The 144,179-nt window shown below is 43.0% G+C and overlaps 1 protein-coding gene and 1 long non-coding RNA gene across 7 annotated transcripts; one reads left to right on the top strand and one right to left on the bottom strand.

Annotated features, from left to right (window-relative positions):
• Positions 1–55,369: 55,369 nt before the first annotated feature.
• Positions 55,370–101,617, bottom strand: KCNA6 (potassium voltage-gated channel subfamily A member 6). 6 transcript variants are annotated; one of them, XM_045462697.1, is made up of 4 exons: positions 96,163–101,617; positions 60,071–60,117; positions 57,582–57,718; positions 55,370–55,751 (listed from the first exon to the last, which is right to left on the bottom strand). In XM_045462697.1, the coding sequence occupies exon 1, from the start codon at positions 100,903–100,905 to the stop codon at positions 99,319–99,321; it is 1,587 nt and encodes a 528-aa protein (XP_045318653.1). In that variant the 5' UTR covers positions 100,906–101,617; the 3' UTR covers positions 55,370–55,751; positions 57,582–57,718; positions 60,071–60,117; positions 96,163–99,318. The 6 variants fall into 6 exon arrangements, with proteins under 6 accessions (XP_045318653.1, XP_045318650.1, XP_045318651.1 ...); XM_045462694.1 differs by lacking the exons at positions 57,582–57,718; positions 60,071–60,117 and adding an exon at positions 81,601–81,787; XM_045462695.1 differs by lacking the exon at positions 57,582–57,718.
• A 21,161-nt stretch (positions 101,618–122,778) lies between these two features.
• LOC123590296 lies at positions 122,779–130,033 on the top strand. The gene is made up of 4 exons (XR_006708705.1): positions 122,779–122,909; positions 123,956–124,003; positions 127,789–127,921; positions 128,455–130,033. It is a non-coding gene; the product is annotated as an uncharacterized LOC123590296 (long non-coding RNA).
• Positions 130,034–144,179: the final 14,146 nt, after the last annotated feature.

Raw genomic sequence — 144,179 nt, 5'->3', positions numbered from 1 at the left:
AATATTTAAACCTGTATCAGAATATTAGTTTTCCAAACACCTGTAAACTCATTTGTAGCTGTTGCTGGCAGTGATAGACAGAGCAAAGATCTGGCCTGCATTGTGGCAACTGTATTCGTTTGCAGCGTGAATATAGGGTGTTTTTATGAATATTACACGTTTTTCAATTCCATTGATATAGAATATATATTTGCATATATATTTCTATATATATTTATCTCTCTATATATATATTTCTATATATATAACATATATATAGAAAATACTGTTACTCTGACATCATGCAACGGAAACTTCTAACATGCTACTCTTAACTCTCTCACTGATTGACATACATTTTACCCACACACTGCATTGAGGTAGAAATAAGTACTATGTTTAATTATCCAGTATAGAGATAGGGATGCCATAGAAAAATTGAATTCAGAATTTCCAAACCAATTTTGCTCCTTCTCACAAGAAAAAAGTTCTGAATGGTTTGCACTTTTCTTCCTTTTATTCTTTATATCAATGAACTCTTTTCAGTACTGAATACTTACTCAGTGTGTGTCTTTTTACCATGGAAAAGGTAAGGAAAAATGCATTGTGCATACTCTCAACAAATGTATCATCTTCTTTGTTGGAGTCAAGACTTAAATGAATGTAAAATGACAGCCTCCAAAGGCAGTCAAGTGAGCGGTGCAATCTAACATGTTCTAGCAGGTGTTTGGGATGGAGAAAGATGGGAGCTGGTCAAGACAGCCAGCTGGGCAGCTTTGCAGAAGCCATGATCTTCGAAGGATCCTCAAAGCAGAAGAGAAGGGTACAATTCACAACATAGGGAAGGCAAGAGCAAAGATGCAGACATGGGGATGTCCTGTTTCAGAAGACAGTGAGCTGGTCAATCTGGTGGAACCACACTCAAGTGGAGATGCTAACGAGCAGTGGAATCACAAAATAGGCAGGAGAGAGATGAAAGACCAAGGAGGGGATTGTGAAAATCATGCACACCCTTGAACAATCAAATGTCATTAATACTACACTAATTGTTTTTAACCCTAGAAGGAAAAATAAGAGCCAGTTTGTAGTTTTCAATGATACAGTAAAAAAAAAAAAAGGTGGATTCATACTAGCAGTTATCATCCAACACATGGTAATGAACTGTTTTAAATCTTTATTTTTTTTACTATACTTTACACTTTTAAAAATTCTTTCTTTTGCATATTTTTTAATCCTCAGACAAACCCTTGGAAGCAGGGAAGGCAGGCATTTATTATGTTATTATTATAAGGACACTGAGTAGGAAGAATTAATCTGGCCTTGACTCATCTTACTTCACATGGGCAATGTGGACCAAAGCAGCAAACACAGGCTCTAACTCCCAGTTCAATTATGTTTCTTTCATACAACACTGGTGGTGTAAAATAAATAGAACTAAATAAATTGCTGCCACTTCACTTTCATACATTTGGAGCTCAGAGTCCACTGTCATTGACTTTGGGATTTTCCTTTTAAATGCCACATCTAAGAAACACACTGATTACAATAGGAGAATGGCTTATTCAGAACTTTCTGATTTTAAAGGAAATATGTGATAATTAAGGAAGATTGGTCATATGAACAGACGTTTCTTCAAAGAAGACATACAGATGGCCAACAGGCACATGAAAAGATGCTCAACATCACTCATCATGAGGGAAATGCAAGTCAAAACCCCAATGAAGTATCACCTAACACCTGTCAGAATGGCTAAAATCAAAAACTCAAGAAACAACAAGTGTTGGCCAGGATGTGGAGACAAAGGAAAATTGCACACTGTTGGTTCCTACCAACTGGTGCAACCACCAGTTTGTGGAAAACATTATGGAAGTTCCTAAAAAATTAAAAATAGACTTAACATATGATTCAGTAATCATATTACTGAGTATTTACCCAAAGAATTTGAAGACACTAATTTGAAGGGATACGTGCACCCCTATGTTTATTGCAGCATTATTTACAATAGCCAAATTATGGAAGCAACCCAAATTTCCAGCAATAGATGAATAAACAAGATGTGGTATACATATATGCAATGGAACATTATTCAGCCATAAAAAAGAATGAAATCTTGCCATTTGCAACAATATGGATGGATCTAACAGATATAATGGTAACTGAAATAAGTCTTACAGAAAGACAAATATCATATGATTTCAGTCATATGTGGAACTTCAGAAACAAAACAAATGAGCAAAGATGGTGGGGGGAGAGAAAGAGGCAAAGCAAAAAACAAACAAACAAACAAACAAACAAACAAAACCCAACTCTTAACAGTAGAGAACAAATGGATGGTTACCAGAGTGGAAGTGAATGGGGCATATGAGTGAGATAGATGAGTGGGATTCAAAGTACACTTATCACAATGAACACTGAGTAAAGTACAGAATTGTTGAATTATAGTAATTGTATGCCTGAAACTACTATAACACTATATGTTAACTATATTGGAATTAAAATTTTAAAAAGAGAGAAAGAAAGATTGGTCATGCATTCTGTCTTCCTGGATGTTTCAGCTTTAGGAAACATGCCTCTTCATTTGGGCTAATTTGGATTCTATCCTGCCCAAAGACAAAAGATAGCCTGTTTACATCCTGGGGGCATTGTAAGCTGCAATGATTCTGTGATTCTTTCCTCCAACAGTTGGCTTGGATGACACTGTCAAGAGTCCAAATCTCTTATTTAAAGTGCATCAGAGAGAAATGCAGCTGGATGTAAGCAATGTGTATATGTAGAATAACAATGTAAATATTTTATGGACTGCAGAACAACAGAATTAAATACTTTTGCTTGGACAAATGAATTCTATCTTCAAAGCCAGTGCAAAGAAGCTTATGTATTGGGCACAATAATTTGCAAAAAACAAAAAGCAAAAAAAAAAACAAAACAAAACTGAACACAGTGTGGTATTCACATAACTCTACATTTCTCTGAAATATTAGCACCTTCTCAGCACCGCTCGAAGCAGTCTTACCTGTTGTTTTTAGGAAGAAATCTTTTCATTTGGCAGCCTGATAGATTATGCAACTTACCTATTTCAGTAATTAACTAATTAAGTCATATCTGCTTGTTCTTTCTGAGCTGTTAAGCTTCCATTTGCCTTTGCTATCTGAGATGTGTCCTGCTACTTCCCCACCTCAGAGAAATGACCCATTTGACTGATTCAGTTCCCAAAGGTGCCCTTATTGACCAATACCATCATCTCTCAGAGTTCATTTTCCAGCTCTCACTGCAAATTTTGACCCATGGTACACTCAGACTCAGGTGCCATAATTGTTTTAGAGATGAGGAATAACTAGCAGGAAGTTAAGATAATCCACCCTGTATCTGCTCTCACCACTACTATTCAACATAGTACTGCAAGTCTTAGCTAGAGCAATCAGGCAAGAAAAAGAAATAAAAGGCATCCAAATAAGAAAGGGAGGAGAAGTAAGAATGTCTCTGTTTGCAGATGTCATGATCTTATATAAAAAAAAAAACCTTAAGATTTTACCAAAAAAAAAAATTGTTAGAACTAATAAACAAATTCAGTAAATTTGCAGTATACAAAATCAACATATAAAAATTTGTTGTATTTCTTGTGATTAAAATTTGTTTTTTAAACAAATATAGTTAACATAAAGTTTTACATTAGTTTCACATACATAATACAGTGATTCAGCAATTCCATACATCACCCAGTGCTCATCAAAATAAAGACACTCCTTAATCCCCATAACCTATTTCACCCATCCCTGGACCCACCTCCCTTCCGGTAACCACCAGTTTGTTCTCTAGAGTTAAAAGTTTGTATCTTGGTCTCTCTCTCTCTCTCTCTCTCTCTCTCTCTCCCCCCCCCCTCTCTCTCTCTCTTCCCTTGCTCATTTGCTTTATTTCTTAAATTGTGCATATGAATCAAATCATATAGTATTTGTCTTTCTCTGACTGACTTATTTCACTTAGCATTATACTCTCTAACTCCATCCATGTCATTTAAATGATAAAATTTCATTCTTCCTATGGCTGAATAATACTCCATTATACATATATACCACACCTTCTTTATCCATTCATCTATCAGTGGACACTTGGGCTGCTTCCATAATTTGGTTATTGTAAATAATGCTGCTATAAACATAGGGGTGCATGTATCCCTTTGAATTCATTTTTGTATTTGGGGGATAAATATCCAGTAGTATGGTTACTGGATCATAAGATAGTTCTATTTTTAACTTTTTGAGGAACATCCATGCTGTTTTCCACAGTGGCTGCACCAGTTTGCATTCCCACCAACAGTGCAAGATAGTTCCTTTTTCTCCACATCTTCACCAACACTTGTTTCTTGTTTTAACCATTCTTTTTTTGCAGAACTAAATCAGTTGTACTCCTGTACTATCAACAAACTATACTACAGTATCAAACTATCAATAAGCTATCTGAAAACAAAATAAAGAAAATACATCCTTGTACAACAGAATCAAAAACAATAAAATGCTTAGGAATAAGCTTAACCAAGGAAGTAAAAAAATTGTAAACTGAAAACTGTTAGACCTTGATGAAAGAAACTGAAGAAAACAGAAATAACTGGAATATCTGTGATGATGAATTGGAAGAATTAATATTGCTAAAATGTCCATAATATCTAAAACCATTATAGATTCAAAGTTCCAGTGGCATTTTTACAGAAGTAGAAAAAAAAAGACCACAAAGGACCCCAAATGCCAAAACAGTCTTGAGAAAGAACACACTGGGAGGCATCATACTTCCTGTTAAAACTACAATATAGAGCTATAGTAACCAAACATACAACATTAGTATGTTGTACTAACATAAAAACAGACACACAGAAGCAAGAACCCAGAAACAGATCTACGCATGTACGATCAACTAGTATTTGACAATGAAGAAAAGAATATTCAATGGGGAAAAGATAGTCGGCCATAAATGGTACTGGGAAAACTGGATAACGACATGTAAAACAATGAAATGACACCCCTACCTTACACCACTCACAAAAACTCAAACTGGATGGAAGACTTAAATGTAAGACCCAAAACCATAAACTCCTAGGAGGAAACATAGGAAAAAAGCCCTTTGGTATTGGTCTTGGCAATGATTTTTTGGATATCACAAGCAACAATAGCAAAAATAGACAAAGTGGGACTATATCAAATTAAAAAAACATTTTTACAGAAAAAGAAACAATTAACAAAATGATAAGGTGGCTTATGAAAAGTGGGGGAGAATATCTGTAAATCATATATCTATCTGATAAGGGATTAATATCCAAAATATATAAGGAACTAATACAAGTCAATGGCAAAAAAATAAATAACGGGCAAAGGACATGAATAGACATTTTCTCCAATAAAACATACAAGTGGCCAACAAGTACATGAAAAGTTGCTCAGTATCACTAATCATCAGAGAAATGCAAATAAGATATCACCTTACACTTATTAGAATAGCCATTAATACACACATACATACACACACACACAATAACAAGTACTGGCAAAGATGTGGGTAAAAGGGAACCCTGTTGGTGGGAATGTAAATTGGTGCACCCACTGTAGACAACAATATGGAAGTTCCTAAAAAATTAAAAATAGATATACCATATGATCCAGCAATTCCACTTCTGGGTATGTATCCAAAGGAAATAAAATCACTGTCTCAAAGAGGTATCTTCATCCCCATGTTGTTGCAACATTATTTATAAGACATGAAAATAATCTAAGTACCCATCAATGGATGAATGAATAAAGAAAAAATATATACACACATTACATATGTATAATATATATACATATACATACAATAGAATATAATGTAGTCATAAAAAAGAAATAAATATTTTTATTTGTAGTAATCCATGCTGGTTTCCTGAGAAGGTGACAGGTAGAGGACCCAAAGACGACATGGAGGCATTGGCCTTAGATAAAAGAAGGCACAGATGTGGCTGGGTGCAGCTGTTTTTTGGATATCAGCAAGGTGTAAGAGTTTCCCTCCAGTAAATTGTTTTTTTCTCTGTCAAGTAAAAGGCAATGGCAGTGGATTGGATAGGAGATCATATATGAAGTAATTAAAAATTTAGAAGCAAGCAAAAAGTAATTGGGCCACAACCTGGGAAGGAGAGACTAGGAAGACGAGAGAAGAGAATGCACAAAACATGAAGGTTTTCAGTCGTTTTTCTCCTTTTTCCAGCTTTATTGAGATATAATTGACATGTAACATTGTGTAAGCTTAAGATGTACAATGTGATAACCTGATATACACATATATCGCAAAATGATTTCCACAGTAAGGTTAGTTACCACATCTTTGTGTGCGTGTGCATGTGCGTATGTGTGTGCATGCATGTGTTCGTGTGTGTGTGTGTGTGTGTGTGTGTGTGGTGAGAACTTTTAAGATTTATTCTCTCAACAACTTTCAAGCATACAATATTGTTAACTAGAATCATCATGCTGTACATTACATCCCCCAAACTTACTCATTTCATAACTGGGATTTTGTACACTTTGTACATTTTAACTAACATCTGCCTATGTTCGCACCCAAACCAACCCCTGGGTTTGTTTGTTTGTTTGTTTTTAGATTTTTCTGTTTCTATGAGTTTGTTTGTGTTTAGATTCCACATACAAGTGAGATAATATAGAATTTGTCTTTCTCTGTCTGACTTATTTCACTTTGTATAATGTCCTCAAGTTTTACTCATGTCATTGCAAAGTACAGGATTTTTTATGGCTGAATAATATTTTACACTCCCACAAGCAGTATATAAGCATGTTATTTCACATACTCACCATCACCTGCTATTGCCCAAACTTTAAATTTTTCTATACTGAAAGGTATGAAATTATATATCTTTGTATTTATTTTTATTTTTTAAAATTCATTAAAATCATGGATGAAATATGTATGACATAAAATTTACCATCTTAATGATTTTTAAGTGGACAGTTCAGTGGCATTGAGTACAGTCATATTATACAACCATTACCACCATCCATCTCCAGAACTCATTTTATCTTGCAGAAGTGAAGCTCTATATCCATTAAGCAATATCTCCCAATTCTTGCCTCCTTCCAGCCCCTGGCAACCACTGTAGTCTAGGTTCTATGAATTGACAACTCTAGGTACTTCATAGAAGTGGAATCGTACACTATTTGTGTTTTTGTGACTGGCTTATTTCACTTGGCATAATGTCCTCAAGGTTCATTCGGGTTGTAACACGTGTCACAATACCCTTTTTTAAGGCTAAATAAAAGCCTATTGTCTACACCACATTTTGTTTATATATTCATCTGTTGATGGACACTTGGGTTGTTTCCACTTTCTGGCCATTGTGAATATTGCTCTTATAAACATGGCTGTACAAACATCTCTTTGGGAATCTGCTTTCAATTCTTTGGGGGATATACCCAGAAGTTGAATTTCTGGATCATATGATAATTCCATTTTTAAAATTTAAATAAATACATATTGGACTGTACCACATATATATATATATATATATATATATTATATTTTGTATTTATATTTATATTTAATGTTCTTTTAAATTTATTTTTGGGAGAGAGAGAGAGTGTGTGTGTATGTGTGTGTGTGTGTGAGCAGGGGAAGGGCAAAGAGAGAGGGAGACACAGAATCTGAAGCAGGCTCCAGGCTCTGAGCTGTCAGCACAGAGCCCAATGTAGGGCTTGAACTCACCAAAATTATGAACCATGACCACAAAAGTATGTCCACCTAATCTTTGACAAATCAGTAAAGAATATCCAATGGAAAAAAGATAGTCTCTTTAACAAATGGTGCTGGGAGAACTGGATAGCAGCATGCAGAAGAATGAAACTAGACCACTTACACCATTCACAAAAATAAACTCAAAATGGATAAAGGACCTGAATGTGAGACAGGAAACCATCAAAACCCTAGAGAAGAAAGCAGGAAAAAGCCTCTCTGACCTCAGCCGCAGCAATTTCTTATTTGACACATCTCCAAAGGCAAGGGAATTAAAATCAAAAATGAACTATTGGGACCTCATGAAGATAAAAAGCTTCTGCACTGCAAAGGAAACAATCAACAAAACTAAAAGGCAACCAACAGAATGGGAAAAGATATTTGCAAATGACATATTGGACAAAGGGCTAGTATCCAAATTCTATAAAGAGCTCACCAAACTCCACACCCGAAAAACAAATAATCCAGTGAAGAAATGGGCAGAAAACATGAATAGACACTTCTCTAAAGAAGACATCCAGATGGCCAACAGGCACATGAAAAGATGCTCAATGTCACTCCTCATCAGGGAAATACAAACCAAAACCACACTCAGATACCACCTCACACCAGTCAGAGTGGCTAAAATGAACAAATCAGGAGACCATAGATGCTGGAGAGGATGTGGAGAAACGGTAACCCTCTTGCACTGTTGGTGGGAATGCAAACTGGTTCAGCTGCTCTGGAAAACAGTGTGGAGGTTCCTCAAAAAATTAAAAATAGATCTACCCTATGACCCAGCAATAGCACTACTAGGAATTTACCCAATGGATACAGGAGTGCTGATGCATAGACGCACATGTACCCCAATGTTTACAGCAGCGCTTTCAACAATAGCCAAATTATGGAAAGAGCCTAAATGTCCATCAACGGATGAATAGATAAAGAAATTGTGGTTTATGTACACAATGGAATACTACATGGCAATGAGAAAGAATGAAATATGGCCTTTTGTAGTAACGTGGATGGAACTGGAGAGTGTTATGCTAAGTGAAATAAGTTATACAGAGAAAGACAGATACCATATGTTTTCACTCTTATGTGGATCCTGAGAAACTTAACAGAAGACCATGGGGGAAGGGAAGGGGGAAAAACGTTAGAGAGGGAGGGAGCCAAACCATAAGAGACTCTTAAAAACTGAGAACAAACTGAGGGTTGACGGGGGGTGAGAGGGAGGGGAAAGTGGGTGATGAGCATTGAGGAGGGCACCTTTTGGGATGAGCACTGGGTGTTGCATGGAAACCAATTGACAATAAATTTCATATTAAAAAAAAAAACTTATGAACCGTGAGATCGTGACCTGAGCCAAAGTCGGACGCTCAATTGACTGAGCCACCCAGTCACCCTGCACCATTTTACATTCCTACCAACAATGCAGTACGTTTCTAATTTTTCCACATTCTTACTAACACGTTATTTTCTGTTTTTGTTTTCTTTTGTTTTTATAGTAGCTATTTTATTGAATCTGAGATAACTCATTGTATTTTAATTTTTATTTCTTTAATTATTAATGAAGTTGAAAATCTTTTCATATTGACCATTCTCTTAGTGAATACCTGCAAGTGTTTGCCTATCTTTAGTTTCAGCTATACCATGCATACTGATTTGTAAAACTTCTTTTTATATGCTGGATATTAATTCAGTTCTATTTCTATATAAATTTCTTCTCTCAGCTTATAGCTTAATTTTTCTTTATATTTTTATAGATAGAAATTCTTAATTTTAAAAATATACAATTAATGAATATTTTTCTTACTACAAAATTGTAGTTCTGAATTGTTTAAGAAAAATGTTCCTATCCAAGATCAAAACAAAACAAAACAAAACAAAACAAAACAAGGTATCTTAAAGTATCTTAAATTGTCTTCAAAAAGTTTTATACTTCTAACTTTCATATCTAAATCTGATTTATCTGTAATGAATTTTATTCATAATATTAAATAGAGATTCAATCTCACTGTTTTATGCATATGGATGTTATATTGTCCAACCAATCCTTATTGAAAAGACCTTATTTTCTCCCGTGGTGCTACTTTGAAATTCTGTTATGCATTAAATGTAAATATATGTATGGATTTATTTATGGGCTTCCTCGTAGGTAGTACTGGCTTATGGTTGTTTTTTTTTCCCCATACTTTAACCAACTCTACAATATATTTATTTAATGACTATAAATTCATATCCATTCTTAACATCTCTCCTTCTTCGGTAGTGTCCCAGCTTTTCTTGTTTGCTGGTTCATATACATTATGTCAAATTCCATTAAAACAAAACAAAGCAAAACAAACAAAAACCCTCACAAAACTGTGAAACTTTTGTTTGCTTTGAATCTAAACATAATTTTGGGAAAATAGACATTTTGATGATTATTTATCCATGCACAAGTAAATGTCTCCACTTACTTATGTTTTCATTAGTATCATTCAATTACAGTCATATAATTTTCACCACAAAAGTCCTCAAAATGTTGTAAGATTAATTTGTAATCACTTGTTTTTTAATACTATTGCAAGTTTTATTTTTTAATGTTTATTTATCTTTGAGAGAGAGGGAGAGAGAGAGAAAGGGAGGGAGAGAGAGAGAGACAGAGTGAGAGCGGGGAGGAGCAGAGAGAGGAGACACAGAATCCAAAGCAGTCTCCAGGCTCTGAGCTGTCAGCACAGAGCTTGACCCTGGGCTTGAACTCATGGAGTGTGAGATCATGACCTGAGCCGAGGTTGGCGCTCAACAGACTGAGCCACCAGGTGCCCCGTGTAAGTGATATATAATTCTTAAATATTCAACTTCTAATTTTTGCTGGAATAGAGAGAAGCCATTGTTTTGGGGTTTTTTTAATGTTGATTTGAACTTGGCAAACCTGCTAAATTCCCATTTGAGTTTTCCAAGTTGGAAATACAGCATTTGCAAATGAGAACTGTTGTGTTTCTGTGATATCCTTACATCGGTATTTCTTTCTCTTGCTTTATCATGCTACCTAACTTTCTAGTATGTTGATTAGAAGTGGTGATTGTGATTGATTTTAACATTGGTCCATAAGCATAATCTTTGTATATGTATGAATATGTATCTAATCCTTGTTTTAAAATACATATTATATATATATACATATATATGTATATATATATATGTATATATATTTAATTGTATAATCTTTTAGAGTATATATATTTTATATATGTATGATTTTTTATATGTAATCTTAGTGTGTGTATACATACAAATATATATATATACGTATATATAAAGATGATACTTTGTTATATATATGCATTACTCTTTATATGTATGTTAGTCCTTATCAGCTTAAAGAAACTCCTAATATTAGTTTTCTAATATTAGTGTCTTAATCATTTCTACAATGAATATATTAGATTTTATTTATCAATTTTTTGCATCTTTTGAACGAATTATATTTTCTTCTTTGATTCTATTAATTTGGTGAATCTAATTGTCTTTATTGTTAAGCAACCTTGGCATTCTTCAGATAAACCAAGTTTGTTAGTTTTGTTGAGATATTATTTTAGTTAGAATTTTAAATCTATATTTATAAATGAGATTGGCTTACAGTTTTCCTTTCTCATACTGTCCTTGGCAGGCTTAAGTATCAAGGTCATACAAGCCTCATAAGATGAGTTAGGGAGGCTTTAGTCTTTTGTATGGGTGTATGAATAGTTCTGTGAGACTGAAAATTTTTTTTATTAAATTTTGGTTTCATGGTAAAATCAGCTAAGCCTGGTGTTTTCTTTAGGAGAATATTTTAACTATTAATTTGATAACCATGATAAGGTAATAAGATTAATCAAGGTGACTATTTCTTTTTGAATTAGTTAGAATATCTATATATACCCTAAGAAATCTAGGTTTTCAATTTTGTTGGACTGAAGTTGTGAATGAATCTTCTTCTTATGTTCTTAATTACACAGAATTTGTAATTATACCCAGTTTTTATTCCAAATAGTGTTTATTCATCCCCTTCTCTCTCTGTCAGTTGTCCATCAGATTTATCAATTTTGTTAGACTTTCCAAAGAACCATTTTTATGTTTGTTAATCCACTCTATATGTATCCTTTCTTTGTCATTACTTTCTGTTCTTATTCCTTTCTGCATCTCATACTTTCCATTAGAGTCATTTTCTTCTTACTAAAGTACATTCTTTTGTGCAAAACTTCTGGCACTGAACTTAACTGTTTCTGTTTGAAATGTCTTTACCCTTATTTTTGAATGTATTCTAGGTTAACAATTGTTTTATTTTGGTTTTCCATTATCTGATTTTTTTTGGCTTCTCTTGTGATTGTTGAGAAGTCTAATGTTGATCTTACTGTTGCTCGTCTAAAGATAATATGCCCTTTTTTCTTCTTTTGATGCATTTACAATTTTCTCTTTGTCTGTGGTTCTCTGAAGTTTCCCTCTGGTGAGTCCAGGTGTGGATTTATTTTTCTTCATTCATTTTGTGTAAATTATTATTTTTTTAAATTTAATTTTTATTTATTTTTTAATATGAAATTTATTGTCAAATTGGTTTCCATACAACACCCAGTGCTCATCCCAAAAGTGCCCTCCTCAATACCCATCACCCACCCTCCCCACCCTCCCACCCCCCATCAACCCTCAGTTTGTTCTCAGTTTTTAAGAGTCTCTTATACTTTGGCTCTCTCCCACTCTAACCTCTTTCTTTTTTTCCTTCCCCTCCCCCATGGTCTTCTATTAAGTTTCTCAGGATCCACATAAGAGTGAAAACATATAGTATCTGTCTTCCTCTGTATGACTTATTTCACTTAACATAACACTCTCCAGTTCCATCCACGTTGCATTTTGTGTAAATTATTAAGTAGAATATGTGGACTAGTGTCTTTCATTGACGTTTTTCTCTGCAGATGTCATTGTTACCTCTTTCTCCTCCTGTTCCTTCAGGAACTCTGTTCTCTAAGTTTCTTTACTTTTTTCCCCATTGTTTCCACCTTTTGGGCTTTCTGTGTTACATTTTAAATAATTTCTTCTAATCCATTTTCTGGTTACAATTTCTCCCTTGATTTGAGTCTTACCTGCTTTAAATCCCACCTAGTTAGTTATATCTCTAGTTACTATGTTTTCTGATTCTAAAAATTTTATTAGTACTTCTTTCCAATCTGCTAAGTTACTTTTTAAATCATTTTATCCACTTACAGACAATTGCATGCTTTTATACTTTTTAAGCAAAAATAAGGCACAGTTCTTTTATAATCTGTGTTAAATAATTCTAATGTCTAAAATCTGTATGGGTCAGGTGCTATTTGTCATTTTTTCCTGCTGATTCCCATCCATATTACCTTGTACCTTTTTGTGCTTGTGTTTTACTGTGCATTGTTTGCTATCCTTACAAAAGGCAGTTGGAGGGGGTGGATCCTTTGATGTCTAGGATAAAAGGTATCTTCACACAAAAAGTATTTTTGTTTGTTTTGTCAAATCTGGTAGCACTACCATTTTAAGTCCACTTCAACCAAGTTTGTTCCTTCAGGTTCCCTGAATCCCCTACATGGTACCAAGGCCAGCTTCAAATCCCTGGAAAGTTCATCTTGTATCCACAACCTCCCAGGCATGTTTGTTTCCCTCACCTCTGTTCCTCTTCCCTCTTTGGCACGTGCTGCTTTCCCTGGGGGTCAAACTTACAGCTAGGCTTATTTCTAGCTCCTCATACTCTGATGTTGTAGATATTTGGGCTGGATCTTAGATGAATAGAGGGAAGAGTTTCCTATCAGACAGACCTCCCAGCTGTAGTGAGACTAAGTTCTTGACTCTTTTCCCCTTATGTCTGCCAAAACTGAAGCCCAGGATCAAGAATACTGTCAAAGAAACTTTGGAGCTCAGCTTATCTTTCTGTTTTTCACTTTCCTTAGATGTTTCCTGGTGTTGATTACTTATCTTGTCAGCAATTTTTGTTTTTAAGAACAGTTTTTTGAAAATATTGTAGCCAATTTTTAATTCTGTTTAATGGAAGCATTGGTTCAAATAACTTAACATGCTTTAGAAGTTGGAATTAATCACCATCTCTTTTCTCACTATTGACCAAAGAACAGAATAAATGAATTTTTAAATGTCCCTTCAGAAAGGTTATTGCTCCTGAAAATCGATTCTGTAGAGAAGATATCTCTCAAGGGAGGAGGAGGGAAAACAAATAAATCGGAGATAGATGAAAAAGTCTCTGATTTTGAATGTGGCCTTAAAATATGTGTGGTTAACAGGTGTCACTGGAAGAACAGAGAGGGAGGAACAAACGGAGGGAATAACAAAGGAAAAAAGAAAAAGAGATATAAATAAATATATTCATCACTGACTTTAATGTTTGGTAGAAAACCAAAGTTATCAGTGACCTTACACCATTATTTCGTGCTGAAAGTGAATCACCATGTCTCAATAAATGGACCATATCATATCACAGCTCTATCCTGGTACTCTGACTAAATGTTCGTAAAGTGCTTATGTAAAGCTTATTAAATGTGCTTGCAAATCTAGGATATTGACTTAAATTACAACAATGGAATGCAAGCAAGAGAGATGGAAGAATTTCCTGGAAGTGAGTATTCTTAAACCAGAAAACACAAAACATTTGGTGGAATCTCCTTCACAGATGGTAGCTAAGCTTTTCCATGATTCTATAAATCTCTCTGATATATATATATATATATATATATATATATATATATATATATATCATAGAATCTGTGCTCTCCTGCAGGAAGAATGGGAATGGGCAAGATGCCCCTGGAATTTCATTACGACCTAATGATTCTAGTAATCTAATTCTTTGGAAATCAATGACTGAACCTCAATTTGGGTCAAAATGAAGTCTTCCTAAGAGGCCATGAGATTGTTTTTAATAGCTATGGGTAATGGAGGAAACCCCTGACATTGTCTTCAGCTCAAATTTCATTGACACTAAGGCTGCTGCACCAAAATGGCATTTTAAAGAGTCTTAAAATAAGTGCCTATTTGAACAAGTAGCCAAAATCAGCCTACATTCTGAGATTATCTGAGCACCTTGGGTCTTTGAGTTTACTTTATTATAATAATGTAGTGTCTCTTTTGCATTTTTTTGCTGGCATTTACTTTTGGCAACATCTTCTTCATCCATCACTGCTTAGGTCTGCTATTGTTGGTGGGAAGGGTTTTGGCTTTGATCAATGGGTTCTCTCTGCAAAAGGGCCATGGTTGGTTAGTATTTTTGGACACCTGGAACATCTTCTCTCTGGAGACCAGAAGGCTTTACTACCAACAAGTTACAGTTTCAATGTTATAAATAGACTTCAAAAATCTCTGGGCCTGAGAGATTTTGCACAAACCTGTAAAATCTACACACACTCCTTGAGACCTTGAGACCTTCTTTGGGATTGCTAACATCCCAAAAATGTAGCTGTCCCTACCTCCCATCTCTCTCTTATCCAATCCGGCATACCACTGCCAGACTCATATTTCTGAAGAAGTCCTGAGCAAGTCTTTTTCTGAATTAAGAATATCTTTTAGTTATTTCTAAGAGAGAATCTTGGCCATAGACCACCCTTCATACAATGGAATCGAGCCAATCAGAAATGGACAACCCAGCACACAGAGGTATCAAGCCAATAAGGTTGGGTGGGACATGAGAAGGAATGAGGGGGAAGGGAAGGGAGGGCTGACCAGAATCTTATAAAACAAGGACCCTTGCCTATAGTAGGAGGGTATTCACTTTCCAATGCCCCCTCTCTGTAAAGAGAAGGTTCACACTATTCTTCCTTTCTGATCTTATACTCAAAGAGAGAGAGAGAAAGAGAGAAATTTTTTTAAATGTTTATTTATTTTTGAGACAGAGAGGCAGAGCATGAACAGGGGAGGGGCAGAGAGAGAGGGAGTCACAGAATCCAAAACAGGCTCCAGGCTCCAAGCTGTCAGCACAGAGCCCAACGCGGGGCTCGAACTCACAGACCATGAGATCATGACCTGAGCCGAGGTCGAACGCTTAACTGACTGAGCCACCCAGGCGCCCCGTGAGAGAGAAAATTTTATTCCCCACTTCTTCTGCTTGGCCCCAATCCACTACTTCAGTCAGGTCAGTCTTCCCACTCTTCCACTTCCACACCACGTTCATCTTCATTTCTACCTTTTGTTCCCTTAGAAAGGGATGGGCACTGATCCAGAACTTCCCTGACCCCTCCCTCCTCTCCATGACCACCTCTCCTCCTTACCTCCTGGGCTGACCCCTATTGCTCCCCTCATCAGAACCAGACTTGCTGTCTCTGATTCTTAGTTATCCTCCAAGCAGTGCCTTAAAAACACTGGCTTGCAAAAGAATGGGGTGAATATTTATGCCCTCCTGCCTTCTCTCTATCCCATCCCCATTCCTCAGATATGATCATAATAACAGCACTGTTAAGTATTTAAATTATTTCTTTTAATCCTTGCCACATCTCATTTTACTGATGAAGAAAGCAAGATTCAGGGAAGTTAATTTCTCCTCAGTCACTCAGCTGCAGAGTCGAGATTCAAATCCAGAAATGTCTGGCTCTGGAGCAATTACACTTTATGACTTTTTGATGACAGGGGAATTTTACTCCCCTCTACCTCTTTCTTTTCTTTCTTTCTTTCCAATAGTCCCTAGTATTTAAGTTAGTTATTTAAAATGCAATGCGATATAAAACAAGAGACAGACTTTGGACCATGCAGAACTGAGTTGGAATTATATCTTTAAAACTTTACTCTGGTACATGAGCTTTGGGCAAATGACTTAACCTTTCTGTCCCTTGATTTTTCATCTTTTAAAATGAGGTTGGATGCCCTAGAACCCAAGACAGGAGCTGGCATATCGTAGACATTCAGAAAATACATGTTGATTCATTTTTCCCTTCTTTCTTTCTCTTCTTTCTCTCACTCTCTCTTTTTCATTGTTTTCTTTGACTCTATCTCAAACTGATCAAAATATCAAGTACTTTTAGGGGGTTACTGAGAAAATTTGAATACTGAATATTTATTAGTGCAATTAAATGATTGTGATTTTTAGGTGTAATAATTATACAATGGTTACATTGTTTAAAAGAGTCCCCCCCTTTTGGACATAGTTTTTGAAGTATTTATGCATGCAGCAATACGATGTCTGGGATTTGCTTCAGTAAAACCCGTGAAGCTGGGGGTTGGAGGACAGAGTGCATGGAGGTATGGATGAAACCAGATTGGTTTGACTTGAGAGTTGTTGAGTATGAGTAATGAGTACATGGGGATTCATTATACCATCAGTCACTACTTTTGCATATGTTTGAAATTTCCCAAAATAAAACATTTTCCAGAATGTCTCGTGCAGAAGGTTCAAACCTCAGGGTCTTCCTCATCTTTACCAAAGTCCCCAATTCTCCCTGATGACATTCTGGGATGCTTTTCTCCTTGCTTTCCTCAGTACCTCCTGGGTTATTCCAGACTCATGCCAGCAGAGCACCACACTGCCTCAGCCCCCGCAGTTGGCATTTGGACAAAAATCTCTTCCTGACCCCAGATGGCATCACAGTTTCCTCAGTCTGGTCCTGTCAGCATATTTTTTCCAAGCACCTGATTCCTGGATATGGCAGCAATAAAACCAACCGAGATTGTTTGGCTGGCCCCCTCTGGAGCAGGTATTTCCCATTCTGACGCTGTCAGCCATCTGAGCACGCTGCTTCCAAGAGCTCCAAAATAACAGCCGAGTAAGAATTTCACAGACTGCAGTGCATGCTTTTAGATTTCTGGCCAGACTGTTCCTGAGGGATGGAGAGCCACTAGGGTAGACGGTATACTAATATTACTGATTATTAATGGGAAAACTGGTGCATGGTACAAATAAGCAATTTTATAAGCTGCATTTTGTTAGGAAGCTGGCATGAGTGGGGAGAAAAAGCGAAACACAAGCACACATGGAGTTCATTTACTCTGGTCCCAGTCACCATATGGACTCTTTGGGTTAAATGTATATCAGACCGCAGTTTGATTGAAGTAGAAAGATAAAGGGCTGAGTTATCTCAGTCTTGGTGATTTCCTAAGAAACAAACAAACAAGAAAGAGAAGCAAGTCAGGCCATGTCTGCATGGAGAGCTGGACCAGAGATCTCAGTGGGTGGCTCTCAGGCAACGCTTCACCAATGGACTTAAGAGACTGTGGGTCTTTTCTGTGCCATCATAAATTTACTGGGGGTGTTGAAGACCTAATCTTTTCATTGGCTGTGGTTTACACTTCTGGTCCCAAGATAAAAATCCCAGTTTTCTTCATTGGAGAGTAGGCTTTTTGATTACTTTTTCTGAGACAAGGATCCATCCTTGCTTCCAACATCATGCATCATTTCATACTATAAAGTACTTCAATCTCTTCTCTCATTTGAGCCTCACATTCCATCAAGCGAGGATGTACTATCATTCCTATCTGACAACCTGGAAAATTAGGCTAAGTGACATGGTAACAACATGACTCATCCAAGGCCACATAGTCTCAGTGGTGCGGCTGGAACAAAAGCCCAAAATTCTTGCCCTCTTTGCCATGTTTTTCCTCTCACACCAAAATTAACAATGTTAGCTCAAAGCCATCAGGACCTTCAAGGCAGAGTGGCTCAGAAGTAGGCAAAGTAGACTTCTATTAGGGTCACCCACTGGGACTCTTACCTGACAAAATCCAGGCAATGCTTACCACTGATAATCATACTACAGGACAAAGATGAGAACAGTAATGACAATGGCCCTAGATGATTCCGTCCCCTGTTGCAGTGCTGAGTGAAGCACATGCATCCCATTCTGCAAGGACGTGACAACTCTTCAATGCAACAAAGATGCAATGATAACCTGGTAATGTTTTACCACTGAGCTGGCAATCACTGTGCTTTCTCATTAAGTTAGATGCAATTTTCCTGCTCCAAACTTTCCTCCCTCCCTTCCCTTCTTCAGTTAACATACACTGAGTACCTACTCTGTGCCAGCACTGGGCTAGGCCATGAGGATACAACGGTGAACACTACTTCCCATCTGTATACCGCAATATGCTCATTTCCACTTTTGTCACTCTTTCCTGCCTGAAATGCTCACTTCCCTCCTTTGTGTCAATCCATTCCCTCAATTCTATTATAACATTGCTCAAAAACAGCCTTCTCTGTGAAGCTCTTTCCTGCTTACTTCTCCTACCAATTCAGGCCACTCCATTCCCAACAGACCTCTGTCACTTTTGATTACAGGTGGTACAATTTTCATTTTGATGCAGACTGAAAGAACCCAGCCATGGAGTTCTTTTCAGGTTGTCTTCTTAACTTCATTACTATTCATCTGTGTGGCCTTGGGAAAGTCACTTTAACTTTCTGAGTCTCAGTTTCACCCACTGTAAGGTGGGAGTGATAAATACTGCCTGCTTTACCTACGAAGTCATGGATGTTAAAGGCAATGGAAAAGTAGGGAGGACAGTATATACTAATTGGTTTAATATTTATAGTGTTTCCATTCTATGTAAACCATTAATCTAGGCACTAGATAGGATATAAGACTGTGCTGTCAAGGGCTGACAATACATTTTGGGAGATAATACTAACACATGGCAATGAAGGATGCTATGATAGCTTAGTGGAGGGAGGAATAAATTCAGATTGGGAAGCTCAGGGACATTATCATAAAACAGGTGGCATCTGAACTGGACAGTGAGGGATGAGTATAACCGAGACATGTGGGGCAGTGGTGGAGGTGGGAAAACAATGTTTGCAGAAGGAACATCAAAAGCAAATGGCTGGGCTGGGAGAGGGAATACGGTGCAAGACCCTGAGTAGCATGTGGTTTAGTATGGCTGAAGTGCAAGGGTGCATAAAGAAGGGTCAGCCAAGATAAGTCCAGATGTGTGGATTTGCAACAGATTATTAAATGCCGCATTTTGGGGTTTAGACTCTACTTGAGAAGCCGCGTAGAACTATTGAAGCTATTTGAGTAAGGAGGTGCCTTCAGAAGATTTATGGTGGCAAAGCAGAAGATGTACTGGAAAGGATGCTAAACACGTGAAAGTTATGAAGTGTAGTAATAGTCATTTGTTCCAATTAAGCTGTATTAATATCTCATTAGTGGGTCTCCTTTCATCTGACAAGTCCCATGTGTTCACCTCAGCACGTGACAGGGAGATGTCAATCCCAATTTGCTGATGGCTGAGTTCCAGTTCTGTGTTTACCCACTAAAGCCCAGTGCAGTTGCCGTGCAAGGACTGGGGAGAGGAAACCAGGCATCTCTAAGCTGCGGGTTGGTGTGCACCTCCCCTCCTTCCACCGTTTATGTTGAGGTTTGACTCACAGAAACTTGTAGCTTCACAGTCACTTGCAAACAGAGATGGCAGAGACAGCTGCTAGAGAGAACATCTGGCAAGGCTCTGAGGAGATGTTCCAATCACTGGCATATGGAGTCTGGGACCCTCACTGGCATCTGAGCATTGGAATGAGCCTTCCCTGCTCTTTGATAACAAGATCTACTGACTCATTGTAAGATGGGAATGATAAAAACTGCCCAGTTTGTGTATAAGATCCCATAAGATCATGAATGTTAGAGCATTCCACTGGCAGGAAGGAAGGACTTAGCAACAAGCCTCAGAGAATAGGAGCAGACATAGAGCAGCGGCTCCTTGTTTGCATGTTTGTTGTACCGGGCAAAGGGTATAGTGACTATGAATATTAGAATCCCACTCATCAGTGGATGGTTACACAAACAGTATACTTTGTGTGCTGGACTCAGAAAGCTGTAAAGATTTCTCATCCTCTGTGTTATAACTCAGTATGAGGACTTCAAACTATCTTCAATGCATCACAATATCCTAGGTTTCCTCATTCCTTGATCACATTTTTGACTGGAGTGGGGAGGATAAGGAGTCCAGGTAACTGAAAAGTAGAAAGAGAAACTAATGAAGTGCATGTGGGTATATGAATGGTAATAAAATAATAAAAATAGCAACCATTTACTGAGACACTACTATGTGTCAAATACTTATTGGATATGTAATAAATAAATGTGACTTTATTGAATGTTTATAATATTTAATAGGTATTTATATTCCTATCTTAAAGATAGGCAAACTAAGGCTCAGGAAGCTTGACCATCATTCTGTGTAATAGTATATTAAAAATAATGTGGTGAAGGAAGAAATTGTGCCATAAATATTACATAATAGGAGCAGTAACATTTCTGCAATATTTATTTACAAAATTCCTTCACATGCAATAAACTATTTCCCAAAAAGAATAAAAGGAAAGAATCAGGAAATGATATCAGAGGAGAACTAAGATGTGCCAGGCATGTGTGCTATCTAGTTTAATTATTAGGTATTATCTCTACTTTGTAGAGGAGTAAACTCAAGTTCAAAGAGTTAAGTAATGGGGTGTCTGTATAGCATGTGACTCTTGATCTTGGGATCATGAATTCCAGCCCCACACTAGGTATGGATCCTACTAAAAAAAAAAAAAAAAGGAGTTAAGTAACCTGTGCAATGCTTATAATTCATAAGTGATAGAGTTGGGACTGAAATGATTAAAGGTGAGATAGAATGTGCCAGAGATGGGAGAGAGACACATTCTGCATCCCAGTGAATTTCTGAGTATTGTGATTTTAAAAATCAATTAAGTATCTATTCAGAACCTGCTGCTAAGTTTTGAATCAAAAGAATTGCTGAATCCAACATACATACTTCCAACTTGCTAGAGGGAAATATTCATGTAGAACCTGAGCATTTGACGGAAGTAGTGATGAACAAAGAGTTCTTCCAAGTGGAAGTCTGAAACCCTTGAAAATGGCCCAAGGTCGGAAGTCGATACGGACAGGAAAGGGGAAGAATGGCAAGAACCTGAGATTTTGATCACTCACGAAAATAAAAAAGTAAAACTTATGATTAAATACAAGTAGGAAGACCTGACCTGTAGTAATCTGTGCCAATCATTGGTAACTACAGTGTAAGACCAGCTAACAATGGAAAAATTTAAACACTACAAGGATGCTAAAGGATGGTCATCAAAAGCAGAAAGATATAATTATCAAGAGTTTAAGAGGAGCAATTGGTGAAATTAATAAAAACTTCTATCATTTTTGTAAAAATTATATCTCTTATGATACTGCCAGAAAGTTAAACATAAAGTGAAGGATGGCATATTGTGCTATCATTCAATTTTAGTGAGAAAATATCAATAAATATCAAAAACAAAAAATCTGAACACTTGATCTACCCTTAATTTATTCTCAGAGTAGGTGTATAGTATTAATTATTCCCTGAGTATTACTAAATAGTAAATTAAATAAATATATCTTCCTAGTTATTAGTTTCAACTTTCAAGGTAAAGTCCTAGCCCCACTATTTCCTCTATCAATTTCTCTGAGAGTTTGAGCCTCTCTTGCAGTGGGTTTACTTTAAGTGGTCTTGTCCTGCTAAGGGAAACACTCTGTGTGATGCTGGCAGGATTTCAAGTCAATTGGCAGAGGATAAATTACACAAAAAGGGGATGTCACCTTATATCATACACAAAATTATTAGAGTTGAGTATTTTTAAGTCCCTAAAAGTCTTAGAGAAACTATGATCAACTGCTTTCATGATCTTGTTGTAGAAAGGCCTTTTTAAGCAAGACACAAAACCAAGGAATCGTAAGAGAAAAGATTAAGTATATCAAATGTCTGCATGCAAAGAATCCAATGTAAATAAAGGCAGAGAAGCAAGCAACAGTCTGGTAAAAAATGTTGATAGTACATGTAGTAGACAAAGTACTGACATTGAAGAACTCAAAATTCAGCAAAGATACAGACAAGCCAATTTCATTATACAAAAAGAAATGAAGAGATAATTCACAAAGAAGGAAATCAAAGGACTAATAAGCTTATGAACAGAGGCTGAAACTGACCAGTAATCAGGGATATGCAAATTCAAATATTAGAATAGAAATGTTTTATCCCCATCTGAGTAGCAAAAATTTTCAAATATTGGAAATATTTAGTGTTGGTGAGGGTATAGGAAAGTAGGAGGATATACATTTGGAGGCTATTAAATTTGAGAAGCTTTTTTTGGAGAGTAACCTGGCAGTAATATCTAGAATACGCATATACTGCTAAGAAGCACTTCTAGAGAAGTCACCATATCTATGCATAAAGACATATGACAATATAGGTAATGATTTAAAACGTGAAACAGGGGTGCCTGGGTGGCTCAGTCGGTTAAGCGTCCAACTTCGGCTCAGGTCACGATCTCGGGGTATGTGGGTTCGAGCCCCACGCCGGGCTCTGTGCTGACTGCTCAGAGCCTGGAGCCTGTTTCAGATTCTGTGTCTCCCTCTCTCTCTGACCCTCCCCCGTTCATGCTTTGTCTCTGTCTCAAAAATAAGTAAACGTTAAAAAAAAATTTTTTTTAATAAAAAAAAAAAATAAAACGTGAAACAGACTAACAGGAGAAGGTCTAACCCCTATGGTGCATCCATGCTATTGAATAGTATGTAGCTGTGAAAAAGAGTGAGAAGTCCCCATGTGCCAATATGGAAAGATCTTGAAGACAAATTAAGTTTAAGATTTATTAATTTATTGATTTATTTGAGAGAAAGAGAGAGCAAAATGTCAAGCAAGCTCCATGCTCAGCATGGAGCCCAATGCGGGATTCGATCCCATGACCCTGGGATCATGACCTGAGCTGAAATCAAGAGTTGGCCGCTCAACCAATTGAGCCACCCAGATGCCTCAGCAAATTAAGTTTAAAAAGTAAGGTGGCGTATGACCCTGTGTATGCTTTTTAAGGATGTCTTTTTATGTAAATATAAATAATAAATGTACACATAGTAGAAATACAAGGGATTGCACACCACAATGTTCACAGGGATTGTCTCTGGGGGAAATGGTGGGATAGAAGGGAAGTGGTGAAGGCGAAACTTTCACTTTTTTTTTTTTCAACGTTGATTTATTTTTGGGACAGAGAGAGACAGAGCATGAACGGGGGAGGGGCAGAGAGAGAGGGAGACACAGAATCGGAAACAGGCTCCAGGCTCTGAGCCATCAGCCCAGAGCCCGACGCGGGGCTCGAACTCACGGACCGCGAGATCGTGACCTGGCTGAAGTCGGACGCTTAACCGACTGCACCACCCAGGCGCCCCGAAACTTTCACTTTTTACTTTATGTACTTGGGTAGCCGGGGTTCCCTAAAAATGGAGCCTGAGGCAGAATCTACATGCTAATATTTAATGGTAGGTTGCAAGCCCAGGAAAGGGGAAGGGAGAAGGTTGCAGAGGGGTGTAATACACAAGGTGGTGTATCACCAAGCAGACCAGAGCCACACACACACACACACACACACACACACACACACACACACACAATTCACTATAAAGAAGAATATCTGCAGAGAAGTCATTTGAAACCACTGTGTCTGTTGAAGGAAGGAAGGGCAAGTGACATGTGTACAGGCCATATCTTTTTTATTGTTCACTAGTCAAAGCTTGTCGAGGGAGGCGTTGACTCCCCAAACCTTCAGGTTATGTTATCTTGCCTTTCCAGGCAAGTTCTAGGGAAGCAGAACCTCCGTGCTTTCAGTCGGTTAGACCTCAGGCCTGGAACTGCAGCAGCTGTCACTTTAGTAAGTGCAATGGAGGCTTTGCAGAAGAAGGGATGAGCACAGCCAGTGGTGTCAAAAGATAAAGTGACTGCGATGGCAACCAGGACTGAATGACTGTGGGGGTCCTGGGAGACATCACTGTGGCTGGGAAGCAGGGCCAGTGGCCAGAGCCCAGGGACACAGGAGTTAGATGCTGGAGGTGTATAAATGGTGCTGGTACAGAACTCGTGAATGCTTACTTCTTTGTTAGAGAATATATTCAAGTATAGCATGTATAATTTCTGAAAATTTAAGATGTTGAAGCAGCACTAAAATATTGAGATAAACTTTTTAATTTTGTAATTTGAAAACATTTTTCAAAATAATAATAGCAAACTTTGAGGGAGTGATAGAAGAGGCATTCTCATGTGCCATTAGAGAAGTAAACTTCCGCAGAGGTACTTAATTCAATATGCACCAGAAATCTTTACAATGTTTTCACACTTCGATGTAGTGCAAAGATATTCATTGAAGCATTATTCATAATAATAAAAAATTACAAACAACTGAAATGTCTAACAATCAGGGAATGGTTAGATAATTAGTTTGTACTCTCTGCATATAGTCCATACAGCCATTAAAAGTCATGTTTATGGAGAACATTTGGTGACATGATTAAATGTACAATAGATAATTTTAGGGGCCCCTGGGTGGCTCAGTCAGTTAAGCATCCGACTCTTGATTTCGGCTACAGGTCGTGATATCACGGTTCCTGGGTTTGAGCCACACTGGGCACTGCACTGACAACACAGAGCCTGCTTGGGATTCTCTCTTCCTCTCTCTCTGCTCCTATCCCGTTCCCATGCACTGTCACTCTGTCTTTCAAAATAAATAAACTTTTTTAAATGATAGATAATTTTAAGTGAGTAAATCAGGATATATGACACGTACACATGCACTACCAACACTTTACCTGCACACACACACACACACACACACACACACACACTTTAACTACAGTACCTCACTTATTCCTTCAGTATTGCCTCTCCTTTCCTGTCTTTCACTTCTACAAGTGTACATGCAGTCTGCATTCCCACGAGCTGCATGGATTACCTCTCCCTCTATCTCACCTAGCTGACTGTTCACCTCTTCTGAGAAAACTTCCTGACCAGTATTCTCAATCTGGGTTCAGGGTCCCTTATATATGTTCTTTGAGGTCTTTGTTCACTCTTCTATATTAACGGTTCTTACACTGTGTTATAATTATCCACTTACTTCTCTGTCCCATTCACCTACCCCCACACATGTGCACACATATGCACACACACACACACACACACACACACAATTGTGCTTCCCTTGACAAAGACCATTCCTTATGATTATATTTTTAATTCTTTGCCCAAGTGCTTCGTCCATGAAATGTGGCACTCATCAGTTTTTATAGAATGAATGAATAAATTTCCCCAGACACTGGGAAAAGAGAGGAAGAGAAAGTTCTCTGGATTTGTGCTGGAGAGTGTTTTCCAGCTGAACCAGGAAGAAGGAGCTGTGGCCAATTACTCTTTGAACAAGGGCCAAGGGGTGCCTAGTGGAAATTGCAGCCCCAGAGTTATGAAGATGAGTATTTGATCGAGAAAAGTCTTGTCATAATCCCAGCCCTTATCTCTCCACAGAACTTTCCTTAGGGAACTTGAAGGTTAACTACAAATTAAAAAGAAAGACCCACATTGTTGAAACACAAAGCCTTTGCCTTGAGATGAAAACCATGGATGTTTGCATCTGTTATACACACATTTTTTATTTTCTTTTAGGAGAGGAAATAAAATATCACATAGTTCCCCTAATTACTTGTGAAGTAGCATGGGATGATACACAAGGGAAAAGGTATTTTGCAAATCATTGATCTACATTAAGAATTCTTCTGCCAGTTGAGGGGCGCCTGGGTGGCACAGTCGGTTAAGCGTCCGACTTCAGCCAGGTCACGATCTCACGGCAGCCAGGTCACGATCTCACGGTCCGTGAGTTCGAGCCCCGCGTCGGGCTCTGGGCTGATGGCTCAGAGCCTGGAGCCTGTTTCCGATTCTGTGTTACCCTCTCTCGCTGCCCCTCCCCCGTTCATGCTCTGTCTCTCTCTGTCCCAAAAATAAATAAAAACATTGAAAAAGAAAAAAAAAATTAAAGAATTCTTCTGCCAGTTGATACAGCATCTTGTACATTGCGAGAGAGAGAGAGAGAGAGAGAGAGAGAGCAGCATCCTGTCTCCCATACAGACCATCAGAGAATTTGTTTTGAGGGTAGCTTTTACTTTCCTAAGTTTTCCTTCTATATTCTTGGTCAGATTTCTCACCAAACTAAGTGCAGCTCAAATATGCACCGGTGAAAACTTGCTTTATGAAAACTTCATTTGTTCAAAATGGAGAGTCTGGTTCCTGTTGGAATAAAGAAATGTCTGCCTTCGGTAGTTGGATGTTTTTCTCCTTCACTTCTCATTTTTCCCCCATCGCTGCCAATTATATGAGTGAAGATGAAATGTATTGCTTCTCCCAAACCTCACGTCATCCCCAGTGGCTGTTGTGCTTTAGCACAGCAGCTGGAGAGTTGCTGAAGTTTGGAAATGAGCAGCGAAGGAGCCCTAATGGCTGATTCTTTGGAAAGCAGAGTAATGGCTGCTGCTCACATCCCTTCATCTCAGGCAGGGCCACATGGGATGCAAGCCTTGCTACATGATGTGTGGTCTGCAGACCATCAGCACGTACATCTCCTGGGAGCTTCTGGGGAATGCAGAATCTCAGGCCTCACTTCAGACCTCCCAAATCAGAATCTGCATTTTAGAAACACCCCGGGGAGGGGGGAGGGCGGTCATCAACATGCCAGTTTGAGAAGCACCTGCCCAGTGCATGCGTTCTAGCATCAGACGCCTGCAACTGGGGTCCTGGACCCCATCACTCACTCACATGTGACCTTGGATAGGTTCCTGAGTTTTCTCATCTTCAGAATGGGAATGATAATTGCATGCCCTTCACAGTATTGTTGAGGAAGTAAACAAGAAAATGTATGTATGGTACTTAGCATGGTGTCTGGCACAACATAGTCTCTAAAAGTGACATTCTTCTTATTATTATTATATCAGAATCTTAGCTACAGGAACATTATTCTCCAAATTACTTATCCTGGCATCAAACACAATTTATTTGGTTAAGAGTAGAACTGGAAACAATATACACTACCAATGTGTTCTTCCCTGTGTTAGGGGGAAAGACAAGTTTGGTAAGAACAAAGAAACCTAAGATAGATTGAGGAAAAATAAGCATGATGAAAAACACCTCATAGAGAATGCTACCTCTGTATAAAAGTAGGAATGTAAATATATTTTCATATTTGCTTGTGTGAAACACTTTCTGTGTCACTTAATGTGGAACACTTTCCATAAAAAGACCATTATCACATGTAGTGACAGAAGGAACTTTGAGTTCAGGGGCCGAGACTTGAGGTGGAGTCAATAAGTTCCACCACTTATTGACTGTTTGATTTTTGGCACTTAACCATCCTGAACCCTCCCCTTATTTGTAAAATACCTCTTCCTAGGATGTTGTGAGGAGTCCATGTGTGTTAAAATACAGGTTTTATTATTATTTAGGTATGAAAAGCCAACAGATCAAGAGGTGATTGCCATTTTTGTATCCTTTGGGTAAACACCTAATATTGCGTTTGCTGGAACATAGGGTAGTTCTTCAAAGGGGCACAGGCATCCTGATATTTATAGCAGCACTATTGACAATAGCCAAACTATGGAGAGAGCCCAAATGTACACTGAATGGATAAATGTCCATGATGAAAGATGTGGTGTATACACACACACACACACACACACACACACACACCATGGAATATTACTCAGCCATCAAAAAGAATGAGATCTTGCCATTTGCAACGACGTGGATAGAGCTAAAATGTATTATGCTAAATGAAATAGGTCAGAGAAAGACAAATACCATATGATTTCACTCATATGTGGAATTTAAGGAACAAAACACATGAACATATGGGAAGGGGGCAAGAGAGAAGAGAGGAAAACAAACCATAAGAGACTCTTAAAGATAGAGAACAAACTGAGGGTTGAGGAGAGGGGTGGACTAGACAGGAGATGGGTATTAAGGAGGGCACTTGTTGTGATGAGCAGTGGGTGTTGTATGTAAGTGAAGAATCACTGAATTCTACTCCTGAAACCAATATTGCACTGTATGTTAACTAAATAGAATTTAAATTTTAAAAAAAGAAAGAAAAAAAGAGGTGATTGCCATTGAAAAAATCACTCATTATTCAGAGTTCCCTAAAGGAGAGTACATACCACACTACCCAGGGCCACACAGGGAAACACCGGGATCAGCTAAGATGGGGAGGCAGAGAAATTATGGCAAGAGCCTTTACTGTGTTTTCTGTGGGAAGAAAACAGGTAGGAGGGCTTAGGGTTAAGTAATTTCAGTGGGCTATGGGACATAGGTAATGTCCTTAGTTTGCTGGTACCTGGCCCTGGATGATTAGAGCAAGGGACTAGTGGCAAGGAGATCCAGGACAGGGTGTGGGCTCTGGATTGGCTGGCCTGCATTTGAAAGACGCGCTTGTGGGTTAGCCGGGTATTCTCTCTAGAAATCAGCTAATCTTGGAGGGGTAGTCCCTCCAGAGTGAACAGTATATTCAGATGTCAAAGCATCAGAATACAAACAATAAAAGACATGGCTAATACATCCTGCATCCATTCATGAAAGCCCCTAGCATACCATGGTGCTTAAAGAATATTTATTTACCTGCTTCCCTAGGAACTTCCCTTATCCCAGAATAGAAAAGATTAAAGTTCAAATACATAAAGACCAAGAATAAATGCATGAACACGTATAAAAAGCTCTCAGCACTAAGATAGTTCTCTTGTCCATAAGAAGGGTAGTGTCCTGACAATACCATCAGAAAAATGTCTTCTGAGCACAACATAAAGCACTTTTTTTTTACTTTTATTTTTTCTAATTTTTTTAATTTTTTTTTTAATTTACATCCAAATTAGTTAGCATATAGTGCAACAATGATTTCAGGAGTAGATTCCTTAGTGCCCCTTACCCATTTATCCCATCCCCCTTCCACAGCTCCTCCCATAACCCTCAGTTTGTTCTCCATATTTATGAGTCTCTTCTGTTTTGTTCCCCTCCTTATTTTTATATTAGTTTTGTTTCCCTTCCCTTACGTTCATCTGTTTTGTCTCTTAGAGTCCACATATGAGTGGAGTCATGTGATTTTTGTCTTTCTCTGACTAATTTCACTTAGCATGATATCCTCTGGTTCCATCCACATAGTTGCAAATGGCAAGATTTCATTCTTTTTGATTGCCAAGTAATACTCCATTGTATATATATACCACATCATCTTTATCCATTCATCTATCGATGGACATTTGGGCTCTTTCTGTACTTTGGCTATTGTTGATAGTGCTGCTATAAACATGCGGGTGCATGTGTCCCTTCGAAACAGCACACCATAAAAAGGTTTTGCACAGCACAGGAAACAATCAGCAAAACTAAAAGGCAACAGACGGAATGGGAGAATATATTTGCAAATGACATATCAGATAAAGGGTTAGTATCCAAAATCTACAAAGAACGTATCAAACTCAACACCCAAAAACAAATAATCCAGTGAAGAAATGGGCAAAAGACATGAATAGACACTTCTCCAAAGAGACATCCAGATGGCCAACTGACACATGAAAAAATGCTCAGCATCACTCATCATCAGGGAAATACAAATCAAAACCACAATGAGATACCACCTTACACCTGTCAGAATGGCTAACATTAATAACTCAGGCAACAACAGATGTTGACGAGGATGCGGAGAAAGAGGATGTCTTTTGCGTTGTTGGTGGCAACACAAGCTGGTGCAGCCACTCTGGAAAACAGTATGGAGGTTTCCCAAAAAAACTAAAAATAGAACTACCCAACACCCCAGCAATTGCACCACTAGGCATTTATCCAAGGGATACAGGTGTGCTGTTTCGAAGGGACACACAACATAAAGCACTTTAAATCAGTGATGTCTAGATCTCCATTTGCCATTAAAAAAATTTACTAAAAAGTTAAAAATAAAAATACATTTACTGAACACTTATCATGTGCTAGGCCAAGTTCTTGGCCTTGGGGACACAAAGATGGCCAGGATATATGTTGTGTTCTAAAGAAGCTCAGGGTCCTGCTAACTTGTATTCTAATCCTCTAGCAGTACATACTAGTGCTGATAAGTTTTGTAAAAATGCTCAGATGAAAAATCTTGTGTTCTGATATAAAATACAAAAGTATTCATATTGTTCATATTGTCTGTTGAGAGTCAGGGTATTTTAAATGAAGAATGTACCTGAATTGCAGAAGCTCAGAATACAAAAAAAAGAAAAAAAATTAAAAAGGAAAACCCCAGAATACAAAGGAAAAAAATAAAAACAAAAAGAACCAGTGAAATCTAGAGGTGAAAGGAAAGGTCATCAGATCCTATATTTACATTTTACTCCTATTCTGATACCTAGGAGAGCACAGATTGCTCAGCTAGGCAGAGGCAGGGCTGAGATGCCCAAATGTCTCCAGACTGGAGCCCAGTTCCCTGAAAGTATTGGGGGGCATTCAGAAAGATCACCAGTGGAAGCAGGATGGCGGGGAAAGAGCTTCCCACTGAGCACGTGGGAAGTTCCACTAATGCACAGAGCAGTTTGCTTCAACACAGCCCAGACTCACCTCCAAGACCAGACTCCAGGGAGCTAATGATGGGAAAGTGTGAATGCCCTATTGATCTTTCCCCTTCCTCTCCAGCCTTTCTTCTTATACACATGTGTCAGTCCTACTCAGTGTCAGTGAAGCCCAACCATCCATCCTGTTAATAATCTCCTGCCCATCTGAGTCTCTTCTTTTCTGGGCCAAATCATTCCAGTTCACCACATTTTGTTTTGTGGTTTCCATCAGTACCCATGTTAAGTGTGGTTGATCTCTTCTGCACGCTCTCATTTTGAATGTCCATTTCAAAGATTGTCTACAGATCCAATTGTAGACAATTCAAAGATTGTCTACAGCATTGTCTATGCTCCAGATATGATCTATTTAGTATTGGCACTCGTCTTCATTTCCACAAGCAAGTGATTTCAAGACAATCAAAGCTTCAAAGTGATTCTACATGATGTCAGGCATGTGTGTTATAGGAAGACTGACTCTTCATGGAAATTGCACTGGATTCAATTCCATTTTGGAATCAACAGGACTGCAATGTGAAGGATTGAAGTTAGAGAGAAGGACATGTGCTTCAGAGAGGAAGATTTCTCAGAACTAGAATGAGAGTCCAGGTAGTCATGTTCCTTTTTCCTATGGTTTTTGCAAAGCAAACAGGTCTAGTTCAGTCCACAGTGCTGTGAATAGTCAGGCCAGAGGACACGCAGCTAGATCAAATGACCTGTGGACATTCCCTCCACTTTTAAGACTCTAAGGTTGTAGCAAGCAATCATCAGTTAGAGCATGATAGTTCAACAAAGCAGAAAAAGAGGACAATTAATCACTTTGTAAGAAAAAAGAAAAAATTCTCCCAAATGAACAAACCTCATCAAGAATCTACAGTATGGAGAGTGTGCTACCTCGTCAGACTGCCCAGACTGCAACACTGTGCATTTTCTCTATATTGTTCTTTTCTTCTAAGAGGCTCACTGCACCACCCACAAGACACCAGCTCATTTATCTTCTTGTGGTTGTATTTTATTGTGGGAAAGATGTTTCAAGGGAGATACGCAAGGAAGGGACCAAAAGACATACCTCCAAATCGTTCTTTCCTCTCCACCTACCAGTCTAGGTATTGTGTATTATCCTTTTCAATCCAAAACTGGTAATATGAAAACGGAACTGTGTGCAAATTCTTTGATTTTTACCTGAATTTTCCTTTGCTAAGAGTTCTGTGCTCTCTGTCCTCAGTGGCCTCAATCCATAATATGCCCCCTTGGACTATATTTTATAGCACCTACTGTAAGTCTTAAATAGATTCACCACATCCCTCAGCTACAGTATAAAGGGTGTAGCAGCCTCACCTCTTAAACATGGGCACCACACAGTGGCAGTTTGGGGGTTAATGGGTAGTATTAGGAAACAGTCCTGCTCAAATTTGGACAAGTTCACACTGCTCAGACCATGTGGCAGAAGATTGCCAGGAAGTCCAAGTGATGTCTTCAATAAGGCTCTGCGCCTTCTGGAAACACCCAAGAAATGATCTGCCTAAGGCATATCAGTGGTAGCTACCCACCTAGGAGGACTTGTCTTCCAGCCTATCCCAAATACCCACTTGCCACAAGGCCTTAAGTCTTGTCCCTAAGGGTCTCGATCTTTTTAAAAGTTTATACAAAAAGGTTAAAATGTGCAAAAAGGTAAATAAATAATATAATAGACACTGAAATTAAGCAGATATTAACATTTTGCCATATTGAGATGGATCTCCTCTTAAAAGAACATTATAGACTTCTGCTAAACTTTCCCCTTCATCTCCATGTCCCTATGCCCCCAGAGGTAGCACTAATTAGAAAGGTATCTATCATTCCTACGTGTGTTTTATGCTTTCGCTACATTTATGGTATCACACTGTACACATCAATTTGCGGCCTGCTTTTCTGAATTCAGCATCTTTTGTTTACTGAGATTCATCAATGTTGATACAGGCTGATCTCATTCGTATTTTTCAACTGCTTTATACTATTCCATTTCATGATTAATATTCATTATTTGTTGTTGGTTGTATATAAATGATGTTGGTGGTTTATGCATACTAATCGTATATCAAATAACTTCAACAAACTCATTATCTTTAATAGTTGTTCTATAGATTATTTTATTTTCTATGTTGAAAATTATTTCATCTGTGATAATAACATACTTTTTCTTCTTTTCACATACTTGTTCTTTTTATTTCTTTTCCTTAGGAGTATGATTTTGAAGACAAGTGCTAATACAGGCATCGCATCTTGTTTGTGACTTTTAAGGTAATGTTTCTTAGACTGGACCATTAAATAAGATTTTGCTGTGGGTTTTTGGTGGGCATTCTCTATTTGGTTAAAGAAATTCCACTCAATTCATATTTTGCTAAGGTGTTTTTTTTTAATCAAGAAAGAGTGTTGAATTTTTGAAATACTATTTCTATGTCTATGAGATGATAGCAGGTTATTCCTCACTTTTGTTAATGTGTTCAATTACATTAACAACTTTTTAACTATTCTTAATTTCTGAAATTAAGTCAACAAATTCAACTAAGTCACTATGTATTTTTTAATGCATTGATGGGTTTGGATTGTGAATACATGATTTAGGCTTCTTCTGTCTATTGTAAGTGAGATTGACCCATAATTTGCTTGTCTTATTAGTTACCTGAATTTCATATCAAACTCCAACTTTATTCCCTGATGCAATTTATATGAAATAATGATTGTTTATTCCTTGAAGATTTTGTGGAACTCATTATAAAACGATCTTTTTGCATCATTCTGTTTATCTGTATTGTAGGGAGCTTTCAAAGTACTGATGCAATCTCCTTAATGGCTTTAGACCTATTCTTGTTATCTGCCTTCCTATTCACTCAGCTTTGATTAAGCTGTATTTTATCCGGGTTTTCAAATATATTGGTATATAGTTCATCGCAGTTAGTTCCTAACTTTCAAATCTATACTGTAAATGGGATTCATTCTCCATTTCAACTTCTATTTTGTTTTTACATGTTCTTTTATTAATCAATATTGCCTAAGGATTGCTGGTTTTGTTACTTTTCCTAAAGAATCAGCTCTTATTTGCTTCTTTGTATTATTTTTTCTTATTTCGTTCATTTTACTCTTCTCTTCATTATTTTCTTTTAGAAAAAAGAAATTTAGAAAATTTAAATTTCCATGAGATTACCCCCACTGCTCTTTCATAACTTGATTTAGACTCTTACTTCATGAGTTTTAGCATTCTTTATATCTGCATATATCACTAGTGGTGCACAAAGAGAGTCTGGTACGTAGGCCCTTAAAAAAATGTGTAATACTTACATACTTAATAAAATGTGTCTTTAACAATGTAATAATCACCATCTCAAACTTGACAGTAGCTTGGTTTGAGTGTGGATGTTGCTTACTATAAGGAAGTAGTAAGTTAAAAGACAAAGTTCATTCAAGTAAAAATGGAAATAGTAGTCAAGTTGCCCTTGCCCAAGTTTGAAAAGAGTGTATTTTTCTAATATACACTGAAATCTAATTTTCTAATATAGAGTGTAAGAATTTTAGTTATGTACATTGGGCAAAGGTTGTTAATTGTGTTGTTCAAATCTCCTGTGTGCTATTTTTTTTAATCTGCTTGATCGATCAGTTTTTAGAAAAGCATGTTAAGATCTCACTATAAATGTATTTGCCAGTCCTTCCTTACATTTCTGACAATGGTTGCATTATATAGTTTGAATTTGAATTGTTAGGTGTAATTGAGCTCAGAATTATTATATATTCCTCGTAAATTATTCCCTTAGTAATTAAAGAATGACTCTATCTCCAAAAATACCATTCTCTTGGGTCTTTTTTGGCTGCCATTAATATGGCAACCCTGGTTTTCTCTTAGTATTATTTGCTTGGTATGTATTTTTCCATCCCTTTATTTGCAACCTTAGTGTGTCATTAAGTTTTAGTATTCTTTCCATCACATCAGCCAGTTCTTTTCCTGGTTCGTTCTCCTTCACCAAGGTCTTTCATAGTCTTGAGTTTTGGAATGCTAGTCTGTCCACATGACACATATATCCAAATATCCAGATGGAAACAAAAAATCTTTAAGAGAAGTCTGGATTCTCATGAAAGCAAGTTAGGGCCCCTGGTTTGCATCTGGAGACAGACAAGGGACAGCATGAGCTCTGCAGTCTCCTGCCAGCCTAGGGAGTGCATGTACAGCCGCGTGTAGTGGCCTGGTTGTAAAGCTGGGGTGCATACAGTTCTGCCTCCTGATATTTATAGCCCCATGTAGGTGGGGATGCTGCTCCTCAGAACAGAGAGAGAAGTTCTAAGCCCCAGGGAGACAATGTAAACCACTGTATGACTGATCAAGTGTCTTCCTCTAGCAGTTGTTTGACAGATTGTCACCCAGGCCTTAATTCCTGGTGATCGGGATTAAGGCAGAGGACCTCAGGAAACAAGGGGCCTGTCCCCAAGCCCTGCTGACACTGGAGATCTACTCTCAAAAAAAAAACAAAAACAAGCTATGATTTACTTCTGCTTCTATATACTGCTCTTCATTAAGTGAGCAGGCAGAATTAATTTGTCTTGTTTTTTCCAAAACATCCAGGCAACACTGAGGGTCCTGAGGCTCCAAGGAAACTACCTTTGTGTCTCAGATCCACAGAAGGGAAAAAGAAACCATACTCCACAGGATGGGAAATGTGTGTCTGGAGGAATGAGGACAAGAAGCACTCGCCCTTCAGTGGGAGGAGGAAACTGTGGCCCAGCTCTCCAGGAAGAGCTCTGCCAATTAGGAAGCAAGGATGCTGACCAGGCACCAGACTCCAATGTGGGACTCAGGAGAAGTGGCCCTGGAAAGCATTCCTAGGCAGGTGGTGTCCATGGAGGCAGTTGTGGACACCACAGTTCTGGTTCCTTATCAACCATTTCCTCGTTTGGGCCTCAGTGTCATCCTCTGTAAAACAAGACTACACCAGATCTGGTATTTCCAAACTTCATTTGATATCACTTTCACATTTTCTGACACATTCATTTGCCAGCTTTAGTACTGACATTTCTCTTTACATTGACTTTGTTTTACTTACTTCTCACCTTATCTTAATCACTACTATTTGTGGACTTATGGGTTTAATGTGACAGTTATATTTCTTTCTAAGACACATTGAATTAAATATACAAGTACTAAACAAACACTTTTTGAGGTCCATGTAGCCCCTGCAACCTCCTTGTATGCCATCAGTTATAAAATATATCAATAAATATCATGCTTGGAAGCTATTGAATGATCTTTAAGTTCCTCTACCATTGTAAAGAGTCTAAGTGTCCATGAAATCAGCTTTGACCCACATCCCCAAGACCCCAAAGAAATCAGTCAGGAGAACCAGAGGAATATTGAGTGCCAGGCCCCAGGATCTACACTGTCCTTTGCTGCTCTGGTTCCTCTTTCGTGTTTGTTCCCTGGGAACTTTGTGAGAAGGTCCTCACTGCTAAAAGCACAGCCTAAGATCCAAGTTCACACTTCCAAATCAAGTTTACAGATGGCTCATCCAGATTAAACAGAATACCATAAGCAAGACAGATGCCAGGTGCCTGCTTGGGAGAGTTCAGTGTGATTGGCATGTAGGTTTGGAGTCAAGCTTAATCACTACCAGATTACACACTATTGCTTGTCACCCTCCCCCCAAATGACACTAATCCCAGACTCTATTTGATCTTGATGTCCAACTAATAAAGGATTCACATCTTATACTTCCTTCTTGCAGCACAAATGCCATTTCTTACCAGCAGAGAGGTGCTCTGTGAGCCTGTGGCTGACTGATCAGCTTCAGAGCTGGGAGTATATGTGGCTTAGAGGGTGTAGGTATATTACTCCATGCAAATAAGGATTTTCGGTGACAACAATGAATCATACAGACCGAGCATTCAGAAAGCCATAGTGATATCTAGAAACTAATCATGGCATAGATTCTGTTTGGGTTGTTAGTTTGATTTTGGACCCTCCTACAGAATTTTGCTTAGACCACCTATTAGGTAAGGGGCATCTGAGACCTCATATCTATCATAGAGGAAAGAAGAATGGCCTAAAATCAGGATGCTTGGTGCAGAACTAGAGTTTGATTTCCATATGACGTTGGAAATGTCACTGACCTTCATGGTCCTAAACTGTACATCTGCAAACTGGAACTTATAATCCATGCTTTATTAACCTCCTAGGCATGTTGATTTTTTTTTTATTGACTACTTATTGAGTAATGCTTAACACAGGCCCATGATTCTGAAGCCCAACAGAAAGGAGATCAGGATCCTAAAGAACCTGGAAGTCGCAGGGTTAATAAACTCAACAAAGATAATGACGAGGGCATTAGTAACTAAGCCCAACTCTTGCATCATCATGGAGACATCAGGCCACGTGCACAGTCTAGCTGGCAGCGATACATCAGGACTGAGCCTCCTCTAACCAGGGTGACCATATGACTTATTGGAACACTTCTGAGAGCAAAAGCAGGCACTGTTAATAATTATGCCTGGACAGTAGGTGTAAACCAGAACTGTCCTAGGCAAAATAAGATGGGTGGTCATTCCACCCATAAATTGAAGAAGTAGCTAGAGGCATTTTCCTTTCTATAAACTTCTCTATGTAGAGTTTGGTAGAAGTGTCTGAAAATCCATGTTAGACAGACCAGAATGTCCTGGATAAATTGCAGTATTGGGAACCAGAGTCTATTGAAATCTTCTACCTTAAATTCCTAGACTTGACGCCTTGCAAAATACTAACCAACTCAAATGTTCTAGGAAACCAACAAAACTCGTATTCTTGCAGTTTATGTCCTGAAAGCCTTCATCACTGGGACAAACAAAATAGAAGTGAAGCATGGTGGAGCCACCCTGCAAAAGCGCAGTTCCTTGCAGTCCCAGATTTACAACCTTTTCTGGGTGCTGAGGATGGAGCTGTCACCAGCACCAGGTGGCTCTGCAACACAGGGTTGAGAGCCCCGCTTCAGGGCTTGAGAACCACCCTCCCCTGAGTATATTGCCATCTTTTTAGAGAGGTTCTGAGCTATTCATAAGGTGTTCCTTTCACCCAGTGTCTGTAAGAGAAATCATAGTGACCTCTCATTGCAACCAACTCCCCTAACATGGATATTCCCAGAAACCTCAGGAAATGTATGAGAAGCTGCTGTGAGTTCACCAAATACAAATCTAGTTTCCTTTCCCAGTCTTGCTTGCAGGCAGATGGGGCCATGTATCTGATTCTGGGCAATGGAATATTGACAAGAGTAATTTATGCCACTTCTAGGACTGGCCTCTAACACTCCTCTGGATAATCCTACTCCCTCTCTCTTCCGTCCATCCTTCGCCTTCAATCCACAAGCAGTGGAAAACCATGAGGCCTGGGGAATAGCAGGGCCTGGGTCCCTGGAGGCATGGAACAGAGCCTCCCACATGTCCTCCTCTTTCACCAACTCACTTTGAACTATGACATGAACGAGATAGGCATTTTATTGTGCTAAGCCACTGAGGCGTTGTTGTTGTCGTTGTTGTTTTTAAATGTTTATTTATTTTGAGAGAGAGAGAAAGCATGAGCATACATGAACATGTGTGAGTGGGGGAAAGGCAGAGAGGGAGAAAGAGAGAATCCCAAGCAGACTCCAGCACTGTCAGCTCAGAGCCCAGTGTGGGGCTCGATCTCACAAACTGTGAGATCATGATCTGAGCCAACATCAAGAGTCAGATGTTTAACCAACTGGGCCACCCAGGTGCCCCTTTGTTGTTTGGTATCCTGACCAATGCAAGGAATTTTCAAACTAGCCTATGCCAAAGCAATAAGAAGGGAATCCCCATGTCAAATGGAAACAGTGTGGGGTCACAGTTCTGGATTTTCTGGATGAGTGTTGTCCTTTATGAACAAGAATCAGTCAAGGGAATTACTGAACTGTTTTCATACCCACATCCCCTCGAAGGATTCAGGGACTCAGATATTCCCAGACTTCTTAGTTCTGTGCAGTGGGATGGACTTGTGCCTCCCAAAGTGTAGGGTGTAGGATGGGAGCTAGTCATCCCCTGACCCAGCTCCAGTTCTACCCCAACCTTTCCTGCCATGCATACCAAAAGAATTTCGCCAGATGACCTGCTTAACACATGTACCATTTCTCAACTTTTCCAGTTAAGGAGTTCTCCCATTTATCTGATCTCAATCCCTCTTCCAACAGAAAAGTCCCTTGCACTCTTTATTCCTTTGGGGAGAATGGTTCTCAACCTCTCCCACTCTGCTCCAAACATTTGCAGTCACCCTCTTCCTCAGCTCCCATGACCCGTCCCCGTGCCGCCCTTGTGTCTGCCCATGGTTCTGAGCCCCTGCCCTGCCCTGGCCCACCAACCACACTGTGTGGCCAAGAAGCAGCCAAAGCACTCTAGAACAGGCGCAAAAGAAGCCAGAGAGGCAGCGTCTAAGCTTTTAGTTACAGCTATTTCCTTGGACATTGCCTTGCTCGTCCAGATGGTGAGCTGGGTAAACAAGAAGTCCCTGTTCTCCATCAACATGTCAGCGAGCGCCTTACTCTCAGGCATCTGCCAAGCTGGGAGTACTGTCTCCGTTTAGAGTTTGGCTCCCTTGGCGTGCCAGAAATGTGCCCTTGTGTAAACACTCAGAGCACTTCCTCCAGGGAGGACACACGGACAGAGCTGTGAACACCTTGCTCCCGCTGGCATAAAGAAAACAGAAATATCACTCTCCTTCACCAGGCCCTCTATGCAGCCACCCCAGCCCATCAGCTGCCATACTGCCCCCCCAAACATAGGCACACACCCAACTGAGTCAATTTCTATCATATCCCAACCGCCTGCCAATTTTTCCGAATCTGTATTCAGCTGCTGCCCTCCCACCCCCCACCCCCCCCGGCTCTGCTACTTACCAGCTGTGTGACCATGGGCAAGTCACTTAACCTCTCTGAGCATTTGTTTTCTCAAACAAATAATAGAATAATACCACTCATCATATAAAAGTCTCTCCTTGCCACTAGGACTTGAGAAGATACATGCTCAGCCAGAGGACTTCAGATATACAAGCCCTGATATATCCCAGGGTTTCTCTACAAGTGTTAACCTCTTTCCTCTTCTTTGGTGCAGCTTAGGGAAATCTCTTATCTGGCATTATTTCTTGTACCAACAAGAAGTGAGTAAGAACCTAACGGTTGGGCCAGTCTCATGCTTCAAGGTCAGGTTTATTGTGAGCCATGTTGTCTGCTCACTGATGCTGAGAACCTCCCTCCTACCTATTGGCCCTGAGAGCCTCCCCTATTGCTTCCCAAAACCCCAATGACTGATTACTTCTTAACTTTCATCTCACATGCCAGGATTCATGATCTACTGTTCCTGCCTCTGACATCTGACCTCTGTCTTATCAGTACCTAACTGATGGCTCTTCTCTTCTGTTTCCCATCATCTCCATGCCTGGGCCCCTCAGTTAGTTTCACATGAATAAATGATCAAATGAATTCCAGGGCCATATAAGCACTAAGGAAACTGGAAAATGATATATGGACTTAAATCCTCAAACTTCATTCATCACTTTAGGGGATTTGTACTCCCTATTAAAAGTACTCCATGACATTATTTTTCTAGTTCTGGTAGGAAGTTGTGATACATTTCCTAGAAGACAGGAAAATTTTGCTACCAGTGAATGTAAAATCTCTTCTGAAAGGGATCTAGGCAGAGATCACATTTTGTCCTCCTAAACAGAGCCTGCACAAACACATGGCCTGGGAGCTAAGAAGCCAACTTCTATCCCTCACTGCATTCCTAAGTCTCCAAGTTGGCCTGGGCAAGTGACTTCGCCTCTCTCATCAGCACTGGCTTGGAGCTCCCTCAGTGTCTGCATAAATACAAGCCAGGGGAGGACACTAGGCTACATCAGAGGTATGTTGGAGCCAGCTCCTGTTAGCTTGCTAGAATCCAATTGTTACATTTTCAGGAATTCTGCAACCCAGGTAATAAACCACTAGTAGCTTGAAGTTGGCTACAGTGGGGTATTTATACCAAGGGAACTTGCAAATCCTCCAAATAAGGGTGTTTTCCCCTTAAAGGGTCAGTTGCCAATACCCACCAATTGCATGCCATGTTCCCTCTCCTCTGAGCACTAAGGGAAGCCAAAATGGCACAGAACTTAAAGCCTCAGTTTCCCTCTCTGTAAAATGGAGGGAAAGGCCCTTGCTTCCTACCTTCAAGGCAGGCACAGCCTCAACGTGGGGGGAAGCAAGGGTCTTCCTGGTGGTGTGGCTTGTAGGAATATGGATAAGATGGCCCCATCTGGACCCTAATCACTGCAGGTGGCTTCTGAAATATAAACTTGATCTTGTCATTTTTCTGCCCCCAAACCTTTGATGACTCCCTATTGCCTCCAAGAAACAGTCAAAATGTAACCTTTATCATCTAATCCAATCTACTCCTCTGGTTTCCTTTCCATCCACTCCAGCCTACACCCCTTCCCCCAGCCACAAACAATGGCTGTTTTCCATGTAATTGTCTGCTCACTATGCCCCTTTATTGAGTAAAAGCACCTGCACTTTTGGAGGGAGAGTAGAACCTGTTTTATGGGTTAAATATCTGGAATGGATGAGGGGCAACGAGGGACTAATAAAGCATGACAGAAGCATTGCCTCCGAGATGAGGCTCTGGAGGCAGACTTCCTACACAGGAGCCTCAGTTCACCACTTGCCTGCTGTGTGACCTTAAACAACTTACTTAACCTCTCTGAGCCTTATCTGCAAAACAAGAACAGTAGCAGTACCTATCTCATGGGATTGCTGTGAGGATTAAATGGACTGCTGCATGCCAAGCACTTAGCACAATACCAGGTGCAGACTTAACATTCAAGAAACCCTAGCAGATATCATCATCTTCATCATCACCATCACCATCACCACACGTCACCATTTATTAGCCTCAGATCATCAACATCACCATTACTAATCCCACTCACAGCGTCTTAGACCATAAGTAAGTCTCTGCCCATTCATTCTTCTGTGTTCTTCTGTCCTTAGTTGAGTTCTCTTTGGACCTGGAAAATCTCAGAAAACAAGTGGAAACAAGCATTCCTACCGTATTGACAAGGACAGACTTTGCAGATTCCTAGGATCCAATTAACAGTCCTGACTTTTCCAGTCGCTCACAAAACCCCACACTATGGTCAAATAAACAACCTCACAGACAAATAGGAGAACCATATATAAAATACACAGAGAGGGGGAGTCTGCTATAAAGGAGTTTTGGCCTGGGACTCTCCTCCCTGCACAGCTCATAGTAGCCCAGCCAGAGCACTTTGCTGAGAGCATATCCTCCTGGAAGCTATGTGTCTTCCAACTGGAAGCTTAGTGTGGGGTAGTCCTGCTCCAGAGCTTACCAAAGCAGCAGAAGTGCCTTGGAGATCTGGTGGTTTGTCACTGGAGACTTGAAGGGGAAGAGGACCCAGTAAGAGCAAATGTCTTGTAACAGTTAGAAAATGCTATCCGTGTTCTAATGCGACAATACTGTAGCCTTTAATGACCCCTGTGGCCAGGCACATAGTGTTCAAACTCCCTAGTTTGTTGGTCTCTCCCCATCTGACTCATCTCAAAACATCAGCTAGAGAACAGAAGCTTCTTCATCATATATTCAAACCCATGTGCACTTATCTGAAGAACTACTGAGGAGAATCTAACAGAGAAGGTGATTGTCCTGAGAAACCCGTGCCCTCTGGGGACAAGGAGGGGGCTCCAGAGACTGGACACTTTCCATCTGGAGGCAATGGCACAGCATCTGGGGTGGGGGGAAGGGAGAGAACAGTACGGTCCTTTGTGTGTCCCTCAGATGGCCCAGGCCACTGGACCCTGGCTTGTGGGGGATGGGGGGGGGAGTGGGGATAAGATGGAAATACAGGAAAAGAATGGAAGCCGTTTCACTAAAATCTCTGAGGCCGGGCAGCACAGAGCAGCTTGGGCTGGTGAAGTCGGCTTTCCCATGCAGGTCACTTTAGGAACATTTTAAGGCAAACGATGGAAACTGCACCAGAAGCCGGAGAAGAACAAGGGAATAATCCGGAATGGGCGTGAAAGGAAACCAGTGGAAACCAAGTATTCGCTTCCAGGACAAATCCTAGAGCACATGAGGCACTTTGGGGACACTCAACACCATGTGGAAGGAATCTTGGTGGACCTGAGTTTCCTCTTAGAACCATAGAGGCAGAGCCCGGCAAATAAAAGCTTCTGACTCCAGTCGTGATATCCTATGAATACTGGTTGGTCCCCAGCCCTAGGGAAATGGGACTGTGCTTCTCCCCAAAGCACCCCCACCACTTACTAACAGAGGTGGTTTGCCTGAGCAATTCTCCTACATTCTCTGTGCCTGTTTCCTCCTCTACAGTAGAACCTACCTCTAGGGCAGATATGAGGACTGAACTGATTAATGCATGCAGAGTATTTTGGGTGGCATCTGGCACACCACACCATCATCTTCTTCATCCAGAGGGAAGGAAGGATGGCATAATAGTCCCGGACTCAGCTTGTCAGGGTTGGTCTTCCAGCCCCTCCCCCTTATTCACTATGAGCCCCTGGGGAATGCCTTCAATCCGTCTGTGTCTCTGCTCTCTCTCTTCTCTGAGTGAGGACATACTCATGCCCATCCCTCAGGATTGTCCCAGGGATTCAAGAGCCCAGTGTGAGAATTAAGAGCTGGTGTTCACTGTCTAGTGGTCTTGCAGGGGTCTCCTAGACCCTGGCAGCCCAGCACCCCTGTGGAACAATACTCAGCCTTGCTTCAGTGCATTAGCCCCCGTGCCCCCCTACCCACTTGCCCTGTTTGTATTTTAAGGCTGAACCCAATCCCACCTCTTCCAACAAATCTCCCTCCCACAGTGAACCCTCCCTCTCTGACCTCTGACCTAACATGCTCTCACACACTGGCGCACACAGGTGTCCTCTGCCCCAGGCACCTGCTCAGGAATGGACCCCATGAAGATATGCAGGATGAGGTCATAAACTGGAAAGGCCCCTACCTTCACCCTGAGATTGAGGGGGAAACAAACAAATTAGGGTCAGACACCCTAATGACAAATGTCACCACAGCGATAAGCTCAGGTTGGCATGGAGAGGAGACCCTGACCAGGAGAGGTGTCTGGAGAATCAATCCCCTGTGCTGAGTCCTGAAGGGGAAGGCGCTAAATTATAGAAACTTACCCTCTCCCATCTCTGGACGCCCGAAGTCTGAAGTCAAGGTCTTGGCAAGGCCGTAACCCCTACAAAGGCTCTAGGGGCAAGTCCTTCCTCGCTTCTTCCAGCTTCTGGTGCCTCCCAACTCTTCCTCTATCTTCACCTGGCTTTGTCATCTGTCCTTTGTGTGTCTCTGGTAGGAATACTTACCATCGGATTTAGGGCCCAGGCAGATAATCCAGGATGATTGCATCATGAGGTCTTTCACTTAATTACATCTACAAAGACCCTGTACCCGAATAAGTCACACTAGCAAGTTCCAAGGGCTAGGATATGGACATATCTGTTTGGAGGCCCCATTAAACTCCCTGCACAGACAGTGGAGTAGTATGAGTGAGGGGATGGTGGCCAGGAGGATGGGGTGTTTTCCTGTCTCCCACAGGCCCTCTGGGACTCTGGGACTCTGAGCCTAAGACACTAGTGTTGACAAGGGGGTCTTCCCACACCTCTGTGTCTTTCAATTCACCACACACCTCATGCTGCCAGCAGCCCTGCTGTCTCCACATTTTCCCCTAACACACACACACACACACACACGCACACACACTGGTGGAGATGAGTGGACACGTGGTCCTGGAGAGCAGGCTCAGATGCACCAGCCCTGCTGGACTGGGCACTCCTTGGAATGACAAGGTTCTTCCATCCTCTGAGGTGGGCCCTGGCCAGGCTGGCATGTTCCATGGCCAGAAAGGCAGTTCTCTCCCTCTAAACTGGGCTCAGAGCCACCTCCCTGAAGCCAGCCCTGATTAGCCACGCCCTCCCTCTCCCCCTGCCCCCAGCATTTGTCATCCAGTAGTGCTGGTTTCAAGTTCCAGCTCTGCCACTTCCTTGTGGGACAGACTTTGGACCTGGGGCTTAACTTCTCTGACCCTGTTTCCTTAACCATGGACACAGACAATAAGTCATTGGCCGGCTGGTCTCAGGAGCATATTGTGAAGACACGCAGCATAAAGGGGTGTGAAAAGCACTTGGAACATTGTAAACATGATAGCAAAATGAATTAAGTCGTCCTAAATCTGTTTTGATGCAAGTTATACATGTGAATATCTAGTGCACACAATACACACACACACAAACTCACTTTTATTATTGGTTCATACCATTGCTCTATGACCTGCTGTCCTCATTTTCAAGTTACATGGCTGTCATCATTTCAATTTGTACTTGCAGATTTATAAATGATTTTTTTTGCAGTTCCTGGTTTTGTATTCCTGCCTCCCCACAATGACACAGGGTCCTGAGCTCAGGGATGCCTCTGTTTCTCCAGGGTCATGCCAAGTGGGAATCAGTGTCACTGATGAGTTGGCTGGCTGGTGGACTGTTGTCCCAGAATGAGAGGCACTTCACTGTCTTGTCCCCACTCAGCTGCCCCTGCAGCCATCAGGCTCAGTGGCTTCCACACGGGCCACTCCAGGTGTGGAAAGCATGGAGTTTGCAGCCCCCTACCTAATACCCCAAGAACTCCCCTTGGTGGGAACTTTGACTCCATAGGGGATGAGGCTGACACAGCCCTCCATCACCTCCTAGAGGCAGCCTATCTGTCTCTTTGCTGACGCGGTTTCTTTACAGCTCATAGTTTGGGGCCTTCTGAGAGCAAGCGACTTCATAGGCAGATTTTCCACAGCCTGCCTGAGCCCTCCAGCTGGATGAGAGCCTGCAGGCTCTGGCTTGCTGATTTCTTTGCCCCCAGTTTGAGGGAAATTCTTCCCCGCAGGTCAGTAAGGCACTTGCCTCTTTACCCTGGGAGGGAATGCAATGTTTATCCCACATTGTTAGGCAAAGAGTGGTCAGTGGCCATTGGAACTGCTGGAATTCTAGCCTGGAAGCAGGGAACCAAGGTTCTACTCTCTGCTACTAGTGGGCTGTGTCACTCTGGGCAAGTTACTGCACCTTTCTGGGCGTGTGTAAACTCTTCTGCACAAATGAGAGGCTTAGAGCTAAGGGTGTCTTCAGCCTCTTCCTGCTAAGGTTCTGAATTGCTTCTCATTCTGGGGCCTAACCTTATGTATGTATGTGTGTATGTGTGTGGGGGGGGGGGGGAGTGGTCACTATTTTCCCCTCAACCCATTCCTGAACTGGCTTGGAGAGTCAGAGAGAAAGCCTCCCATGGATGATTTTCCCATGGCACATTTTGCTCTTTTTATTAATTCATTCAATAAATATATATTCAGTGCCTAAAATGTGCCAGCACTGGTCGGGGCACTGAGGGATTTGTTGCGAACAAAAGAAGCAACATCTCTATCCTTATGGAACTTGGGTGACAAACAATAAACCAAAGATGGTAGGATATATTGTACATCAGGTGGTGATAAACTAAAAATTAAGCAAGGAGAGGCATGAGGAAAGGGAGGTGGATGATCAGGGAAGGACTCACTGAGTATTGAGGAAGTAAGAGTCCAGGAAAAGGGGCATCCCAGAACCCCGGGCTTGTGTGGAGCCTGATATAATAAGCAAAGAGGCCACCGTGGGATCTGCCGAGTCTCAGCCAGGTAGCTGTGGGAATATGTGAGGATAGGGAGTGTGGGTGTCTTTTCAGGGCACTCAGAACTCTGGCCCCCTCCCCCACCTGCCAGAGGCCTTGGGGTAAATGGCTAAGTCCCAGGAATAAGAGGGGGAGGGACAGGGTCTCAAGTAGCCTCTGAAGGACACATAGCATGCCATCCATTAGCATCTCTGTCCAAGTCACTCCCAACTGACTCCCAAGCTTTCCCAAATGCAACCCGGCCCTCTGAGTTCCGGATTTCTTCCTTGCTCTCTTCCTCCCGTGGAGCCATGGCCCCCAGAGCCCTGCCTGGCTGCCTTCTTGCCCCATGCATAGCACACCCACCCCCAGCCACTGTCTGTGCCTTCCTCTCCCAAGGCTGACTCTGTGTCCAATCCGTTGTCCAAAACCTCCCATGACGCAGCTCCTCTCTATAAGGTGGTGCCACTGGAGGGCAGGTAGGGAGAGATCTGAGCATAGACATCTGGGAAAAGGAGAGAAAAACATGGTAAATTAAACCAACTGCTACTGCCTTTGAAGGCAATGTCATTGCAGCTGCTGAGATGAGAGTCAGGTTGCTTTGGCCTGAAGCCCTGGGACATTGGAGAGAAGAGCATGGTGGGTCTTCATGGGCTCCCCAGCATAAGAAAGGAGCCTCCTTTCTTCTTGCCTAGGGTCCAGCTTCTGCCAACCTTCCTCTCTTCAAGAAGACCCCTGGTCCCCACTGCATGGCCTGTCCCACCTAACACCAAAGTCCCTGGGAGAAACACAATGATCTGGCCACCGTAAGGGCTTTAAAAATAGACTGTGGATCCCCTGCAAAAAAATAATAATAATAATAATAAAAGAGAGAAAGAAAGAAAGAAGAAAAGAAAAAAGAAAAGAAAAAAGAAAAAAATCTGTGGCTAAAAATAACTCTCAGCAGCTAGGGGAGGAAAAAAAGAAACTGCAGCAAAATTCAATTGGAGCAGTGACTTTCCTGCCTCTGATGTTCCGGGTCAGTTACAGCAGTAGGGAAGGCTAGGATGGGGGCGGGGAGGAAAGGAGGGAGGAAGGGAGAATGGGGGTCCCACAAGGACAGGAAAAGGATCAGCATAGCAATCTATAGCACACGCTGCTCTCCAGTCCCTGACTTCTGGTCCTTGGACCCCTTCCTGGTCCCGGCAACCTGACAGCATTCAAGACAGCAGAAAGGAGCTGCAGAGCCTCAGCTGGCCACAGGAGCTGTGCAGACTGGCAGAGGGGACCTGGGGGCAGGCTCTGCAGTGTCCCAAAGACACGAGTTCAGGGAGAGCAGTGCATCAGGCTGGCATCTGATGTTGACAGTTCCTACTATCCAAAAAGCTGCAGAATGTCTAAGGGTTGAGGGCAGATGCTCTGTCTTGAAAAGCTGCTGCTTTTGCACTCAACAAGAGACAAAGAAGCTTTTTTGGACATTGTCACAAGGAAGTCAGAATTTGTATCCAGGACATCAGTGCAGGGGGTGGGGGGAACCCCATGGGCTCTTATTTAAGATCCCTTTCAGTGGCTGACAGGAAGGAAAGCTGTGTGGGACAGAATGGCATGGAGACATGGTTTTCCTTACTAAAAATGCTTTACAAAGTGTGTTTGAGGTGGCAAGGACACACACACACACATACACACACACATGCATTCATACACACACACACACACACACACACACACCTTTTCATTTAGATCTATAAAAGAAGGACTCTGCTCATTTGCTCATACCAAAAGCTATCACAGTAAGCTAGAGAAAAATCAGGCAACAGCCTGTAAAGAAAAGGTTTGGTCCCACCATTTAGTTGCAATCAGGGCTCTATCTGAACATTGGATTTGTGCGTGTTGGTCACAGAGACAAGAAAATGTTCATAAGCTAATTAGAGGATTGTTGGGGCAAGAGAAGGATCCCTTAGGAGAAGTATGGGTGGATCTGGGAACTATGCACCAACTCCCCAAACTAAATATTTACTGCCTATGTTTTCTTTACCATAATTTGCCATAGAGGTGGTACTCCCACATGCACAGAATGGCACATACTTACACACACATAGAAATTTGTCCCTCAAATGAATTAGGGCTCAAAATACACATCCAGCGCACCAATGATCTTACCTATTTTAGTGTTGCCTGGACTCGTATCTTTTCCCCAAAATTGCTAGGCAGCCACTTTCATGCCAAGAAAGGAAAGAAAGGGATTTTTGGTGGCTGAAATGCAAATCCCTTCCAAATAATCTGTGGGGGATTCAGCTCTCTCCAATGTCCACCCACCCAGTGGAGAGAAGAGGGCTTACTGAGTGAAGAAGAGGCGGGGATGCCATGCAAATATCCGGTGGCAAGTTCCTGGAAGGTGGGCAGTGCATCTCCTTCGCTGCCTGCCTGCCTGTGGTGCTGCTCAGGATGCAGGAGTCCCCAGATGACATTGGCTAATAGGGAACAAGGAGGGAACACACAACAGCTCCTGGACACGCTTCTTTGCAAGGGCAGGGCAGGTAAATACCGTCCTGGTCATTTTGTGTGTTAGCCTTGAGGACTGCCTCACTTGGTGTCTTTCTCCCAAAAGAATTCTTTCACCTTCCCCACCCTAAGGAGCACAGTCTGATTAGCACCATGGTCATTGGGGTCAACAGAGACCTCAGAGCTGCCCCCCCACCCCCACCCCAGGCTTACACCCGTTCCACAACACACCTGGGCAGGAAACATTTTGGTGCAGCCAGCCCGGCCCTCCCCTACTGTCACCTTGCACAAGCCCCCTTCTGTCTCTTCTCCATCTACAAAAACAGGGATAGTGATCATCTCATGCCACCGAGATGATCTCTTTGATCTCTTTGATGCATCTCTAGCTTCACAGGGTCACCGTGTATGCGCTTTGAGACAATGGGAGGGAAACCAAACACCTGGAAAAAAAACAAGCAATCCCCACTCCCCACCAAACCCCAGTTCGCCAAGGTGTCCGTGCACATCAGGATTGCAGTGCTATGCTGCTGCGGCTGGGCTCCGTTTTGCTCACTGTCTTCAGTACTTTTCCTCTTCTCAGACCCTCAGGCCTGCGAAGAAGCAGTCTTGGCTCCCCCTGCTGGCCAGAAGCTCCCCGCACCAACTGGGATCTCCCCTCAAACGTGGTAATTAGTCAGTAGTTCAGCTCATTGACTAACGGTGGGAAAAGGGACTGTCCTTGTTTCCTTGGAGATCTAGCTGCTCACGCATTTATTGCGTGGACTGCTCTCTATAAGCTGGACGATCCCTGGCTTATTGTCAGCTCAGTACTTGCTGCACTGGATGTAGACGACAACGGGCGTCCTCACTGCACTCCAGGCCAGTATTATTCAAAGTATGATGTCCTGACCTGCAGCGTTGGCATTAGTGGGAGCTTGATAGGATCAGGGAGCCCAACACATGGGCCCAGGATCTCTGAGCAGCCGTGTTTTCCACTCCACACTGCACCTCATCCTGCTCATGCATGGCAGGTAGGGGAAGGCAAGTCATAACCCATTTCTCTGGACACCCAGCCACCTAGGACTGCAGGAAGGGGACCCGGACAGACCCTGAGGAAGGACAATGCAGACTCTCAGCCCTGCGTGGATTCACACAGCAGGTTTGGCTGGTCATGAAAGGACCCTGTGGAATGACCTGTCTCATAAACTCTTCCAAATTAGGAGGTGCCATGGGCACCCAAGGGCAGCTCTGGGTCTTTGTTTTCCATTTGGCCTGTGGGAGAAATACAAGTGGTCGTGGCTCCCTCTAGTGGAGTTGTCAGGAATGGAAAGTGGCTCTAACTGAACTGGGGAAGGCACCTGCTGGAGATTCAGAGCTGATGAGTGTGGCCCAGATTCTCACGTACATCTCAAGTAGTACATACAGTTTTGGAAGGAAGTTATTTTGTTTTGTTTGTTTTTGTCACCTCCAGCATGGGAGGCTGCGACTTCAGGGACCAGCACTCTTGATCTCTGGCTTATAAGGTTCAGGGTCAGCAACATGTCAGAAGCTAGAAAGCCAAGAGCTCTGATGTCTTATGCGGAAAGCCCCTTCCAGCCACTGCCACACCATGGACAAACCTCTTTCACTTCTCTGGGGCTTGTTGGAGGTGGAGTGCAGGTCAACCTGCTGATCTCCTGTCTCCAAAATGCTCTAAAACACTCTGGCTGAAATGAGTTCACTGTCTACTGCTCATCTAGGAGGAAGACACAGCATTCCTCAAACCTCCTATGTTTGGAGGGAGCATGAAGGTCACCAAGAACTTTCATGAACATCACTGCACTTTGCTCTCTCAACCATCACCTTATGACCTTATGCACCTTATCCTGACCTCTCTGAATCGTCCACAGCCAACAGGCTGGCTTTGTGTTCGGAAACTGGGCTCAGAGATGAAGGGTCCTCCCATGTGGCCCACAGAGCCAGATTCCTGGCCAAGAGTTAATCAGGGCTGCTGGCTTGAGTTTGCAGCTCAGTGAAAATGAGACTGAGAAATTCCACTCTTCCTTAGCAGGAGAGAAATGTCTGTGTGGCCCATCCCATGGTAGGTATGGGAATAATAATGATGGTTAGCACTTAGACATGCTTCCTGCAGGCCTGGCACAGTTCTAAACACTCTTCTTATATACTAACTCATTTTATCCTCACAACAACTCTCTGCCACCGGTAATCCATAAACCTGCCATTCTTGCACAGATACCAGAATAATTTTGCTGAGATCCAAAGTTACCTGGCTTTTATAACTGACTGCCACTGAGTATAGATGCCTTGTAAGAATTGTGTTCTTTCAATTGCTCCCTAAGCAAGGGGAGAGGGCTTTCATTTTCCATTATGTACCTGAAAATTAGTTTGCCCTCGGTTATCCACATTGTAATATTGTGATTTACAAAAAGAAATATATATTTGGTCTTCATCCTGTTTCTGGTGCAGAACTCCAAAAACACTTGGAATTTCCTAAGTGATAGGAGCTATCAAGGTGTCTTTTGTTATGTTAATGAGGCAACTTCTGGACTGTACCTAAGGATGGGGGCTAGTGGCCAGAAGAAATCTCCATGTGATCAGAAGGTTGGAACTTTCAGCCCTTCCTCTCTGACCTCTGGGGAGGAAAGAGCGGCTGGAGGTTGAATCAAGTGTCAACAGCCAATGATTTGATCAACCATGCTTATGGAATAAAGCCTCCGTAAAGAGAAGAGTGAACTTCTGGAGAAGTGAACACATGGAGATTGGGCATTTGGTGAACTCGGGGCAAGCATAGAAGCCCTGTGCCCCTTACCCTATACTTTGCCCTATGCATCTCTTCCTCTGGCTGTTCCTGAATTACAGGCTTTTATAATAAACCAATAATCTAGTAAATAAAACATTTTTCTGACTTCTGTGAGATGCTCTAGCAAACTACGGGAATGCAAGGAGGGTGTTGTAAGAACTGGTCATCAGAAGCGCAGGTGCAGTCATGTGGGACTTACCCCTCAGCCTGAGGGATCTGAGGCTTCCTCCAGGTAGACAGTGTCAGAATGAGTTGAACTGAAGGGACCCTGCTGGTGTCAAACAATTGTTTGGTGATGTTGGAAAATCCCCACACATTGTAATTGGAATCAGAATCATGAACACAATGGAGTTAAAGATCTTGGAATTACTACATGGCAAGAGATACTAGAGATCATTTGGTCCAGTTCTCCATTTTTCAGATGAAATGGAGGGCTCAGGGATAAAAAGGTGAAAGGTCTTGATGTGCATCACATAGTGAGTTTGTGGCTGGCCCCAGGTTCCCAGAGTCTCAGCCCAAAACTCTTCCCACTCTACCATGTTGTGGCCATCACACACTTAAGCAGATGAACAGAGACCCCCAACACCATTCCTTCTGTGGCCCACTCAGCTCCCTTGTCTTCAGCCAACCCATCTGAGCTCAAGAAGAAAAAATTCATCTGACAGTAGCCTCAGGCACCCAAAAGTGCCTGATACCTTACCTAAAAAAAAGATAATAGTCACCCTAGAATGGTGCATTCCACAGGTAGTCAGATGGTAGGGAGCAGGGACAGTGTGAGGGCAGTCTGTGAGACTAGGCCTCCTTCTTATAACGTGAGGGGTGGCCATCCTCCTTTATCCATCTACTCTGGACAAGGCCTCAATGGTCCCTCTTTAGGAGCCATGATCAAGGTCTTCTCAGCTCCCACTGATTTTTCTTCTTTTCTCAGACTGATTTGGGGTTCTACTGGTCCTTTCCATGCACCCCACCTTTTCCTTCCCCATTGTGTCTGCTCCAAGGTATTTTTGCCTCCTGCTTCTTATTTAGGTATGGTTTCCACCGGGATGTTACAACACCTTTCCTGTCATTTCCCAGCTGGGGCCAGTGCCAGTCACGTCCCCAACTTTCCAGGAATGGTCTGAGTTGAAAAAGAACCTTCCAGACAATCTGTCTTTGTGGCCATAGACTTGGGTGGCAGTCTCCTGGTCCCATGGCACTCTTCTTATGGGTGTTCTGTCACTTGGCTGCTCTTGTTTGAGTGGAGAGAATGAGAAATGGGCAGAGGGTAGTGAATAAAATCAGGGAGTGGGTATGTGGAGCAGGGAGACTGAGACACTGAGAATGCATCACAGAAGCTCAGATGTAGCCCATCCCAGATATGGGGTCAGGAAGAGAACAGGGCAGGAATGACAACAGCTGTGGCTCTCCCACTGGCTTCCTAGAGAGGAGCTGAGGTTGGGGTGGATCTGAGTACACAGCCTGCTTGCCTGGATGAGTGTCATCCCATTGGCCAGCTTCTGGGAGGGGGCCCCCGGGCCTCCAGCAGCAGCCAGAAAGGGTTGTCCAGCCTCCACGTCTTCCTTTCTTTTCCACACACACCCTGAAACCCCCAACCCTAGAGTCATCCTTGCTTCTTTCTCTCACACCCCTTCATCCAATTCCTTCCATCACCACCCCCACTGCTGACAGTGGCCCAACCTGCCATCAGCTCTCCCCCAGACTATTCGAACAACCTCCTAACTGGTAAACTCTGTTAAAATCCTATTGCTTCTCTGCTCAGAACCCTGGGGAAAGGACTTCCCTCCAACTCAGAGTACAAGCAAAGTTTTTTCAGGAGCCTGTGATACCTTGCCTGGTTGGCCACCCAGCTCTTTCGGGCTTTATGTCCTGCTCCTCTCCTGCTTGCCCGCTGCCCTCCAGCCACAGTTGAGGGCACACTGGCCTCCTTGCTGTTCCTAGAGCATGCCAGGGATGCTCACATCTTAGGGTCTTTGTACTGGCTCTCCCCTCTACCTAGAATGTTTCCTCCAGCTGCCTTCATGGTTCACCCCTTGACTTCTTTTGCTCTTGACTTAAACATTACCTTCTAGGTCAAGCTTTCCCTGTCTCCCCTATTTTAAGCTAATCTCCACCCCTGCACCCCACTGTATTCCATAGCTCCTTTCTTGATTATCTTCTATTACCTTCACACTCACCTAGTAAACAATATATTTGAGTAATTTATTGTATCCATTGCCTGTGTCCCCACACCAGAACCTAAACTTCATGAGGACATAGATTCTTGTTTTTATTCATTGACCTGGCACAGATATACTCAAGGAACACTTGTTGAATGAAAGATCAAATGGTGGACACAGCTTGGGAGAAAGACCTTCACAAGAAATGTTAGAGTTATAGAGCTTCTCTAGTAAGAAGAGAAGCCTAGGAGGGTAAAGGATGTATACGTGTGTGTGTGTGTGTGTGTGTGTGTGTGTGCATGTGTGTGTTGCAGGGAGGTTTGACAATATTTTCATTTGTAATAAACAATATGTGGTTCTTGATGATTTATGTATAAGTGTTTTAACTTTATGTATTAACTAGAGTCAACACCTCATTCACTCATTCACCAGACATTTTATGAGTGATAATTCTGTGTCAGGTGCCCTGTTAGACATTACATGGGCACATGGCTAAAAATATGGTCCCTGTTGTAGAGATTTCCACAGTTATGGTAACAAAGGCCCGCATTCAGAACATATCTGGGAGGGCCCAGGCATTATAGCAAACTGTAACTCCAGCCACACTTAATTAGGAAAGTAAATTCAGAGGGAAAAATCAGTGTCATGTGTTTTGTTCCCCAAGAGAAAAACATACTTGGAAGAGTGACAGCCAGGTGGTATCTCCCCCTCTAGAGCACCTAGAAGGAAGCTGGAGAGAGAGGTATGTGGGCAGGAAGGAGGGACCTTCCAGAAGTAATTTTTCTCTCCTTCCCCTGAGGACAGGCCATGACAAGAAGAGCAATGAGGGTCTCACACACTAGAAAGAAGTAGAAAGAAGTCTTTCCTGCTCCTAGGGGATCCCATGCACAGCATCATCTGGGTCCTAGGAAAGTCATGAGAAATATAACGCTGACCTTGACATTTGCCCATCAGCATGTATATATAAAAGGCAAACAACTCCTAGCCCATGGGTTGCCTTCTTGGAGAACGTCCCCAGTCCATGGTAGGGTTGATGCAGAGGGTATTCAAGCACCTTTTCTGATCACCTGTGTGTGGCACCTGGAAAGCTGCCCAGCTATTCTGGCATCCTGGTTACCTGTTTGCTTTTGTCATGACTACCTGACTTGTCTCCTTAACTTAGCTATTGATTTTTTCACACAGCAAAACACATAGCCCCTGAAACTTTGTCATATATTTATTTGTTAGTCTTCATGGTCACCCTTTCCCTGGGTGGGTCTGTAGCACAGCCATGCACTTTCTGGGATCCCTTGACCCTGACCTCCCCATACATGGTCTTTTTTGACCCTCCCACCACCTTTCACCTTCCCCCCACAGCCTCACCCCAACATCCTGGGCCCCATCTTTAATGCTGGCAGGTCTGGTCTCAGCTTTTTCTAATCTGGTCACTGCTTGTGGGAGGCCACTGGAGAGATGTCAGGCTGCATGATCCAAGGAGGGGTCTCGTCTTCCTGAGAAGTTGGGTGTCCAGGCCCTCTCTGTCCAGCCGCTACCAGAAATGTATGTGTAGGTCTCCTTGTTTGGACAACTGTGCCAGCCTTTTCCCTGCCAGGGAGAACCAGAACAAAAGGAAGTGCAGTTAGGGATATGAGGGTGATCTGCATGAGGAATGGCACCAGGAAACCTGGGAACAAGCTCCAGCATTTCCTTGGCTCCTCTGACATGTGCATCATGGTCCCTCAGCTGGCCTCTCTTTCTGGGCTCTCTGGTTCACTCAAACCATACCTCCCACCCCACGAGGGTTCCTGCAACCCATCAGCCACTGCTGAGCACACTCAACCTGAATCTACTCCTGCAAAAGTTGTCTTTAGATGCTCAGTCACTAATTCTCTACCTTTAATGGCTCAAAAGTCCTCCAGGAAATCAAGTCCAAGCAATGTGCTCACCCCCTAAGGCCCTGTAAAGTGAAGCCTCATACAATCTACTCAGCTGGGCTCCCTTCTCTCTAATGCCCTGCACCATCCATCTTGGTCCCAGGGGCTCATCTCAGACCCTCAGCATATATAACCAGACACATCATTCCCTCTGTGAAAGAGGTCTGTCCCTGGCCTGGCTACTCCCTTGCGCCACCCATGGGGTTCTCTTGTTCCCCACCCGCACCGCCGACATTCCTCAGCCCTACCTTCCCTGTAGGCCCAGCCCAGACCCACTCACTACCTTCATGAGCCTCTCTGGCCATCCCAAGATAATTGATCTCTTTCTTCCCTGATTTCCTGCTGCCTTTATGGGCTGTCCTACACTGTATCCCATGTAATGTTTTCTATTGGAAAGTATGTGATAGCTGGGGCACATAGTCCTATGTTCAAGGTCAGCCTCTACCATGCCCTGGGCAAAGAAAACTAGACTCCATGCTTACCCTCCTGATGCCGTGTGTATGTGTCTATGACCACAAGACACTTCAAGAGCAGGCCAGATTTGGCTAAACACAAATAAACCAACAATTTATTGCAACTTCTGTCTCTGCAAGGATGGCCATGAAGAGGTGTGTTCCAAGCCTCTTAGGGCTACCACAGGGACCAGATGTTAGCGAAACCACTTTGGAAAAGGTAAGCCTTAACTAAAATGCCAGTAAATATTATTGGGCCTGTGTAGTAGCCTCCTCCTACTTGATATTTGTAATTTTAATTATTTGGGAACAAACCCAGAGGTTCATAACATGGAGTTACTGTAATTTTAGTAAAGCACAAATGTGACCCAAAAGCATACTGCAAGCCTGGTGTTCTGGGCACAGCAACTCACCTCATGGCTAAGTGTCACCAACCACTGGCGTTGGCCTCACAAGACCTGCACCCACATGCTTTCCAGTGGGGGCGTCTATATGATAACCTCTGACAAGGGGTTGAAAACCTTTGTTCTTTGTGATGTTCCAGTGGTCACCAAGGGAAAGATAACACTTTAGCAAATGGTAAAAATATGGGTTTTTGAGAGAGAGAGAGAGAGAGAGAGAGAGAGACAAAGGACTAACAGGGGAGGGGCAGAGAGGGAGAGAGGCACAGAATGTGAAGTAAGATCCAGGATCTGAGCTGTCAGCACAGAGGCCGACACGGGGCTCTAACCCACAAACCATGATATCATGACCTAAGCTGAAGTTGAACACTTAACCCAGTGAGCCTACCCAGGCGCCCCAGAAAACTTCTTTTTTTAAAGTTTATTTATTTTTAAGTAATCTCCTACACTCAATGTGGGGCTTAAACTCATGACTCCGAGATCAAGAGTCACATGTTCCACCAGCTGAGCCAGCCAAGTGCCCCAAGAACAGAAAATTTTTGCTCTTCTCACACACTCATGATTGGGAAGAAGCCTATACAAGCACTTCTGCTTTAAAATTTGGTGTTGTATCAACTTCCAAATGCCAAGGATATGTGTTAGGCTCACCTCTCCTGATATGAATGTAAATTATACACTGTGCCTTTATCCCAAGGCTGCCCTTCACCTATAGCTCTTCACTTGTTCTCGGGGAATTCACAATTTTCACATTAGCCCAAAGAATGCATATTGAGAAATCATCTGACCTAGAGTTAAAAATGGCAGATCAAAAACATGGGATTTTTTTGTTGTTGTTCGAAACCTACTAAAATAATTGTGAGGGAAATTTTTACTTTTTTTAAATTTTTATTATCTTTTTAATGTTTATTTTTACTTATTTTGAGAGAGACAGAGAGCAGGGGAGGGTCAGAGAGAGAAGGAGAATACCCCAAGCAGGCTCCATGGTGTCAGTGTAGAGCCTGACGCAGGGCTTGAGCTCAAGAGAACCATGAGATCATGACCTGAGCTGAAATCAAGTCAGATGCTTAACCAGCTGAGCCACCCAGGTGCTCATGTTATGATAGGAAAAGATAGAAATCAGTAGGAGGAGAGGGAAAGATTAGGACCTGAGGTCCCTGGCTGGGAAAAAACACATAATGTCTGACCCACAGCAAACCCCCTCAGGTTCCTCTTAAAAATGTAACAGACATCACCCGCTCCCCATCAGGTTTCCCTCAGGAATTTGACAAAAGACCTAACTAAAAATAAGTAGTAGACCACAAAACATATGACCCATAAGGAATGATATGGCCATAGACCACCCCTCATATGATGGACTTGAGCCAATCAGGAAATGGACAGCCCAACACCTAGAGCTATCCAGCCAATAAGGGTAGGACCTGAGAAGGAACAATGGGGGAGGGAGGGGAGGGCTGACCAGAACCTTATAAAACGAGGACTCTTGTTTATAGCTGTGGGCATTCACTTTCAAATATCCCCTCCTGCTAAGAATGCTTTCATACTATTCTTGCTTTCTGACCTTAGACTCTAATAAAATTTGCCTGCTGCTCATTTTGTGTGCACCTCTTCATTCTTGGAAGTAAGATAACGAATCCTGGGTATTGAGGTAAAAAAAAAAAAATCCTGCAACACTGTGAGGGGAATTTTTAAACAGGGCGGTAAAGTTACAAAGACAAGTAAGTCAGGATAGGGGATCAAATATATGTAAGAGCTAATCTGTAGATGACAGGAAGCCAGTGGAGGAATAGCACTGGGCTTAGGAGAGGGGCAAATTTGAAACCTGAGTGCCTGCAGATGAGGGTCAGTGAGATGTGCAGGTTTGCTCCCAGGGAACCCATGGAGGCTCGGGACCTGGTGGCACCCTACACCTCAGAAACAGCGTCAAGGGGGAGAGCTAAACATTGGCTGCAGTTAAACATACCCTTCCAGGTCTCTTCCCCAGTCCCACAGAGCCACTTACCCACCTGCTACCCCATCAAAGAGAAGTTTGAGGAGAAACTAAACCTGAAAGGCCTGGGTTCAAGGTCATTTGTACCAAGTAAGGCAGAAAGCACATACTGAAAGTAGGGGGGGTTACATGTGACATGAGTGTCTACATGTGAAGTGTGAACGGTTTGCCACCTCCTCTGCTTTGCTGCCAGATATTCAGGGCAACAACTGGAGAATTTCTTCCTATTTCTGTGTATAGACATGGATACCAAGAAATCCTCAAAAAGATGGCGTAGTCCCAGCTACATCATTACCCTGGCATGAACTCACCACTTAACGAGCCCCACAGACACTGAGCCTCCGAAGCCCCTTCACACCTCATTTTTTAAAATACACAGATATCATTAAATCACAAACATCCGAGGAAAGTCTTGAACAGGCCAAAACAGACAAATTCAGAGGAAACAGAACATGCCAGAAAAAAAAAAAAAACCTTCAAAAATATTGGAAATCCTCAGATAAATACTTTATCCATGAAGCAAGAATAGTCGGCTATAAAGAAGAAAGCATCCAACAAGAAAATAATTCCAGGAAATGTGAAGTATAATAGCTGTTTAAAAAAATTAACTTAATTTAAAGACCTAACTGGCTTTGTTAACTGATTCATGAATCAGGTATCATCTCATCTAACAAGTAAAGGGAAGCTCTGAGTAGTATAAAATGGAAGGCTTTTTTAAAGTTTATTTATTTATTTTGAGAGACAGGGACAGAGAGAGAGAGAGAGAGAATGGGGAGGGGCAAAGAGAGAGGGAGAGGCTCTGCACTGTGGGCACGGAGCCCCACGCAGGGCTCAAACTCATAAACCATGACATCAGGACCTGAACTCAAGAGTTGCAGGCTTAAGGACTGAGCCACCCGGGTGCCCCCAAAATGGCAGATTTTTATAGGAAAGGGTGGGCAAGAAAGTTATTAAGGAAGAAAGAAAGAAAGAAAGAAAAGGAAAAGAAAGGAAAGAAAAGAAAAGAAAAGAAAAGAAAAGAAAAGAAAAGAAGAAAGGAAAGGAAAGGAAAGGAAAGGAAAGGAAAGAAAAAGATTGTTTTCAAAAGAAAAGAAAAGGATTGCTTCAGGCAATGTCCCTTTCCCCTAGGGGCCCTTATCATGAAGATTACCTTATCTTCCTTTGAAGATAGGAGAGCCCAGCTGACAGATTGATTGCCTGGTTGGTGCGGACCAGAAAATTCCAGATTAATTGGCTTAAAATTCCACTCTTGGAGAGGTTGTCCCAAGGGCAAGTGACTCCATCTCTAGTCTGATTTTCTTTTTAATATAGCCAAAATAAAACTGAAATAGGTCTAGAAGATAAATTAAAGGAAATCTCCCAAAAAGTATAAAGAAAAAGAGTAAAGTAAATGTGATACTGTCGTTCATAAGAAATACAAATTTTGGTCTTTATTGATGGTTCCTGGATCACAGCTGGTAAATCCCATGTAATTTCCTAAATGATTAGAATAATAGGGGCATCTATTGTTATAATATTTGGTTTTGCCCTCAGTTTCTGAAATAGCTTCAGAACCACAAAGTTCAAATGGGTATCCTTTAGAAGCCCCTTTGAACCACACTTGAGTTTACATGACTGCAGCAACTTTTGAAGAGTCCCTAAGGATGGGGGCTGGTTGCCAGGGGAACCAACCAGAATTAGAGGGTTAGAACTTTCCATCCCACCTCCCCCTCCCTTTATGCCACCCACAGACCTCCTGGGAGAAGGGAGGGCTGGAGGTTAAATGGATCACCAATGGCCAATGTTATACTCCATCACTGCTTATGTACTGAAGCCCCCAGAAAACCCCAAAAGGACACAGTTCAGAGAACCTCCAGCTTGGTGAACACGTAGAGGTGTTAGAAGAAAGGCGCCTGCAGAGAGGACATGGAGGTCCTTTCCCCAATCTTGCCCTATGTATCTCTTCCATCTGACTGTCCTGAGTTATATCCTTTTACAATAAGTTGATAATCTAGTAAGTAAATGGTTTTCCTGAGTTCTGTGAGCTGCTCTAACAAATTAATTGAGCCAGAAAGGGGGATACTCTCTAATTTATAGCCAGTCTTTAGAAGCACAAGTATCACCCTGGACTTTCTACTGATGTCTAAAATGGGGAAGAGGGCAGTCCTGTGGGACTGAACTTTAACCTGTGGAATCTGATACTGTCTCCAAGTAGAGAGTGCCAGAATTGAGTTGAATTACAGGACATCCAGATGGTGACCATAGAATCTGAGAACTGCTTGGATTGGGAAACCCTACACACACATTTTGTGGCCAGTAGTGTTGTGAGTGTAGTATAAAATTAAAGGAAACACATAGGAGTGGTTGTCCTTAGAGTAAAGAAATTTAAGAACCAGTCAGGAGATCCAAAGTCAGTTAATAGGAGTTCTGGAAAAAGAGAACAGACAAAACCAGAATGGAAGAAAATCATCAAAGACATAGTTTGAAAATGTTCAAAAATTGAAAAACAGGCATTTCCAGGCCAAGAAAGTCCACTGAAAATCCATGAAAATGGATAAAAATATACCTACATCAAGGCACGGCACATGAAATTTAGGAACTGGGACAGCATCAGATTCTACCAAATCTAGAAGCTAGAAGACAATGGAGATGATTTGCAGCCTAAAATACTCTACCTATGCAATCAGGAGACTACCATAGCAGAGGCATGAAGTGAATCCCTGGGTGAAAATGACGGGGCGTCATGGGACAGAAGGTATGCAACAGACCTACACCAGACAGGAGCAGGAGGGTGGAAAGGCCCCAGGCTGTCCAGACGAAGGTGAAAGCCTGGTGTCTCTGCAGATAAATAGGAGGATATCTACATAGCTGGTGGGAAGTTTGCTGAGCCCCACTCTCCTTTAAAAATAAATGTTTATTTATTTTTGAGACAGAGAGAGACAGAGCACAAATGGGGGAGGGGCAGAGAGAGGAGGAGACAGAATCTGAAGCAAGCTCCAGGCTCCGAGGTGTCAGCACAGAGCCCAACGCGGGGCTCGAACTCATGGACCGTGAGATCATGACCTGAGCCGACTGAGCCACCCAGGTGCCCCTACCCACTCTCCCACTCTCCTTTTAGACATCAGATTGTGACAGGTGTATAGAAAATTAAGCAACAAAAAAGATATTTAGTAGCTCCGTAGGAAAACAAAAAGCACAAGAATGGAGATGTAGTTACATTGCAGCACACTACTTGGCTCAAGGAGAAATAATATTACAGTCATAATAAAGTAAAGGAGCATATTGAGCAAATAAACATTATGCCACTTATCCCACAGAGGGTTGAGAAGTTGTGTGTCTACCTTGTGCAGAGTAATGGAGATCGTGTAAGAAAGAAAAATCCTTATCATCCGTAAAAGCAAGTCAAATTTTCCAAGACTTAAAAAATAAGGGGAGAGTGGCCTGGATGGCTCAGCCAGCTGAGCCTCCTACTCTTGATTTTGGCTCAGGTCATGACCCCAGGGTCATGGGATCAAGCCCCATGTCAGGCTCTGCACTGGGTATGAAGCCTGCCCAAGATTTTCTCTCTCTCTCTCTGCCCCTCTCCCTGTGTGCTCTCTCTCTCTCTCTCTCTCTCTCTCAATCTCTCTCTCTCAAATTAAAAAAAAAATGGTTGTGGAGGGGAATGTAAGTGCATTATTGAGAAATACAGTCTAGAAATGCAAATCTAAAATAAAGACCTAAAGAGTTGAAAGAGATTTGCTTCTGTGAAATACAGGATAGGGATGCGGAGGAGTGGGGGCAAAGACTGCTATTTTGGTTATAAGCCTTTTGAAATAACGTATCTTTTTAAACCTAGACTCATATTTTAACTTAAAGAAAAATAAATAATACATGAAAATTTCCTTAACCTGAAAGACATGAGTCTTCAGATTGAAAAGACCAAGTTCTAAGGTTGTTATATGTAGCAACAAACAAACAAAAACAACAAAAAAGGACACTCAGTTAAATTTGAATTTCAGATAAACAGCGAGTAATCTTTTACAAAAAGTATGTGCCCAAATATTCCAAAAAGTACTTACTTTATCTGAAATTCAAATGTAATGGGGGTCTTCTATTTTACTAAGTAGCCTGAGGCCCGATACATTCATACCAAGGTACACAGCGTATCACTAAAAAACACTGGGGATAAAGAGAACATGTTAACAACTTCCAGAGGGAAAAAATGTCACATGCAAATAAATCAGAAAAGCATTGACGTCTCACAGCAGGATTGGAAATTTGTAAACAGTGGAGCAACACCTTCAAAATTCCAAAGAAAAACAATGTCCATCCTGGAATTTTATATCCATACAATCATTAACCAAGTCTAAGAACTGAATGAAGGCATTTTCAGGCATGCAAATTTTCACATACCCCTGATTTGTTCACTAATGTATCCGTGTCTAGAACAGTGATGGGCACATAGCAGGAGCTTTACAAATATTTGTTAAATGAAAAAAAGAATTCAAGATATAGCCATGTAAGTATTTATTGAGAAAAATAAATGTAAATATGTGAAACAAACTTTTAAAATTCTTGAATGTGGTTGCCTCTCAGGACTCGGATTCATGGTAAATAGAGAGGCAGGGCTTGCTGGTTTTCCTCAGAAGCCTTATAGCATCATTTGGCTTTTTAAAGCATGTACATGTATTACTTTAATAAAAATTAAAAGGGTTTTTAAGTATGTTCACTGCTTTTACGTCCTACACACATTCCCAAATCATATTTCGTATTGATACCAAAAGGAAGCGACTATGGGATTCCCTACCCTTTTGTATTATTAATCTTAGAAGCCATCCTCTTCCTCTCATCCACTTCTTTCTCTCTAACCAATGCCTCTAATCCATCCACATGTCCCAAAGCTCTTACCTCCCTCATGGGTCTCCAATGCATTCACCTTCCACCTCCATCTTCCACCTGGACATTGCAGAAGTTTAGCAATGGGCCCCTCCATCCATCCAGTCCATCCAGCCTATTACACTGTGGCCAGGCTGATATTTTCAAGTACAAATCTGATCACATCGCTCCATCACCACATGCTTTAAACATTCCACAGTGTCCCATTGCTCCTTGGCTAAAGATAAAGCTCTTAACCCTCCACCTTACTTGCTTACCCTTTCCCTTGCCACCTCAGTCTCTCATGCTGATCATCTTTTTTCCACAGGACCTTTGCACATGCTGTTAACACTGCCCGGTATGCTGTTTCTAGAACTTTTGCCTATTTAATCTTCTGCTCATCATTCAAATACCAGCGACAATGTCATTAAGTCAAATTCCTCTATTTTAAGCTCTTATTGCACAGCTACCTGGATAGCTGTACTTGGTAACATTTGTTACAATTGGAGTTTTATATTTAGGCATATTGGATTAGTACCTTCATCCACTGCACCATCAACACACACACACACACACACACACACACACACACACACAGGCACAGGCACACGCACACTCACAGGCTCTCCACTAAAGGTAGAAATCCTCTGTTTCACTTATCACTATACATTGCTTAGTACATAGTAGAAACTTAATACCAATGTATTGAATCTGTTGAAACACCACCTTTTACTACTGCAACAATCAGTATGTATCACTGGGGTTTGAATAACATTTATTCATCAGTCTCATCTCTGTCCTAAAATTCTAGAACTTGGAGACTGCATGCTATTTATTTATTTGTTTGTTTGTTTGTTTGTTAGTTAGTTTTTGGAAGGCCTGCTACTCACTCCTCTCTATTTTTCCAATTTCCATCTTCACACATAATTTTTCAAAATGTGTATGTACATAACATATGCAAAGATTTTGTTTTATGGGGTTTCTATCCTGGAGAGCTTACATATCAGAAAAGCCTTTACACCTTGCCTTTTAGAGATTATCATCCAGGATACATTTCTAGAACTTCACATATGATCTTTAAATGTGTTATCTTCCCTCACAATTCAATACAGATTCAAAAGGCTGAATTCTAGTAAACATCTGATTAAAGCTAAAGATTCAGCACTTTAGGTAACCCTGATGATTTTTATCTTGTCTCAGCTCAATGAAGTTTAACACCTATGCTTTGTGCTGTAGCCAAATCATTACACATTCTTTACTGCGCAAGAAAGATGGGGACATTGGCTAGCTGACGGAGCCATCATGAGAATGACCGTTTGTCAGCTAGTGCACAAACTTCTAAATCTAGCATAAGACAGGGCATGGGGGGTGTCTAAACTTAAACAATGTTGAACACCACTTGTTTACAGTTCCTGTGCAAATAGAGACTATCTGATAATCCAATACTAATTTAACACTTTGCTGAGTAAAACAAGTTTAAATTAATCCTCTCTCAGGGCATCTGGGTGGCTCAGTCAGTTAAGGGTCTGACTTCAGCTCATGTCATGATCTCGTACTTTGTGGGTTCAAGCCCCATGTCGGGCTCTGTGCTGACAGCTCAGAATCTGGAGCCTACTTCAGATTCTGTGTCTCTCTCTCTGTTTCTCTGCTCCTTCCCCACTCATGTTCTGTCTCTCAAAAATAAATAAACGTTAAAAAATTAATAAAAAATAATCTTTTTTCTTTTGTCTCATTTAGAATTGTATGAGAAACCAAATATTCTTTAAAGTTCCTTGTAGAGAGTAGGACTATCAGGCTGCCTTCCTTTAAAATAACTTCCCTTCAGACACAAGCTAATATAGTCATGGAGAGTCCTAAATTTCTTATGTCTGAAATTTAATATAATTGAACAATACCAAACTCAAGAATTCCCCATGCAGAGGTGCCTGGGTGGCTCAGTTGTTTAAGCATCCGACTTCAGTTCAGGTCATGATCTCACAGTTTGTGGGTTCGAGCCCCATGTTGGGCTCTGTGCTGATAGTGAAGAGTCTGCTTCAAATTCTGTGTCTCCCTCTCTCTCTCTCTTTGCCCCTCCCCAACTTGTGTGCACACAGTTGCGCACGCACATTCTCTCTCCTTCTCTCTCTCAAAAATAAATAAACATTAAAAAAAAAAGAATTCCCCATGCAGGTGTTTTTTTTTTTTAAAAATCCCCTCCTTTGCCCCCAAAATCAGTCTCTGGAAATGGTAGCTACTAAGGGTCACTCTCCAAATGGACTGACTTCCCCAAAGCTTGGCCATGTCACATCAGCAGGGGAAGGCTGGGACCAGAATCTGGACAATCTTGCTGCTTGCTGGGCCCAGTGTGAACCGCTGACTATCTCAACCTTTTCTCTACATTTGCTGTTTACAGAGTTAGACTCAACAGCTCTTCCCCAAGCACTCTGTCACTTCTCTGAGTGATGTGGAGTTTGGCATTTCTTGAAACCTTGAGCTTGCTAAAATTTTTTTGCTCCTCTGGGGTGTATCACCAAAGCCCTGTATATTCCCAGAAAGGTAGAGAAGAGGCATGCAACAAGTTTAGGGCTGTATTTTATGCTTCAGACAACCACAGTGAAACTGTCAAGACACTCGTGGTTTTAGTGTTCACCAGTACCTTTAAGAGAACGTGTGTACCTTATAATTGCCAAAAAAATACTGATTCAACAAGATACCATTTAATACCCATCAAATCGACAGCCCAGCTAGAACATTCACAGTTGGTTGAGTGCCGTAAACACTCTCATACAGATCTAATGATTTCTTCAGTTTCTCTCTTAATTTCTATAACCACCCCTTATCATTTTTCAAGATGGAAATAATTTTTTCTTATCCTAAAAAAATATGCTCTCTTTCACCTTGCTCCAGCAAGAAGGGCCCACAGAAAACTATAAAAGAGATGCTTAAAATCACACACAACCCTTCTACATAGAAAAAAAAAACAAAAAAACATTGTTCTCGGAGTGCGACAGTCTTAGCCCAGTTACTTATTCGGTGGCCTCATCTAATAAATGAAAACAATAACTCAAGTTGCCTCACACTGTGAGGATTTAAGATAATATTCGTATAAGGCACATTCACTCGTAGCTGGTAGCTATGACCGTTGCTTTATTAATATACTTCCAGTATATAGAGAGAGAGATAGATGGTAGATAGTTAGCTGATAGCTGATAGATAGATAGATAGATAGAGATATGGTGGTATGGTGCATATTTTATGTTTCCACAAAATGGCTTTTGTGTGCCCCCAAAAAACATTATGTAGAAGATACACTGCTTTGATAAATAAATATTCAATTTATCAAGGCTACAAATATTTTAATAGAGTTCTTCCTTAATCCTTTGAGTTCATATGACAAATTTTGCTCTTTGGTTCATAAGCAGAGGTTGCTTATTTTGTTTGTCAAAAGTCTGAATTGCTCGAGAGTCTTTGAAAGCAGTAATAAGAGGAGGACACCTTGAAGGATATGTGTTATGGACTGAATATCTGTGTCCTCCCAGCACCCATATGCTAAAGCCCTAATGCCTGGTGTAGCTAGCTGTATGTGGAGACAGAGCCTCCCAAGGAAGTAATTAATGTAAATTTAAATGAGGTCATAGGGGTGGGACCCAGGTCCTGTAGGATTGGTGTCCTAGAAAGAGGAATAGACTCTGACTCCCCCGCCCCCCCTCTCTTTGTGAACAGAGGGTCGGTCATATGAGAGCACAGTGTGAAGGCAGTAGTTTGCAAACCAGGAGAGAGATCTCACCATAAAACAAACTTGCTGGCACTTGATCATGGACTTCTACTCTCCAGAAGTGTAAGAAAATGCATTTCTGTTGTTTAAGCCACCCAGCATGTGATATGTCATTACAGCAGCCCTAGCAGCTAATTCAATATGGGAAGCAGAGATTCCTGCGTTACATGGGGGGGGGGGGGGGGGGGGGGGGGTCAGAGGTCAACAATAAGAAAAGAGCAATGATTCACATCCTACTAGATGGTTGTATCCTGGGAGGTGGCCAGACCTTGAAGGGAATGACTGCTAAGCACATCAAGGTGTCCAGACCTGTGGCACAGGGTTCCCTGCCTGCTCATGGAGCTGCAGAGCCCCTGCTGGATTTGTGAACAGAGATTTATACCCAGTTTTAGAGTTGTCAGATTGAGCAAGTAAAAATATAGGATCAAAAGTTAAATTTGAATTTCAGATGATTTTTCAATATTTGGGACATTCTTCTTTTCTTTTTCCTCTTTGATTTTTTTCTTTTTAAGCTAAAAAAGAAATAAGCAAACCAAAACCAAAACCAAAAACAAACACCAGCTTACCCATTTGGGACATTCTTATATAAAAAATTATCCACTGTTTCTCTAGAATTCAAATTAATTGAATACCCTGTGTTTTATCTGGCAACCTTACCCAGCACAGGCATGATCTTCTGGCTGGCATTTTAATAATTCATATGGAGACGCCTGGGTGACTTAGTTGGTTAAGCTTCCGACTTCGGCTCAGTTCATGATCTCACAGTTTGTGGGTTCGAGCCCCACATTGGGCTCTACATTGACATCTCAGAGCCTGCTTGGGATTCTTTGTCTCCCTCTCTCTCTGCCTCTCCCCTGCTTGTGCTCTGTATCAAAATTATTACAAAAATAAATAAACATTAAAAAAATTCAGGGGCACCTGGATGACCTAGTTGGTTAAGCGTCCGACACTTAGTTTCAGCTCAGGTCATGATCTCACAGTTCATGAGTTCAGGCCCCACGTTGGGCTCTGCACTGACAGTGCGGAGCCTGCTTAGGATTTTCTCTCTCTCTCTGCCCCTCCCCTACTCATCCTGTCTCTGTCTTTCTCAAATCATTAGATAAATATACATGTACAAGTAAGGATATTTCACCAGTGTATTGCTTATAATCATAAAAAATGGAATTAATGTAAGAGCGGTTGAATAGTCCTGGTACTTTTGTTCAAATATATGCAGTTTTAAAGTTGTCATTTTTAAAATCTATATTTATTAGTATGAAAAGATGTCCACAATGTATTGTTAAATTTAAAAGGGTAATAGGGGCTCCTCGGTGGCTCAGTCTGTTAAGCATGCGACTTCGGCTCAGGTCATGATCTCGCCTTGGGCTCTGTGTTGACAGCCTGGAGGCTGCTTCGGATTCTGTGTCTCCCTCTCTCTCTCTGCCCCCCCCCCTCTGCTGGCTCTCTCTCTTTCTCTCTCTCTCTCTCTCTCAAAAATAAATAAACATTAAAAAAATTAAAAGGGAATAAAGTAATTTTAAGTTTGATTTTATTTTTTACTAATTTTAACAAGACACCATCCCTCACACACATAGGTAAAAACATCTGGAATAATTATACCAGAATATTGACAGGAGTTATCTCTGGATTGTGGGATTACTGGTGATTTTTACTTTGCTCTACATCCCTTTATGCATGTATTATCTTAATAATCAGAATAAAACAATAATTCTATTACAATTTTGAAAAAAGTATTTGTAACCTTTCACACCCAGCACAGCCCAACACAGGGCCTGAACTCACGACCCTAAGATCAAGACCCTGAGCTGATATGGAGAGTCAGATGCCTAACCGACTGAATTACTCAGGTACCCCATGTACTCGTAACTTTTTAAAAAGAAGTATGCAGGGGTGTCTGGGTGGCTCAGTTGGTTAAGCATCTGACTTCAGAACAGTGTCAGGATCTCACGGTTCCTGAGTTTGAGCCTCAGGTCAGGCTCTGTGCTGACAGCTCAGAGCCTGGAGCTGCTTCAGGTTCTGTGTCTCCCTCTCTCTCTGCCCCCTCCCCCCTCATGCTCTCTCTCTCTCTCTCTCTCTCTCTCTCGCTCTCTCTCTCAAAACTAAATAAACATTAAAAATTTTTTTAAAAGGGAAAAATAAGTAAAAGAGAAGTATGCAAAAGCATTGATAACTCCATAATCTGACAATTTGAAGCAAGGAATTTATGTGTGGATTCAGGAATTCCTTACCTAAAGTCATGGACACATTCCTTATCATATTTCAGTGTCAATTTACCTCAATTATGACATCTTTATCATGTAATAGAGCCACAGAAACACTTGGATGTGGTAGACATTTGCTATTTTGGTTCCTTTTGTTTGGGGTGGGGGGAGTGATTTTTTTTTCACTACCCAGCATCCATTTTATCCCTTCTTCTTGTTACAGAGTACCACTTTTCCTTCAGACAAACAATCTCCAGACCTCATGCTCAGTCCACATGCTTTGGGTAACTCCAACCATGGCTCCAAGGGTGTGCATATGACCCAAATAAGTCCAATCAGAGCATGCCAGTCCCCTGACCTAATAATTCACCCCAATAAGATAAGGAGGTAGAATTCCGATCAGTGAAAATCAGATCATGGATTTTGTCAGGCTGAAAGAAATACTCTTTCTACTAGACTGAAACCCAGGAGGATATGTGCCTGGAGTTACTAGCCATCTTACTGCCATCCGAAACCAAACATGGACAGAAAAATTAGAGTGAGAGAGATGAACAAAAATTTACCTCCTGGATCATATGGAAACTAAAACTCAATATTATTATTTTTTAAAACAAAATCCTTCAGAAGAATTTTATCATTTTCAAGTAACATAGTATGGACCCTAGAATTATTGTGAATTTTCCCAGCAAAGGCACTGGCTAATTCGACTGATATGAGAATGAAATTAATTGAATGTACTGGCACTAGTTATAAACACTGCTTACAGGTCTGAGTAGAATTTCATTGGTATAAATACCCTAAGGAGAAGAGTTGCCAGGCATCCTGTATATACAGGATATGTCCCGTATTTAATGATTTTTGTCCTGCTTCCTCTATTGGCTTTTCTCCCCCTAAATGCCCTATGTTCAGCATTTTTCAATAAATTAAGCTGTTGGGGGTTTTATCAAATTTATCTAGGCATGGGCATTTTTATTTGCTAAATTTGGTGGCCTTACTGAGGAGTCGTTTAACTCCTACACCTTTCCATGTTTCACCCTGCTTTACAGTAGTTTTGCCAACTGAAGCCCAATTCTAGCTGACGTTATAAGAGTTAATAAAATTTTCTTTTTCGATTAAGAAGATTTGAGCCAGATTTCCAGTCTCTTATAACCAAAAAAATGCTAACTGAACCCAATTAATTGTAGAACTACCAACACCTAAGCTCTATGGCCTAATTATAGTAATAGCTACATTTTACATTCATCACTAAGTGTGTTCAGGACATTTTAATTTTTTTTTTATGTTTGCTTATTTATTTATTTATTTATTTATTTATTTATTTATTTATTTTGAGAGAGAGAGAGGCAGAGAAAGAGGGAGACACAAATCCAGAGCAGGCTCCAGGCTCTGAGCTGTTAACACAGAGCCCGACGCGGGGCTCAAATTCACAAACAGTGAGATCATGACCTGAGCCGAAGTTGTATGCTTAACCCACTGAGCCACCCCAGCACCCCAGGACATTTTCAATATGGTATCTCGAGGTGCCTGAGTGGCTCAGTCGGTTAGGCATCCGACTTTGGCTCAGGTCATGATCTCACAGCTCATGAGTTCAAGCCCTGCATCGGGCTCTGTGCTGACAGCTCGGAGCCTGGAGCCTGCTTCAGATTCTGTGTCTCCCTCTCTCTGCCCCTCCCCCGCTCAAGCTCTGTCTCTCTCTCAAAAATAAATAAATATTTCAAAAATTTTAAAAATAAAATAAAATAAATATGGTATCTCATGAATAAACCCACCCATCCTTTGAGATAGACATTATTTTCTCTATTTCAGAGATGAAGAAACTCAGCTTCCATGAGGTTAAATAATTCACCCCAAATTGCACAGTTAGGCTCATGGAACCAGTATACCAAGACACCAAGCCCATGTTCTGCCACTGCACCATACTACCTTCCAATCTAGACTTAGAATTCTCAATTCTGATTTCACACCACAGAGAGAATTCTTCCAGTGGGCTTAGGTTCACTACTGGTTGAAGTAAATAACCACTGGAAAGCTTAACTTCCCACTCTGATTTGAAGCCAAGCATATAAAAAGTGCCGGAACAGAGCCTCAGTTTATAGCGCATGCAGAAAGCCCTCACTACAGTCTTCTCTAATTTCCAAGCAAGGCTTATGATCTGAAAGCAAGTTTTTGGCTCACTTGAGTACTGTCAAGTTAATCAAGGTCAGTTCCATTATTGAAATTAACCAAACAACTGCAAATTTTCCACTGTTTATGGACACTGCCTAAAACCATGTAGGCTGGACATGCTCTACGTATAAAGGCAGACCTGAGACAGAGGAATCACTAGATATCTAACAAATCACTTCAGTTTTCTACAAATACATAAAAATAAATAAAAAGGCTCCTGCATATTTACCTGTGACATGACATTTTATGTGCAATTCATCCTGTTTTTGTTACTTTCATAGTAGCTCTGTGAAATATACCTCTCAAGAAACTGAGGTACAGCAGAGAGGTGATGTCCTCTGTGCAAAGTCAGGCAGCAGGTCAACAGCAAACAGATAAGACCCCAAACAAACACATGAACAAAAATAGCAAGTATCTACTATATCCAGGTGTCTCTGTGGCTCTTTTTGCAAGAGAAAGATGTCAGAGCTTAGATAAATTGACACTAAAATATGATGAGGAACATGTCCATGGCTTCAAGTAAGGAATTCCTGAAGCCACGCACGGAGTCCTTGATTCAGACTTTAAGATTATAGAATTATCAATGTTTTTGACAAATAGGTTGATCTAGAAACAAACCAAAACTCTTTTCCTGGTGGCCTCTGTCCCTCCAGGCTTCCATAGGAGCCCCTGCTCCCACTTTTGCTGCCCAGGAAAGCAGTAGCATTGTGCCATTCATGCAGGCAGGCTGCCAATGAATAATGTAGGTGCCCTCCTTGGAGGGCAGACAGTGAGGGCAGCATCCTGGACCTCTGATGGCTTTTCAAGTGCAGCCCAAATGAATGTGATAATGAAGGTCCAAGTGACTCTGAAAAGTGAGGAACGCCTGTTTGTCAAACATCTCCCCTTGACTATTTCCTGGCAGCCCTAAGTATTTTACGATGGAAGCTCCAGGAACAAAAGAGATGCTGTTCCTTACCACCGCCTCCCAGCAGGCTGAGGGGGAGCTTCTCAGGCTCCTGGAGAGGGTCAAGGGGAGACCAGCATGGCCCGAAGAGATGGAATTTGTGACATTGTCCCCTGAGGTCAGAGAGATGATGACAACCATGCCCATTCCACTTCTGCTCCTTGCTTTCCCAATGTGTGTGTGCATTTTCCACTAGTGAGAAACCCTCAGAGGACAATTTTCTGGAGCCTGGTGCAGCAAAATGCCAAATACAAAGGCTCTTTTCAAATCCACCTCTGAATTGCAGAACCCAGACTCAGCCCGTCCATCCACGAGCTCCTGGCACATGCTCAGTACGTGACTATAATTGCTTCTACCTGGATTCCTATAGGAGCCTTCCACTGTAGCACATAGAAGGCTGTGCCTTGAAAGAGGTTTGCCCCCTCACACTCACCCCACCCACAGACAGAGGATTTAAAAACAGCAATGAGGGGGCGCCTGGGTGGCGCAGTCGGTTAAGCGTCCGACTTCAGCCAGGTCACGATCTCGCGGTCCGTGGGTTCGAGCCCCGCGTCGGGCTCTGGGCTGATGGCTCAGAGCCTGGAGCCTGTTTCCGATTCTGTGTCTCCCTCTCTCTCTGCCCCTCCCCCGTTCATGCTCTGTCTCTCTCTGTCCCAAAAATAAATAAACGTTGAAAAAAAAAATTTAAAAAAAAATAAATAAATAAATAAAAACAGCAATGAAACTGGCCAAAAAGTCCTACTGCTTTTTATTTTGTATCTGTCAAGCTGTCCTGCCTAGAGTGGACCTGGGTCACCACCCCTAGTCTCTTTCCCACTACTGCCCCACTTCAGCCAAAGAGATCCCTCCAAAATGGGACCTGAGCCTGTCGTACCTCTGTTTTAAAACTCTTACGTTCTCCCCTTCATTGCCTTTAGAATGAATCCAATTTCTAGCAGCATCATGGCTCTTCACAGTCAGTCTGAGTCTGACCTATTTTCAAGCTTTGCCTGTGCACTCTTATGCCATGTGTCCCAAGCTCGCAGTTCCTTGAACACATCATCCCTTTCTCAGGGTCTGTGCCTCTGTTCACATCATTCCTTCTATTGAGAATGTTCTCTTTGATCCTGAAAACTCCGACTCCTCTTACAAGGCTGGCTGACATGTCCACTTCCTGGACACCTTTCCCAGGAAGAATTCGTTACCCTTCCTCCCTTATCCAGAGCACCTGCTACATGAATCTACTGTAGCAATTTTGTAGTTTTCCCCACATGGCCTCCAATGAAGGCTAAATTCCTAATCCCAATGGTAGAGCCCAACCATTTGTTGCTGTAGAGCCCAACACAGTTGCTGTGCCTTAAATTAGTCCTCATAAGCAGCCCACCTTACAGTTCCTGACTCCTTGGGTCAGAGCTCATGTGACCTTCCTGAAACCAGCTGGGAAAGTGGGCTACAGCCACCTTGGAGTCTTGCTCTCTCCCACTGTCCTGCAAGCCACTCCCAAGACAGCTGGCCACGGATTCTGGTTCCAAGGTAGGTAGGAATAAAGACCCCCCGCCCCAACATCATTTGTCTGCAATCTCAGCTGGGTTTCAATTTGGCAGTTTAGTTGCAGGTAACTGGGTGCTACCTTGGATAATAATAAAATTGTACCTTTATTCCTGCATTTGTCTTTGCACTTCAGCCCCCCAGTCGGAACACAGTAGTGATCAGTGAAGGACAGCAGGGCAAGATCTGGGCCCTCACGTAAGCCTGAATGCCTACCCCCTAGTGTCTGCCACTCACCAACACTGTATTATAGTAGGTTGCTTACTCGTGTCTGCTATCTCTTATAATCAGCTCCCTAAGAACATTAATGTTCTGCTCACCTTTGATTCTCTAGGGCCTGACACGAGCAAGCTTAATATAAAGGTTTATTAGAAAATAACGAACAGGGTGGAGAGGGGCGGGGGGAGCCTGGGTGGCTCAGTCGGTTAAGCATCTGACTTCGGCTCAGGTCATGATCTCATAGTTTGTGGGTCTGAGCCCTGCATTGGGCTCTGTGCTGACAGCTCAGAGCCTGGAGCCTGCTTAGGATTCTATGTCTCTCTCTCTCTCTCTCTCTGCCCCTCCCCCACTCACACTCTGTGTCTCTCAAAAATAAATAAACACTGGAAAAAAATTAAAAAAAAAAAAGAAAAGAATGAATGGGTACACGATATTGTGTAAGGTGATTCCTCCACTCCCTACTGATTCTTGGCCCAGCTGCCACCCCCCACCCCTACTTCTTTTCTCTCAACTCCAGTTTTGTTCAGGTTTCTAGAAACCAACCACCTCAAAGAAGTTGAGGCCCTCCCCAGCGCTATGTTGAACAGTAATTCTACCCGCTTCTGATGAAATTGGATATGATGGGCTTGTGTCCTAAGTGTGGCTTAAGAGAGGTTGGTGGGAGACACCTGAGGAAGGTTTCCTCATTCTTAGAAAGGTTTGTCTTTTCCTTCCCTTGGATGTTGCGGTGTGAGGGCACAGTGCTGTCATTTGTGAAAATGAGAGGGAAGCCAAGCAAGTCTCAGAGAAAAGAATCCCCTGAGCCCCAACACAGCTATGGCAGGCTGACTTCAAAAATGGTTCAAACTCTCCATGTTGCCCTTTACAATATGACTTCAAAGTTCTTCCACCAAAAGGCAGAATCTTTTGGTAATTGCCCATTACTTGAGTTGTACTGGCCTAGTGAATCAGGTTAGCCAGTATCAGGCAGCAGAAGTGACTGTACTCATTTTCACTCTGCCTCAAGTGGCATTGACATTTCTTGTGGGGAATAAGTCTAAGAATTCCCTGAGCTTGCATCAATGGGTTAACAAGGCTTAGGGTGGGAAGCAGCCACAGGGCAAAAACACCCCCAGCATAGAACAAAGGGTAGAGCAGAAAGCCACTTCCACAGGACAAAAGCGTCTGAGAACAGGTAGAAGTGGAAAGCCCCCACAGCAGGGAGAAAATGTCCAGAGCTAATTAGCAAGAAAAATGGCTTATTAACCCTGACGTAGTGTGCTCTATCTATCTTAGCCCCTAGAAAAGTTAAGATAAACAGACACGATGCCTAATGCCTGCAGTAAACAGCCATCTGCTTGGCACTGGGGCTTTGATTTGTATTGACCCTAACCCCTAATACACACACCTTCAAAACCCCCTTTCTCTCACACACATGAGTTAATGATCACTGTTTTATTGTCTCTTTCTGCATATCCATCATGAATGTAAACCTTCTGATCCTAAAAACTACAGAGCAAGGACCCTTACTCAGGGCTCTTTTCTCCTCCAGACATTAGCTTCTCTCATATTCAATTCTGCAGCTGCTCTCCTGCTGGACAAGACAGAACTCTAGGCTCAAAATCTGCAACAACATCTGCTTGCTTTTGGGCCCCTGAATCCACTATAAGAAAGAGCCAAGGCCACCTTCCAGAGGGATGAGGAAGCCACTGGCAGAAGCTAAAGGTCCCTGGCCAATAGCCAGCCGACCCCCAGAGGCAGTACCACCTGATCAACCCAGAGCTGGCCACTGAGGCATAAGGAAGCATCTGTCAGGCAAGACCAGAAGAGTTGCCAGGCTGAGCCCAGCCTAAACTGCTAACCTGCTGAACTGGGAGCTAAGAAATAATTGTTGTTGTTTCAAACCCCTAAGTTTTGAAGTGGTTAGTTACATAGAAATAATGAACTGACTTACCAATCTTGGAGCTGTCCCTCCTCAAGACTCCAAGTTATAAAAAATAGTAAATGATCTTTTGGTATCGTGTTCTTTTTTTTTTTTTTTTTTTTTTTTTTTTTTTTTTTTTTTTTTTATCCTATGGTTAGGGGCTCCTGGGTGGCTAAACCAGTTAAACATCCAAATGTTCATGTCGGCTCGGGTCACCATCTCATGGTTTGTGAGTTCAAGCCCTGTGTTGGGCTCTGTGCTGACAGTGCAGTGCCTACTTGAGATTATCTCTCTCCCTCTCTTTTTGCTCCTCACCTGTTTTCATGCTTTCTCTCTCTCTCAAAATAAATAAATAAACTTAAAAAAAATCCTATGGTTAGATGCAGCCAATAGCTTCCTGATAGCTTCCTCCTTCTCAGGAGTGAAAAGATGAGAGAGGGCTTCTGCCTTTGGTCTAACTGGACTTAAGATGTGTATCTTTTAACTAGGCTGTCAACACTTTGAGGTAAAGAACTGGTGCTGTGTGTATCTGTAGAAAAGATTAGAGTCTGGGGGAACCTGGGTGGCTCAGTCACTTAAGCATCCAACTCTTGATTTTGGCACAGGTCATGATCTCATGGTTCGTGAGTTCAAGCCCACATTGGGCACTGTGCTGATAGTGCACAGAGCCTGCTTGGGATTCACTCTCTCTCTCCCTCTCAAAATAAACAAACTTAAAGGATTAGAGTCTGAAAACATACATATCAATACAAGGTAACCTTCACACAGTGCAAAATGAGCGGGCTAGATCATCTGAAGGCTTCATGAAGGAAGCTGGATCTGAGCTGGATGATCTCTGAAGGAGGTTTAGGGTTGAGAGAGATAAGAATCCAAGAGGAGGTGGAGAGAGGCGGGCCCCTCTCTGGCCCTGGAGAATGGACATTCCATGGGAATCTGTTTTGGGAAAAGGTGAATGACCAAGAGGCAAGCTTGGATGTGATAATTTAAGGTATAAAGGACACACCGAGGAAAAAACATCTTTCTCATTATAGGTCCAGCAAAGGTTAATTCTGTGAGGTCACAAGACAGACCTGTCAGGAGGTACAAACCAGTGTTCTCCCTAGCCACTCTCAAAAAAGTTTCAAAAAGCACATGGTCTCAGGGGTCAACAGGCCAATGCCCATGACCTCAGAAATGACCAGGCCTGAAGAGTCTCTTTCTACCAGTGTGACCCATGTACTCTTCACGTTCTCTAACTCAGTGGGCCACCTGATAGCCTGGGGTAGGGGAGGGGGTTGTAGAGTAGAACTTTAATAAAGATTAGATCACAGGATGAATGGATTTCATAAGCCTAGAAAAAAGGTAACAGAGTTTCTTCAAATCACCAGAGTCCACCACATCTCTCTCTACATCTGAGTTGCCTTGGGCCTGAGAGGCATGAGCAGAGCCTAGCAGATGGATACCCAGGCTCTGTGCAGGGCCACCCCCCCTTGGAGTCTGGAGAAAAGGCAAAAGGAAGCCCTCTGTTCTCCCAACTACAAGCATGCAAGCACTAAATAATTCTGAAAATCAGCTTCAGAATTAGAGCACAGAGAAGAAGGGAAGAAGTCTGTATTTTGGCCAAGAAGCCATCTTTCTCTTACTGAACAATGATTATGTGCTAAGCACATGTTATCCACTTTAGAAAACCCTCACAATATTTCTCTGAAATAAATATAATGATTCCTATTTTGCAGTTGAAGAATACCGGCCTCAAGAGAGTAGGAAATGTGCCATAGTCCTGATGCTAGTGAGTGGAAGTCAGGATTTGAACCTAGGTCAGTTCGATGCCAAAGTCTGGGGGCTCCCCACAAAGCCCCCATGCAGGGCTTAACTACTAGGATTTCTTCAAAGTGTCAGTGGAACATAAGCTTTCATAGGGGATTAGTTGTAGAGGTATCCCCTAGTCAAGAGAGTCAGTGAGTTAACACTTTGGACTTCAAACCAGCTCTGTGGGGGCGCCCGGATGGCTCAATCGGTTAAGCTTCTGACTTCAGCTCAGGTACCATCTTGCAGTTCATGGGTTCAAGCCCCCACGTCGGTCTCCATGCTCACAGCTCAGAGCCTGGAGCATGCTTTGGATTCTGTGTCTCCCTCTCTCTCTGTCCCTTCCCTGTTCACACTCTCTCTCTCAAAAATATATAAACATTTTTTAAAAAGACAGCTCTGGAATGAAGTAGCCATAACAGCCATAACAGCCCTGTAGCCTTGGCTCAATCACATGATTTCTCTCTCTTTTTTTTTTTTTTTTCATTTATAAAATAAGAAAGTCAATTTATATAATAGATCAGACCCCTTCCAGTTCCCATGGTTGGAGGTTTTCCATCTCTTCCATAGAGAAGCTAGCCTAGACTGATCTCCCTTTACTGACAGTTTCTAGGAATGAGGATAAGGTTGGTTCAGATCCAAACCTCCTCCAATCCGCCGTGTCAAGGGTCCAAGAATACTGACTTAGCTGTTGGAGCCTCAGCCTTGTGGGTGACAATGGGGCAGATAAAGGGGCAACTGTAAAGGACTCTTCAACCTTCTCATAACCATTCGATCTGATGATGTCCAACCAGAACAGTAATGATTCACCAAGCCAGTCGTTCCCAACCATGGGAAACTTCACCACTGCTTCCCTTGGTTTGAAAAAGGAAAACTTGTTCATCCCATGTCCTCTCCCTTTCTTCCAAATCCTCTGATGGGGCAGAAAATCCATATAGGGCTGTTGTCTAAGAGGAGGGGGCCAGCCCTGTTAGCAGAGAATGTGCCTTTCCTGAAAATCAGTCCTAGGGGATCAAATGTCATTGAGGACATCGATTGACCTTCCACACCAACCCCTTAAATCAGCTAACAACCAGCAGTGGGCAGGCCCTGACAGAGGGAAACACAAGATTGCTGCAGGAATCTGAGGGGCGGAGGCTTCACCTCAGTCACAAGGCTGCTGAATAGGTTAGGCAAAGGGAACTAGGCAGGGCATTTACACCCGCATTGCTGTTAAGACAAAACCCCGCCTTCTCCCCGCCCCCGCAGCCAGCATCCCTGGTACTGAGGCTGCAGGATCCTGACACAGAGAGCCTGCAGTCGCTGGGAGCCGCTCCAGGACACAGCCTGTGCGAGGGAAAAGGTTTGAACAAGAGGAGGAAGAGTAAAGGGCAGCCAGAGTCTTTGGTTTGAGTCCGGAGAGTTTGAGCCAATAGTTGGTTGCTGGGTGGAGGACAGTGGAGGGGCAGTTACCTGGCTATGTTTTCTCTCCCTGCTCTACCTTGAGCTCCGATCAGCCAGATGTCCAGAGTGGGGACTCACCACTGCAAGGGCCTCTGGCCCTCAGAGCAGCCTCACAGGAAGGACTCAGGTGGGCTTTAAGGCTGTTGGGGTGGGGGATGGAAGGGTGGGTAGGTGCAGGGTAGAGAAGCTTTGGGGGTGAATGCGAGAACTCAGGATGGCAGGTGCCATCTGGGGAGAAGGGAATGCATCCCCGAGGCAGCTGATTGTGGATGTGGCTTCCCAGAACCTGCCAGCTACATGGGACGCTGAGGTCAGACTGCTGTGGGTGACATGCACTGTCCAGGTCCCCAGGCTTCTGTTTCTCAGAGCCATTATCCAACGCTTTAGCGGGACGAAGCTTGGGAGGGGAAGAAAACGTAGCTGTACATTTCACATGGAGGCTTTGTGAAAAGGAAGAGCGGCTGCAGTAGAAGGGATGTGGGTGAGAATGAACAGAAAGAGCCTCCCCAGCATCCACACTAGGTGAGAAGGCTGATGGAAGCTAAGAAAACTTGGTCCTGGAAGATCTTCAGGAGAGGGGAAGCTGCCCCCTCCTGGAGGGTCTGGCAGGACTGGCCTGGGCTGGGCAGAGAACAGCTGCTGCTGACTGAGGGAGAAGCTGTGCACACTTGGGCAACTCAGTCACCGTCTCCGGGCCAAGGACAGGCATACAAATGCCTGCCCTACTGACTGTAGTGCATTGTTATGCTGCTCACTTGTGAAAGCCATCTGTAAAGTATGAAGTGCACTTCAATGGAAAGGTGTAAAATTATTCTTGCCAGAATTTTTTAAACTAGCAGTTCCCAACTCCAGATACACACTACAGTCTTTTGAGAAGCTTTTTAAAAATGCTGCACTTAGGGGCACCTGGGTGGCTCAGTTGGTTGAGTGTCCAACTTTGGCTTGAGTCATGATCTCATGGTTCGTGAGTTTGAGCCCTGCAAGGGCTCACTGCTGTCAGCTGGGAGCCTAGAGCCTGCTTCAGATTCTGTCTCCCTCTGTCTCTCTGTCCCTCCCCCGCTTGTATGTGTGCGTGCTCTCTCGCTCTCTCAAAAATAATAATCATTTTTCAAAAATGTTGCACCAGGACCCCATCCTAGATCAATTATTCAAACTGGGGGTGGGGAGGGGCAAGACAGCACAGGGGACTGGAAGTGGTATTTTTTTAAGTTTATTTATTTTGAAAGAGAGAGAGAGAGAATGAGCAGGGGTGGGGTAAAGGAAGAGAGAGAGAGAGAGAGAGTCCTGAGCAGGCTCCACACTGTCAGCACAGAGCCTGACTCAAACTCACGAACTGTGAGATCCATGATTTGAGTGGAAACCAAGAGTCTGACGCTTAACTGACTGAGCCACCCAGGCACCCCCAGGAAGTGGTACTTTTTTTTTTTTTTAATTTATTTTTGAGACAGGGAGAGACAGAGCATGAACAGGGGAGGGTCAGAGAGAGGGAGACACAGAATCTGAAACAGACTCCAGGCTCTGAGCTGTCAGCACAGAGCCTGACGCGGGGCTCGAACTCACGGACCGCGAGATCATGACCTGAGCCGAAGTCGGATGCTTAACCGACTGAGCCACCCAGGCGCCCCAGTGGTACTTTTTTTAATAAAATCTTCTCTGGGGTTCTGATGTCCTGTGAAGTTTGAGCCCCACTACCTAAGATTTCCCAAACTTCCTGAAGGTAATTTCTTGGAGCACATGTTTTATAAAGGCAGACTCCCAGCTTCTCCCAGATCTACTCAGTCAGAATCCCAAGGAGGCCTGGCAATCTCTACGATGGGCAAGCAATAAAAGCAGCATGGACACGTCATTCCAGAGATGAGTCTGTCAACTATCTCCTTCCCTACAGAATGAAAAATCATACCCAGCGATGCTCTTACAGTGCAGGCATAGCAGCTCGGAGAGGGGAAGTGCCCTTCAGATAGTATGTGCGAACATGTGCTTCTGGGATGGAGTTGTGCTAGACAGTCACATCCAATCTCGTCCCTGCTGCACTGAGGTGACAGTCCAATGACGAAATGACAAATTTCCCAGGCAAAGAGCCTGCAAACCTTAAGATAAAGAGGAAACCATGATGTTATCTGCAACTATAGCAGGGATTACCCGTGTTTTATTGTTTTGCCAATATATTGTTCAGGCTTTCTTGTTTCATGCTGTCTCTTCTGACTCTGTTCCATTCCAAAGATTATATAAGCACACACACACATACACACAAACTCACACCCACTCACACATAGAGACCCCAACCTCATCAGGCACTCAAATGGGCAGATGAAGAGGACTTAAGGAGCCAGCCAACTCTTACCAGGCAACCTTGCCATCTGGGCACATTGCTAGTGTAGAACAGAATAATGCAGCTAATGTTAGGAGGAAAGGTGGCCTAAGGATTGCTGGGTCTAGTACTTTTCTTTCACAGGGACATATGAGCACAGCCATTCAGACCAAGGACTGCGAGCCAGACTGCCTGGGTTGAAATCCTACCCTGCTACTGAACGGCTGTGCCACTTTGGGTAAGCCACCTCTGTGAAAGAGAGATATGCACAGGACTGCCGTGGAGATTAAATGAGTTAGGACATGTAAAGCTCTTAGACACAGGTTTGGCAAATGATATGCTGGGCAAGTGCTGCTATAATTGTTGTTTATGCTGCTGCTTTATTATAGGTAAGGAAGCTGGGGTCTAGAACATGATTTGCTCCATTTGTTCATGACTCTTGTAGGAATAAAACTTAAGGAAATAATCATGAATGTGGATGGATATCCACACTAAAAATAGTCACTGTAGCATCATTTAGAACAGAAACCTGAATGTCCAACAGTAGGGGGCTGGTTAACAAATATGGTGTATCTATATGATGTATTGCATGAGAATATTAGAGATATATGAGGTTTTTTTTTAGAGAGAGAAAGAGAGAGTGCATGAGTTGGGGATTAGGGCAGTGGGAGAGAGGGAGAGAGTGGGGGAGAGAGAGAGAGACACAGAGAGAGGGAGGGAGGGAGAGAGAATCTTAAGCAGGGTCAATGCTCAGGGTGGAGTCCAATGTGGGGCTCAATCCTACAACCCTGGGATCATGACCTGAACAGAAATCAAGAGTCAGATGCTCAACTGACTGAGCCACCCAGGCGCCCCATATAGGAGGTTTTTTTTTAATGAAATACAATATGACCTCTATAGAGATATAGATACAGAGACAGAGCTAATCTAGAAGAGAAACTGCAAACAGGCCAATACTGAATGTCTCTGGCTGTGGCATTTATGGGATCTTTTATTTTCTTCTTTACATGTTTCTGACTTGTATGCTTTTCCATAGTGAACAAAAAAGTCAGAAAATAAAACGTTTCAAGCAATTTGTGCAAGGCCAAACAGTGCATTAGGAGCCCACACAGGCTTTCTATCCCTGTCCAGGGTTCTGCTGCTTCATCTGGTGCACTAGCAATAGCAAGGGAAGCTAAATGGAATGAACATGATAACCAAACACCAAAAAGCACCAAGACCAATGCAGCCATGCAAGACTGGGACCCAGCACAGCCATGCAGGACAGGGAGCCGGCACAGGGGGAACCCTGGTCTGGTTGTGTAGCTCTAGCTCCCAAGGCTAAGCTGGTAGGGCAGAGCTGGGCACTTTCTATCCAACCAAGACCTTTCTATCCAGAGCCACTGCACAGCACAGTGGGGCCAGCATATAATCCAGCACCTGCCCTTGGGGTCACTATCACTTTCCCAGAAATGACAAAGTCAGCTTCTACTTTGTCTAAGGATACCAAAGAATTGTACCAACTTTTCTTTCCCTTGTCTTCTCTACAGGCTCCTTTGGTAAATGGGGAGCCAGAGACCCAGAGAATACTAGTTAGCACCCCTGCTGGTCTTCATTTCCCCCCTGCTTCTCCTTAATATAGAAGTGCCTTTGCATGCCCAACATTTTTCCAATCATAATGCCAAGATACTTGACACAGCCAAAACCGAGGAATGTTTATTTTGCAACTTTGAAATAAAAAAGATCTGGAAGCACTTAATAACTAAAAGCTCATGGAAGAAAAATAGGAAGGCAGGAAGGAAAGAAGGAAGGAAGGAGGAAAAGCAGAGGGAAGAGATTTATCCCATTCGACATTACATAAAAATTAGCATATCTCTTCTAAAAGTCTGCCGTAACCTGCTCAGTATATTTGTAAGTGGTAAGTTCTGAAATCTGTCTGTAAAATAAGAGGATGGAGTAGGTGAACCCTGAAATTCATTGAGTCTAGATACAGTTGAAATTTAGTAACTCCGGCTCTCTTTTTAAAAGATCATTCCCGTGGCAAAAGTCAAACAATAAAGTTTGCCAAGTTATCAAGGGGACCAGCTGTACATTTAATGAATAAGATAGACGCCCACAGAATTTTCAAGCAAAGACTCAAAAATTGTCTAATCCAACTATCTGATGTTACAGATAAAGACACTGGACGAGAGAATAATACTAATAGCTGCCATGTGCTGAGTGCCAGACAGGCGACTTGCTCAGGGTCACACAGCGGGTCAGTGACAGACCCAGAACTGGATGCAATGCCCACCTTCTCCACAGTCCACTTATTCAAACTTTCAGCATATTTAAAGATTTAAAGATGCAAGAAATAACTGGCTAGCAGGCACTCCTCACAGCCCACAATGTCCAGAAAAGGAACAATGGGTACAAAGGTAACAACAGGTCAAGAGCACCTACATCCTCTCTCCTTTTACCTCTAAACACAGAAAGGAATCAACCCATGGAGGAAGGACTGTAGTCCTGGGCCAGGTGGTGAAGGAGTAGACAGTGAGCATCAGACCTTTCCTGGAATGAATAGAGTCAAAGGTAAGAGCCCTTGGTGGCACCTAGCAGGTGCCCAGAGGACTGAAGTCCCAGAACTGGAGGAACGGGGTCCAACTGGAGGCACCAGCACTTGAAGCACCTTGGGAGAATACCTTGAAAAAAATATTTAGGGAAACAGGAAAAAAGACTGAGGAGCCTGGGTTCTTAGAGCTCACTGCTAGTATTTTTTTTTCAGTCTTGTTCAGATTGTGAATAAGATATTTTAAATATGATCATTAGCAGAGGCATGCTTGAATGTTTTATGAAAAGTTCTAGTTTAAGTTAGAAAAGCATTTGTAAATAGAGACACACATTATAATCTTCAGTTTTATTAACGATGTGCATAGAACTTGGGCTGTTACACCACAAGGCAACGCCATCAGTAACCTATCAATCTGGAGAAGTGCATCTCAAGTGTGGACATTTGCAGCAAATAGAACAGAAACTCTAAATTGAACCAATAAGACCAAATTTTACAGTTATTCTTCTCAAAGGCTCCTATTTAAGAAGGTTGGAAGGTCAGCAAAGGGGAGGTATCTTCTCTCACATGGTTCAGAGCCCTATCAAAACATTGATTCTGTATGTATCTGCATGACTCAAAAGGAGTGTGGAGAACTTTCAGAAGGTTGACAAGAGGCCACAAAATGGTCCATTCAAGAAATCCTTTAAGGGCTGAAGTTCCATGGACTGAAATTCATAAGGAGTTTCAGATGTCTTTGAGTTTCTCAAAATTTATTCCTTGGATTACAATTTTTGTAGGATGTAAATAGAAGTTCCCCCCAGAAAGGGGGTGGAGATACTACAGTAAAAATAATTTGAACAACACTGGTTTGACAGATGAAATAGTTTTATTCACTGCAGGATTTCTCCGGGACTTTAATCTTACAATCCCATGTATTGTGTATCTCCAAGAAGCAGGTACGTAGTAGCTGGGGACTATTTTTCCATGGGAATGCTGTGGAGGACTAATACTCTGCATATCACATTTGAGGAACTCTGGCATAAGGAGTTATTCTAGGTAATATGGTCAGTTGAGTATCCATCTCAGTTGGTACAAAATAGTGGGAAGGAAGTTTAAAGTACAGCAGCACATGTGTAACTGAGATAGGAGAAAAACAACCCTACAACATCCCTGGAAGTCTCTCTCCCTCCATCCCCTGATTGTGGGGGGATTTCAGAATAGGCCTGGGATAATGAGGGACTTTTCCTAATGCAGGACAGAGTAATGGATTCTTTGACTTTTGGAAGCCACTGCCTGCTCAGTTTTTGTATGTCATCTTGTCTTAGTCTCTACTTATACATCATTGAGTTCAGCTGACTTCCTTGCAAATTAAATGCATTCCTGAAATGTTGTATGTAAAGAAAGACATTATCCATAAATCAAGTCATATTTTCCACTGGCTTGTGTTATAATTCTGAAGAAGGTCAACCCCAAATGCATCATGAAAGGCACATTTATGGGCCTGTTCAGCACTCGAGGAAACCTTCCTGGGTTCTTGTGCAGTCTCCTTTCAGCTCATTCTTTCACTCAAGGCAAGCCCAAAAGTCAGGCAAGTGAGTAGCTGAACCACATGATCTTTCTACATTCAGTTATTTGATGTTCCAGTTAATTCCTAAGTGTGTTGGAAATTCTAATTCCCAGGATTTTGCTTATTTTTTTTTTTTTAGAAAGAGAGAGAGAAAGGGTAGGGGGGGAGAGAGAGAGAGAGAGAGAGAGAGAGAGAGAAAGAGAGAGAATCTCAAGCAGGCTCCATGCTGTCAGCACAGAGCCCAACACCAGGCTCAATCTCCCAAGCCACGAGAACATGATCTGAGCCAAAATCAAGAGTCGGACGCTCAACCAACTGAGCCACCCAGGCGTCCCTGCTTATATTCTTTCTAAAGGGATTATCAGAACCACTGAGTATTCTCTTCACTGCCTTGTTTTAGCAGGGAAGCAGTGTTCTGTCTAAGGGGGTATTAAGCCTCTGTTACATGAGTCGCCTGTGTTACAACCAAGTATTGGATAATTACCTACCTGAATCATGGTCAGTGTTAGGTCAGGAAATCCAAATCTACAAAGTGACAGAAACTATTGCACATATATTTCCTGAAGACCTAGATTTACATGAGCTTTGAGTGGTTCTAATTACTTCTAAAGGTTGGGCAATTTTTAGAGGCCCTGCCTATGCCTCAGTAAGCATAGTGCTGAAGTGGGCCAAAGAGAAAGAGACCATGGAAAAAATAACCTACTTTTATTGAATGCATACTACACACCAGGACCTGCAATGCTCATTATTAGCATCATCTCCTTTAACCCCACTGGCCACCATGAGGGATGTTCTATCAATGGCCTGATTTTACAGAGGAGAGAACCATGGCTCAGATAGGTTCCCAGGCCACACAGTTACACAGACAGGGTGGCAGCCCTGGGTGCTGACTCCTGAGGTGACTGTCATCATCACCCCTTCCCACATGGTTATAGAGAGACACAAGGGACTTAGGGCCACAGCCTCATTTCTCCCATCCTTTCTCAGCTGACACGGCTGTAGGTATGGGAGATACAATGCTATATACTTGGAAATTCATCATCTAGACAGTCAGAAATGCAGCAAGGAAATGAGAAAATTGTAACAGAGTTTGTTAGAGTTCCCACTTTTGAACATGTGTTTTGAAAAATATCCCCTAGTTCCTCCAGTGAATAAAAAAGCTCTTTCTCAAATCTGGTCCGAAATCCCCACCATTTCTAATACCACAGCATCCCCTGTCCTTCCACTAGCAGACAGAATTACAGTTGTATGAAGTATGCCATAACCTAATTTAAGTGCATTTTTTTCTATAGACCATATATTTTCTTTTAAGTTTAGCTATATTCTGTGATGTTTTTTTCTTTTTTTAAATATTTTTGTTTATATTTGAGAGACAGAGGGAGAGACAAAAAGCATGAGTGAGGGAGGGACAGAGAGAAAGGGAGACATATAATCCAAAGTAGGCTCCAGGATCTGAACTGCCATCACAGAGCCTGATGCAGGGCTTGAACTCATGAACTGTGAGATCATGACCTGAGCTGTAGTCAGATGCTTAACCGACTGAGCCACCAAGGTGCCTCAATTTCTTTTAAATGTGAAAGGGCCCCTGCCTAAAGTCACCTCTGATAGGAAAGTGATTCTATTACTTTTACACACACACGCACACATACACAGTCATGACAAAAACAACTTTTCAGAACATCTATTGGAAATGATGAGGCAGACAGGCATTATGATGGAAGGCCCTTGATGGATTTCCTTTAACCCACCTGATTTAATTTTTCCTGTGCTCCTAGAAAGGGCAGTATGGGAGGAGGGTGGTGGCAAGTTCATAGAATCCTTTTAAATTTGCGCCTTCAGAAGTGAAAGCTGTCCCCAGTAAGGCATGGCCAACATGAAATCTGCTTCACTCCTGGGACCCTAAGGATTTTGAGCTATCTCTAGCCGAAATTGCTACTGACACTCCCCACTTGAATTCTGGCCCTGAAACATTTTGATGAAATAAGAGGTAAAGCAAGGAAAAGAGGAGAACATTTCTTACCTCTCTCCCAATACAATAATATTGGACATAGTTCCAACTCTATGGTCAGCTCACTTTGGGCCGATAAGCTCACAGACAGGAGAGTCTACCTAAGAGCTGAAACTGACAGAGAAGAGTCTAGGAAGGGAGGAAAGAAAGGATCTGAGGGTGACCATGGGCTTCACAATGTGGCACTAATGCAGAGCCTATGGCTGGTGGCCAACCATTACCCAGGAAAGCCAGATGAGCCCTGACTCGTAATGCTCAGTGCCAGCCAGCACGAACAGAGTGATGTTTCATTATCTGACATCACAGAAGTAGGCAGCTGGCTTCAAATCAGAAATACCAAAACACCGATGTTTGCCTTTTTGGGGTTGTGTGTGTGTATGTGTGTGTGTGTGTGTATTTTAATAATTGTAGATGGAAATCCTTAATTGCATCACACATCTCCTTGCCCACTTAATTGGACAGAGAACATAACTTAGCATGTTCTTGATTCATGCAAGGTCCCTTCTCTCCAAGCAGCCACCCAATTCTGTCTCTCGTCTGGAGTCGTGACTGCCTCCTCCATAGGCTGCCAGCCCTCGCTTCGGCTTTCACTCTGTTCCCAATAACCACACCTACCCCCACTCCCTTCTAACAGTACACTGCGACTCAGTTCAATGAGATCATGCAGGAAGGCTTCAAGAGGGGTCATGCACCAGCATCCATGGGATCACCAGATGAAGTGAGCTGGGGGCGTAGTGTCCTTAGTAGAAATGCACATATAGGAAATGTTTCCCACCTAAAAGGAAAACAATGCCGTGGGCACAACAAAAATGACAGATGGCCACTAGGCACTGGGTAGCACTCAGAGGGCACTGGACAAAAGAGAACCCACTCCCCTTCTGAAGGGGGCAGCTCACTCAGCTGGTGGAAGGCTGAAATGCAAGATCATCAAGACCAGACCTTTGACTTTTCAAAAGAAAAGAAAAGTCAAAGTCTGCATGTGAAATCTCCCAATATTTATTGTATCTTTTCCCAGTTTTATTGAGATAAAATTGCATATCCAGTTATTTCTTAACACTGAATCATATGTGATCCACAAGTCACTGACTGAGGACCTATTATGAGGAACAACCTGCACAGTTTTAGGTTAGGTACTCTGGGATTGTTATTTGGAATTCTGCAAGGTTATAAAACCATCTACCAGAGGGTTGCAGGTGCAAAAAAAAAAAAAAATAAGCGTATAAAATGAAAACCAAACAAACCTCCAGAGAAGCTGAGGGCAACTACCAGGCCTGGAGTGTGGCTGAGTGTCGGAGAGCGGGGGGGGGGGGGGGGGGGGGGGGGTGGTTAGAGCCTGGATCCGCTACACACACACGTGTGTGCTGCTCCTGGGTGAATGTGACCCCTCCCCCGAAGCACAGTTTGTGTCTTACAAGAGACACAAACTCTTTTCCCCATTATGCCAGACTTCTCTCTCCTTCCAGCAATGCCAAATTGCCTTAAAGCAGCTGGGGAGCGCCTGTCTGATTTATGGCTCAGCCACTATGGCTTCTGGAAACTTTGTTCTTCCTGACACTAGTGATTTATAAAAGGCATCTGTAACCAACAGTGACTTCTCTTTCTCTCCCAGGACAACAAAGTACAGGGAAGGATCTAGAAGCAGATCTCTGTTTCCTAGGTCATCAGAAAATCGGCACTCCTGGGTAAGATGCTCAATTTTTGCGTGCCTTCTTTTCTGTTTATTTTTTTATTTTTTTAAACTTTTTTTTTTTTTCATTTTTGAGAGTAAGAGAAGCAGAGCATGAGTGGGGGAGGGGCAGAGAGAGTGGGAGACACAGACTCAGAAGCAGGCTCCAGGCTCTGAGCTGTCAGCACAGAGCCCAACGCAGGGCTCAAACTCAGGAACCACGAGATCATGACCTGAGCTGAAGTCGGATGCTTAACCGACTGAGCCACCCAGGCACCCCTCTTCTTTTCTCTTTAAAATACAGAAGTCTCCAATAACCTCCTGCTTTCCTGACTTCCAATTTGTGACAGTTTCCTGCAGCCCAGTCACTAAATTTAACATTAAAAGTATAGCCCTAAAAGGTTACATAGAGCTTCTTGGTAAGATTAAAAGCTCAGGGCCTGGCTGCCCAGGCCAGTGCCTATTTATGAGCCTGTCTTTGCCCCGTGTGAAAATACCTTTTGTACTTACTAGAGTAACAATTTTTAGTCATTCATTCCTTACAAATCCAGGAGCTGGTTATCTGATGAAGAATTTCTCTAGTTAGGCCAGCTGCCTCTGTACCTCGGAAAGTCAGGGAAGAGAGAGATGAAATTAAAAAGCACTTAATTCCACTTCCTATGGACAGCTGTGCTAAGGAGTTTGGTTGGGTGGGAAATGAATACAATTGGTTAAGTTTAATCCTTAGGTTTCCATTTTTCCATAGAAAAATATACCGGTGGTGGAGTTAGAAAATGTGAGTCCTAGACCCAGCTATGCTCTGAACTGCCTGTGATCATAGGTTAATTGTTCCATTTGTCCACATCAGCCTTCTCCTTCACAAAGAGGAGCATTTAGGGCCCCTCCTAGCACTCCTGCTCCCCCCCTGCGACCCTCAGTATTGTCGTTTCCAATGCTCTGGTGCTCCCGGGAAGGATTATCTACCTTGGCTGGAAAAAATATTACTGGTATATCCATTCTATTCTTACAAGATACATTCAGATTACATTCCTATATATTAAATCACATCTTAAGTGCAATTATTTAAACAGATTCTGCTGTGACTGCTTTAGGCAAAGAGCCTTCTGGATAAAATAGCTAGCTACCACGAGTCTATTTTTTATATCATATTTCATTTCAATGTTTGTTTCAGAGAACAGAACTGAAGTCAGCAGGGATCCTGCCTTTCTTTGAGAGTACAGGTGGTTTTAGCTCCACTCCCTGGTGGCTGTTCAGTGTCACTGGGGCCCCTTCAGCCGTGCTCCGCTGAGTTTATTTCCCACTAACCTCTTTAACGTGCCTCTTGTTTGAGCCTCCCAACAACTGTGTGAGGCAAGTGGAATTAGCTCTCTTATTTTGCAGATGACAAAACTGTAGAGGTTAAATGAGGTGCAGCTAATAATGGTGATTCAGAGGCAAGTTCTCTACCTCCAAAGGCAAGCAAGCCAAGAAGTCAGAATAGGGAGTGAGGAGGCAGTCCCATTGCTCTGCCCTGGGCCAGGTTCCCTGTGCAAGCTGGCGTGGCTGTGGGAGGGAGCACAGGGTGAGTGGAGCATTCTGGCCTCAGTCCAGGACCCCCAGAGAGAACCGCAGTGGAAGCAAATTCGGACTCACAGGAGTAGGAGGGGCTAGCTTCTCCCCACTCTAAGACCTCCTGTCTCCTCCCCCTGAAAGGAGGAAAGGGAAGCTGGAGAACACCCTAGGAATGTTACAGGGTGTTACCACCTGCAAAGTGGGGGGGGGGGGTGTACAGTCAGTCATGAAGATGGCTGGGGATAAAGGGAGCTGCTGAAGACAGGACCGGGAGAGGTGGGATTGTGAGGGCCACTAGAACAGTACAAGAAAACTGAGCTGCAGTCTGACTTATGTGTTCTGGCCTCAGGGCTAACTGTGGGACCCTGCATTTGTCCCAAGGAGGAATATGCGGAGGAAGTGTGTGAGGAAGGCTGTAATGGAGTTATTAAAATGTGGAGGGCGGAAAGCAGTGGTGACAATGAGGAGGGGTCTATAGGAAGAACAACAGGTTTTCCCTGCTATCCGAAAGTTCGCTTTACACCACTTTCCTTTTTTTTTTTTTTTTTTCTTTTTAACATATACACAGGTTTGCTTTTACTAAAGACCTATGCTGGTGCCTGATCTCACTATCCCAAAGAAATCTGAAGATTTCTTTTAAGAAATGGTAATTGCTTCTTTGCTTTACTTCATTTGGCTTATGAAAGCTTTCATAGGAATGCTCTATTTTTGGATAGCTGGGGAAACCTGTCCATCTTGACACCCACATATATATATTTGCATATATATAAATCTGTATATATATATAGCTATATGAGATATATATATACACACACATATACATAGGACACCTTCTGGTTTTCCCTTAAAGAGACAAATTAGCATGTAAATAAAAGCCTGTATACACATTTAAGAACTACAAATTCATTTTCTCTTCTTCTTGTTTAGTATTAATCAGACCTTCACTGAGTTTTGTAAATTACATCTCCCCTGAGGGTGATGGGTCACACATTAGTTGTGTGCCCTTGAACATGCCCTCTGAGCCTCAACTGTCTTACCTGCCAGAGGAAAACAATGCCTGGCCTACCTACCTCATTTGTTTGTTGTAGGATAATAGTAGTAACAGCCAATCTTTGTAGAGTGTTCATATATTGTTGCACACTATACTGTGTACCTATTATTACATATTATGTAGACATTACGTATATTATTAGTTCATTTAATCCTCAAAACAGCTCCATGAAATCGGTACTATTACTCTCCCTCCACTTTATGGGAAACTGAGGCACAGAGAAGTTTCAGAACTTGCTCCATGTCACCCAGCAGGCAAATGGCAGAGGTGGGATTTGAACCCAGAATACCTGGCCCCAGGATCCATGCTCCTAATCTTGTTGTTATAGGATGTGATGTTTGAGAGCACTGAAGGCATTTTAAATGCTTTTAAATGGATGGTGTCATCCTCATTCATGTTAGGACCACTCCCATTGGGGAGGACCAAAGCTGAGGAAAGATTCACCAGGCCAGAATGGTGCCCCAGCCTCAGATCCACAGACCCTGATGGCCAGGAGCCCAGCTTCCTGGAGGAGAGGGGAGGAATGGCTTGTTCTCCTGGCCCCCTCCAGCCGCAAGACTATCTTCTTAGGTTCTTTTTCAAAGCAAAGTGTCTCTCCTGCCAAGGGCTGGTCTGTCTGTCTCCTGGAGACAGAGGTTGTCAAGCCCTGAGAGAACAGCAAGCATGTCAAAAATAGCAGCACCAGCAGACTGCGTGGCTGCGATTTCCTTTTGAAATGTTGGTTTTGCTCTCACCAAAGAGCCGGGGTCTGTCTGTGCTTCCTGCTGCCTGCAGCAGAAGCTGCTTATGGTGCCAAGATGTTTTCTAGGGGAAGGCAAAGATTGTCTGCTGAGGCCCATGACAGACTAAGGGAAAATCCCCTTCACAGTAACAATGATGAGGTCAGAGTTGTGTTTAAAAAAAAAAATTGTTATAAACCTCACCAGGGCTAGGCCCTAAGTAGGTTAAGTGGTAGCCAAGATGAGACCAGTATTAATGATACTTGTGGCCCCTTTTGCTCTTTTGTTCTGGGAACTAGGGAGTCAGTTCCCTGTTTGTCCTTCCAAAGTGGTCACTAACAGATGACCACTCCCTCCTTAGGGTACCCAGGGGATTAGAAGCAGGGTGAAATCCTTTCTCTAGGGGTTCAGAGCAAAGGGACACGACATGACCATCTCCAATCCCACAGGGACTTCAAGCCCAGAACAGGAAGGTGGTTCACTGGGAGATACAGTAACATAAGAACTCAGAGCCCATCTGTCTTTTACTCCCAGTGGCCTGCATCTGGCAACTTCCCTCTCTCACTAAAGCCCCAAGCCCGAGGCCATATTCTGCCAGAAGCTATCTGTGCAACCCGAGGCTGCCGGGTATAAAGCAGAATGCAGAGAGGAAATCCTACGGTTTAAAGAATTAACAGATTTCTTTTCCTTCCCTAAGTGACCTTGACAAGCTAGGATCAGAACACACTTTGCTTCCCAGGGCAATAGCACACAGTCAAGCCCGATGAGGGCTGGCATGGAGGTTCCAGCCAGATTGTCCCAGGAGGACAGTATTCTCTGGGAATCTCTCTTGGCACTTGTGTAGAGATGCCGGGTGACAGGAATACTGCCAAGAGCAAGGGCTCAGCCAGTGCAGAGAAGGAATGATCAGCAACAGGACTGAAAGATGTCCCATGAGAAGTGCCATGGGGAGAGAAGGACGGCACCCAGTGAGGGCCGCCGGGGAAGAGCAATGTCTGACAGACAGCCACAGAGAATGGTGAGCTGATGGAAGGTGGTCACCACCCACTGCTGTGTCCAAACACCAACGACTGCGGGGACCCCACAGCGGCTGTAAAGGGTCAGGGAGGAGAGTGGAAAGGTTGCCGGCAGAATAAAACCTTGATTCCTGTACAATTTCTTAAGGAATCCTGAGTCTACAGGTGCAGAGGCTAGGTGGGGGGGTTTGGTTTGTTTGTGAAGATTTTGAAGTTTTTGTTCTTTGTGTTTTGCCAGCAGAGTATGAACCCCTCGGGCAGGTTCACTGCCTTAGTCCTACGTAATGAATAACGTCCAACATACTTACCCTAGTCCAATATGTGCTAATCATGCCCTGCGCTTACCAAAAATGGCTTTGACCTTTCTTTTGCTCGAGCAAAAAGGAAAAAGCATGTAAATCCCACAATGATTTGATTGTCAAAATAAAAAAAAAAAAAAAAAGGCAGTTCTTGGCACCACACTTGAGTAGAAAGGAGCAAACTGCATGAAAGCTCTGAAGTGTCCCCAAGTGGCAGAAGAAAAAACCTGTCATTCCATCCTGGATATTTAAGCTGGTCCATCTTTAGAGATGCTAACTTTCTAGATTTAAGAAACCAAACCATTCTCCCAGCCAAGTTGTGAAACTCCCAGGTTATCAACCTCATGCCACTTTCCCCCGACCCACAATCCAATCACTTTTTTTGGTTAATTTATAGAGTTATACAGCTATCACCATAATCCTGTTTTAGAAAACATCCATTACCCTCCAAAAAGCCCCCAATGTCCTGATGCAGCGGGACTGCCTATAGCCTACCTCCTCCAGCACACACAGCTCCCCTTACAAACTGGGTAGAGAATTTTAATCCATCTTGGCAAGGAGCATCCTGTGCACCTCGCACCCCTGGGATATACGCCGTTGTTTTGTTCTGCCTTCAGTATGCAAGACAGACAGCTGGATGCTATGGGGACCTTCAAGAATTAGGTCAGTATGATGGCCACTCCTGCATTAAGGTGTTTTGAGGCTAATTCCACTCTTATGCCTTCGTCCTAAATCCTCATTTTTGCATTTAGCCTACTGTTTCTACTTTTTTTTTTAATTTTTTTTAATGTTTATTTATTTTTGAGAGACAGAGGATGAGTGGAGGAGGGGCAGAGAGAGGAGGAGACACAGAATCCAAAGCAGGCTCGGGTCTCTGAGCTATCAGCACAGAGCCTGACATGGGGCTCGAACTCATGAACCATGAAATCATGGCCTGAGCTAAAGTCGGATGCTTAAATGACTGAGCCACGCAGGCACCCCTTTTTCTTTTTTTTTCTTTTTAAATGTGTACTGTTCTTTGTTTTGAACCTTTCTATAAGCTTCTTAAGGTTGAGGGACTTGGAGGTTCTCTCTCTCTCTCTCTCTCTCTCCCTCCCCCCCCTCCTTTTTTTCTTTCTCTTTTTATTTTGGAAGATACAGGAAAGTTCTGCAGAAACATTTTTCTAAACCAGCACAATCTCTTCTTGCTCTGTAAGTTCAGGACTTGAACACACAGGGGCCAGCCTGGCAGGAAATGATGGTACACTGAGGTGGCAGGAAAGGCTGGGGGGCATCCTTCAGCTGGAGAACAGACTCCTTATCAAACACCCCAGATCACTGCTGTCCTAGAGTTCAAGGTGTGATCTCAACAGAAATGCCACAGCTGCCCCCAGCCACTAAAAAGGTGGAGACAAGGAGAGAGATAGAAAGACACATATAGAAGGAAGAAGAGATTAAAACAGCAGAAGGGCAAATGTCAGAGAGACGTGACAAGAAGGGGGAAAAAAAAAAAAACAGAGAAAATGAGAGTAACTAGAAGGAAGGGGAGGTGCAGAGAAGAGGAGGTGACTAGAAAGAGTTGGGGAGACAGCAGTGAGAGAGCAGAAACCAAGGAAGGACACTGAAGTCCATGCAGTCACAAAGAATACACAGAAGGAGAGGGAGGTGGCCGCTGAGGAACGGGAAATCAAAGCCCTGAGTCTCCAGAATGCAGGTGCTCGCCTCCCCCAGTTCCGATCTGACCCGGAGCTCTGAGCCAGGAACCAAGTTCCCCAACAGTAGAACCTACCTCAGATGCAAAGGCGGCCAGCTGTCCCACTCTCTCCTTGGGGATGATCAGGGCAGGAGGACTATTCCACATCTCCGCCGTGCCTGCCAGATCCAGGAAGGCATTTGGGAGCTCCTGCCGGCTCGAGTCAGGTGTAACGAAGGACTGACCCCTGCCTTTGCCGGCAGCTGTGACATCGCCACCCCAGCCATCTGGGAAGCACGGGGTGCATATTCTCTTGATTATTGGGGCACAGAATCCACATAAAGAGGCTCAGAGTCAGAGAGGGATCACTTGGCAAAATCCTTCACAGAAACTAGGTCAGGTCACAGCCTCTCTGTGTTTCTTCGATGTCTTAAGGAGAGCCACCTATGAGACTGCTAGGAACGGAGCTAGATTATTCCCTGGGAGGAAGAAGTGGCATTTCTCTCCGTCTCTCTTGGACTTGGGAGGAGCCTCTCTCTGAGGAGACGGGACCTCCAGGATACTGTTACGGACCATAACTGTCAGGACTCTTGGCAAGGCCCAGCCTGGCCGCCTCTTGAGGAGCGTGTCCCCTCCAAGTCTCCCCTTGTCATTTTGAAAGAGATAATACTGACATTGGTTTAGCTGGCAGTTGCTTAGCATTCAGATTTCTGAAGAATCAGGGGTGAGATGAGGCAGTTTCGATGACTGGGTGGGAAGGCCAGGAAGAAAGGTCCAGGGAGGAAGTTTTGGGGAGCTGTATGTATCCCCCTCATTTTCCAAAGGTCACACATCCTGCCGGTCATTACCAGCCCCTAAACCACTATGTAGGAGGTGTTCTCATTTCGGAAACTGGGAATTTGTAGCCTCCCATTCTCACTTGCTGCCCAAATCAGAAGATAGAGAGAACAGTCTGGAAGGTTGCTATGGCAACCAGAGTCCCTGGAGAGCCCAGCTCTCCACAAACCCTTTACTTTCAGGCATGCTCTGACTTGAAAAGGAAATGTTTCATTAGGGATGGTGATGAGGATGATCACATACACACATATAGAGATACATGCATACATGTTCCAACATTTACCCTCACTGGAAGCATCCCTATTGCCTCTGTAGTGGGCCCTTCTCCTTTCCCCAAATAGCCAGAAGCAACTGAAGGAATTTGGAAAACTGGAACTTTATGGCCTCAGAGCAGGTTACTGAGTCATGAACTCCTCTTATCTGTATTTCAGGCTTGGAGAAGCCAAACTCCCAATCAAGGCGGCCTCTGGCCCTGGAAGGATCCCACCGAACATGTCTAAAGAGCATCCTCCTTGCTGAAGGGTAAGAAGAGAGACTGAAGCCCAGTTCAAGAGGTTAAGGAGGGATTTAAGGAGCTAATAGCCCAGTGTGGCCTACTCTTGGGCTTTGAATCCAAGGCAGCAACTCTGCGGGGAGCTTTTGACTCTGGGAGACACGGAAGGAAACAGGCTAATGAACTAAAAAATCAATACCCTTATTAAAATTCACACATTTGCATAGCATCATCCCCAGCTTCCCAGTACATCGACATTCCCCATGAGGTAGGGAGGGGAAGACATTAATGTTCCCATTTAATGGGTGGGGAAACTGAGGCACAAAGAGGAACTGTGTTACCCTGTAAAGCTGTGGCAAAATCCAGATTTAGATCTGGTACTCACAGGAGCCACAGTGTCTCTCAAGAAAACCCTCAAAAGGCCATCCCTCATAAGTTGCTCTTTGAGAATTTTTTTTTTAAATCCTCATCAAAGAGTCTTAAAGCATAGATACAAAATTAAAAACATGTTAACAGTCCTTTCGGTTTCTGAACTGCACCCAGAAGAGCTCAGAACAGTACATCACAGTTTTTCAAGGCAACAAACAAATGACAATGTTACCAGGAGAGAAATGGGGGGAAGTGGGGGGTGGGGGGTGAAGGCAGCAGTTTCACGCTGGAAGAGGATGACTTAGTCCCGGTGGTAACATTACCTTACCAGTTAGAGCAGGTCAGCTGCAGCTTCAAGGGGCAGACCAGGTAAATGTTTGCTTGACTCAGCAAAAAACCTCTAACGGTGAGGCTGTCAACAAAGGAATGATGTTTCTTCCTTACTCTAAACCTATTTCATTGCACATAAAACAGGAAGAAACCCACGCTAGCATCCAATGTGTGCTTTTACCTGTCTGCAGGTGTAAGCTGGAGTTTGCTTTGGAAAACCTTCAACTGCAATCCTAAGTCAAATTCCCAGGAAGAAGGAGGGTGGGGTGCTGGAGAGGGTTGGGGGGCAAGCAAAGAAGACAAACTTGCCATCTGCAACAAGGATCCTCTTTGCACGCCTCCCAGATGACAGTGGCTGCTTAACTGGTACTAACTCTGTAGATACTCCGTCAAGCTAGTTGCCATTTCTCCTGGCTCTGTGGTTCCCTCTTTCCAGTTCCTCTGCACAGGAAGGCACTTGCACAAAAAGAGTATTTGGCTCTGAGAAGGAACCTTCCTGGAAGCTAGACAGTCGGGGAGGGAAAGACTGAATGCAGACCAAAGGCCGATGTCCACCGTGCCAGGACACCTGGAAGAATCCATTGGCCCCTTTGGTCTGGGACTGACTCTCATGGCCTCCAAATGGCCAAGTTTAACTGTAGTTTCTCTAATTCCTTCCAAGATTCAAGATGAATGACATATCTGGAGGCTGTGCAGCTAAAGGCTTTACCAAGGGTCCTCTGAAGGATGACTAGCAGGTGTCACAGGCACGGGAATAAAACAGAAAGATGAACACTGTTTCTGTCCTCCAGCTTCTGCTAGTTACCACCTAGCCAGAAGCTGACAGGTGCATGCCCCAAAGCAAAGGACGCTAAGGAGAGAAATAGGACCCAGGTATGCTTGGTTTCCATCCGGTTGACATCTTTGTTCCTAGAGAATTCCAAGCCCCAGACATGAAAATTTACAGTCATGAGGGAAGGTCAGACGGAAATCTCATCCACATGACAGAAGATGGGCATGAATGGGTGGCACCGTTAGAATTTCAAAAATGTCACTTAGATGGATGAACCTTGAATGCTGCGGAAATCAAGCAACAAGGCTGACAGTCCAGGTATCAGGACTGAGTGCAGGGGAGGGAGTCAGGAAGTCGGCTGGAGGTCGGGTGAAGGGAGTGGAGAATGAGAAGGAAGCCTGAGACTGTTTGCTCAGTGCCGTCCTTCTCATTGATGCCCTTCCTGCATCAGTCAAACCTCAGTGAGCATCCTTTTCTCTGCATAAGCCCGATGCGGAGGGGGAAGGTAGCTGGGTCTCCGTTCCCGAGTGGTCTCAGAGAACTCAGGCTTGCCAAGTCCACTGTCAGCTGCCTTCAGGTCTGGTGCAGGCTGCCCACAAGTGACATGGGTATACTGGCCTTGCTCCTCCTGCTCCGTCTCCCGGTGGTAGAAGTAGTTGAAGTTGGAGACAATGACCGGCACAGGCAGGGCGATGGTGAGGACCCCAGCGATGGCACACAGCGAGCCCACGATCTTGCCCCCGACCGTCATGGGGTACATGTCTCCGTAGCCTACCGTGGTCATTGTAACCACTGCCCACCAGAAGGCATCCGGGATGCTGGGAAAGAGTGAATCATCATCATCAGCCTCTGCGAAGTAGACGGCACTGGAGAAGAGGATGACCCCGATGAAGAGGAAGAAGATGAGCAGACCCAGCTCCCGCATGGAGGCCTGCAAGGTCTTGCCCAGGATCTGCAGCCCCTTGGAGTGGCGGGACAGCTTGAAGATGCGGAACACCCGGACCAGGCGGATCACCCTGAGGATGGCCAGGGACATGGCCTGCTGCCCATTCTGGCCACCCCCTCCACTGGCTGACTGCTGCTCCTGCTGCTGCACCAGTTCAGTGCCCAGGGTGATGAAGTAGGGGAAGATGGCCACCAAGTCAATGATGTTCATGATGTTGCGGAAGAAGGCTGGCTTGCTAGGGCAGGCAGAAAAGCGAACCAGGAGCTCAAAAGTGAACCAAACTATGCACAAGGTCTCCACCAGAAAGAAGGGGTCAGTAAAGAAAGAGCCCCCAAGAGTACTGAGTGAGGATGAGCCCCCTGCCATCATTCCCCCCGGCGGGATGCCAGGATGAAAAGTGTAGGAATCATCTTCATCTTCCTCTTCCTCCTGACTACCCCTGGAAATTGGGGAGTCTCTGCTCACACCATTGCTTCCACCTCGACCATCTGCACGGAACTGGGGCAAGGTCTCCAGGCAAAAGATGACGATGGAGATGAGGATGACCAACACGGAGACGATGGCGATGCCTCTGGCGGGGCCTGAGCTCTCAGGGTACTCGAAGAGCAGCCACACCTGGCGCTGGAAGGGCTGGGAGGGCAGTGGCTTCTCGTCCTCGCCACCTTCTGGCAGGCAGCCCTCGTCCTCCCGGAAGGCCGCCAGGGCTTCATCCCCCAGTTGGTAGAAGCGGATCTCCTCCAAGAAGATGTCCAGGGGCACGTTGACCGGCCTCCGCAGGCGGCCCCCGGACTGGTAGTAGTAGAGGATGGCGTCGAAGCTCGGCCGGTTGCGATCAAAGAAGTACTCGTTCCTCAGGGGGTCGAAGAAGCGGACGCGGCGACCAGGGTCTCCCAGCAGCGTGTCGGGGAACAGCGACAGGGTGCGCAGTTGGGTCTCGAAGCGCAGCCCGGAGATATTGATCACCAGCCGCTCGCTACTACAGCAGCCCCCGCCCCCGCCGGCCTCCGGGAAGTCTCCCGCGTCCTGTTGCTCCCCCTCCGGCCCACGGACCTCCCCCGGCGCCGCCAGCGTGAGGGATTTCTCCGACCTCATGTCCCCTCCGCCGTGCGCTCCCCGCCACTAGGACGGCGCCCACGACACCACCTCTGGAGCGCGGCACCTCTTCCCGGCTCTCAGAGCGGCGCTCTCTGTTTAGGGTGGGGCTCGCGCTCCTCCGAGCTCCAGATCTGGCCTGGCCGCTGGGTCCGAGAGCTCCGAAACCCCGGTCCCTGCAAGGCTGGGTCTGGGGAGGGGGCCCGGACGCAGAGGGTTTAGCTCCGCGCCTTCAAGACAGCCGCGCCTGGGATACAGCTACAGCCTACTGGGATACCTGGAACAGCAAACTGGCGCGCGTGAAACCGGCTGTCCGAGAAGACGCGTGGCTTCGCCCCCCGCCGTGCCTGAGCCCGGGCTCTGGGACGCGGGGGTCCGCCCTCCGGACGGGTTAGCTCTTCCCAGCTCCCACTGCGCTCTCCAGCCGTTCGAGCCCCCCGGCTGCCGCTGGGAGCGAAGCGCCAGATGCGCCTCCCTCCGGCTCGGCAAAGACTCTTGGCGGGGCTCGGCCTCCGCCCTGCGTGCACCGCGGACTCCCGTCTGGCCAAGGTCGTCGTTCCCGCCGCCACAGCCGCCACCTCCTCCCTGTGAGTCGCGCCTTAGGCCTCGGAGAGGGCCCTGCGGCTGCCCCAGCGCCGGGGCGCGGGGACCCACCTCCCCACCGCTCAAGCCTTCTCTGCAGCCGCGGCAGCTGCAGCGGCTCGGCTCTCCGCTCTGCCCTTCCTTCCCAACACTCACTCTCCAAGTGACGTGGCAGGCCCCGCCTGCTGCCCCCTCCCACCCCACTCTCACATCACACCCCTCGCCCAGCCAGGGGCTGCGGTGAGCCAGGGCGCTGTGGAAATAGACACACACTTGCCTCACCAGTAATCTTTCCCGCGCACGCCTGGCACGCCTCTCCCTTGCATTCACAATCGCGGCCCCCCTAACCAAGCACCAGCATCCTAATACCACACCCCCCTCCACCTCCGCAATCAGCTTTCCTTATTTCGCTTTACGGGAGTTGATCTGCGCAGTGCATTCCATCCATGAGAAAACACACCCCGCCCCACCGCACAACACACAACGCGGAGCACTGTGTCTCCACTCATCCAGAAATTTCATGAAACAATCAAATCATAATTCGTCTCTCTGTATTTACCAAGACCCATTTGCCAGCTTCCTTAATCTCTACTTAAAAAAAAAAAAATAGAGAAAGCATTTTTAGAAGTCTTCAGAGCTTCCAATTTAGATGGTCTTCCAATGTAAGTCCCCAGAGAATCCCACATCTCCCTTTGCAAACCTGGGAGGGTGAGGCTGCAGCTGTCCTAGAATCGCAAAGCCATAGCAGAGAAAGTGTTGGGAAGTCCCCCCATTGCCTTCCCCATCAGAAGTCCCCCCCTCCCCGAGTCCTGGGAACTTAGGCAGCAGCCCCTGTGAAGAAAGAGCCAGAAGATGATGGTATCTCAGAGGTATCATAGTCCAAGGAAGCATACCGTGAAATTCATTTGCTCCCAGCCTTTCTGGGAACTCTTCTGGAATGTCTGCTTATTGCACAGACAAGAAGAAGGAGGAGGAGGTGAGGGGAAAGTGGTATGTAAGAATGTTGATAAAAAGAATAGCTATATTTACTGAGCATCTGATATGTGCCGGCCACATTCCAGGAGCTCTACCTATGCTAACTCACAACACTATCTCACACCCCAATGAAAAAGATGTCCTCTGCTCCTAGGTAATGTTACAGTGAAGATTCCCCTGGCAGTATTTGGGTAGGGACCAAAGTTCGTTGTTAGAGACTATCCCTAACTCTCCTGGAGGGAGGCGGTAAGAATGGTTTTCTGTCCTTTTCCACTAGAGACCATGTAGTCTTTCTTTACTAGGTCAGACAGGTTAGAGTTTGGTGGAAAAGAATTGCTCTGATCTTTTCAGACGTCCACTTTCAGGTAGGGTTGACATTTGCTTCTCTGTGCCCCAGTTTCTCCCTTTTTGGTTGTCTATGGCTGAAATTAATTGGCTGACAACTACAAGTTGTTTTGTGTAGCTTCTTTTGCATTTTATATCGTTAGTAAGGATTCATTGCTGATAACGATAGGAATGGTACCTAAAGATACTCTCAAACCACAAGATGCATGCAAGAGTTCTTTGTGTGGCACAGAGTGTTTTAAAATCACAGGAGTTCTCAGCAGCATTCACTGCCAGAGGGACTAGGGGAGTAGAGAACTAAATCTTCTGGATGTGTAGGGCAGAGGTCCGGTAGGGAATGTGTAGGAGAGAGGCTAGCAACCCACTGCATCTTCATTCACTAGGCTGTTGCTTCACCAGGTCTACCAGGCAACAGCTTCTGCTTCCTTTCTGTGCCCCTGCTGTTGGTTTCCACTCCCTCCCCTCACCCTGCATATCTCATTAAAAGGCAAGAAAGTGAGCGTACCAGTCATCCAGTCCATTGTTTCCCTATTTCCAGGCTATGTAATTAAGCAATTTAGACTTGACACAAGTTGCTCCGTTCAAAAAAAAAAAAATGTAAAAGGGAAGAAAAGGAAACAGCAACAAATACAATATAGAAGATACTCTTTCACCCTTGTCCAATTATCTGCAGTCATTTTCTGGATTTTAAATTGATTTGCTCATGATTCTTTTTGCCTTTGTTTTCAAAATTTATAATGAATTATTTATTTGCATGTTTGTTTTCATCATTGCTGATTTTATTCATGAGGTTGTCAGCTAGGTCAGTAATTCTTCAAAACAAATGTTGGGGAAGCATAGGAAAGAACCTGCATTTTGTCAGGAGAGTGCACAGTCTAATAGGTGAAAGGAACCACCACTGAGTACATCTGGGTTAAACCTGGCTGGTGCTGCCTGCCAGCCTACATCAGAGCCGATGTTCCATGGTTACCTTCACATCAGGCATAAGGTTGTGCCCCAGGAGATGTTTCACCGTGCAGGAGGAGGTTCCCCTGGATAGAAAAGCCATTAGCAAATTCATGAATCAGAGCTCTGTTTTTAGTTCTTTTGTGAAAGAGACTCCTTTCTTAGCTTTAGGAAAGCTGTATGCCTTGATCATTCTTATCTAGCATATATGTAGAGTGAGTAAAATCACACTTTCAGAAGTGCCAGTTCCCAGGTGAAGAGACACAAGGCACAACCCCATCCATATACTGCAACACCACTTCCAGTGACAGGGGAATGTTTCCCCAACATTCACTGAGCCCCTATTTCATGACAGCATAGATTTTTCTTGTTGTATCTAAATTCAGATATTTGCAATGATGTTAGAGGTCATTCATGTAATTAACAAGCATTTATTGAGAAGCAGCTGGGTGCTCATCATAGTTCCAGGTGCTAGGGGATTAGAAGTGATCTAGACAAAATACCTGCTTGTATGAGCTTACGCTTTCTTTTTTTTTTTTTTTTAGTTTATTTATTTATTTTGAGAGAAAGCATGAGCAGAGGAGGGACAGAGAGAGAAAGAAAGAGAGAGAGAATCCCAAGCAGACTCCACGCTGTAAGCAAAGAGCCTGACACAAGGCTGGAACTCATGAACTGTGAGATCATGACCTGAGCCGAAATCAACAGTCAGACACTTAACCAACTGAGCCACAAGCTTACGTATTCATGCAACAAATACATTACATTCTAGACAGAGTATTTTAACAGTAAACAATAGAGAAGATTTTTATATATTGTAGTAAATGTTTTGAGGGAAATAAATGAGATCTATGTCAGAAATCAACCTGGGGATTCAACCTTGAACAGAGTGGTTGGGAAAGTTCCCCCCAGAAGAGATAATATTTCAACTGAGATTTCAAAGATCAAGAATGAGCCAGCCATCCAGGGGGAAAGCATCTGGGCAGACAAATGCGTAAGGCTCTGCGCTAGAAAGGTCATGGGTGTTCAAGGATAATAAAGAAGGCCATGTGCTGAGAAGAGACTGGGCACAGGGAGAGAAATAAAAGGTAAGAAGAAGAAGAAGCAAGGGATAAGTTCTTGCAGGTGAGTGAGGTGTTTAGGCTCTATCTTAAGAGTGATGGATGTGAAGCCAGTGATAGTTCTCAAACCGAGAGGAGACATCATTTATGTAGAGACTGTGAGGAGAATGTGCTACAAAGTGGCAAAAGGAGAAATGGGCCAGGGAAATGCAGTAGTATGGAAAAAAGTTGATAGTGACGGGGGCTGGAATAAAGGTAAAGTGAGCAAGGCCAGAGTGGGGATGAGGTGGGGCTGGCAGTAGTATTTAAGAGACAGAATCAGCAGGAATTGGTGATGGATAGGACATGAGGAACAAACAACCAATGCCAGGTTTGGGATTTGAGAAACTGGGAGGGGGGTGCCATTTACTAAGAAAGAGAATATACGGGGTTAAAGAGGTTAGGATCAATCTAGACCTCATGTTTAGAAATATTAAATTGGAGAGGAAAATTAGACATGCAAATAAAGATATCAAGAAGTGATTGTTTATTCAGGTCTGGAATATGAAAGAGAAATGACTGATTTGTGAATGTAAAATATTTAGAAATATTTAAGCCTACTCAGAGACGAAAAAGAATGAAATCTTGCCATTTGCAACAACGTGGATAGAACTAGAGGGTATTATGCTAAGCAAAATAAGTCAGTCAGAGAAAGACAGATATCATATGACTTCACTCATGTGTGGAATTTGAGAAAAATAACAGATGAACATAGGGGAAGGGAAGGAAAAATAAGATAAAAACAGAGAGGGAGGCAAACCATAAGAGACTCTTAAATACAGAGAACAAACTGAGGGCTGCTGGAGGGGGGGTGGGGGGGATGGGTTAAATGGATGATGAGCATTAAGGAGGGCACTTGTTGGGATGAGCACTGGTTGTCATATGTAAGAGATGAATCACTGGGATCTACTCCTGAGGCCAAGACTACATTGCATGTTAACTAACTTGAATTTAAGTTAAAAAAAAATAAATATTTAAGCCCATGGCACTAAAGTCTTCGAGAGACAGAATATGGACAATGAAGAGAAACATAACCAAGTCCTGCACAGTACTCTACAATTCACAGTTCAAGTTCAGGTAGAAGAGGAGTCAGCAAAGGAGACCAAGGAAGTGGTCAGTGGGGTCAAAGGAGAACCAGGAGAAGGGTTTGTCCTGGAAACCAACAACTGTGACCAGACCTCCAGGCTCAAATCTCACAAGGCCATGCTGACTTCCAGATGCACACAATATCTCCATCAGATCAGGAGCACAGGGTGGGAAGAAAAAGGTCACCTTAAAATGGAGGTATGTACTAACCAAGATGAGCACATACAATGTGCCACAAAAGTTGATAACCATTTGTATTCTTATCTCTGCCCTGGAATTTAAAATGTATTTATTCCAGGTATGTAAATTATCACCCTATTCTATTTTCCAGGCTTCTTTTATTACATTTTCCACTTTGCTCTGTGTGTGTATGTGTGTGTGTGTGTGTGTGCATGCACATGTACGTGTGTGCTTGTACTCACCCCAACAGTAGGATCCTTATAGTTTTTCTCTGGAGAGAGAGGACAGCGGTCATAGATTTGGCCTTGTTTCTCTGAATAATCTTGAGATGGTTCTTTTTACCTACCCTATCACCCATAGGCCCCTGTGGGAGAAAAGAGTGGTAAGTAGTCAACACCCTCAGTTCCTACTTGAGTGCACAAGTATACACACATCCTCCCTAAGAAGAATCACCCCCTTTTTGGCTTTCCAATGTGGAAAGAAAACCACACAGAGATGGTTGGGGGCAGGGCTATAATGAGTCAGACACTGTGTCCCTCATCTTATGGTCTCACCTCTGGGCAAGACTCACTGCCCCAGTCTTTCCGCTCTTCAGGATGGCCAATGTAGAAGTTCCTCTGACCAGAAAACAGTGTCCCATATGACCCTGCCTCTTTCCTGGGTCATTTTTACTCCTCTTAACCTTCCCCCATTTTCTCTGCTGGGGAGGTGAAAGAAGGGAGTTTTGAATCCTGGGGGAAATGGGGAAAATAATGGATGATTGGGTGACTCCATACTTTGCAGACAATCTTTGCTACTTTCTTTTTGTTCCCTTCCCGCTACACACACACACACACACACACACACACACACACACCAAAATTTTGTCATCTAAGAGTTATATTAAAAAAAATCAGGGCTCCTGGGTGGCTCAGTTGGTTCAGCATCCAACTCTCGATTTCAGCTCAGGTCATGACCTAGTTCGTGAGATCGAGCCCTGTGTGCAGCACAGAGCCTACTTGAGATTCTCTCTCTCTCTATCTCTCTCTCTCTCCCTCTCCCTCTGCCCCTCTCCCACTCACATGCTCACTGTCTCTAAAAATAAACTTAAAATGTCTTGAAATTTGAGGGTTAATTTTCCCAATTTCACCCACTAGTCTTACAAACTGTTTCATGCCTCCTTCCCATACCTGACGGCATAACTCTTAGACCTAAACTCCTCTTCTATTAATTTAGTCTTTGGAAGCACCATGACCATTTTCCCCCTCCTGGGCTTTCTCTGGGACCAGAATAGACAAGGGGAAGGACAAATGCAAATACATATTCTATAGATAAGCATCAGTTATATTTAGCTACTTAACCAAAGTTTCGATGATGACAATGATGATTGATGATGATGATGATTGATGATGATGATGATAGTGATATCAACTACAAAATGGTGATGGCAATGATGATACTCCAGATTCCACTAGAGAAAAATCCAACAGCTTTCACTTGAGCGAAGCTTTATATTGGAAAAGGAATGCATTAGATATCTGTGCCATGCAAATCAACAGCCTTAGGAAATGACTAACCATGCCAAGAAATAAATCTATAAAGAACTCCTTATCATTCAGGGAGGATCCCGAGAGACCTCGTTAGCATCACACATTTGCAGCCTGCTTCTTTGTGCCAGTCCACTAGTGAGAGAAGTCACCAGTGCTGTTTTCTAAATGTCTCCAGTTCTCTACCTTTCAGGAACATGAAGGATTGTTCTCTCCAGATCCCTTGTGGTTGGGCCAGGCAAGTATTTCTGACCGAAGAGTTGCAAGCAGAAATGATGTGTAATGTAATGTAGGCCAAAACATTACATTAAATGTAAAGAAACCCTCCAGAGCTTTCTTTGCCTTGGCCACAATGGCCAGCACTGCTGAAGATGGAGGCTACTCTGTCAGAGTGAGGCAGATTCTAATGTGAAGTGATGTGGAGCCCAGCCAAAGCAATAGAAATGTAGCATGAATGAGAAACAATCTTTTGTTGTTCTAATTCTCTGATATATTGACCTGTTACCATGGCATAATCTAGTCTATTTGAATGAATTCAGCAGTACTACCCAAAAATGAGGAGCTGCTATAATCAAAAACCTAACATTTATGCCATCCACTTGGGGCCAGATGATGGGCATTGACGAAACTTTATTAGGAATCGTTACAAGCAATCCATATTACAAGTGGCAAAATATTTGAAAACTGTTGTCTGTGACAGATTAGAAGGCAGATAATGTGCCTAAAAACTTGCCTATCTAGGAAGAGGTTGAAAACAAATTGTTAGCATTGTACAGTGACTCCTGTGGACTGCATCTGACAACCTAGTACAAGGTATTGATGAGCTCAGAAGAGTTCTCAGAAGAAAACTGGTCACTTAGCAAGCAGAAGTGGAATGGACAAGAGACAGTTCAGAAACGTGGGGGGAATTTCAGGGTGGACAGAGGCAACTGCTTCTCATCTCCCCCCAAAAAGTATTAAACAAAATGTAAAAGACCTCTGTGCAAGAAAGGCTGATTAGGGGCGCCTGGGTGGCGCAGTCGGTTAAGCGTCCGACTTCAGCCAGGTCACGATCTCGCGGTCTGTGAGTTCGAGCCCCGCGTCAGGCTCTGGGCTGATGGCTCAGAGCCTGGAGCCTGTTTCCAATTCTGTGTCTCCCTCTCTCTCTGCCCCTCCCCCGTTCATGCTCTGTCTCTCTCTGTCCCAAAAATAAATAAACATTAAAAAGAAAGGCTGATTAGGACTCAGGTTTGCTTTCTGGAACAAATCAAGCAGAAGGGAGTCATGCCCATTAGTAATACCTCTGAATGGAACAAGGTGTTTTAGAGCAAAAACTAACAACTACCACACCACACACAAAAAATATTTATTTGAATTGGACAAAGTGGCTTAGAAAGGGGGGTGAGGGGAGAGAGAGAGAGACCAGAAGTATAACCTGCCACAAAAAGCTGATAAATTCAAGTTATCCACAATTATGTTCACCTCAAGAAAAACCATGGGTGTGGTTACTGCCTATTGGCACATAGAGCTGCCTGGGACAGACAGGGAAAAGCCCATGATAATTTTAGGACAGCCATACTACTCAAAGAAACCATGACCTGGACTAAACCATTCTTTACTGTTCAAGACTTGAAACAACCTCTAGACCCCTAGATTTTTATGGTCAAGAATGTGGCTGAGCACTCTGGAAAACAGTGTGGAGGTTCCTCAAAAAATTAAAAATAGACCTACCCTATGACCAAGCAATAGCACTGCTAGGAATTTACCCAAGGGATACAGGAGTACTGATGCATAGGGGCACTTGTACCCCAATGTTTATAGCAGCACTCTCAACAATAGCCAAATTATGGAAAGAGCCTAAATGTCCATCAACTGATGAATGGATAAAAAAAATTGTGGTTTATATACACAGTGGAGTACTACATGGCAATGAGAAAGAATGAAATATGGCCCTTTGTAGCAACATGGATGGAACAGGAGAGTGTTATGCTAAGTGAAATAAGCCATACAGAGAAAGACAGATACCATATGGTTTCACTCTTATGTGGATCCTGAGAAACTTAACAGAAACCCATGGGGGAGGGGAAGGAAAAAAAAAGAGGTTAGAGTGGAAGAGAGCCAAAGCATAAGAGACTCTTAGAAACTGAGAACAAACTGAGGGTTGATGGGGGGTGGGAGGGAGGGGAGTGTGGGTGATGGGTACTGAGGAGGGCACCTTTTGGGATGAGCACTGGGTGTTGTATGGAAACCAATTTGACAATAAACTTCATATATTGGAAAAAAAAAAAAAAAAAAGAATGTGGCTGAGGAAGCCACACATTTCCCCAGGAGAGTACTACCAGCAGTGCCCATCTGAGGTACAACCAACGAAGATAACAGAGAAAAAGGAACATTCTAAAGAAAGAAGCTAAGAGGCAGAGAACAGCATCCAAACAAGGAACAAGTTGTATTTAGCAGGGTTTCAAAATCACTACAAATGAGTGATTGCTGAGCTTTTCCATCTCTGCCTTTCTGAATGGAACTATTTATTAAAGTTATCCCATTTCAGATCAACCATTGTTTATCGTGTTGTGAGAGAGGGAAACATAACTTGTCTTTTGGGTCCCCTAAGTCTCTGAATTAGGAGAAGCCCCAATCCTAAGTGATGTAGAGACCAGAACATGTCACTCCATAACGTAAAGAGTACTACATGCCACTAGAAATCCTAGAATTTCAGCTTCCTACCAGGACTGGATAGCACTTTTAGGTAACTTTGGGGTTGTGTCCCTTAGAGAGTGAGTATGCACATTTTGCCTGTGACAGACATTTCATGATCAGAAGGGCAGTTGATGTGATTCACTGCTACTGTTTACCAAGTACTTCCAGTTCTCCACCTCCTGGACACATGGTAGGATGGTGTCCTTCCTGCCCCGTGTAATGCCATGTGTGGCAGGGCTGTGTAACTAGTTCCAGCTGATGAGTTAGGACATGTGTTGTATCTGGCGTGCAGCACTTACTTAACGGAGTGGTTTTCCTCTGCCACAATGTTGCAGAGCACGTGAGGAGGCAAGCTGTTCCACCTGCCTGTGACCCAGACTGAAAGATAGAGCACAGCCTCAAGAATACCAGTTATGGACACGTAGTCTAAGCAATGAGGAACGCTTTAATATAATCCACTGAGATTTATGCCATGTTAATTACGCCAGCATAATCTAGCCTCTCCTCACCTATATACCTACCTGCTTTCTTGCTTGGAAGATACAAATGACAGAAGTAATAAATGTTCTATGGCTGAAAGAAAAACATCAAACATGAATCATGAAATTCATTTCCAAAGCTTCACTGTAGCCAACGTTTTTGGTTCTTATTGTTGCTTACTCCTCCCCCTACCGTATCATTCTGTAGGGATCTTCTTATGTGTTTGTATTGAGATCCTCTGAATTTTTGGTTCTCCTTGTCCATTTTCTGTCCTAAATCTGTATCACTGAGGCAGCAGTGTGCTGTCTAGTTCTGGTGTGCTAGCTGACATCTCAAACAGGACCACAGACTGTGGCTAAGTCAGTCTTCAAGATAAAATGTCATAAGTGCCTTTTGTTGACTAGCCCTTTAATAAATAGTCACTAAAGATAGCAATAGCTAATTATAAGCATTTACTGAAGGCTTACTCCCAATTACTTTTCCAAGAGCTGTGAGGTAGGAGCTTTCCCTCATTTACTCAGACAAACGAGAAAGCTGAAGCATGGAGAAGTTAAGTAATTCCCCAGGTGGCAGAACTGGTGGGTACCAAGCAAGCTGTAAATGGAAGCAGCCATGGGTCCTGGGTTCATATTGCAGGCACTCTGATCTTCACTCCCAAACTGTGTTCTACACAATTCTAGTTTTGCATCGTGTTAATGGATGTTTACACACATGCACACTCCCCAATTAAATGAGTTTGGGAATCTGATACTTTAACTGTCTCAGAGAGGCTCACAATAGATGTTAGAATATTAAAGCCTGTAACACATTCCTTAGCATTATTTAACCCAACGTTTTCCAGATGGATTTAACCATGGAACTTCATTTTTCATCAAACCTGACACTTTGAGAGATTTATGTACTGTAGAGCATAATTTGAGAAAGTTAAATCATGGGAACCAAGCTTTAGGAGTGATGGTGAACATCACCTCACTCAACCACCTTATTTTGCTAATAACAGACTAGGATTTTAGAAGGACTAAATGACTTTTCCATGGCCTTATGGCTACCATAATTGGAATCCAGATCTCTTAACTCCCCATTCGTTAGGATTTCCCTGCCCCATGGGTTCTAAGTGGCAAACTTCTAGGATGAAGTGACAGATCAGAGAGAAGCACAGGTTCCCATAGATTCCAATCCTTGTGAGGACAAGGTCCCTGTCATATTGTTTCTCCCTGTCCTAGAACAATAGCCTTCATATAACAGGTGCTCCTCATGTTAGTTGATGAGTAACAAAGGAACAGAAGGAGGACAAAGCAATCAGGAAGAAGAGATGAAAGGTACATACATCCCATGCAGAGAGAGGGCTGGTTACTAAGCAGGTAATATAAGGAATGCCACAAGGTCCAAAGGATCTTCCTTCATCTGCAATAACACCATCCCTCTCGAGGCTCTGATGGAGTAAAGCAAATCCTGTATAGCTGCATATGTGCTCATGAGTGTGTGCATGTGTGTGTGTTGTGGGGGGCGGGGGGATGGCAGAGGTAAGGAGCTGGGCAAGACACAGAAAGCCACATCTCATTGCATACATGGCCCCAAATAACAACCATGAGGGGAAGGGAGACCAAAATCCAGTCCAGTAATGAAGGAACAAAAATAGCCATGACTTTCAGGATATGTTCTGGAAAGATGGAGAAAACATTTTCCTGACTCTTCCACTACTGGAGTAAAGTATAAATTCTTTAAATTGGATGATCATGAAGAGATTGATCTGGAATCTTTGAGACATTTAAACAAATCATAGTTCCAAAGTTTATATTTATGTGTGTGTTTTTCCCCCTAAATGTGGAGTCCATGGGATGAAATGTTCTTTTAGTTCTGAAAACAAGTTAAAAGATTTTATGGTTAGGAATGGTAAGGCCCAGGCTATAGTTTGTGATGGAGTGCTTACAGCAAAGGAAGTGAAATCATTTTGCACGCAAACAAAAGTAAAATGATTTTTGGCTTTCCCCCAGGTTCAGGAATCTGGGGAAGCCTACTGCTGTAAAAGAGAAGAAATTAGAGAAGGCCGTCTGTTGAGTAAGACATGCCCCAAATAGGGTGAGAAGACAAGATCTCAAAAAATGTTTCCTGTAAGGTACTGTGTTGGTTGGGGTGCAGAGATCTATGCCCCCCTCCTCCCAAGCACAGTCCAGGCAGAGAACCACTGTCCCCTGCCAAGTGAGTCCAAGTTGTATGGAGTGGGCCTCCAAGATGCTGCTTCCCTTCCTGAGGAGCAAAGGGTGTGATTTTCATGTTCGGGTCCTCCTGCTTTACTGATGTGATGGACTAGCTGGGGCTAAATAATGCAAAACTCCTGGTCCACTGATGGCAACTTTTCTCTTTTTTTAACTACAGACTCTAATTCACTCAATGTAACAGATTATGTTTTATGGCCTTTTATAAAATATTCATTCTCCCTCCCAGTGCTCGGTGGTTCAGGAAGCCTGGAAACGGCCCAGTGTAAGGAGGATCTCATTTCCTCCCAGACACAATTTACAGAGGCCAGCCAGGTTCTGACCACAGTGGGCAAAGGTACTGGATGGGGCTGAGAGCAAGAATTCCAGAATTCTCCTTCCAGAGATCTGGACTGCCAGGACCCCTGGAGATTAGGGGCCAGTGAGGATGTAAGGGTGAGAACCCTCAGGGGCTCAGGGGAACACTTACACCTCGTCCATATCTCAAGAGCAGGTGGAAGTCTCTGTCACTACCTACCCCTCACATACTTCCTTCTCTGAACACTCTTTTCTGAAATGATTGTGTTGTTTCCATCTAGGCCTGGGACAAGGACAACAGCAAGGGGGCCAGAGTCCAAAGAAGAGGAGAACCATTGTGTGGATGGTGGGGTGGGAGGGCGTGCAAGAAAGGAGGGTGAGGTCATCGCTGTTCTGAAGAGACTGTTTCCTCCCCATTTATGTTTCCCATTCAAGTGACCACAGGACATGTGACCATTAACAATGACCTTACTTTTTCATGGCGCTTTACCCTTTGCAAAGGATGGTCACATCCAGAGCCTTGAACACTTGAACACTTGAACACTTGAACACTAAAGTGTTGAGGGACGTCTGGGTGGCTTAGTCAGTGAAGCTTCTGACTCGGGCTCAGGTCATGATCTCACAGTTCATGGGTTCGAACTCCGTGTTAGACTCTGTGCTGACAGCTTTGGATTCTGTGTTTCTTCTCTCTCTTCCCCTCCCCCACTCATGCTCTGTCTCTCAAAAAAAAGTGTTAAAATTTTTAAATAAATAAATAAATAAATAAATAAAGTGTTGAAGTCAGGGAGCCTGACTTCTGGGCCCACATGATTACTGTCCAGCCTGTGTCATGGCAGTTCCTTGGGCCTTGGTTTCCCCTCTTGCACAAGGGGACTCTAGATTCTAAGATAAATTATAATCCTAATTCTACAACCCTTGGATTCTGGATATGTGCTTGTAATACTAGGTCTGTATTATTTCAGAGGCTCTCTGGGCATCTACCCACTGACTGGTAAGAACTACATTCTCCTCAAGAGCAATAGTGGCTGCAAGTCCCTGAGAAGAGGCTTCTTCCAATTCTGCTCTACCACTGTGACACTAGACATCGCCAACCAGGTCCTCCCCACTGGGTGAGGAGTGGGCTTTATACACCCCTCCAGGAAGACCCAGGAGTTGATTCCTGGAGGCAATGCAGAGCAGGACATGGGTTACTAGCTGCAGTTTCCAAAGCCACAGAGGCACAGAGAGAGAAAGAAGGGATACAGACACATGCCCCCAGATGCCATTTTCCCTCAGATTCACAAGTATCCCTGTACTGTTCTATATTGGGAAGTGCTCATCTAAGAGAAAGATGAATGGCAGAAACTGAAGGATTTTATACTAACAGCCAAAATATAGAGAGGTGAAAATTACAGTAAAAGACATTTCCAACTGATTTGCCATCTAAAAATCTCAAAGTACTCTGTGTCTCCCATTTATTCCCAGAACCTATTAATCCTAAAAGCTCAAATTAATTATCACAGGCATGTTCTATTATCCCAGGCAATAGTGTAGGTAAGACTCTGTGAGCCCTGAACTCCTCAGGCTGTCTTAACTACAAAATAAATAACATTCTCCACTCACTTCAGGGCAAGCTGAACAGTGTCTATATCTGAGAAGAGAACAAAAAGAAGGATCCTTGAGAGTGTTCTTTGTTACCTCTTGTCACTGCCCACTGTCTTTTGCCATGTATACTGGAGACTTCAGAGGAATTCGTGCAGTTATTCCACAAATAATTTTGAGCATCTTCTGTGTACCAAGTACTGCAAGAGGCCCTGGAGATATAATTTTGAACAAAATAATCATGAATCCTGACCCCAAGGAGAGTCTATCTAGTAGGGGGCAAAGTATATACATACATGCACACACCTACACACACACACACACACACACACACACACACACACACACAGAGTCTCCCACCAGCCTCTGGCTGCTTCAGGACTCAGTCATTCAAATCATCCCACCTGAGGCCCCAGACATCAGAGCAGATACAAGACATTCCCACCGTGATTCATCTGAATTCCCGAGTCACAGAACTGTGGCATATAACAATAACAAATCCTTGTGTTAAGTCACTAGGAACTGGGTACTTTGTTTTGCAGCAATAGCTAGCTGAAAGTCAAGTAACTTGTAGAAAGTCACTTGGCTGCTAGAATGGACTCTGTCTTGGGAAGTAAGATGTTCAAGCTCAGGGGACCCAGTGCTCAACCTATTTGCCTGCTTTCCTGAATGCAGAGCTAACCCTGCACGGCTCCCCTTTTACACACACACACCAAACACACACATTGGGCTTTGTATTTCACTGTCTCATGACCAGAAGTGAGCCCTTTCAGTAATAAGATATGCATGCAGCCTTTCATTTAGGGAGCAGGCATATGCTTAGCTTATCAGAGAGTCCACATTCAGAATGCCACATCTGGCTGATGGGGGCTATGCTCAGGCCATGCTCTGCAGTACAGAGAAACCAGACATAAGGTTCCAATTTGAATTCCAGTTCCATGAAAAAAACTTCCAGCCTAATCCTCCAGTCCTTCCCAAAGCCAGGAAGGGGCCCTGCTCTAGGAAAGTGCCCGCATCCTCACAAACCAGGTCCTTGTTCTCTTGTCCAGAATAGAGAGAAGTGGGTGCAGGCGGACGGCTGGCCTGGCGCTATCTAGAAATCCTGCAGTGGGCGTTCCTGATTCTGTCAGCTCGAGAATTGGCAGGGGAAGGGGCAAAGTGACATTTTATGTACAGGAGAGAGAGTTTCCATTTTTGACAGCTTCCATGTGTCCAGATTCTATTTCCCACAGCTGCTTAGAGAAATGTCAAACCATGTGAGCATCCTGCTTTTCCTGAAAGCCATGGATAAATAGGGAGAGAGCAAATGGGATTTGTGCCCCAGACTGTAAATGAGAACACAAAGAGGAGGGCAGAGTCATTTACAAGGTCAGAGACAATGCTGGTTCATCACCGCAGTCCCAGTACCCAACTGGAGTGGCTGGTAAATAACAAACCCCATACTGCCGTGATATTGGGTTCCTAAAATATGTCAGGAAGTGGCCAACTTGCTCCCTGGCCATAAATGTGCCTATCACCTTCAGAGGAAGGGTAGACACAGTGAAAGGATAGGGCACCTCTGCTTGCTGGTAGCTCAAGCTCCTGACCAATGATATGGGGCCATTGCCCCAGACGCCACTCACTAACCATTTTATCCTAGGCACATTTCTTAACCTCTCTGAGCTTCAGTGTTCTCCTCTTTAAAATGAAACCAAGGGGCACCTGGGTGGCTCAGTCGGTTAAGCATCCGACCTCGGCTCAGGTCATGATCTCGCAGTTCATGAGTTCAAGCCCCGCTTTGGGCTCTATGCTGACAGCTCAGAGCCTGGAGCCTGCTTCAGATTCTGTGTCTCCAACTCTCTACGCCCTTCCCCTAGTCATGCTCTGTTTCTATCTCTCTCTCAAAAATAAATGAAAACATTTAAAAAAATAAAAACAATAAAATTAAACCAAAATTTCTCTTCTCTCCAAATTAATGTGAAGATATTTGGAATACTTGATACATAAAGTAGAAATTAAAAACTGTAATTCCCTTCTCTTTACCTTGCGTAGCCACAACTCCAGGGATAAAATTTTGCCCTAGAAATCTGCAACCCTGGGTTTTCTGTTCTTTCTCTTCCTTTCACCTCCTTGCCCTTGCAATCTGGCAGGTACGACAGCCTGGGTGTTCAGATTCAGTTTGGAGTGTCAGGCTATAATACATTGGGTACAAATCCCATCTCCCCCACTTCAGGCGAGTTGCTTAACTAATTTGGACTACCAATCTCTCATCCATAATAAAAAGGGAGTCACACGATAGCATCTTTGTCAACTCTATCAAAGGGATGCTCTGTTATGAATTGGCAGATTGTACCCTACACGGGGCAGCTGGGGTGAGTGGGGCTGAAGCCAAACCCGTACTCCACACAACACACAACACACCCTGCTGTGGCTGCTCACATCCAGAGCAAGGGGTGTCTTTTTCTAATCTGTTCAAAGGTCCTCTATGGGCCAACAGGGGCTTTGAGCTGCTATGAGGATTAAATGAGATAGAGCAAGAATGTCATTTGCCCTTGTTCGTAATAGGAGGAAGCTTTCAAAATATGCCCCAAATCCAATTACTTTGTCTCACCATTTTATTGCTCTAGAAGTCTCTCCATCGATATCCCCCCACCAGGGGTGTGCTGGAGCCCATACTGGTTCCCAAGAGCCTACTGCTCAGTTTTCAGGAATGTTTCCAGCCTGTTGTCAAACTGGTGCTCTTTTGAAAGTGGCCACAGCGGGAATACTTACACCACAGGAATTAGCATACGTTACAAACCAGGGCCTTTTCTTCCCACAGAGACTCTCCATTTGCTTCCACCATTCTGCACATTGTTCTCCACCCCCAGCAAGAGTCATTTAAAAATGTGAAGCCACGTATATCATTTGCTTGCTTCAAAAACTACGATAGCTTCCCATTACACCAACTATAAAATCTGAGCGGCAACCTCAGTCCTTCTGATCCTATGTAATCTGGAAGGTGCCTGCACCTACCTGGGAGACTTCCACTCCTCCCCCTCACTTAGCTTCTGCCACAAGGGCCTCCTCACAGTTTCTGGACAACTCTCTGTGCCTTCCGGGTTTGCACTTGTTCCTTCAGCCTGGAACATTCTTCCCCTGATAATCTTGTAGAGTTTTCTTTCTCACTCTTCCCAGTCTGCACTTAAATGTTACCTTCCTGGAGAGGCCCTCCCTGACCACAGCCCAGCTATTCTTCTTCATAGAACTTATCACCATCTGACCCAACATGTATTTGTTTCTTTGTAACAGCTTTTATTCACAGATAACTCACATGCCATACAATTCACCCATTTAAAGTGTACAATTCAATGGGTTATAGACTCTGCAGAGCTGTGCAAGTCATCACCACAATCAAATTTAGAATATTTTCCTCACCTCCAAAGAAAACCCTTTAGCTATCACCTCCAAAGCCTTCCCCAAAGCCCCGCCCCCCTCATTTCCCACCAACTCACAGCATCCACTAACCCACTTTGTTTCTTCCATATTTGCCTATTGTAAACATTTCCCATGAATGGAATTGTATAATACATAGTCTTTTATGACTGGTTTCCCTCCCTTAGCATAATATATTCAAGGTTCATCTATGTTGTAGCATGTGTTAGGACTCCAGTACTTTCTGTGGCCAAATAAGTTTCCATCACAAGATTGTAGTGCACTCTGTTTATCCATTCACCGGCTGATGGAAAATTGGGTTGTTTCTAGCTTTGGGCTATTAGGAATAATGTGCTATGAACATTCATATGCAAATTTTTTTGTGGACATGTTCTCATTTCTTTCAGGTACATGCAGCAGTGGAATCGCTGGGTCATAGGGTAACTCTGTGTTTATCTTTGTGAGGAACTGCCAGACTGTTTTCCAAAATGGCTGCTCCATTTTACATTCCCACCAGCAGGGTGCGAGTGTTTTGATCACTTTATACCCTCACCAACAATCAACAGTTTCTTTTTTTTTTTTTTTTAAGTTTTCTACTTATTTATTTTGAGAGAGAGAGTGCATGTGCATGAACAGGGAGGGGGTGGGGCAGAGAGAGGGGGGGAGAGAGAGAGAATCCCAAGCAGGCTCCACACTGGCAGTGCAGAGCCCCAGGCAGGGCTCAAACTCACAAATGGTGAGATCATGACCGGAGCCAAAACCAGCAGTCAGATTCTTAACCAACTGAGCCACCCAGATGCCCCAACAATTGGTAATTTCTAAGGTTTTTGTCTGCTTGCTTACTTGTTTGTTTTTAATTATAGCCATCCCAGTGAATGTGAAGTGGTATCTCATTGTGGTTTTAATTTGCATTCCCTGGTGGGCTAAGAATGCTGAGCATCTTCTCATGTGCTTATTGTCCACTTGTGCAGCATATTTTGAGAAATGTCTATTCAGATCCTTTGCCCATTTTTAAAGAATTCTTTATATATTCTAGATACAAGTCTCTAATCAGATATATGATTTGCAATATTTTCTCCCATCTTGTGAATTTTTTTAAAAAGTGAATAGATTTTATTTTTTTTTAGAGCAGGGTTACAAAAAAACTGTAAGTTGTCTTTGCACTTTGGTGGGGGGGAGCATAACTTGAAACACAAAAGTTTCTAATTTGAAATTCAAATTAATCTGGTTTGCTGTTGCTGCTTGCACTCTTGGTGTTATAACTAAGACCCCATTGCCAGGTCCAAGGTCCCAAAGATTATGACTATGTTTTCTCCTAAGAGTTTATAGCTTTGGCTCTTGCATTTTAGTCTTTGATCCATTTTGAGTTAATGTTTGCATATGATGTGAGGTTAGGGTCCAACTGTGGCTCTCCAGTTGCCCCATTTTATATATTTGTGCTGAAAATGTATTGGGGTGCCTGGGTGGCTAAGTCAGTTAAGCGTCCAGCTTTTAATCTCAGCTCAGGTCATATCTCACAGATTATAAATTTGAGCCCCACGTCAAGCTCTGCGCTGATGGTGAGGAGCCTGCTTGGGATTCTGTCTCTCCTTCTCTCTGCCCCTCCTCTGCTAGTGTGCTCTCTCTCTCTTTCTCAGAATAAATAAATAAACATTAAACAAATTTTAATGTATCTATTTTCCTGCTTAGGCCATCAGCTCCACGAGGACAAGGATTCTTTTTTGTTTTGTTCACTGGTGTATGTATCCCCAGCACCCAAAATCTTGCCTGGCACATCATGGGCACTCAAGATTTGTCAAATAAATGAATAATGAGTAACTGAATAAATCTTATTTATTATCATTATTTTACATTTTCCACCCCTATGACCTTCAGCCCATGTGGCTCAAAACAGTCTCTCACAGAAATCTTACCGTTACTCTTGTACCTGGGATTTGGTCCTTCCTGGCTATAACCCTGATCCTCCAGCCAATCCATGAGTGATCTTGACGCCTCTATCTACTGTCTGTCAGCTTCTGAGCAACTTCTCTTCCACTCTCTGCCCCCTCCCCACCTCCTCTTCTCTCTCCCTAACCATTCTCACTTCCAGGGATCACCATCCTGCTCAGTGCACCAGTCACTCCCCTTAGTGACCCCTAGTGTTTGCCTGGATTTTTGCCTTTCACAAAGTGCTCTTGAGGTTGCCAGAGACCCGTTTAAGGTAGATCAAGCACTTAGTAGTATCCCTATTTTTAAATGAGAACCTGAGCCCTGAACAGCTTACTTGGGCTGCCTGCAGGGCTCACAGCTTGTTAATGGTGGCCTTGTGACTGGAACTCACATCTTCTGTCTCCAAATAGGTGCAAATCCCAAGAGAACAGTCCTCAGAGTTTTGTTTGCAGAAGGACAACTCTGTCACCCTGTCTGGAATGCCTTCCCAAATTTCCAGTCAGTTCCTGGGTCAAACTAAGCACTTTTTACAGTATCAGTTAACTTTTGATAAATGAATTATGTGTGCTATGCTATTTTACATACATTATTCTTTTAATCTTCACCCTTCCCTAAAGCTTAAAGAAGCTGATGAACTTCCCCAAGTTCAACTAGCTAACAAATGTAGAATTGGAATTCAAACCCAGGTTTTCAACAACCACACCCTGCAACCCCCTTTCATAAGAAATCCACCACAAGGGAAAGCAAAACCACTTAAAGGGAAGGGAAGTCATAGAGTACTTCTCCACCGTGATGGTAAGACAGCTATGCATTGGTTCCTTATTCCTCTTTTTTTCTGAAACAGAGATCCTGAGGGCTATAGGATTAGAATCCTGAGTCCTGGTTCTCTACACTTCCTGCTGTGCTCTTTCCCCAACTCCTCCTCTTCCAGCTTCCTTCTAGCTCTTGAGCGGAGCCCTCTCTTGCCCTCATCTTGTCCTCCCATATACCCTAAGACCAGACCTCTCTTCCTTTTCATGATTCTCTGAAGCAAAAGAAGCCTGTAGCCCTCCCTCCCCCAAGCAGAGCAAGAATAGCTCATGGCTGGATAAAAGGTCTGAGTTCTGAGCCACAATCATTTCCCTTTAACTTGTCATGTCTTTTCTTTCAAATGACCCCTATTCATCACTCTCTGCAGCCTGCCCCTTGGCCTTGACACATATAGCTCAGCATCTTTATTCTAATGACCCATTCTTGGACATCTTCAGACAGGGGCTTGCTTTCCAAGCCGCCATTAGAGCCCCCTCCCAGCCAGTCCCCCAGTTTTCACATCACAGAGTTCATTACTGAGCCTACTGCAGCTCTCAACAACTGGACGCTTAATGGAGATGTATCTGTCTCCCGGGATGGCTCTAAAAGCAGTGTACATCAGTAAATGGTTTCTTCTTCTGTTTTTTCCAAGGTAGGGCTTGAACTGGTGAAAAGGAGAAGGAATAATCTTCTTATTATGTCTTAAAAAAATACTTGTTCTAATAAAAATCATTAGCCCTGAAATATACAGGAAGGGAGGTGGAATTTCTTCTAATCCTAATTAAGTTCCCATCATCAGATGGGGATAGTGGGGGGAATGGATTGGAAAAGCATAAAGGCCCTAACATGTGGAGTCAACAAAGTCTTACTTCACTACAAAACATTTACATCAGCATTCCCTCTACTCTCTGTTCAATTGATTTGCATACTTAGTTGCACAAGGGTTTGAATTAGTCTGGACCTTTCTCTCAGGCCAAATTCCATTTAATTCTCCTTTAGATGACCTATATTGCCTTATTTATTCCTCTAAATTATCTTGCCTGATTTAATCCCCTCTCCCCACCCATCATTCCTGATTCAGCCCCCATTATAATCCTCTATGAGGGGAATTAGTGTGTGTCACTTGGGGATGGTGGGCGGGGGACAGTTAATTGGAAAACAGCAAAGGCAGATAAGGATGGTTAGGGACACTGCTTCTATCAGAGCCAGGAAGCAGCTTTGTGTCTGTCAGACAAAGAGCTCTTTCCTAAGGGTGCCAGGGCTAATGGACTATTTTCTGTTTAAGTATTTTTTTACTGATTCTAATGGACTATTTCTTACTGAATATTGTTTCCTGATACACTCTAAAAGAAACCACAAAGGAGAACTTCTCTCACAACCCACAATTTACATTTCCTTCCTGAAGCATCTGTTCTCCCAGGCACCCTTTGCAGGGCACAAAAACTCACCTTCCATATTTACCATGTACATGGCACTGCTCTCAGCACCAGCACTTACTTATCTGACTTAATTCTAGAAACAACTGTATTGTTATAGTATATATAGTTAGAAAGGCTGACTAGGTATTTGGTAAACCAAACCATTGGATTTCCCCCACTGGGACACAGCTGGACTAAATTTCCCAGCTTCCCCTGAAGTTAATTGGGTGCAGCCATGTGACTGGGTTCTGTCCAATGGAATGTGGGCAAAACGGATGTGGTCACTTCCTGGCCTGGACCATAAAACTGCACAAACCTTAACATGCTTTCTCCTCTTGCTTTTTGGCCAAAAGGGGAGAACTCTGAGGACTGCAGGGTGGAGGGGGTGAGGAAGCCATAAGATGGAGGGATCCTAAGCCCCTGAGTCACAAGTTGGAGAAGAGCTGTGCAGAAGAGCCTCATGAACAGGAACAGCCATGTTGGACTGTGGTATGAGTAAGACATAAGCTGGTATTGTGTTAAATTACTAAACTTGTGATTACAGCAGCTAACCAGCCAGACTAATACCTCCCCTATTCTCTACATTATGGAATTGAGATGCAATGAATCTATGTGACTTCCCCAAAGCCAAATGCCTATTAACTGGCAGAGCTGAGATAGTGAGATTTTCTGACTAAAACCAGTGCTTTTGCCACTATACCACAGCTGCTGCATAATTGCTTCTGCTACTACCTTCAAACAAACAACAAATCTGCTGAGACGAGCATTTTCTACAAATGCATTCACCATTCATTGATGCTGTCCTAATTAGGACCTTCATGCAGATGGCTCTGGGGGAAAGCCTGAACACCTGGAGGTACTCAGGGCCGGGTCCTGGACTAATATGGGAAGAGATGCCGCAAAGTCACCTTTGAAAACTTCAAAGCAGCCTTAGCCAACAGGAGGCCTCCTTAGGCTGACAACAAGGGTAAAAAATGGCTGCATTAAATTCGTGTTAGAAAAAGGAAGACCATGTGTGGCTCCTGGAAGGAATGAAACCTTAAACTTGGGAGGGTCTTTATGCATAGCCGGAACATCAGCCCATCATCATTCCTCTGTTTTAAATTCTTCAGTCTCTTCCCAGTGGCTAAAGCATGAAGTACATACAGCTCCTTATCTGCATGTGAGGCCCACCCTGATCTGCCAGTGCTTATCTATTCAGCCTCAACTCTCTTCCTTAAGGGCAGTACAGGAAGAATATGGGGAAAGCAACTTCTGTTTCAATAACTCAAACTATCTTAGCTCCCAGAGAATACCATATTGTCCAGGTCTTTGCAAATGCTCTTTCCTCCATATGGACCACCATCTCCAATCCCAGCTTCCTTAAAGCTCAGGTCAGGTATCATCTCTTTCTCCAGTCTGGGATTAATGCCCCTCCTCTGTACCCCCACAGTCCCCTTCGCACACCTACGTTATAATGCTTGTCAGATTGCACTGCAGTTATTCATTCTTGCCCCCGACCTCTGATTATGTATTTTACACCTTTGATTTCCCAGCATCTAGCAAAACACATGGAACATTGTAAGAGCTCAACAAATTGGTAGGTAAGTAAGTGCATGGGTAGATGATTGGTCCTGAAGTCCTAAAATAATAATAATAATAATAATAATAATAATAACTAATAATTAGTCACCTGGCACCATAGTAAACCAAGTAATTGTCCCCCTAAGGTATCCTCATCCTAATCCCTGTAACCTGTGACTATGCTACATTACATGGCAAAATGGCATTGGGGTTGCTAATCAACAAACCTTAAGATAGATGGATGATCCTGGATTAGCCAGAGGGGCCCACTATAATCACAAGGGTCCTTAAAAGACAGAAAAGGGAATAACAATCAGTGTCAAAGTGATGCATTGTGGGCAAAGTTTAACCAGCCACTGCTGGAGGGAAGAGGGCTACAAGTCAAGGAATGCAGGGCAGCCCCTAGAAGCTGGAAAAGATAAAAAACAGAAACAAAATAAACCACATGAACAAATAAACAAGAACAAATTTGCTCTAGAACTTCCAGAAAGAATCACAGACCTGCTGACACCTTGGTTTTAACCCAGTGACACCCACTGAGTCACACTTTTGATCTCCAGAACTGTAAGATAATATATTTATGTCATCTCAAGCCACCATTTATGGTAATTTGTTCCATTGGAGAATTGGAGAAAACAAATACAGATACTTTTTTTAACGTTTTATTTTTATTTTTGAGAAAGAGAGAGCATGCACAGGGAAGGGGCAGAGAGAGAGGGAGACAGAGGATCTAAAACAGGCTCCTCTCTGTCCATACAGAGCCCGATGTGGGGCTCGAACTCACGAACCATGGATCATGATGGGAGCCAAAGTCAGATGCCCAACCAACCGAGCCACACAGGTGCCCCTGAATGCAGGTACTTTTTAAATGGCATACAAAAAATCTCCAAAAGGAAAAACCATTATGTATTCATGCACATTAATTGAACATCTTCTCTGTGCAAGGTATGAAGTCCTGGAAGTCTATAGAACTGAACCAGAATAAATCCTGACCTTGGGATCTATTCTTCCAGGAAATTTGATGGTGGAGAGGGGTAGAACACATCAATCTGCCACTAAAAGACCAGAGGGCATTGAAAGAGGTGGGGAGCTATAAGTAGGAAGGAATCTGAACTTGTAGCTGAGCAGATCTCCCCTTGCCAAACAAGCATAAGAGACTGTACTCAAGGAGGCCATTTGCCATGCTCCAGGAAGGCAGCCATGCAGTGTGGGCTCCGGATCAGGCTTTAAGAACCCAGAGCTCCTTACATATGGAGAAGAGCTGTCCTTGGTGACAAATCCATGTAAGAAAAGGAGATGAAAATTACAGAATGCCATGACCAGAAGTCACTCTTGTCCAGTTTGAAAGACGAGATAATCAAAGCTCAGGGAGAAAATACTGCCCATTCTGAGGCCTTCTCTGGCCCTTGCCAAGCAGGTTTATTCGTCCCTTCACAGCTGTATTTCCTGAGCCCTTGCATCAGGTCTCTGTGGTCATCATCATTATGGATGTCACAGTTAGAGTGCATGTAGCTGCCTAGTCCTGTTGCACTATTTCCTAAAGGCAGGGGCTAAAACTTACCCAATTTTTTTCCACTCCCCTTAACAGTGACTAAAACATGGCCATTGAAAAATAAGTGTTTGTTGAATGAATTAATGTAAGATCCTGGCAGGGGGAGTCAGATAACAGAGACTTTCCAAGCCAAGGTGCCAGAGAGAAGAGAAAGATGAATGGCAAGTTTTCTGTGATAAATATGTCTTACTCTTATAGTCCAAAAGGAAGTTGTGTTTTAACAAAAATGATTCAAATCCATGTTTTCTGTGTATTTCAAAGCCTGTAACTTTCTCTTCTTGTACTCCCTGGGAAACCCAAGTCAGAGCCCTCACTCACTCACTTAACAGTGGTGTGACTGCAGATGGTAAATTAACCTCTGGGACCCTTAGTTTCCTCACATAGGAAGTATGGATAATAACACCTATTTTGTCAGATTGTTTGGAGGATGACAGCTAGTATGTGCGCAGCTCTGTTGCCCAGTGCATAGTAGATGTTCAATAAGTGGCGACTGTAATGAGCATCCTCCCAGAAGCACCAACCCCTATGCCACGGAACAGTTCCCTATGGGCTCCCTCCCACTACACCTGGGAGAACAGTGTTCCATCTTCCCTCTTCCTTCTTAGAGCAGCAGCCCCCTGCATTGGGCTGGTAAGCCAAGGGAATGCTCACACAAAACCTGCTCCACACAAAACCTGCACCTGAAGGAGACTCAGCAACACCATTGTTCTAGAGTTCTCTCATAAAACCTGTGCTAGAAACTTCTGACATTCAGCTGATGACTTCTCTAAATCCATGAAAATGCTCTATTTCTGTGTTCCTCAAAAAAATCAAAGTAGAACTACGCTATAATCCAGCAATAGCACTACAAGAAATTTATCCAAAGGACACAGGAGTGCTATTTTGAAGGGGCACATGTACCACAATGTTTACAGCAGTGCTTTCAACAATAGCCAAAGTATGGAAAGAGCCCAAATGCCCATCAACTGATAAATGGATAAAGAAGATGTGGTTTATATATACAATGGAATACTACTTGGCAATGAGAAAGAATAAAATCCTGCCATCTGCAGCAATGTGGGTAGAACTGGAGGGTATTATGCTAAGTGAAATCAGTCAGTCAGAGAAGGACAGATATCATATGTTTTCACTCATATGTGGAACTTGAGAAACTTAACAAAAGACCATGAGGGAAGGGAAGGGGAAAAAAATAGTTTCAAACAGAGAGGGAGGCAAATCAAAAGAGACTCTTAAATACAGAGAACAAACTGAGGGTTGATGGGGGAGGTGGGGGGAGAGGGGAAAATGGGTGATGGACATTGAAAAGGGCACTTGTTGGGATAAGCACTGGGTGTTGTATGTAAGCAATGAACCACGGGAATCTACCCCCCCCCCCAAAACCAAGAGCACACGGTATACACTGTATATTAGCCAACTTGGCAATAAATTATATTTAAAAAATCAAGCTACACTGTATATCAGGAATGGTCCTAATTTTATAAAATGATGTATAAACATGATTAGATATATCGATTCAAAGAAAACAGATGAGAAGGAAATAAAGAGAAATTTGTGATTGTTACCTCAGAGTGGTAAGATTATGCATACTAGTTATTTATTATTTAGGTCTTTATGTGCTTTGGGAAATTTACAACGAAAAATAAAACATAAATATTGTTCATCTGTTTCTCTAGGTATTCCTTAGGGAGAAGACGGCAGGAGGACATTTTTGTTGGCCACTGTGTCCCTTGTAGGCCAAGCTCTCTCCCAGGGCTTGCCCTCATCTCCTCCTTGCCCTTTCATTTCATCGAGGCACGTTCATTGTTGGCTTTGCTTCTAGGTCTCTATTCACTTGTAGTCTTGCCCTTGGGATAGTCCCGGGCTTCTCCACCATGAAGACTCTCCTTCTTCACTCACCTCTGCAAATCCCAAACTTGTCAGGAAGACTCCTAAGTGTGAGGCATTAACTGAGAATCTTCTCCACACACCCTGCCCGCACCTCTTAGCCCATTCCTGATTCCTGTGCCCCTGCTTCCCTTTCTACATCATTCAAGTTGATTCGACCAAGTGTCAGATCAGTGGAAATGAAAATTGGGACTGAAGGACAGGAAAAATGGATGAAAACCATAAAATTTAAAAGAGGAACAGCTAAGTTTGCATACCTGTGGTATGTCTAGGTCATGCATCCAGCAGCTACAAGATCTCTAAAGGCAACAAAGAAAGGGATTTAAATGGATCTTTCTCTCTCTTTTCTCTCTTTTCTGATCCCTGCAGTAGGAGACAAGAGAGTGTGTATCTGAAAGAGAAGAAACAAGGTGTCCCTTCTGTGAGGGCACTCACTCTCCAAAGAAAAACACGTATTACAAGGTGCCCTCTGGATTGGAGAGAGGAAATACCCAGTCTCAAGGTAAGCCGAACCCTGTCCCCAGAGCCGTCCCTGCAGGGAGCTTATTTACCTTGGCTTTTCTATTCTCTGACTCATGGTTGTACTTAAACTCTCTTCTCTCTGGCTATGTGTCTTTTAATACACTTTTTTTTATATCCCAAATGTGGCTTTAGAACTGACCTGTACCCTCAGTCTGGAGGCTCATTTATAATTACAAACATCAGGAGTGTGATGACAAAATCAAAGATATTACTTATTTAAAAACATTGTAAGAGAACGCCTGATTCACTGTAAAGTTTTCTTTTTTAAAAACTTAGGATATTTGTCTCCCTTCTTGTTGCTATTTCAGGGAAAATAACTGCCAAATGGAGTTTTTCCATATTTGACTTGAAAGGGGGCGGGGAGTGGGGGTAGAAGTTGATCCTCGCTACAAGATCGGTGCCAACAGTTGGCCTGGAATAAGTGTTCACAGCCAGATTTTCAAATTCCAGTAACCAGGGGCCTATAATGAAAAGACTCCTACAAATCTCAATCTCTCTCTCTCTCTCTCTCAGGCTTTTATCCAAGAAGAGCAGGAACCTTTGATCTTGTCTGGAGCCCAAAGGATCTAAGGATGGAGTGAAGACAGACAAGAGTCTGGCAAAGTCTCGACTGGGTGCGCTTATTCAAAGCATGTCTGGGATGAAGTCTCTCCAGTACTGGATTTGCCAGACCACTCCAGCCTAGGGCCAGGGCAAGCAGGATTTCAGAACGGTTGCCTGTTTATTCTACCATGTTGTGTTCAGGGAGTGACCAGCCAACTGGTCTATTTGCCCAAAGAGATTCAACCCAACCACAGCCACCCTCCTCCAGGCGCTTTGGCTGCTCCCTTAAGAACCTCCCTTCCTTGCCTGCTGGGTGGAACTGGTCCTGACTGCTTTTATTTTTCCAAACTCCTCTGTGCATAAACAGGATGTTTGGAAAAGCTCAAGATGGCCAGGGGTCTGCTGAGTTGGCCCTTGATTCTCACTTGGAGGGCAGTGTTGGGCAACATCAGTGGAATTGCTTCTGCCTGGATGTTGCCCAGAATAGCTAAATCCTCTCCTCCCCCCAACCTTCTCACTCCCTCTCTTTTTCTCTCCCTTAGAGAACTTGGCTACAGGGAGTTCACACTGGTAGGAATGAGGTAGAAGAGTTGCCTTCACTTTCTAAGGGTGTTTCCTATGAGGGTATTAAGAAATATCCCTGCTCCCAAAGGGTGCAAGGAAGAAAAGTGAAGCCAGTAGGTGGGAAACTTACTCCCTTTACAGAGCTCTTCTCAAGACCCTAAGGGCTAGGGTAGGACCCTAAAGAAAAATCCGCCATAGAAAACAGCCTACCCATGATTAAAGGTCCAGTGGACAAAGTGTTTATGAGTAAAGACCCCTTACTCACCCCTCCTGACTGAACAAAAGATACACAAGATCAAGTTAACCCACTGGAACTAAGTTAATCCTAGGTGCAAACGTCTTAACATCTGAGCATGGGTAGAGGCAAGGAAAACTGCAGGCAGAGAGAGAAAGCCAAAGCCTTCTGGCAGGGAGGGGAATAAGAACAGAGGCAAATGCAGATAGAGGCCTTTTCTCAGGGTGCTCTCACAGCCTCCCTGCCTGACCAATTCCCAGGCTTAGCTATCAGTGTTTTTACACCGAGCCACTACTTGCCATTGCCAGAGTTCCCTGAGAGCTACCCAGCACCATGCAGCCTCCTGCCCCAGCTACTGGGGACAAACATAGTCCTCTGCCAACCCCTGCTCCTTTCACCACCCTGCAGGATATGCTGCCCTGATGACCCCATCCTAAGACATGCAGGTACCACTGTTGGTACCCACACAAGCACACCTCCAGCCACAACATTCCCGCAGCATCCTTCATCACCCAAACTGGCTCTGCAGTCACCACCCTTGTTGCTATTGAACCAATGCTTTTCTGCCCCCTTAATCTATGTCCCCTGTTCCTTGAGTCTTGTTGGACAATTCAGGAGTCAAGAGTTCCAGCTGTAGCTGAGATTTTGCAGCCAACCACACAGCACATGTGCACACAGACATGAGAAGAAAAGACTCCTGGGAAAGTTGATTTTGTGGAAGACACTTAAAAACACTTGGCAAATTTTCAACAACATGGATGGACCTGGAAGACATTATTCTAAGGGAAATAAGCCAGACACAAAAAGACAAATGTGATCTTATATGTGGAACCTAAAAATAGACTCATGGAAGCAGAGAGTAGAATGGTCAGGGAGGGGGAAATGGGGAGGTGGTGGTCAATGGATATAAAGTTTTAGTTATGCAAGATGAATAAGTTCTGGGGCAATACAGCATGGTGCCTATAGCTAACAATACTATGTTATATACTTAAAAATCTTCCAACATGGTATACTTACCACAAATAGCAGTAGTAGTTATATTAATAATAATAACAATAATAAAAGGGGCAAGAGGAAACTTTGGGAAGTAATGAATATGTCTATGCCTTGGTAGCAATGATGGTTTCATGGGGGTATATTTATCCCCAAACTCATTGAGTTGCACATATTAAATATGTATAGCGTTTTACATTTCAATTATACCTCAATTAAGTGGTTAAAAAAATTGGCAAAAAAAAATAGAAGAAGCACAAAATTGTTATTTAAAAAACCTGAAAGAAACCCCTTTGGTTGATCGTTTAATGGAGAACACAGAGCAGTAAACTGAAGGAGACCACCAAGTAGGTTTCAGCAAAGTTAGGGTAGTATTCTCAACAATTTCTCAACAGACATTACTTTGGGGATTTAGGGAAAAAATCTAACTCTCAGGAATTTTCATAAATTCTCCAAAGTGTAAGTTATTCTGTATTTCTAAAATTAATTATATTTGTTACTTGCTATTATGGATATCTAAAAGTTGTTTAATAAATAAGAGATATTAAGCTTAGTAATAGTTACCAAAACTATAGGCTATAGCAGATATTCAAACCCTAGAAAATCTTTCCATTGGACACAAGATTTTAAAAAAACTTTGTGGGGGCACCTGGGTGGCTCAGTCGGTTGGGCGTCCGACTTTGGCTCAGGTCATGATCTCACAGTCCGTGAGTTCGAGCCCCGCATCCGGCTCTGTGCTGACTGCTCAGAGCCTGGAGCCTGTTTCAGATTCTGTGTCTCCCTCTCTCTGACCCTCCGCCATTCATGCTCTGTCTCTCTCTGTCTCAAAAATAAATAAACGTTAAAAACAAAAACAAAAAAAAAAAACTTTGTGGGGCACCTAGGTGGCTGAGTCAGTTGAGCCTCCAACTTTGGTTCAGGTCACAGTCTTGCAATTTGTGAGTTTGAGCCCTACATCAGGCTCACTGCTGTCAGCCTGTCAGTGAAGATCCAACTTTGGATCTGCTGTCCCCTCTCTCTGCCCCTCCCCCACTTGCACTCTTCTAAAAATAAATAAATCTTAAAAAAAAAAACTTTGCTATAAATTGCATTTTCCCTTCAATTTGCTATGAAGAAACTAAGAGTTATACATTTGCTTAACATTTATCCTGTTCCTTAATTTTTTCATCATGAAATCCTATCTGTGGTAATGTTTTGGTTCTTGATATGGATTTGGTCACTGTGCAAATTTTATCAAGCTGTACGCTTATGACTTATACACTTCTAAAAGCTTACTTTAACAAAATTTCAGCTGATTTAATTCTGTACTAAATTATCAGTGTCTTGTCTGCCTAATGCCTAAAGGAAGACTAATTATTCCCAGAATCATACCCAAGTAACTACATAAGACTAAAAGGAAAAGGTGACTCTCTCAAGGAAGGGACCAGTTTGCACATCCTTCAAAGGTGAGCCCATAATACAACATACACACATCATATCCTACCTCCTCTCCCACCATGGTGCGCACTCCCTCCAACTACCAGGACCTTGTCAAAATTTCCATTCCTAGACTTATCTTCCCAATCCACCAATTAAGGGAAAGGATTTGTCCACCAGACAGCAGTAAGGACCCTTGGTTTTAAGTCTTTGCCTACAATCCCTTCTTTGTGTCCCAGTAGGCGATGCCCCTCTGTTTCAAGCCTCAATTCCTCCATAACTTTTAGGGAAAATAAAAGGAAATAGGCATCAAGTCTAGTAAGTGTTAACAGGCTACTTAAAGACTCAAATGCACTTAGACTTTTCTACCATTCTCTGTGCACTCTGTAGAGCTGGGATCAGTAGAGGCACATTCTCTCCTACCCTCAGCCTCTGGAATCTCTTTGGTATGGGAGAGATTGGGCAATCCAAGTAAAACTGCTGTGGGGGGATGATGGAGGAATTTTTTAAGACTACCTGTCTACTTGCTGCATCTTTCAGGATAGTTCAGGAAAGGGGAACAGCAGTGGCAACGCACCTTCAGAGAATTGGTGCCACCTGAACTGTCATGCTGCCAGCCTCATGATGACCCAGCCTCTCCTGTGGAGCAGCCCCCAGACTGCCTGGGGAGTCTCTGAGCAGATGGGCTGGGGGAGGATGTGTGGGGCAGATGGCAATAGTAGTTGTCAGGAATGAAGACTAAACAGTGTTGGCAGAAGTCAACGATAGACTTCCACCCGCCTAGTTCTGTCCCCACATAGCAGCCAGATGATGGTGCTTATTTCAAGGAGTTTCCAAGAATGGCATTTGATCTATATCATGAATTTCCAAGAGGACCTGGGGGAGAAGCTGCAGCCTGGACATCCCAACACATGCATGGACCTCATCTCCCCACATCCTGTGTGTTGCAGGCTGAAGTCATAATAAACACACACATATTTTCCACTTCTCATTCTCCCCACTAATGCCGCTTTGAGCAGCATTAGGAGTAGAAGCCATTCCAGTGGCAAGAACTGGTATTCTGAATCCAGGCTGAGGATCCCCGGACATTAGTTTGACCCCCAGTTTCACACAGTATATTGTATTATCCACACTTGTGTGGTGCAGGTCTGGAGCACAGGCACATAGATGCCTGAAGTGTCTTTCTTCATCTCCAGACATCGCTCGGTGGCTCTGTTCATGACAGCTCTTCCCTGGATGGAAGAAGAGACAGAGTCAAGGTGTTGAAATGCCTTCATCTCATCTGTTCCTACTCTTCCTGCTGTGCTCAGCGACATGCTTGAAGCATCCCTCAGTCCTCTGCAAGTCCTCCAGAAGAGAAATGAAGCAAAGGGTAGCGTTAGACCACCCAGTGCTCTCTACTAGCACCAAGGCAGACTAACCACAGATATAGGAGGAAGCAAGGCTACCCTGGGTCCCTGTTATCATCCACCTCTTCTGAGGTTGAAGCATCAGGGCAGTGTGACTGGCAAGATACGACACATCTTGGAGAGCCAGAGACCTTCTCTACTTGACCTTCCTTTTCACATCTTCACCCCTGAGCCCATGAAACCCATTAGGATTCTCCTTCCCTCCTCAGTGAGGCTCCATGGCCAGACAAGCAGAAAGTACATTCAGGAATCTTAGCTTGTTTTCTCCACCACTGTGGGGGCAGTTCCTACCCAATCTGACCTTGGGGTTTCACCAAGGTTTACTACTGGGAATGTTACAGGATTAAAAGCCAATGAGTCTGGATTAAATCCCTATTCCACCACATACAGCAGAGGGTCTCAGGCAAATTACCTAGCCTAAGTCTCATTTCTTCATCTATAAAATGGGTTTATTTTAATATTAGAGTTAAAACTAATATTAATTGAATAAAATTAATTGGTTAATATTTATTGAGCATCCTGTACCTGACATGAAAGATGTGCAGTAAATGTTGGTACATCTCTGACTCTTCCCATTCTAATGGGGAAAGCAGAGGAAGAGTCATCCTTCTCTTTGTCCCTGTGTGCCACCCCCAGCCCCCTGAGCTCTTTCCCCCTTATGTCTATGGCTCAACAACTGACATTGTGCCATCTGTCCTGATCTTGTCCTCTTCTCCCAGCCCTCCCACTCTCCACACCCCTCTCCACCTCTTTGCAGGAATCACTCACAGAATCTATTTCAGTGCCTTGGTGAAGTTGTTTTTCCTTTATCCACCCTGCCCTCTGCTGTCATCCCCAGTTAACAGCCTCCATCTGAATGTCTAGTGAGATCTCGACCCTGGTCTCACTGTCTCACTTTGGAACCTACCACCAAGCAGGGTTGCAGCAATATGTCCAAACCCTGCTCCTTCTCGTCTTTTCCCATCACAAACTGGCCCCAATAACCCTGCTCCCCTAAACTTGCCTGTCTTCGTCACACATACCCAGGTGCACCTCCCCAGTGTGTGCAGTCATTCAGGCTCCCCTGACTCTTGAACTCCTCCTGTCACCTCCACTGCTCCTTTCCATTGGGCCCCGCTTACAGCCCACAGGATAAGGCTGAGGAGAGGTCTGCCAAACAAGCAGGCCTGGCCCACAGATGAGCCTACAGTGGTCTGGCTTAAAACTTGGCTTACTCCTAGGGTTACTCTTCCAGACCTCCTCAGCACTCTATCCCTGGTCCCCAACCCTTGATGCTCACTTTCACTAAATGCCTTTTTTTCCCCACTTTGTGAAGAACTGCACTTCCAGTCAGTCTAGCCTCCCCCCCCCCCACCGCCCCAATGTCAAGAGTGTCTCTCAGGACACTGCTCCTGGGTGGTCTTAAAGGAGCTGTCATGCCTCTGTCTCTACAGCCAACAGCTCCTATCCTGTGAGTCCAGCTATCCTGGATGCCACAGAAACACTCTTCTTGTTTAACATTGTTCTTTGATTTCTCCCTCTGGACAGATTCCTTTCCTACTGACTTTAAATATACCCAAATGTTCCAGTATTAGAGGGGGGAAATGAACCCTTAACTCTGCCATCCTTTTTAACCAAAATTCAGTGTTTTTCTCACTTCAGAATCAAACTTCCCAAGAAATGAGGCAATAACAAACAGTGGATGAGATTCTGTGTTTGAATCTGGACATTTAATCTGCTGTGTGACCTTGGTAATATTATTTGACTTCTTTGTGGTTTAGTTACTTCATAAGTAAAGTACAGCTAATGATAATAGTCCTCTTGTAAGATTTATATCAGTTAGACAGTGCCTGGTACATCATATGTACTCCAGAAATCTTGGGTATTATAATTTATTGTGATTTTTTAGATAAAGTCACTGATTTTTTTTTTCCATTTTCTCTCCACTTCCATGTGACATGTCCTTTGGAAGTATTCTTTGCATCCTCTTCAGACTCTTCTCTGGTTTCCTTTACATTGTGTTCATCTGGATCTTATATATTTTTGGTTTGGTTTTTATTGGGGAGGTGTTGCCTGCCAGTTTTGAAACAATTTTTGTTTTTATTTTCCACTTTCACAGAAGGAATATGTGCTCTTTCTTTTAATTTGGAAAACATATTTTAAAAATTAGAAGCACTCATAATAGGATAATGTATATGTAGTTTGTATATACTGCTTTTTAAATTTAATATCATGATTTAATACCATGTGCATTTTACAATTTCATTAATTTTTGAAAATATACTTTTTGAGGATATAATTTCAGTGGCTATATAATATTCAGTTCAAGGGATGAACAAAAACCTCCCTTACTGTTGGACATTTAATTTTTCCTAATATTTTGTTATGATAAGTATTAAGGTATTTTCCATATTAATTTTGACCTACATTCTATGTTAGCCTTTAAAATATTGTCTTACAAGAAAACGAGCACCTTAAAATGGGGTATCATTAGTTTGGGGTTCTGATTAATGTCAGGGCTCTTCCTGTAGAAAACTAAACTGCCTTCTGCAACCGTGGCCACCAGCATGACTGCATTCCCACAAATATCTCTTCCTTTTTATTTCTCCAACCCTGACTACCTACCAGTGGTTTTCTATTTTCATTGCCTCTCTCAGAGCCTTCCTTGTGTAATTCCATCTAGAAGACATCTGAATGAGGACTTTCACCAAAACTCTCCCTTATTTCAGCTTCATTTCTACTCTCAACCCTCTGCTCCTCATCTCACAGTCCAGAGGTCTCAAAAAGACCTTATTTCTTCAAATTGGGTCCCTTCTCAGTTATGCCATCCCTTTTATGGTCTTCAGAGGTAATACCTCTCGTTGACTCAAAACATGAATCATGAAATTGAAAGAAAACAAAAGAATTATTTAGTCTTATCTTCTTCTTAATTCTGGAAAATATCTTTGGTAGCTTTTTAATAGAATGAAAGTGTAAGTTGTGCATACAAAGTAAATAGAACACAAAAGGGCCCCAACATTCCATCAAATATCATTTTCTTACCTGAAAGAACTGTGGTCCTAAAAGATAAAGTGGATAAGAAAGGCTTGGATAGAATGAATTGACTCGGGTAATACACCATGAGCTACATGATCACCTCCCTCCTCAACTTCCAGACTTCTTAACACAGTAATCATAAAACTGGACCAAATTTGGACATCGGAGTGGTTGGCACAATTCTCCTACACGTCCTGCAGCTCCAGACTCACACCCAGCCAGAATCTATATTCTATTAGCATATTCAATTCTCATCTATATTCTACTGCAGCCAGCTGAGAAAGTAATCTTCCAAAATTCTCTTGGAAAGGCAACCCTCAAAATTTTTGGGATGTCATAATTGTTTCTTTAGCATAAGTAGTATGTTTAATTCCCCCAGAGATTTAGGATCAGGTAGAGATGTTGAAGGAATCAAACACACAGTATTTGTTAAAGATTCTATATATATTTACTATTTTTAAGTACCTGCTATGTTTAAAAAAAATTGTCTTACAGATTAACGCTGTGATACCAATTTAAAAATGTGTAATTGAGTAATTAAATTTGTGAAATTTTACCAAGTTACAAATACTTTTAAAACATATAATAAAATTTAATAATCATTAAATTAATTTTAAAAATTAAAAATCAATTAAAATTAATTAAATTAATTAAAGTCAGATAATTGACATTCTTAAGAAAGAAAATTTCATGTATTAAACTTATGAATACAGTATGTAATGTTTAAGGGAATTTATTAAATTGTAAAATCCCTTTAAAGTTGCTAAAGTTGATGGATGTTGACTAGACTTATTGTGGTGATCACTTTGCAATATATACATAAATTGGATATATTATGTTGTACATCTAAAACTAATATAATGTCACTTGTATTAATTAATTATTGTAAATACCTTTATACTCATAAATTTGAAGAAATGGGCCAATTCCTCAAAAACCATAAACCATCACAACTCAATCCACACACACAAAAAAATCATCTGAATAGCCCTGTACCATTAAAAATTTTCAGTCCGAGCTCCAGAAAGATGGCCTGCTGAGCTGCCACATTGTCTGTACACATAGGCCTAGAAGGCTGGCAGGTCTGAGTGGAGGCAGTGTGCATGGAGCAAGGTGTCCATGCTTGGATGCTCCAAAGTGGAAACCAGGCTTGCTAGACTCCAGGCTTAAGGGATTGTACTGATAGTTTTGAACACAGGCGGGAACTTGTGGGGTACCCATGAGGCCAAAAGAGTTTTAAATGTTTTTAATTCATGGTTTGAAAGCCCCTGGAAAAGAAACCTCCAGGCCCATATGGTTCCGCTGGAGAACTATACCAAGAATTTAAAAAAGAATTAACACCAATTTAAGATAATCTCTTACAGAAAATCTCTTCCGGAAATGCCTCTTTCAGAAACTGGTCTATTCCGAAATTTTTAACAGGACAAATTTTATCATTTAGAAAGAGGAAACACCTCCTTGCTCACTTTATGAGGGCAGTATTACCTAGATACTAAAAACAAAGACAGTACCAAAAAGAGAAAAAAAAAATTGCAGATCATTACCTCTAATGAACTTAGACACAAAAATCAACAACATACAAGCAAACCAAATCCAATAAATTATGAGAAGAGGTGTACACCATGAGTAAATGTGATTTATTCCTGGCACACAAGGCTGTCTCAACATTAGAAAATTAATCAGTGTAATCCATCATGTCAACAAGCTAAAGAACAAAAAAAAATAATCATATCAACTGACACAGGAAAAGCATTTGACAAAATCCAACTCACATTCCTAATAAAAATATTTCTTAGCAAGTTAGAAATTCAGGTAAATTACTTCAATTTGATAAGGAGCATCTACAAAAAAATCTATAGCTAATATATACATAATGATGAAAGGGTCAATGCTTTCTTCCTGCATTTGGGGACAAGGTGAGGACATCCATTCTCACCATTCTTATTCAACATAGTACAGTAAAACCTTGGATTGCAAGTAACTTGTTCTGCCAGTGTTCTGCAAGACAAGCAAACATTTCTAATAAATTTCAATTTGATAAACAAGCTATGTCTTGCAATATGAGTAGTACGTGAGATTGAATGTCACATGATCACGACTGAGCCAATGGTTCTTCTCTCTCTCTCTCTCTCTCTGCAGGATCATGGGTGATTTTCTCCCATGCTCGGATGCTCAGTCTCAGACTGTGGTGTTTGGCAGAAATCAGTGATTTTTCAGAATGTTGGAAGATGCCCACAACTGGCACTAGTGTTATTTTTTGTCACTTCAAAGCACCTGTAGACAGTCTTTTTCTTTTCCATACAAGAGTAAGCTTAGGAATACTTTGCTTCATTGTAGGTCAGGCTCCCTGCAGATATAGACCCTTTCCTCTGCTGCCTTATTGCCAGGTACATTAAATGCAGTTTACAACAAGAATTTATTAATACCGTACCATAGTCAACATCCGTGCAAGTGTATACAATGGCCCCCATGCAGGAAAAGATTCCATTGAGCCAATAGATAGCAGTGATTCTGTTAGTGACAGTGAAAGTCATCCTACACAATAACTCTCCTTTCGTGTCTCCTTCACACCAGCCACAAAGGTTTTCAAAGGTAAGTTCAGGTTAATTTGTTTATTTTTCTTTATATTTTATATTGTCTTTATTATTTTGTATTATATTACAGTATTATGATCATTTTTATATGAATATTTTGGGGTTCTGGAATGAATCATCTGAGTTTCCATTATTTCTTATGGGGAAATTCACTTTGATATACAAGTGTTTTGGATTACGAGCATGTTTCTGGAATCAATTACACTCACAAACCAAGGTTTTACTGTACTAGAAATTCTAGCTAATGTAATATGGCAAGAAAAACAAATAAAAGCCATGCAGATTAGAAATGGGGGCAGGGGGACATGATTGCTAAAACCTGCTAGGTTTCTAAATAAAATAATAAGATTTCTAAGCTGAATATAAAAGCTTGAAGAAAAACTAGTTTAATTTATAACTTAAATAAATTTAATTTTAAACCAAAGCAAACCTGTAGCAATATTTTCTGCACACAAAAGATACTGTTAAGGACATCAAAAGTTCACATTTAGCATTCTATTGACAGAGTCTCTCTGTCAAACATGCTCTGCTTGGTGACTTCCATTGACAGAAAGCTCACCAGCTTGCTAGGTAGCCCATTATTCTGTAGGATAGCTTAAACTGTCAGGCTGTTAGAAAGCCTTCCCCTGCCCTTACATTAAGCTGAACTCTGACTTATTGATCTATAATCACTGGTCTCAGTTCTGCCCTCCTATAGACACTGAACAAGTTTAATCACTCTTCTCTAATTCTCTAGGCTCACATCTTCACTCTAGTACCTCCAGATTTGCCAATCTTTCATTTCCTCTACAATTATTTATTGAGTGCCTACTATGTTCCAGGCACTGTGCTAGATGCCAGAGAGAAAACAACAACAATACCCAGGCTCTCCCCTCCAGCTCACAGTCTAGTGATGAAAAGAAGCAAGTGAGGAGGCACTTAGAAGTGATATTGAGATAAAATATGTAAGAGGGACCCTGAGAGCCCATAGAAGATTCACTCATACTTGTCCTATGGAGTCACAGATGGCTTCTCAAAGAAAACAATGTCTAAAGCCAAGGAACACTCTGTAGTTGGCCCAGTGTAGAGGCAGGAGGAGAGGGAACAACAGGTAAACAAACATCTAGGAGATGAGAGGGAGCATAGCCTTTCCTAGAATTACATGTAGTTCCATTTAGGGCAGGAAGTATAGAGCAGGAACATGACTTACCCTCCTCCTCCTTCTCACTGATATTGCCTAATTCAAAAAGACTTAATATAGGATCCAAAAATCTTCTAAAATTGTAAGCAAAATTGTGCACATATGTGCATATATATGTTTTTCTGGAAAGAAGATTCTCAAGAATTCTCAAAGGAGTTATTAACTTTAAGTTAGGAATAAATTAGTTAGATTGATCCATATCTGTTAAAATGTAGTCCCTGAAACTAATACAGTATCAAAATGCTCAAAGATACCATCACAGACAGAACATTGACTCTCTTCATCAGGACATCACATCTCTGCCAAGGTAGCTTAATGCAGCCCCATCACACAGTAAATTCTTATGTAGATTGTAGTCAGTCAAATCCCTATGTCATTGTCTTGTGAATTCTGCCAGATTCTCTCTACCCTGTTCTTGGTCAATTGATATTGAAGTTAAATCAGGGCTTTTACACTAGTCCCTATCAGATTTCAGCCCAGTGCTCCAGATTGTCTGATTATCATTGATAATAAAACTAATCATAACGGCTAATATTTATTGAATACTTTCTATGTGCAGGCACCATGCTAAATTCTTTACACAATCTCAATTAATATTCTCAATAGGTTCCTAAAGTAGATACTGTGATCTCCATGTTATAAATGAGGAAACCAAGTCTCAGAGAGGGCAAGAAACTTGCTAATGGTGACTGAACTAGGACTGAACCCAAGCTCTTAACTCTTAAGCTATGACAGATTCCAATATTGCTTCCTTTACCCACCCACCTTTGCCAACAGACTCAGCATTCCATGCCCAGCTCCATTTCCAGTCTTTTCCCCATAGACTTCCGCAAAGTGAATCTTTCCGAAACACTATCAAATCAAATATGAACTTCTCAGACTAGGTTTCAAGATGCATATCCTTAAAAAAATGTGACTCGCCAGCTTAAAATCCCAATATATGTGCAGTCTGTTTTGGGCTCCTTTGGAACATGGCTTTAAAGTGGGCTTCTCCCCATTGCCAGGGTCTGTCAGGCAGTGATCATCAGGATCTGCCTCTTCAATCAGTGGTCCCACATAGAACTCCCCAGTTAGGTGATAGTAGACATTCTAAAAGAGAGCATAGAAAGCTGCCATGGATATAGTCAGTGGGGAGAGCCTTGACTTTATAGAGGGCATGAAGACTGCTCTTGAGTGAAGACACTCAGTCACCATGGGGGAGCACTGAAGTTTCCTAGGTAAAAAGGAGTCACTTCTGCCTCCTTATCCCCAACCCCCAATTGGTTCTAGGAAGAAAAACAGGCATGAGAAGAGGGCACTAGCCTACCTGCTTCCATACAAGGGCTCCAACATAATCATGACTTGCATGGATAAGGGAGATTATCTTTCACACACATACACACACACAAACCCCTGAACTTCAGAAGCTGTCATCATAAACCCCAGCTATGGACTGGGCTTGTCAAGAACCCTTTCCAATTCTTAATCTAATACTGTCTTGCTAAGTGAGCTTGGACAAATGGGTTGTTTTTGTGTCTCAGTGTTTTCATTTGTCAAGTGGAAATGCTATCTATCCTGCATACCCACCAAAAGTTTCTTGCGAGGGCAACATGCAAGTAACAAGAGAGATGTGAATATTCTTAGGAGGAAAATTCCCCTGGATGCAACTTCCATTTGGTGTCAGATCTCTTCTATTCTATGGAGTAACTTCCATTTAGCCTCTCTCTTCTCTAGCCCATTTCCTTCTCTACAGAAGTCACAGGTAACATCACCTGCCTACCTCCCAGGGCATCCTGAGAGCAGTGGGAGGATGGTGGAGGAAGTGAGGAGACAGGAATAGGAAGAGACTGGAGGTTACTGTCAATGAAAATATTACCATTGAGAATGAATGTGACAGAGCGTAGGCTTTGTACCTATCCTCCCTACACCTGAAGTGGAACTGTCTAGCTATGACCTTTTGAATGGACTTGGAAGTGCTTAGTTATAAGAACAGGCTTGGATTTCACCCTTACCCATCACCCAGAATACTCAGATCCTGCCTTTCCATCATCTAACACCAAGTCCAATTCTGGCAAAGGTTGCCAGGGGCTGAGCTAAAACAGACTCACCCTGCAGGGGTAGGGGAAATTGTGGAAAATACCTGTGTACTGTATTCATGACAGTAATACATGATGGAGGTGTTGGCTGAAACAAGTCCCTGATCTAGGCAGATATTTTCATCCAATGTGTTTTTCAACTGAAAGGGAAAAACACACAAAAACACCATTGGAAAGAGGCAGACAAGGAGGGCCCTCAAGCCTCCCCTGGCCCTGTATTTTCCCCACTACTCCAAGGGTGCCAGAAATTACCAGCCAAAAAAAGAGCAGGAGGTTGTGATCTTGGGAGCCATTTTCTATGCACTAGACAAATGCTAGAATGAGGCACTACTGTGATGCCCCTTCCTGAGAACACCCACCCTTCAGACTGTCAGAGCACATATAGAGAAGGGGAGCCAGGCCAGACATTCTGGTTGGCTGAGAAACTGAAAGGGGCAGATCTAGGGTTGCAGTTTGCGAAATAAGAAACCAGAGACAAAGACATGGAAAAAAGATGGGATCTGGGGAGCAAGGGATGAAAAGAAACTGAAAGAGCTCAAGGGCAAAATGCCAAGAAAGAAATTAGGGGTAGAAATCCATCCTGGGTAGGATGGATTTTGGAAACCCTTTTCTGGGCAGTCATGCAGTTCAGGTCTTATTGTCTCTTACAGTCAAATATTTAACATTTGAAATGCAATTTCATAATACATACTCTTCCATAGCCCACAATGTTGTGAATTGGCTTCAGGTTTGGATAAACATTTTTCAGATACCAGTCAAAAGTTTTACATTTCAGTTTCTTCCGGAGTGCCATTCTGGAAGAAATGTCTCCAAAATCGATTCCAGTGTTCTATAAATAAAACATGGAGTGTTTCTGTGCCTTGTAACATCCTTGACTCCACCAAAGGGTATGGATGACGCATGAGGGAATGGAATATTTTCCTGATAGCGTATAAGGTAACCTTGATAATTATAGTTTTCCAGGGAAAGTGGGAAGAGCTTGAACCCTTGTAATCTCTGCTGGTTTAAAAGGCACTTGCAAGGTCTGTGCAGTGGGGTCACTCAGGTTTATTTCTCATCATTAGCAAACTAATGCAAACTGTTCCTATTTGAGATAATGCTTACACCAGTAAGGCACAAAATATTCCTCATGATAGCCAGAAAAGGCTTTTGAAAGGAACATTCTGGTAATGAGATGTAAAGGTTAAAGGAGATTTTCTACAAGTGACATCTATGGGGAATCAAAAGGGAAGAATGCTTGAGCCCAGAGCCGCAGATCCAGGTTAGAAGACAGCATACCATGCCAGCCTCTTGTGGCTAACCTTAGCCAAGAAGACCATCCTGATTTGGGTGCACCCAGCAGGGTTGCTGTCCCTACTCCCACCATCCCACATCCCACCTGCAATGACCAGTGAATTCTTGATGTCAAGCCCTGCCCCACAAGGAATGTCCTAGTACAGATGATGCACGAAGAACACGGAATCTAGAAGATTCCTTGGTTTGAATCACATCTCTGCTGCTTACTACTTTATTACCTTAAACAAGTTCCTTTCAGCTCTCTGTGCTTTGGTTCTCCATTGTAAATGTGGGAGTCATAAAAACAAAACCTATCCCATAGATATGTTGCAATGATTAATGACTTCCTGGAGCATAGTATTACTACATTAATGTTAAGTGTCATTATCATCACACTATTGGGACTTTAATTTTTTGGGATGGAAAGGCACTTTCACTCTATCCCACCCATCTCCTACCATTACCACCACCTTCTCCTTCTCTGTTCTTCCTTGCTTTTGTTCAATTCCATGACAAACCTGGAGAGGTATGTTCCAAGCTATGCAGACCACGTATTTGTACTCATCCATCCAGATTTCAGCCACTCGCAGAGCATCGTGCTTCAAGGCAAGACTCAGATCCAAGGCATAGGGCTTGTGGTGTCTCTAGGTGAGAAATCCTGGAACAGGACAAGATCTCGATTCTCCCTCCACACTGCCACACCTGTAAGAGAAGAAAAGAAAAGTTACCTGGGCAGGCTGAACCCATGGCCAATAAGTGGCATAGTTTGTAGACTCACAGAGACACGTTTTGGAACCATTTTTTTTTAAATGTAAATTAAGTCCTGCCACTGCCATCTCTATGTTACCTCTCCACCAACCAACATAAAACAACCTATGTTAGAAGTCTACCAAAATGGTTTTCTCCTGTTGTTCAGACAGCTCCAAAACTCCTACCTCC

The sequence above is a fragment of the Leopardus geoffroyi genome, chromosome B4, assembly GCF_018350155.1.
Source record: "Leopardus geoffroyi isolate Oge1 chromosome B4, O.geoffroyi_Oge1_pat1.0, whole genome shotgun sequence".
In the NCBI taxonomy this organism is placed as follows: Eukaryota; Metazoa; Chordata; class Mammalia; order Carnivora; family Felidae; genus Leopardus; species Leopardus geoffroyi.
Note: the sequence above shows the minus strand (reverse complement) of the source record. Positions and strands in the feature narration are given on the sequence as shown.

Coding starts and splice junctions, on each gene's coding strand:
- KCNA6 (XM_045462694.1), bottom strand. CDS start 100,905: ATGAGGTCGGAGAAATCCCTCACGCTGGCGGCGCCGGGGGAGGTCCGT.